The sequence below is a fragment of the Arachis ipaensis genome, chromosome B7 (assembly GCF_059453495.1).
Source record: "Arachis ipaensis isolate K30076 ecotype BB chromosome B7, ASM5945349v1, whole genome shotgun sequence".
NCBI lineage: Eukaryota > Viridiplantae > Streptophyta > Magnoliopsida > Fabales > Fabaceae > Arachis > Arachis ipaensis.
Window position 1 is genome coordinate 4,236,442 of NC_142442.1, and position 139,962 is coordinate 4,376,403.

A 139,962-nucleotide genomic window follows, 5' to 3' on the forward strand; every position below is an offset into this window, starting at 1 on the left:
GGTTTGGTTTGGTTCAGGTTCATATACAAAAAAATATAAATTCGAACCAAACCAAACCAATTATATTTTGATCGGTTCGGTTCTAATTTTACCATGAACTCAAACTAAACCGACTCGTACTCACCCCTATTTTTTATGGTGGAAACTCAAGTGAAGTCGACTTCACGTGAAGTTGATACCTGAAAGTCGTTAGATGATTTGACTAATTTTTTATCCAACAGCTCTCAGATATCAACAACTTCACGTAAAGTCAACTTCACATGCGTTTTCACCTTTTTTTATTTGATAACAATTCTCTCGTCATATTCTGCTTATCAAAAAACTATTATGTAAACTAGCGGCTCACCGGACGTGCCTGTTGAGCCGCTTTTCTATTGAGTTTAAGAAATTAATTTTATATTTTTATTTTAAAATTATAAATTTATTAATAATTAAAAATAAATTACAAAAAAATAAAATATCTTAAATTATTTAACATGTAAAATATTAAAAAAATTTAAATTAAAAAATAAGATTAAAAAAATATTAATTTGCTATTATCTATAACAATATATAATGGCAATACATGGGTTTGGTGTCCAAAATTTTTTTCCAGTTTACCCTTTCTAATCAACTTCTCCACTTAATGTCAGTTATCTCTGAAAAACTCCCATTACTCCACTTGCCCACTTGACGTCATTTTCACATGTTACCTCTTATCCATTTTTCTCTTCTCATCTCATCTCTTATTAATACTATTGAATACATTAATAGATTTTAAAAATACATTAGACTCATGCCAATAATAGATTTGCTTTTAAATATTCAGATATTCATAATAATAATAAAATTGGTCCAAATTTAAGTAATAGATAGAACGGTAATGATATTAGTGGGTATAAATTATCATTTTTTAAAAGCTTTAATTCATATTTAGTAAACTTTTAATTATTTCTAATATACTATGTTACATATATTTATAATACAGTGTATTATGGTTGTTAATTGTTCACTTAAAAAATTTATACTATTAATTTAATATTTGAATTTTTTTATTATGGTACTATTTTAATGTACTCTAAATTTTTATTATGTATTTATAATTTTGATAAAAATCATTCTTAAAAGAAATATTAATCTTATTTTTTAATTTTTATGTTCAGACAATATTAAATCATTTATATTAAAAGATTTACAAAATTCAAAAAATATTATTTATATGTTAAAAATCTGTTTTTAGATATTCAAGTATTAAAATTGGTTCAAATAATATTTTGAATGATGATAACATTGGTTAGTTGTGTATATATATTCTTTGTTAATTTTATATTTTGAATTATTTTTTTATTATGGTACTATTTTAATGTACTCTAATTTTTTATTGTGTATTTATAATTATAAAAATAATCATTAGAAGAAATATTAATTTTATCTCTTAAATTTTTTAGCTTTGACAATATTAAATAATTTATATTAAAATATTTAGATAATTCCAAAACTATTATTTATACTATAACAAAATAACAATATACAAAGAAAATATGGGAGTTTAATGTTCAATTTTGTTTATTCAGTGAGTTCTGCTTGGCAGTTGTTGTATAAAATATTTATTTAAAAATATTAGTAATTTTTTTATTTAATTTATACGATAAATAATAATATTTTATGTAATTTTATTTTATTCTTTTTGAATTGAAATAGTCCCATTACATGATTGATAACTTTAAAATAGTTATTATAATAGAAATCAAAGTTTTAAAAAGTTAAAAATAAATCATAAATGATAAATTATCTCAAAAATACCGGTATTTTTATAGAATAGAATAAGATACAACCCTCAAAATAAAATTATAGTCAAAATAAGTTATCATAAAAAAGTAGTAAGGTATAAATTTTTTTAACAATATAAGTTTAGAAAAAATTAGTATTTATTATAAAAAAAATCTAAAATAAACAATGTGATTATTAAAATAAAATGATATAAATCATTATCTCTACAGAGATAAGTATATAAAAATATTAATATTTGATATTAAATTAGTTAAATAAAAATATTAATAATTAAAATTTAAATTCATCACGTTATTAAAAATAATTATATATAACACCATTAAATATTTAATACCTAAAAAATCTAATAATTTGCTAGCAGTTTAAACTTCTATATATTCAAGGTCTTTCGCTGGTAACATTTAAAATTTAATAATTATTTAAATAGATGAGTTAACAGAGATTACTCAATTAACTTAACTCGATTTTATTTTTATTTATTTGAACAATATGAATTGTGGTTGAAAGAGGATAGGGGACCTTTTGGTTAGAGCATGTGATGCATTGCATTGTAATATGCAATAATGGCATAGATAGCTTCCTCTTTTGAAGTGTTTGTTTTTGTATTTTGATATTCAAACAAAGACGGCAATACCCATAAAATTAAATCTCACAATCACTAATATTAAGGTAGTGTGAAGAAGCAACTTTGAGATCTCATAGAAACTAAAAATGGGTTGATGATGATTTTTTATGCCAACATACATGCCCAGAATTCCATAGATATATACATTATTACAACAGAAATGTTTGGTAACTAAAGAAAATCAGCCAAAAACAGCCATAACTTGACTTATTTAGCATTCATTAATTGTTGCGACAATTAATTAATACTAAATAAGGTAAGTTCTGGCTTTTTTTTTTGCCTACCTAACATTACAAAGTTAGAAAACATGTGTATCATCTAACAACAATAAGGGCAACATTATTTCAAGGTTTCTTTTCTTTCAGTGCCACTATAATAGTACTTACAGAAATATTTGATAACAAAAAAATATTAATAAAAATTTATCAAAATTTATTATTTATTTTTTGTTTTATTTAATACATTTTACAATAAATAAATATTAAATAAAATAAGTTTACGATTAATTATTTTTGTCTCCTTAATATTATCATAATATTTAATTAACTAATTACATGTATGGCCAAATAGGTCAAATTCTCCAATAATTATATATACCATTATACCCCCAAATTCCTATACTCAGTACACCTTTTTAGATAAAGGGTACGGTTGATTTAGAAAACAAATTTAATTAATTAATTAACTAAGTTCTCATACTTTGTGCATGGCCATTTAGATTTTACCATGTAATCTATCCTCCATGTGATATACACTTTTCTTATTGAAAACAGTAAAATTTGACCCATAATGGTGTACAACTTTAGGTTTTTGAAGGAATTAATAGTCAAGATGCATGCTTCATAAGGTCATTCATTATTTTGAGGCATACTCTATGACTAAGAATAGTATACTTTTTATTGATTATGATGATGAGATGAGCACTTACATGCTTCATGCCTTTGAGTTTTCTACATCTCTGTTTGTAAATATATATGTTTTTTAATTAACTTTATTTTCAAATAAATGTATATCCAAGCCCCAAGGAGTCAAGGACTAATAAAATAAGGTATCTATTTTGATATATAGTAAATATGTTTAAATAAGATATAAAAGTTTAATTTTTATATACTAACAGAATAAAATATTTTATACAATAATATAATTACAACTATTTTTTTAGATGACTACTTATTCGGTCAATATAAAAAAGTAATTATTTTTGTTAATATAATATTATATAATTAAATACGCGTATAAAATGATTTTACACTCATAATACATTAAAATTAAATTCAAAATATAATTACAAATATATTGTATATCAGTAATGATATGGAGACAAAAAAATCAGTCAGAACTTACTTTATTTAGCATTCATTAATTACTGCAACAATTAATAAAAGCTAAATAAAATAAGTTCTGGGTGATTTTGGCTAATTTTTTTTATTATATCTTATGTATATATTATGATTCTTTACGTAAATATTGTTTATTAAATAATACACAAAAATATAAAATTTATCTATACAAAAATACATAATAAGTGATTTTAGTAATTAATTTTAATGTATAAATAATATTTTTTAATTTTATAAAATATAATGTAAGTAACTGGTACTGTATAGTATATATATATACAGTAGCAGTTCACAAAGAGAAAAATGGCCACCATTCAATTTGCATTGCCATAAGAAAGAGTAGTTTCGTACATTGACACAAAACTAATTAAAGAAATCTAATGGCTTTTTGGGTTGTGAGTTTTGAGTTGTGACATTCCCAACACGCAACAACTTTATATAGTTAGGTATGCTAGAAAGATAAGCTAATGTATAATTAATTCATGGATCACATTAAATTAATTAATTTAAGTAGATAATTATTGTTTCTCTTTTCATCGCAGTTTCAGCCAAGGAAGTAAAACTCACTTCTATTTTCCAAATTTGTGTTACAAACTTTACGTCGTACATGTCACTTTGAATGCATTTGTCAAAGCTCTTTTATCGTTTTTTTTTAGATTTGGAAATTAAAATAAAACAAAATAATTTTAATCAAAAGATTAAAATGGAATAATTATAATCATCCTTATCAATATTTATTATTTTCAGTCCTTTTCCTAGCTATTGATTTGTCCATATTAAAGACTTTAGTATATTCAAATTAACCTACATATACGGCACATGACCATATGAGATGTATGTTAACATATATACATCATCAAATGATGACTTCATTTGATCATTTCTTTGATTTCGATCTTCAAAACATGTAAATTTAGCTAGCACTTAGCTTTGACTTATGTCAGAGGTCTCTCAGTCATCACCAAAGAGAAGAAACCAAATTAAAAATGACCAATATTAAAGAGCAATTTTTCCAAAAATTTTTTAAAGATTAGAGGATAAATAATTCCTTTCTATTGTATACTATAGGATAATAGATTTATTATGCATAATTTTTATATATGAAAAATAAGGATAATTCACGTAAAAAAATTAAATGTAAACTAATATTATATAGATGTCTTAAAATTAAATATTTTATGTTCGAATTTAGAGTATATTTTATGTAAATCGAAACTATTAAACTCGATTTAATAACACTTCATTTAAATCGAATAAAATAAAGTCGATTAATACACATAGTAAATCGAATGAAATAGATTCGATTTACTAACCCAGAAGATGCAATTCATAATATTTAAAAGTATCCAAAGTAAATAGAATGAATGAATTTTAATTTAGTAGTTTTGATGTCTCTAATAAATTATTAAAATATATATTAAATTAGTTATTAAAATAGAATATTTATTAATATACAAAATATATATTAAAAATAAATTAAATTATATATATTTTTTATATAAATACATTATAAATAATTTTAGTAGTTAATTTTAATACATAAATAACATTTTTGTATTTACGTCAAGATTCTTTAGTAAGATTCACGTTATTTAACCTAGCTATGAGTCAACCTATAATTGATGTTAATTGATTGGTATTAGACACATAAATGTATGTATGAGTATTTGAGAGCTATTTATTAATAAGTGAATTTGTTAATTTGGGAACAATTTAATTACTTGTTTCAACGAAACACTACATAGATATTAGAACTTACTAATATCTTAGTAAATAATCATTTTTTACTATAAAAAGTTTAAATGCTGATAAAATTAGTTACGAAAAAATTAAACTATGTTATATTTATGAAAGTTGAGTTTTATCCGATAAAAATGAAATAATATTCAATTTGGTCTTTGAACTTACACGCGAGTCTCAATTTAGTCATTAAAGTTTCATTTGCTTCTATTTAGTCCCTGAACTTTGTGAACATAACTCATGTTAGTCCTTGAAATAATTTTCAAGGTACAAACGTTAACGGAACACTATCGTGACAGCTGGATGCCACACTAAACTTTGTAAAATGATGTCGTTTTGGTTTTGGCACTCAAATAACCTAAAAACAACATCTTAAATGGTGTTTATTAAAATTTTACCTAACAAAAATAAGTAATACGATGTCGTTTTTGAGCTATTTAAATGTCAAAATCAAAACTGCATCATTTTACAAGTTTTAACGTGACATGTAATAGTCTACAACAGCACTCTATTAACATTTTTATACTAAAAATAGTCTCAGAGACTAATATGAGGCACGCTTATAAACTTCGGAGACTAAATAGAGACAATTGAAACCTCAAAGACTAAATTAAGACTCGCGTGTAAGTTCAGGAACCAAATTGAGTATTATCTCGATAAAAATATTTAATCGTTAAATTTGTATTGACTCCACTCAAAAAATAAGTTAAATTCTTAAATTATCTTTATTATTGTCATTTCTAATATAGATTAATCTTAAAACCCTAACTATTTTTAACATTATCTAAAAATCAAAATTCATCTCTTAATACAGAAATCTAAATTGATCATTAGTGATGAAGAAAGAGGAACAAAGAAGATTTAGATCTGAATCGATATCTTGCTTTGACTCTGGCGTATGAATACAAGAGTCTCTAATTTCTTTTTCATCTTAATTTGTATTATTGGGTTTGTTTTCTTTGATTCAATTTAATTTTATTTCCTTTTTATATTCTGAAGTTATACTATTATTTGGATTGGAACTCAGGAGTTGAAACACAAACTTTGCATGGCGAATGTTTTTTTTTTCTTTTTTATATTTGTACATAAAAAATAAATATTTTTATAAGACATAATTCATTTGTCATGGATATAATATTAGTTTAATTTTTGTATGGTTAATTTTATCAAATTTTTATAGTAAAAAGTAATTATTTATTTTTAAAAATATTGAATAATATAAGTCAAGTAAATTAAAGTTGGTCAAAGAGCTAGGTAGGGATGCACATGACTCAACTCGGCTCGAATCCAAATAATTCAGAGCTAATTTGGTGTTATTTTATTGGGTCTAGGATTTGATAATGGTATAAAAAATAGACTTGGTCATTATTTAGAGTCGAATTTGGGTCAAAACAAACGCAGCTTCACTCGACCTATGTGCATCCTAGGAGGACTAAAAAAGGTATATATGTTTTAAATTAATTTTAACATTATGTTATATTAATTATAAGCTTATTATTTTATTTTTAATCATATTTGTTGAATTAAAAAATAAATAAAAAAATTATAAAATTAAAATTTATGAATAAATTCAAGTTTAAATGTTTATCAATTTTTTTATAACAAGTTTTTTTTTTAATAAATGAGTGCATCATAATTTTGACATAAAATTTATCAAAATTTAGATTTTACTCCATCGAGATAAAAGTAGTATGATTTTACTAGATTTAAGATTGGATAAAGATCTTAAAAATAGACTTAATTATTAGGTTAAATCGAATCTAAGTCAAGACAAATTCAGTTTTACTTGCTCCATGTGCATTCAAAAAGAAGGCATGAACGAAAACCAAATACTAAATTCAACATTTATAGTATAGGCCCAGTGTGTGTGGTTTTGTTGAGTTTTTTTTTTTTTTGTCACAAGGTTTTGTTGAGTTTAGCAATGGCATTCATGGATAACGCCATAACGGGCTTCTACAGTATTATCTTATATTAAAAAGAAAAACAAACAAATTTTATGAATCACTTAAAATAAGTGTATTCGGATTCAAAATTTGACTATGTCAAGCAGCAAATAAAATTAGTTTTAGTTAGTTTAGTAATTAATTTATTAATCTGTTTAAATAAATAACATAAATTTAAATTTTGTTTTATATATAATAATTTATTAGTTAACGATAATTTTTTAAAAGAATTATAATTCATTATAAATTAATTCTTAATATATCAAATTAAAAAATATAAAAAAAAAGTACATAGACAAACTTAGAAGTTATAATAGAACACAAAAAATAACTAAAAAAGATTATTCACTGCACAAAATAACCAAATAACCAAATTTTTTCCATAACCATCAAAGATTTAATTTGACATCACGTTTTAGATTATGCAATGTCAACATGAATGTTAACAGAAAAACAGCGGTTAGTTAGCTTATGATTAGACTTGTTGCATGAATCTAACATTTGGTGATTACTGAAAAATTATTTATAAACAATATTTTGATGGTAAATTTGGTATTTTATTTCACCCGCTCGATATAATACGCATATAAAAAATTGATTACTAATTTAAAATACAAAATATATGTAATATATATTATTAATTTAATTTAATAACTGATGTTAACTACCATTGTTTAACTCGATATTTTTTTTTTTCATTTCCCCCCAATATTAATTGATTAATAGAAGCGTGATTTTAATTTGTTTGAATGAATGAAGAAAGAGAGGGTAACGCTTACGCTGCTGAAAACCCTTGGAAGCTGCAGAAGACGATTCCATAAAACCCCCAACGTTGCCGCCACTCACCGCCATCAAACAACAATGGAGGAACAACAACTCCACTCCGATCGATACTCCTTCAATCCAACCCTCAAATGGAACCCGGAGGTGCATAACTACTTCGCCAAAGCTTATGGCGTTGAACGCTTCTCTCGCATCTCCATCGCTCTAACGTAACTACTTCTCTCGCATCTTAGTAGCTCATTAGTTAGTTAGTCAGTTACTTAGTTAGAAACGGTTAAATTTAGTTATAGTGGTATTGCTAGCATATGCACGGTTAAGGTAGGAAGTGAAACAAATGAGGCTGAGTTTGTTGATTGCTGTGTTCGACTCGATACCTTGTGAGTTTACTTGATAATGTATTATGATCAAAATTGCTAATGTGTATATTAATCTGCGTTTCAGTAATTCAGCACATGTATGGAGAGGTTTAAGGTTGATTTTGAATTTTCAAATATGCTAATGCTACTTGTTGTTATGTTGTTTTGGAATTTTGAGTTGTAAAGTTAGGTTTCTTGGTTATATATCGCAGCCGTCCTTCTAGGTACTCTTGTATTCGGGTTAACACGATGAGATCCACTACTGATGCTGTTGTTGAGAAGCTACGGGCGATTTTGAAGGAGTCTTCCTCAGGTTCTGGGGATGTCTCTGAGAATGGTGCTAATGGGAACCTGGCATTGGTGGAAAGCGAAGATGGAGATAGTAATCCTTTAAGAGGGGATTGTATTGGTGCTGGTGCTGTTTCTAAGTGCCAGATTCCTGGGATGGAATATGTGGTGTTTGTTTGGGGTTCAGGGCCTCGTCACATCAATTATGGTTATGCACCTGATTTGCCTCCTCCCAAGGAGGTCATCGTTAGTAGGAAGTGTGCCGAGGCTGTTCTTCGGGGTGCTCAGGTTGTTTTCTTTTCCACAGTGATAGTACGAAGCTCCTGTATAAGAAAAGATGTGCTTGTTTGAGAATTCTGCTATTTGCAGTAATAGAGTATACAGATATGTCATGCCAAAATGTCTTTTCTCTGATTTTTTTTTTCTTGTACTCTTCTATACAGTAGGCATAAGTTGTCTACTTTCTCTCCCCAAAACCCAAAATGTTCAAAGCTTCTTGCCTTGATGTGTACTTTTATATTTGAAAGTATTATTATAAGTTTTCAGTTTCCCTAGTATGCAAAAGGTAAGGTTTGGTTTGGTTGTAGGGCTTTCTATCTTATGGTAAATACTTATTGATGGTATTTCACTGGTTCCTGATGCTAGTTTTCGTTTAGGCATATGTTCCTGGTGTAATGGCTTGCAGTGCTCATGTTGAGAAAGGAGATACTGTTGCAGTCTCAGTTGCTGTGGAGCAGAAGGGTGTGGATGGGGGATGGGGTATTGGTATGACACGTGGTACTGTTCTCCAAGGATCACAAGCAGGTAGGAAGTGTATTTTTTCCCCTGGATTCTGGAGATGATAATTTTGTAGAATCCTCTTCTAAACTTGGTCTTCAAAATAAGCTTAAATAGTAAAATATTTGGAGGTCATTTGAACAAATTATGTTTATGTTTTATTAAGGTAGTTGCTTTCGTTGAATTTAACTGTCAAGAATATGGTTGGCAGAATTTCTTATTTGTTTGTTTTATAGATCCATATTATTTTGAACGGAATGGGCTTTATATTGGCCAAGGAACAGCAATGATGTCAAGGGCTGGACTGTTTCGGGTTCCTGAAGGAGTTGGTGTGGAGATGAAGAACAGAGTATATGAACTTCATTCTTTTCATAGTAAATTTCACCCTCTCTTTTATATCTGGGATATATTTTATTTATCGGGAAAAATTATTTCATTTAGCAGTTCTTCTATTGCTTAGTAAGATTATGTGGCTGCTATATTACTGTTTCCTTTTGGTTTCCCAGATGTTCTTGAAGGAGAAATATTTCTTCAAAACCTGCCAAGTATTGTTGCTGCACATGCTCTAGGTACACAAATTGTGGTCTCAGTTGTGATTTACAATTACTATGGCCTATTTGTTTTCCTTGGTTGTAAATGCATTTTCATTATGATTTCCAGCAAGTACTACAGATTAAAACCCAGCTAGGTCTTGCTATGATCCCAATCATCCCATTTGATACTGCCAAATTGAACCATTATAGCATGTGATTCATAGTAATATAGCTCTTTTACTCTGTGCCATTGATTTTTCCCTCGCTTTCTTCTTTGTTGTTTTGAATTTTCTTATGTTGAGGAGGATTCATAATCACTTAGACCTTTACCTCTTTGTAATTTAATGTATAACATTATATAGATTGATTTTGTAATATTCAGATCCGCAAAAGGGTGAGAGGATACTAGACATGTGTGCTGCACCTGGAGGGAAAACAACCGCAATTGCAATACTTATGAAGGATGAAGGAGAGATCATCGCAACTGATAGATCTCATAACAAGGTGGAAATTCTGAAAGGATACAGATAATCTTGTAAATTCCTATCTAGTAGTTTGTGTTTGATGACTGTTATATCATTACATGTGTGTGTGTGTGTGTGTGTGTGTGTGTGTATATTCCTGCTAATATTACCATGTAAGTCAACCTTTACATATATACCTACATCTATTTAGGTTGCAAAAGAACTTCTAAAATTAACAGTGAACACCCTGTAAATTTATCTGATGAATGATGATGGCTGTTTAGGTGCTGGATATTCAGAAAAGGGCAAATGAAATGGGCTTGAGTTGTATAAAGACATTTAAATTGGATGCTCTTAAATCTGTTAGTCGAGGAAACCATACTAACGCTTCTATTGGTCCAAGCTCTTGTGATGCCAATAATGGTATGGCAAATAAAGTGTCTGATTCATCAAATGTGCAAGGAGAAGGAATCTTGTCTATTATTGAAGATAGGTTAAAAACCGAGGTCATGGAGGAAAATGGTGGGTAAGTTCTATTCCTTAATTTTTCTTCTTTGCTATTATCTTCTGTTTCTTTCCTGTTTTGTATTTGTTATACCTAAATGTTATTTCTGCATCATCTATTTACAAATCTATTGTTAAATAATCTGACAATAGGTAATGGTGAAAAGGCTAACGGAAAAGTTTATTTGAGCAAAGCTGACATCCGGAAGAGTATGCGAAGAGCACGAAACGGACCTGGAAGAAATCAAAGCTTAGGTGGCAGGGTTGATGGTTCAAAAGGTTTCTCTCCTAATAGTTTTGATAGAGTTCTTCTGGATGCTCCCTGTTCTGCCCTTGGTTTAAGGCCTCGGTTATTTGCTGGAGAGGTAGAAGTGGCTCCATTCAGTCATTCACATAATCTTTCATGTACTTTGATTTATATTTGTAATTAACTATAATCTTAGACCATTTTTCATGCTGCAATACGATAGAAAATGGGACCTGATTATATGGAAGGAGAGTTAGTTCCTCTACTATTCATTGCATGCTGAGTATTTTCATGGATAGTTATCTACTATTAAAAGTTAAAACCCGCCTCAGCACTTGTATATCTAAACAAATGCCTAATATTATCTATGGGAGTCTGTAGAAGTTGTGGTTATTTCAATCTAGTTCGTGCAAGATCCTCTGTACTAAAATTTATCATACTTGCCCAGAAAATTAATGCATGAATTTGACCAATTAGCATGGATTATCAATGTATTATTCCATTGCCATCTGAGTGTCACTGTTAGTTTGGTTTGTTATTGTTGTTTTTTACCAGGAAAAGAGAATTCACTATGTGATGCCTTGTCTGGCAGGAAACAGTTGAATCTTTAAGAAACCATGGAAAATACCAGAGAAGGATGTTTGACCAGGCTGTTCAATTGGCTCGACCAGGTGGAGTAATTGTATATTCAACGTAAGAGTGCACATTTTGCTGATCACATTGCTCTTTATGCATGTTTAACCTTATTTTTATAGAGTTTATCTTAAAATCTGCTAGTCATTTTTATTGGATTCCTTGCCTTCCATTTCCTGTCGTGCTTAGATGAAACGGTTATTGATTACATTGTTCTTTCCATTATGATAGTTGTACAATTAATCCCGGTGAGAATGAAGCTTTAGTTCGGTATGCTTTGGATAAATACAAATACCTGTCATTGGCACCACAGGTTTGATGTCCTTTCCTTAGTTTCCTATTTTGTCCTTTTGATTGATTACTAGATTTATATCCCTCTAGGCCTCTAGTATAAAACTCGTTTTCATAATTTGGTTGAGTAATTAAGATTTGGTATTTTATTTATTTCAGCACCCAAGACTAGGAGGACCTGGACTAGTTGGTAGTTGTGAATTTCCCAACGGATACCTGGAGTAAGTACTCACCCAATTGAAAACCTTAGAAGTATACGTATTTATTTCAAAATTCAACAAACTATAAAATAGCAGATTGTTTAATTAAGAAGTTCATATGAACTTTATTTTTCACAGGGAGTGGTTACGACCTGGAGAGGAAAACCTAGTTCAGAGGTTTGATCCATCATCCCCACTTGATACAATTGGATTTTTCATAGCCAAATTTGTTGTTGGGTCTAAAGATGGTTAGCCAGAATCTATGTTTTGTTCACTTTTGCGCTTTGCGGTTTGAGTTCGAGGAATCGAGCAAAGCTTTCAAAGACTGGCTTGTGACTCGTGAGTTGTGACGACAATCTGGAAACGAAGTGATATTATGAATTCCCTTGCACTTCAGTCAAATGGAACAAATATACCTTATAGAAGAAAATTAAAGGGGGAAAGGGGTTAAGATTTAAAAAAAAAAAAAGGAAACTGGACCAAATATGATGATTCTGGTGCGTACTTTTTGTCTTTTTGTTACCCCCTCAACATACACGCTGCTTTTTTTCGTTCACTGGGTGTATTTATGTGCAGTTTCACACTGTTTCTCATTCCTTTTATGAACTTATTAATCAAAATGAATTGTGTTAGAGCCAGGATAGAACCAAGATTTTGAAACCTGATCTGGACAGTGACAATGTGACATTGAAAGAAGCTGCTGAGTATTTATATTTGTCTTGTCTGGTACCGAAATGAGTTGTTGAGTTTTAGTAATGATAATTGATATATAGTTTAATTAGGGTCTTAATAATAATTATTATTATTATTATTATTAGTTTAAGGATAAAAGTGGATGTAGCAAAGTCATATCATGCGTTGTAAATGAGATATTAAAACTGAAGGTGAAGGTGAAGGTAAATTTCCGATTTCAGACAATTCACAAAGAAACTTTAAGAAACTATTACAGAGGATATTTAGTATGATATCATGTCTAATATATACATATAACAGAAGTAAATGGGGAAAATTACTGGGGCTGTAGATGAAAAGTGCATATCTATAATAGGACATGGACAAAGTCACAACTTTTGTTATGCCCCTTAAGTTTCTTTCACTTCTGCCTGACAGAAACACAAAGTTACTCCTGGTAAGCTATATAGTTTACCTTTAGCTATGCTTCTAAAATTTATGCATTATAAGCTAAGATTATTTCATAAGTCAGCTACTTATTCAAATTCTTATTCCTGCTTTCATTAATTCTAGACCTAGCTATATAATACCAAACTCTATTATATGCATCTAGATATCATAATTCTCCCACAGGCAACAGTTGTAACTCATCACTTCATTGGAGACAAACCCTTCAGACATTATTGAAGAGTAACTATATTCTCCATTACCATAGCCTAAACCAAAATCTATCATTCCAAATATGTCATCATCATTATTATTATCTGAAATCCAATTCGTCATTATCACATCATCCAGAGGATCATTACTAGCCTTTGGCTCCACCGTCACCATGTCCATCATGTTCAGCCACTCGAAATCATCGGTCGAGTGGCACTCTTGTTTCTTCCGCTGCTGTTTTTCTTGCTCCACGTCGATCATGTTATTAGGGTTAACCTTGTTGCCTTCTACTACCATAGGTTCTGCAACACATACTACCTTATCACCATTGTCATCCTTGCCTTCTTGTTCTTCTAAAAGTTCTCTTAGGAGATCCCCATCAATTTCAACCTCTAAATCCATTTCTACTAAGTCCATATCATTGCTCTCATATGATGAAGCCATAAGAGAACTACTATGTAGTTAATAGGGAAATAAGTGAAACAAAATCTAAAAAAAAAAAAAAAAAAGCTTAGTGAAGTTGATTATTGAAGACAATACCCATGAAAATAAATGTTATTATCTCGAATATATATAGGTAGATATAAGGTGAAAGGGCCACGTCATGAAAAATACATGCACCTAATAATGCGGAACGAAATGGTAACACCAGAGGGCAATGTTATAGATTTAAGAGAGAGAAGGTTCTATGCTTTCTAATGAAATGTGCTTGTCAAATAGGTTACGGCATTAGGGTATCACAAGAAGTGACAAAAGGGCACATGTTTTTGAAAGTTTGGTGACTCACGGTTTTATATATATTAATGGAGAAGGCAAAGCTAAAGATAAAGAAAACGATGAAATTAGTATTTGGTCAATTTCTAGGGGGGTAGGGTGTCTAGGGACTCACATGGTGACTCGGTGAGTTTAATTGCGGTTCAAGAGTTTGAGGAAAAAATAAATAAAATTTAATGAGAAATTAGATATCAATTGAAAAGGTGATAAATTTTATGTACAAATAATGAATTTTTCAGTGTAAAAATGTTCTAATATTTGGCTAATTTTTTTTGTTATGGAAGTAGAAGTGGTGATATACCTTAATATTGTAATTTTTGGTGTTTTTTAAAACTGTGAAAAGTACATAAATCAGATGATCTGATTTTTGTACCTCAAATTTTTTAATTTTTTTTACCACAAATTAGATGGTCCGATTTCTGTATTTCTACAAATCGGACGGTCCGATTTGTGTACCTCTAAAAATCGAACGGTCCAATTTCTGTACCTTTAATAAATTGAATGGTCCAATTTTTGTTTCTCTAATTAAACGATTCCATATTTGTATATAACACCCCAACAATCCACATTTTGAAAAAATACCTCTACCACTTTAATATTAAAAATAAAAAGTTCCTAATATTTTGTACATTTAGTTTGTTTTGGTAAATAAATTGACATAAATAATTCTACTTTTATATGAAGATTATCTTATATAAATTTTAAAACAATGTTATGTGACTAACAAAATTTATCTTTTTTATTCAATACTTGGCTAATAAAATTTTAAATTTTAAATTTTAATAATATAAAAATAAGATGATAATATCCAAAATGGTGGGTATTTAATTATTTATTGATTGCCCAATTTACTAGAAGATCTTCTTGCCAGGTGTTTTAATTTGGACATGTTTCGGTGCTTGAAACGTATGTGTGGTGGTCATTTTCAATTTCAATTTCCAAGCATTGTCAGTTTGTCACTCGTGACTTGTGCATCAGTGGTGCATATCTATGTTTTTAATTCTTTCTGGTATCTTCTGCTTGTGTTTGATTTTACACAAATGCTTCCTTAAATATATAAAGTAGAGAAAGCAATTTTCCTTTCTTAATTTATTGATTTATATAGTTAAACATTGATATATAATTAACAAAATGAGGTTAATACATTCACTAGTAATCTTAAACCATTTTATTATCATTCAATAAATTGTATGTAGTAGTATATGAAACTTTTAATAATGTAATAGGTGTCATCATTAATCTCTTATATTTATATTTGTAATGTGAAAAATGTAATAAAATATGAAATTTCTTATACTCTAATTGAAACAAATGTACAACTGCGAAAACTAAACCTTGTTAACATAAACTTGTGATGGAAATTCTGCTTAATTACTTCTGCTTTTAATGGTTTGGAAAAATATACGTTAATATGTGTAGGGATATATAACGAAAAAAAAGGATTGGAAAATTATATGAAAACTTAATTTATTGGATTTAAACTTAATTTATTGGATTTAAATTCAAACTTTTTAAGTTTTAGCCACTTAGATAAAGATGTTAAAAATATTTTTTTAAAGATATTTTTTAATAATTAAAATTTAACACATATAACCGATTAAACTGTATTATTTTTATTAAAATTAAACCGGACAAATCAATTTAGTCGAAAAATTAATAAATTAAGTTTTGAACCGGTTTAAATTAATATTTTGTAATAAAAAATAACTAAAAATATTCCTATTATATATATATTAATTTTGAAAACTCTAAATACTAATTTTATGACAGCAGAGAAGAAAAAGGCTAGAAATTAGAATTTTCAATATATATATATATAATAGAAATATTTTAATTATTTTATAATAAGGGTATTGTAAGTCACCAAAAATAATAAAGGTATTGTAGTCATTTTTTATAAAAATAATATTAATTTAGATCAATTTAAAATTTGATTCACCATTTTTCAATCAAATTAATTTGTCTAATCTAATTTTGACAAAAATAATACGATTTAATCGATTATATATATTAAATTTTAATGATTAAAAAACATCTTAAAAAAAAGATATTTTAGACGTTTTCACCTCCTTTATATAATATTATTATGATATTGCTTCATAAATGATAACCTTTTTTTTTAAGAAAATAAAATGTAATAACATTACTTTCATTCATGTTCAATATATTGATCAAGCATGCATTTTGGCTAGATTCATATGGTTGGTCTAAATGCATTGCATCAGAACATTTTCCAAGACCGAAAAAAAAAATTCAAGAAATAAAAAAAAAATCATGACAGAAAGAAAGGGTATGTAGAGTGCCATATCTCATACATAGACACATTGATAATGCGCAATATTTATTTGTTTTTTTTTTTTTTACTCCAATGTTGCTTCTTGGTAGAAAGAGAAACTTGTTAGCAAATAAAGAATGATATAGAGTCCACATATGATGTAGTTTTTCCATTAATGGACATATATGAATATCATAAACCTCTTGTGATTTAAATGTCTTTTTCTTCTTTGCTTTACGTAATTACGTCCATGAAATATACATGTATATGGGGACAACTATATTGAAAAAGGACCCTTTAATTTTAATCCATTTTTTTGGAGTGTAATCCACTGCTTGCTCTCTGTTTGTGGTGTGCATAATGTATGCCACACGGAAATTAAAGTGGAAAAAAAAAAAAATCCTAATTCATGCAATTAAATTTAACAACCTACCTACCTACCTACATATCAACACAACCTATTATTAATTTATAAAAAAAAAAAAAAATAGAGGTGCAACTAGGGGTGTGCATGGCCGGGTGAAACCGAGTTTGATGTGACCCAAACCCGGCCCGAAATATATACCGGGCCTATTTGTTAGACCCGAACCCGACCATAGACCCGATGAAACCTATACACTTTCGGGCCACGATTATACCGAGTGAAAACCGGGCCGTTAATATTATATTACCTTGATACCTTCTTGTAAGTTAGCATGTAAAAATATCCAAATTTTCAAGACTCCAACCATTATTTGACATGGTAAAATTCACTTAGAAAAATATAATAAGAAGTAACTCTTCTCTAAAATTAAAGTATAACCATAATCAATACTAATATTGCCTAATAACACCAAATATTTAAATCAATACAAATAACACAAAATTATGCATTAGTCTAAAGTCTTATGCATTTTAAACATAAAACATTAACTTATAGTCTTATATATAATGACTAATAACACAAAATATTAAGGTTTACAATACTTAAATTTCACATAATAATAGCCATCATCCATCACTAATAACACAAAATATTAATTGTGTATGATGACCGGGCCACCGGGCCGATTTCGGGTGACCCGAGCTATGACCCGGACCCGACCCGAAATAATGACCGGGTCTACTTTTGAGACCCATACCCGACGCTAGACCCGATGAAATCACATCAAATTAGCCCCTAAAGTACTCGGGACCGGGCCGGGCCGGGCCATGCACACCCCTAGGTGCAACAATTTTAGTTTACATTATTAGTTAATATTTTTAGTCAACAATTTAATAGTTTTAGACTTTTAGTCTAATAAATCAATATCATATTTTTATCTGATATTTTTAAATAATATTAATTAATTATCGATTGAAAATAATAAATTATATTAATTATGTAACCTTCTTCTTCATTTATTATACGAGAGCAACCAATATAATAGATATCTAACCTTTAAAGGTTGACTATGATTCTGAATAATAATGTTACATCAAAGTATCAAACTAAAGAATATACTTACACACATGAGAAGAGGTTTATATTATTATTTAATAAATTTAATTTTTAGATTAATAAAAATAATTAATTTTTAAATTTATTACTTAAAAATTTATCTAAATACATAAATAATAATCATATAATATTTTTTATATTGTCAGTATATTAAAATTAAACTCATTTTTAATAATACAAAATAAACATATCTAATATGTTTTATCCTAACATTGTCAATATAGAGAATTAATTTCAAGTTAGTTAATATTAGATAACTTTAGTATTTAGAATTATAATTTAAAATTAAAAATAAAAATTGTAGATGACCTAAAAATAAGAAAGATTGAATCTAGAACATCTTTTTAAATTTTGAAATTTATAAAAATATGAGATAATGATTCTACAGTATCTATAATAGTGATTATGTAGGAGACAAAATAATTTTATTTTTTAATGAATAGAATAAAACAGAACAGAGAGAAGTTTACCCCACCATGTATTTTAGTTTGATGTTTTTATACAATGAAATCTACATCTAGTCTCTACCACAACAATGATAGAATTTTTACTATGTTTTTTAAAGACTACAAACACCAATTTTCTATAATTATTTTTAATCCTATCAAGTAACTCAGAAAACTTCAAACTAAGCTTGTTTCGACTAAGTTCTCTAGCTTAAACTCTCAACACTATGTGCTCACCCAATTTAATAAGAAAAATCTTTTAACATCATGATACAAAACAGAAAATATATTAAGATATATTGACATATTTAATGACGACTTTTTTTTCAAGTTCAATTCTCTTTGTCTTTTTTTTTCATATGATATTTTTAAATGCCTCATTTAATTCTTGTACCATGAGAAATAAAAAAAGATAAATTCAGAAAAAAGAAATTCAATGTAACAATATGAAAGAGAAGACAAAGGTAACTTAAAAATTAGGGCAATTTACGCATCTAAATTCTTTGACCCTCAATATTACGCAAATACATTATTTCCAAATTTAATACGCAAATGCATTGTTTCACTATTTTATGTAAATCGCTACTGACAGTAGCGGTTTACAAGTGTGCATAAACCGCTACAACCAGCCGCGGTTTATGTGTGTGAGTGTGTGAGTGTAAACCGCTGCTGCCAGCAGCGGTTTACGTGCGTGTGTATGTGAGTGTAAACCGCTATTGGCAGTAGCGGTTTACGTGCATGTGTGTGTGAGTGTAAACCGCTACTGCCAGTAGCGGTTTACGTGTATGTGTGTGTATACTATTTAAATAATATTATAAATAAAAAATTTAATTTATCATTTCACAATATAATTTAAAAAATATAAATATGCATGTAATAAATTTTTTATTTGTATTTATTATTAAAATGAGATTAAATAGCAAATCAAAGAGTGAGTACTCACAGAGTACTAAAATATATAAAATAAGACTAAATTTTTTTTTATCTTCATCCCTTCTAAAACTCATGAATGATAAAATAATTTATTTTTAGTAAAAAATTCACTAAAACATACACTTTTTTTTTAAATTACTCCATTTTTTATCCATATAAATCATATGATTGCAAAAAAATATATACTTTGTTTTCTTTCTCTCAATTTTTTTGTAACTTAATTTAGCGGTTTCTGTGTTCCTCTAGCGGTTTACGTTGATTAGAAAAAATGTTTGTTTATGCTAAATTAAGTTAAAAAAATTGAGAGAAAGAAAACGGAGTATATATTTTTTGCAATCATATGATTTATATGGATAAAAAATGAAGTAATTTTTAAAGAAAAAGTATATGCTTTAGTGAATTTTTTACTAAAAATAAATTATTTTATCATTCATGAGTTTTAGAAGGGATGAAGATAAAAAAAATTTAGTCTTAGTTTATATATTTTAGTACTCTGTGAGTACTCACTCTTTGATTTGCTATTTAATCTCATTTTAATAATAAATACAAATAAAAAATTATTACATGCATATTTATATTTTTTATTTTATTAATCAAAATTATGATGCTATCACTATTATTTATCTAATTAATCAACTGTAAAATACAAATAATTTTTATTTTTTGGTATAAGACAACAAAGTTGCACAAATAAAAAAAATCATTTAGCTAGAACCTCAAATGCAAATCAGCAGCAAAGAACACAACCCATTTTCCAAACTCTCCAATCTCTTTTGTATGGTTGATATAAATAAAAGAGAATGAAGTGATTTTTAAAGAGTAAAATATATAATTTAATAAACTTTTGGCTAAAAATAAATTATTTTATTATTTATAAATTTTAAAAGAGATGAGAATAAAAAAAATTAGTCTTGCTTTATATAATTCAATACTTTGAAGACTGTATTTTTTTATTTGTAATTTGGTCTCACTTCTAATAATAAATACAAATAAAAAATTTATTACATGCATATTTATATTTTTTAAATTATATTGTGAAATGATAAATTAAATTTTTTATTTATAATATTATTTAAATAGTATACGCACATACACGTAAACCGCTACTGGCAATAGCGGTTTACACTCACACACACATGCACGTAAACCGCTACTGCCAGTAGCGGTTTACACTCACATACACACACGTACAGCAGCGGTTTACACTCACACACTCACACACATAAACCGCAGCTGGTTGTAGCGATTTATGCACACTTGTAAACCGCTACTGCCAGTAGCGGTTTACATAAAATAGTGAAACAATGCATTTGCGTATTAAATTTGGAAACAACGTATTTGCGTAATATTGGGGTCAAACAATTTAGATGCGTAAATTACCCAAAAAATTATGAAAAATTCTTAATTTCAATTCTCACTCCTTGGCTTTAACTTTCGGCGGATTACTCCCTCTTGTAATTTCAATTCTAAATACTTGTAAGATCAGCATTCTTAATTTTAAATTTTGGTTCCAAATTCCATCCTTTATCCTTCATTTTAATTTGAAAAAAGATAATTTTTTTTTTATCGTTTTTCGAATTGTTACAATAGCTCAAAGTAGCTTTAGAGGCTATTTGTTTACACATTTTAGTCATCATAGTTGCAACACTCTTTTGCTAAACCAGATTAACACTTTGATTTTGTCTTTTGACTCCATTATTTAACGTTTTTCTTCCATGTTTATTGATGAAAGATTTTGATTTCAACAAAAAGTGAACCACTTTTTCTTTGATTTGTTTTACCCGAAATAGTAAAGCTTCAGTAACAGCAGCAAAGATTCTCAAAGCTTTGTCCACATGCTAAACCAAAACTTAGTTGTTGAAAAGACTTATCTGCATTAACAATCTCGCTACCTTAACAACAGCATTTCTGCCAACTTCTGCGAATTCTTATTTATAAATATGTTTAATAGAAATATTTTTGTAGATGTGTCTAATAAAAATGTCTTTTTTATGGTTGTGTTTAATAGAAGTGTCTTTATAGATATATTTTCTGGATATGTTTCTTTATTTATGTGTTTAAAATATAATAATTAATTATTGTTGACAATAAATTGACAGATAATATATTGGTACCCTATACTTTTCTTTGCATTAATAGTCTATATTTCAGTCTTAATTTTTTTGTCTAACTATCAATAGCATAGGCAAGATATTTTTTTTATTAGTTTGCTCAACCAAAAATTAATTTGGGCCAACACTACGAGCATACATATCAAACAATTCTTTTGGACTTTCAAACTCAATCAAATGATCTTGACCCAAAAAAAAAAAAAAAACTCAATCAAATGATGTTTGTTATCATAAAAAATAAGATTTATTATTTTTTAAATTCGATAAAAAGGTTTACGATTTAGAATTTAAAATTAATATAAACAAAATAATTTAAAAAATTGGCTAAAATATATATATATATATATATATATATATATATATATATATATATATATATATATTTGTCGATATCATCTCAAGAATGATAATGCACTCTAATTTGATAAAATTTGGTTATAGAGCAAATAAAATAGCCTTTCCCTTGTCCGATTACACATCAAATGAGCAAATACTACTTTATTAACATCATCTGCTTCATTAATCTACCATGTAACTTAGAAAACTGAGTGTAGAACAATCTTGTACAACTAACTCCTTAATGCTGTAATTGCTGCCCTGATTTTTTTTATATGTTCATGAAGCTCCTAACAAACCAATCCACTATCACTAATAAGTAATAACCAAGAATACTTCTATCAAATGCATTGATACTTTTGGTGTTTATATATGGCCATGATAAATGTTGGCAATCACGAGTTTGAAGCTTTTAGAATCATATGAAATCTTGAGCAAGCGTTGTGGATACCCTAACTCCTTCACCGATTGGTCTAGCAACTCAACAATCCTTGGATGGTGGATCAATTTGATGGGCACCAAAATCTTCTCAAATGCTCCATCTTTTCCCACTAACACTGGCACACAATCCCTGCAAAGTTTTCCTCCCATTATTTTCATTTAATTTATATGCAATTCATTTTCACAAACCTAAAGATTTGTGCATTACATATATATATATATATATATATATATATATATATATATATATATATATATATATATATATATATATATATATATATATATATATATACAAATATACAAGTGATAATTTGTTAAGTGTTTTTTCATGTTAGTTGAATGGTATATATGTAAAGCAAGAAACAAAAACAAGTCGTTTTAAATTTGAAGCATATGCAGATAATATATATATGCTGTTATGGAATTAGATGCATGAGGGCACGCCACTACAAAGACAGCATAAACGCAATTAAATTCATTTCGTACTCATGAAGATGGAATGGAAATCCATATCAAGCAAACTCTTGCTCTCTTGTCATATATATCACAGACTTTATTAGGAATGCCAGATCATACATTGTGGTCTCTATATAATCTCATGTTCATGGTCCTTCTACTTTATTATCACAAAAGAATTCGTTCAAGTTAATTGTGAGAAACTTATCGTGTTTTGTAATACATGGTGGAACAGAGTACATAGTTGGAGAAATTGTTATTGGGTTATAGCAAGAGTCCCACATCGAGGAGGTGAAATGAGGGAGTATGGAAGGTGGAGTTATAAAAGAGAAGTGTGTGGAATTGAGAAACATACTTACCTGGACGGGGTCAATGGGTGATCAAGAAGGCCTATGGCCTAGGCTGGTGACTTCCATTGCACTTGGGAAGGGTGTCAGCCTAAGGTCTACCCAAGTGGTGGAGCCTACGTCATAATTTGTAGTAGTGGGGGCCTGCGTTCGCGCGGCCCCTATCCAATTCTAGTTCAAAAATAAACCTGAGCCCATCTTCCTTGATGGGCCTTTACAAAGTATGTTTTACACTTTTTAGTTAGTACGCCATAATTCCGATCGTGGTCCTAGGTTTTAATAATAATTATCATTATATTATTTATAATGGATTTGAACAGGTCAAAATTATCCAATTGTAACATTTGGATGATGGTGACATTTCAGTCCTAAACTTATTGGTTTTATAAGGTGGTAGAGGGTTTGAATAAACCACTAGAGGCTAAAAGGATTTAAATGAAAAAACATAAAACATGAAAGGGAGTTGCGGTTTATTCACATCCATTATTTCATTCCATGTAACTTTGGAAACTGAATTATAAAAATAGATGATGATTATTTCCAACAACATAAGTACATAACACTACAGAGTAATAGTAATAATAATAAGCTTATTTTCTTTCTTCAATTTCTCATGATAATAATGAACCTCCTTTTTTTGTACAATCTTTATATAGATGGCCATATGAATATTTAGCTGACTTTATATATTTTTGTTGGATTTATATTTTGAAAATATAGGAAACAAATAATCTTAATTACGAAAACAAAATAAAGTCAACCAATAAACTCTAATTTGATAAAAAGAGATATAAAATAAAGTAGGATGTATCATGATGTTATAACAACTTTTCTTTATCCATTAAATTTTTTGTTACGATATCAAATTTATTAAATTAAACTCAGTTTACATTGGCGGTGTTTGTGATTCAGTTTAATTTGATTTTGAATAAAAACTCTATATATTGACGATATTAAGTTTTCATTACTGAAGAATTAGTTCAAGTTAATTGTGAGAAACTTAATGTGTTTTGTAATCCATGGTAGAACAGAGCACTTAATTGCTATTGGGTTATGCAAGAGTCCCACATCGGAGAGGAGAACGAGGGAGTATGGAAGGTTGAGTTATAAAACAGAAGTGTGTGGAATTGAGCAACATACTTACCTGGATGGGGTCAATGGGTGATCAAGAAGGCCCATGGCCTAGGCTGGTGACTTTCATTGCACTTGGAAAGGGTGCCAGCTTAAGGTCTACCCAAGTGGTGGAGCCTACATCATAATTTGTGGCAGTGGGGGCCTGCGTTCGCGCGGCCCCTATCCAATTCCAGTTCAAAACTATTTGTTAGGCCATTTTTGTTGGGCCTTACAATGAGCGTTTGGTTTTTCTAATTTGAACTTATAATTATCCCATCCCAATATAGTATGTAAAACTACTAGTGGGCCTAAATCGTTTGATTAATTTTTGTTGTTTTTATCTTGATTCAGGGTTTACAATTTACATTCTCAACCTTACTTCTCTGTCCAAACTTTCTCAACCTTACTTGTATGTAATAGTTTTTCATTTATATTGTTAGTTCCATCAGAAAAATACCAATTTAGTCCAAGCCTTACAATTGTACGTTAAATAAGTGTTAAAGCTTTAATAGTAGGTTTTAATAATAATTATAAATTTTTATAATGGATTTGAAAATAAGGTATTGCAAAAGCCTGAAATATAAAATACACAAAAGGGATATAAATATATGGTGATAAATTATTGTATGTGTGGGCGACTGGCGTAATATCTAGTCTTCCCAATTTGCACCTGTGTTTGTTAAAATTATCTTTGAGCAATTGTTTTTGAAAAATACATTAATAAAACATTTGGAAATCTGTATAACAAATCCGTTGTCGTCCAGCGGTTAGGATATCTGGCTTTCACCCAGGAGACCCGGGTAGCACTTTTGTTAGGATTTTGATAAGATTCAAAAAAAAAAAAGTTAGACTACATAATATTTTATTTTTAACGCAGTTATAAAATCTTCACAGATTATCATGAAGTTACACACATTTAGCAAACACTATTTATTTGTTTTTTTTTCCGATATGAAACTTTTTTCTCTTGTTCACTTGACGAATGGACAAATCATTCATACAGATGGCAAGGTGACAGCATGTATATGCATCGCATGGCAAATACTTATCTGTTAGTAACACAAAACAGTAACATACCAATCTTTGATATTTCTGTTTTACGGTAACATGCAAGGGAATCCTAGCTCTCTGCACTAATTTGGCATCACCAAAAGGGAGTGGATTCTCAGTGAAAAAAAAAATGAATATTATACGGTGTTTAATCTAACCATCCATTACTCTTTCTCTCTTATTTATTTCTTGTCCCACTTATAGAATCAAAGATGAAAGATCACACTGGATTCTGTTAACTGTTAAAAAAACTGAAGAGGATCTATTTTCAAATATCAACAAGGTTTTATTAAATAACAAGCACTGCTAACTGCCAAGTAAAACAGGCTGCTACTGTAAAGTTGAGTGTTGAAACCAAATGCTACCCTATGTCATCATCAAATTCCCATTTTATCATCTCACTTTTCAACAATTGAAAGCTAAAAGATATTAACATTCAAGCAAGTTAAGATTTTAACATCACTTGTAAGGGCAATAGTCCTGAAGAGAATATATTTTGACCATTTTAGTACCAAAGATTATTTTATCATTCATGCACAACTATATGGTAAATAATACAAGAAGAAAGGAGCATTGCCCAAGTGACTGTGTAATTGTGTTGCTTTATCTATGAGCTTTTGATTATTGGATCTAAATAACATAGCTTATTCAGTCACTGGTAGTTCTCATTTTTCAGGGAAATTGCAAGGGACCGAATCCCATTATGCAGTTCTTCTACTTTCCAAAGTCTTCTCATATTCTTCAATGGATTTAAAAAGCTCAGAGAAGTTGCCTTTTCCAAAACCCCCACATCCACCTTTTTGGTACACCTTTCCTTCTTCATCCTTGAGCATGCATCCAATTCTCTGAATTATCTCTATAAAAATGGTTGGCCTGCAAATTTAACACAAACAAGAACCAATCATCATTCATAGCATAAATAAGAACAATATCTCAAAATGATTATAGTTGGTCAACTACTATATAGTCCTAGATTCAAACATAATTTTCATTTGAAGTTGATAGTTGAGAATTGTGAGATCATTTGACTTGACTAAATTATAGACTATGAACTTCAGGCGAAGACTGCAACTAAAATGCGCCGCCGCAATTGCAATTATGATTCAATGAAATTCACTGACCTATCACCAACAGGTTTGGTGAAAATCTGAAGCAGAGTGCCCTGATCGTCCCTATCAACAAGAATTCCAAGCTCCTCACACTCCTTAATCTGTTCATCACTCAGCACATCACCGGCACGCTTCTTCAAGTTCCGGTAATACGTTGGCGGCGGAGACGGCATGAACTGAAAACCGCCGATGGTGCTTCTCTTCCTCATCTCCCTCAGAGTCCTGAATATGTCTTCGGAGACCAACGCCAAGTGCTGCAACCCTGCACCTTCGTTGTGCTCCAGGTACGTCTCAATCTGGCTCTTCCTCTTTGTTCCGTACACCGGTTCGTTCAACGGAAGAAGAACCATCTCATCGTTGCTCGCAAGAACCACCGAGTTCAGCCCTGACTCACTCGTTCCAACGTCCTCCGCCGTGAACTCAGCGAACTCGTGGAATCCGGTGAATTTCTTCAAGTAATTCACTGCCGGCGCCAGCTCCGGCACGTTCCCGACGGCGTGGTCGAGTCGCCGAATACCGTAATCTAGCTCCGGGAACGACGAATCAGCCTCCACGGCTTCGAATCCAGGGAGGAACCGTAAGGTAGGATTCAGGTTTGATTCTCGGGTCGGGGCGGAGTAGCTGATGTAGCGGAGAACGACGTCGCCGTAGAGATGAACCTCGGCGAATCCGACGCTGTTGTCGAGGAGAACCGCCGGAGATACAGGTTTCGCGCCGTTGGCGACGCTGGCGGAGAAGGCGGCGGAGGCGTCTTCCACCTCGATGGCGACGGCGCGGACGGCGAGGCCGTGTTTAGCTGCGAAGGAGTGGCAATCAGAGGCAGAGAAGGAGGGAAAGGAAGCGGAGGCACCATCGCCGGCGATTGAGGCGGAATAAGGAGCGGAGAAGAGGAAATTGAGGTCGCCGGAGCGGAGGAGGTAGGAGGCATGAACTGCGTTTCCGGTGGAGAGGTCGGATTTCGCTACGATCGGCATTCCGAGGCCCCAAGAGAAGCGGCTGGCGGTGTTGGTTGCATCGGTGCACCAGAACTCCACATGGTGGAACCGGATTACCTTGAAGCGGTCCGATTTCGGGTTGGTTCGGACGAAGTTTTTGAATCCAACCAGCTTAAAACCCAGTTCGGGGGAAGACGAGGGAGCGTTTTGTTGCGTTTGGGTAACCATGACTGTGTGGAGGGAATGTGATGGAAAGTGCTTCAAGTTGAAGGTGGTAATGGTGCTAATAAAGTGTGGGATTGAGGAGGGAAGGGTGACACGTGGAGGGTGTTGGTTGGTTGAGAGGATGGGAATTATGGGCGGGTTGTGTTGCGAGTTGCAATATGTTACGGCATGTGCATATGTATATGCTGTAGCCATAGGATGACAGGTCAGAGATTTGAGATGATGAGGACGAGGAAGAGAGTATGGAAGGACAGTGACTTGGAGTTGAGTTTGAATCTCTAGATGGATAAGATAATCATAATCATAGTCATAATCATATCATCAAATATTCAAATGTGGTTTTATTAGCTTGGCTAATTAGGCATCAGCTGCTCTTTTGGGTTCACTCAACTCAACCCCAGTCTATTATGGCTAAACTTGACAAGACTTGACTAGGTTATGCTTATGTCTAAATTCGAGTAACATTATTAATTTTAACATAAAATGACATTTTACTCTATGATTAGTCCGTAATCCTTTATCAAGTAAAGGTTATTTAATAAAAATAATTTAAATTCAAAATTTTTAATAATTATTCATTTATGTAAAATAATAGACAAAATTATTAACAGAAACACTAAAATCTACAAATAATTAAAACTTTTAGCGTACAATTAGTACATAAAAAGGTTGGTAGAAGAGATTAAAATGGATAAATTTGATCATTTAATACTCAAAACGGTTATCTCTCACGTTATCTCTCACTATCCATGTGGAGATAACCATTTTAATTCTCTTCCCACTATCCTATCAATCTTTTCAAACGGTTATTTTTATTTTTTAAATTTAAATCAATTTAATTGGATTATAATTTAATTAAAATTTTTTTAAAATGAATATGTTTGATCAATTTTAGTTTAAATTATGATCAATTGGATTGATTTAAATTTAAAAAATAAAAATAACCGTTTGCCAATTGTTAGGAGAGATCGATGGAAATAGTGGGAATAGAATTAAAACGGTTATCTCTCATTATCTCATCAACTTTTTTGAGTATTAATTGATCAAACATATCCATTTTAATCTCTTCTATCAACCTTTTTATGTACTAATTACATGCTAAAAGTTTAGATTATTGATATTATTAATATTTTTTTATTATTTTCAATTTTTTTATAAAAATTACATGTATCTCGCTTACGGTAGATATTTATCTCATATATACAAAATTATCTCGTTTCCAGTATAAACGAAATAAAAAAAAATATTTATTTTGATAAATATTTTTTAAATTATTTATTTCAGTAATTATTATAATTAATTTATTTATTAAAATAAAAAATCCCGTTGGAGACAGATTAGAAAATAGAACCACGTTGAAAAAGAAAATATGATTAGAAAATAGAAAGTGGCTCATCAATGTTTGAATGAAATTTGCTTTAATTACATGATTTATTAGATACTTTTAAACGTGATCGGCCACCTATTAGATAAAGAAAAAAAAATAAAAAAGAAAATTGTGCTACACCTATTAACCACCTATTGTCAATGTAGCAACATCGTCAAATACGCAACGTGGACACGAACCTGACGTAGGCTAATAGCATTCTTTTTTGTAATTATTTTAGACCACATAGTGAGCTTTTTTTTTCTTTTTCCGAAAAAATATTATTTCCTAAGGTAAATTTAAGATTTTTATGGAAAAAAAAACATCATTCAATGAAATTATTAAAAAGATGTACAATTACGTCAATATCTTTTTTTTTTTTTTTGTCATCCAAGCGAGGGCAAGTACAAGTTGGCCCCGTCGTGAGCTTCAAAATTTGCAACGTATGAGCAAAAGATAACGATTTGTTGCAAGCACATGTGATCACCGAAGAGTATGACCCCATCCCCCTCCCAATTCCCCACACCTCGATCCCACAAAAACAAAAAATATGAGCCACTTAAATAACAATAGAAAGCTTTCAAGTATACAAATACCAGTGTTTAAATAAATTTTAATCGTTAATTTTAATTATATATATTATATATATTTTTATAAATATAATTAAAATTAACAGTTAAAAATCACTAAAATAACCATGTATCGATACACTGGAAATTTTTCATTAATAATAATAATAATAACGACAATAAAAGATCCACCAATAAATGATGAAATCAAAATCAGTTAATATTCTTCATTAAGATAGTTGCCAATTGTATGATTTCAGTCACACTCCATCCAATCTTTTCTGCTAAAAGGTGACAAATATATGTATGTAGGACCTACCACATATTTTTGCCATTTATCAATCAGACCTATGGATTACTTTAACGTAGTTTTCCTAAGATATATAGAAAAAATTGAATAAGCAACCAAGTTCATTTCAAACACAACACGGCAGTTCTATATAATAATCATTACCATGTGATTTACCGAACCCACAAACCTCCAAAGGTTTAAATGCCATTCTACATCATGCCTACTTTCACCATCTCTCATCAGAATACCTCAACTGTAAACAAAATGACTAAACAACAACTGAATGATTGATAATTACAGAAGATAGAGACTATCAAGTTCAGCGTTGTATACAATTTAGTAGGCTATATAACTATATATATCTTCATAATACACTTACAAGAGGATCATCCTCATTTTTATTATTTTGGAGAGCCAATATATGTTTCTGGAATGAAGCTGCAGCCTCTTCCCTTTTCTCTAATTGTCCAAGTTTGTCGTATACCATGGCCATCAAATAGAAAGCTTCAGCTGCCAGTTCATGAAACTGTGGACCACACATGACGAAATGTAAGTATATAATGATAATACTGCCAGTACAATGCTAATACACAAGATTACATAAGTTTGCTTACCTCCAAAAGTTGGAGTTCATCAGATGCCTGTCTTAATGAATCTATCACAATCTCGTAATTGTCAAAGACTGAAAGAATATAAATCAGCTTTGGTATTAAAATGGTTACAAAAATCAAATATATTTAAGCTTATATGTAGAGTTACGAGCAAAGGCAAACTTGCATAGCATAGTCTATAAAAGGGTTTACAATCACATACCACAGAAGTTTGTATCGGATAGATAGCACTTTGCTTCAACAATATAAGCCCGTGAGCGGAGCTCCAAACCACCATGACCAAGAATCATTGGGAAGGCTCCATGGACAAGGTTCAAAGCCCTTGTTGCATGGCTTGATCCAAGAGAGAGCCACAACTCAGCTAGAGTAAGAGTAGCAGAGGCTTTTAGAAGATCCAAATTAAATGACTGGCAGAATGAAAGGCTTGCTAATGCATATGGAAGGCCTAGAACTGCGTTTCCGGATTTCTGATAAGGAAAAAAAATTGAAGGCTTTAAAGTAGAGAACAGACAGCAATAGGAATGCTGGCACAATATACTGTCAATCATTTAGGTTGTTTCAATATCTCACATAAAAAGTATACACAATAAAAAAAATATCATAAGCTAGTATACATTGAAGAATATAAAAGATATGCATCAATAATCACGACCCATGACAAATATTTACCTTAAATGAAACCATGGTGCTGTTTAATGCCTATATACAAACACAGACATCGTCTATGGATCTACCCAAGCATTTCCTTACTCGACTTTTCTTTTCTCCCCGATTCTACTGGCTTAGAATATTTTGCTCCATACATTTTTTGTTTTCTAAAAACTTTGAGAATACACAAACCAAAAGTGTGTCAAATAATATGACCACATTACCTTGTGAATTTCAGCAAGTAAAAGAAGAACTGAAGCATTCTCAACTTGCAGATTGTACTTGTAGCACATGCAGAAGAGGGAGTGTGCCACAGCAGCGGCCTGGAAGAATAATATGCCAAATATAAAAGGTGAAACGCAAAGTTAGGAGGAGAACAGTTCCCTTTAAACAGTGAGTTCTCTTTTAACACTAACACTAGCAGCAATCAGTACCTTTTTCTCCTTCCTGGATAAGAAGCTAAGGTCTAATTCAGCCAAATTAAAATATTTTGCTTAATTATTATTAGGAAATAGGAGCTGTAAAATAGCTGGGAAAAAAACCTCTCGGAATTGATTGGCTGCAAGTAATGTTCGAGCATGCCGAAGGCTTGCTTCTGTCTTCAGGTTCATATCTACACCGGTTACTGGTGATGCCAAAACACCCAGTTCATCGCATAGTTTCTGGGCTAACTTCAAGTGTCCACTGCATGATGCTCATGCCCAATTAAGTTATTAACAATTCATAAATGACAGCTGCTAACAGAATTTAAGGTTCTGAATGCACACTTACCGATGTAAAGCATGATCATGAAGTAGCTGCAACTTGAGTAGTAAGATTTGTGATTTTGAGACAGAGAGAAACTTCTCCTCTGCGATTTTAAGGGCGGAAAAGGCCTCTAAAAAGACAGAAAAATGAGAAGATGGATCAGTACAACAACAACAGTAAGGAGGGGAAAACAAAAAGCTAACTTAAGGTCATAAGTTCAAGCCGAAAAATAATATGTTTATCAGGTTATGTTGCCTACACTACAACACCCCCTTGGGTGTAATCCCTTCTCTGACACACTTACTCTGGCTGATGATATAGAAACTATTAGGGGGGAAAATAGAATGAAGCATGGAAGCGTACAAATATAAAACAAAAGGTGGAAATATTTTCAAATTTAATGCAACCATTCCAACCTTTGTATCCTTTGAAGACTGCTAAATGTTGAATGAGCTTTACATATGCTAACGCTGTATCTGAGGAACTGGGAACCAATACGAAGTCAACACAAGGAGGAAAAAAATTATTGGTAGGTAAACAGTCATCATTTTACTTAATAAACAACGGGGATACATTCAGCTTAGAAGCTACCTTGATGCATCAGCAAAGCAAGTTGCATGTACCAGTGCATTTATGCGAGCCAGCGGAGTGCTGATGAGAAATAGAAAAAATAAAATATGAAATGCAAGCCAGTAGGCTTTCAAGTTATTACAAAAATATGGAAATGATTAACTTTAATGCTCATGAAACTAGAATTATACTTTCCTGAAAAAGCACACAATAATAAACCATGAACTTAGCTCACATATACCTAGAAGACAGATATGAACTTACCTTCCGTATAACTCCCATGCAGTTGCCCGAAGTAGATAAGATGAACCCAATACTTGCATAACAGATCCTGGAATTGAGGTTGGTTGTGCACAGAATTGGGAAACATTAGAACTGCTGCCAGATCCATTTTCTGGGCATAGTAGTAAAGAACCTGTTGGCTTTGGTAAATTCCTAAGCCAAGCTGTACTGAAAGCACCATCAATTGTCATTGCAGAACTCTCATTGCAAAAATCACTGATGAGATGAGAGCTCAATCTGAGCTCCTGTCAGTCATAGAACAAGAAAATGCATTATGTGAAGATCTAATTCCTTTTGTTCAGTAATTTTCATCCACTTATAATAATTACAAAGATTTCTACTACCTTGCAAACATTAACAGGGCACGTACTGAGCTTCATGGAAGCTTTTGGACCAAAAGATAGCAAGGGCCTCTGGACATGCTGCAAGAATATACTACCATGATGTAAATAAATGAGATCATATATAATTTCATGTTTCAGTAACCACTATCAAGATGTTAAGACTTCAGAACAATTTAACTTTGTGGATCTTGAAGAAATGTAAATAGGAAAAAGTACTGGATGCAGAAAGAGAATGTTTAATGTAGTAAGAAAATCTCATTACCGTTAAATCAAACTTGGCCATTGCCAGATGGTTGGAAGCCACCAACCGTTTTAATTTCAGACTTTCTGCTCTCTTCAAAGAACCTCTCAAGAGAACAAACAATTGTTGTTGAACAGAGAGTGAAATACCTATGCTCGTAAAAAGTGAGTATGATGATCCTATCAACCTAGCTGTACTTGAGATTCCGTTCTCAAAAAGCAAGTTTGAGATAGCTGCTAAAGTGTATGCAAGACAGGTATCATTGCTTTGCTGCATAGATTAAAATTGTCAATCAACACAGCATAACACATAAGATACATTTTGGGTTAAATTACAACATCTGCTAATAACATTTATTTTGACATGAACCTATAGTAGCATGTAGTCAATAAGGCAAATTTGGCTGTCAACTTAAATTTTGTGCCAATTGTTAAATGCTACTATTTGGCAACATTGTTGAATAAGCAAAACTAAAGTTTAGATCTCTCACCTGCTGAGAAACACGAACTGCTTCTGTCAAAACCTAAACATGGTCAAGCAAAATAAGTACTGCAGTACCACACAAGTAGTAGAATAATTATATTGGCTTAATAATGAGCTGAAGACTAGAAAGGTAGGAATAAAAAACAAGTGGTGAAATGTTCATAAAGCACACCTCTAAAGCCAACTTTGGATGCCCAAAGTGGAAATGCATCATCCCCAAACATAACAAAGCAACTTCATATCTTCCAAAGCTATTACTACCAGCTGGAGGGACAAAATCAAGTCCTTCGGTCCCTGCACTTTTGTCCACCAAGTAACTGATAAGTGAGGTTGTGAAAGGATATGCTCTACAATTTTATTTGGCTATTAATTCACTCAAGACTTGGTAACACAAGAGGACGGGTGGAGAGAAACTGAGGTTATAGAAAAGTCAAATGCAAGCAAGTTGAAGATACTCTTCAGTAATAAACAACAACTTGAAAGGGATTACAATCAGTTTAGATGATTGAAGTTGCACTAGAAATCCATTAAGGATGAGATGGCGCATAGCAATTTCTTAGGTAAAGTGTACATATTATAATTGAATAATTGTCATGAAAATTGCTACACAATTCCTGTACAAGGTAAAGTCAACCTTTTGAGGAAGTATTACACAAACAAATAATGGTTTGACGATAAGTTACAACAACCGAGAAAAGTGATACTTCGCAACATAGTGCAACAAGGCCTCGTTTGTACCCAACATACTGAACATAGAATGATCTAAAGCTCTCATCCAACATGGACACCAGGCACAGTGATTATGCCTTTTTACCTCTATCACTTGCTTTAAAATAACTAGTCACCAAATGAGGAATTAACAATTCATTGTCCAATTTCAATATCAGTAGAGAGACTAGAAAAGAACCAACAGTTCAACTACCTGTAATCGAAGTAGCAATGAAGATTCTCCAAAGCAGCAATATAATCATCATGAGAAAGACTATTCAAGTAGCTCAGAAAGTGAACCTAGATGGATGTAAAAATCAATATCAGCAAACTTAAAGAATAACCAAAAAAAAAAATGAAGCCCATAAATAATACAAAAAATAACCTCCTAAGCTTACTCGATGTAGTTCAGGTGCCAACTTCCGTAGTTGTCGTAGAACAATTTCAAACCCATTCAAAGAGACAGCACCTCCATTCCTACAACAAGAATAAAAAATGAAATTTACTATAGATGAAAGGCACTTCTACAATTCCATATTCAAATATATCAAGAGAAGTTCAAGGCCTACAAGATGCATACTTTTCAATTATATCCGCTTGCTCTTGTAAGTACCCTTGCACCTGCCAGTTTGTGCGCAGGAATACTGCACCACTAGGATCATCATCTCTTAGCATGTTACTTGAAGGATCTCCATAAGGACTAGCTACTCTAACTTTCTCACTCTGTTTAGATGCTGAATCAACCGGAACATCAATATCTGTGTTTGTAAATTTTGACCAAGCACAGTTAGATCACTATGTCAATAAACAGGTCCAAAAAAAGCATAAATTATAAAAAGTCCTTGTCTATAATATTCAGACGCCTTCGTGAACCAGGATGAGTTTATTTAATGTTCTGATTTTATGTTTTTATTTTCTATCTTTAATTAAAGGATAAACTATACAAAATAGCAAACAGAGAACAGCCAATCACAACCATACCATCAACTAAACTCAGAAGCGTATTTGGTACATGAAGATGGAATGGAATTCTTTCATTAGCCTCCTTTCTTGCTTCAATTTCTTCTGAAACCTTTTCATATACAAAATTCTCCAGGTCCATGTTCTCATATTCTGAATACGTCTCCAAATTACTACTAGAATCATCTAAACTAGGTGCTTCGTAAGGAGGACAATTTGAGAATTCTTCTTTACAGTATATCCCTATGTTTGTCAAGAGGTGGCACACACCCTGAACATTCAAATAAAGTTTCAAGGAGGATAAGATTTCATCTTAAAGAAAAACATTAAATATGCACTCATGAACTAAGCATATGTGTGATTGGGGGGGAATAGGGGTGAGTGAGTGAGAGAAAGCAAGAAGTTTATGTGGAAAAATATACTGAGAAGTATTAGTTTAAAGAAAAACAGTTATTGCTAAAGACTCAAAATTGCATGTTAAGTTCCCAATAGCAACTTTTTTCATGAAAAAAAGAAAATCAGGGGTGTCATGCTGATTTCACCACAAACTTCATTACATCACTGCATACTCATTCAAAGGTAAAGCACGTCTATGACGCCATGATGGTAGCGGCTAGTACTAGAAATAATGAATACAATGGAACATCAGAGAAAACAACTATCTAGCCATACTCTTCTTCCACCTTTTATTGTCATATGCCATACCTCAAATGATAACAAATTGAAAGCAAGCACACAGCGCCGAAGAAATATGCCCAGGTTACTGTTAAGGTCCAAAATAATTTGGTCATCTTCAATGGCACCCGAATCAGGACCCCCAAGTATTCCTGCACAATGTCATTTTTAGTATTAACAAATCTCGTTCAATCTAACAAATAACCGCCAACCAGCTGTGTAAATAAGATGAGGTCTACTAACATCAATACTGTTCAACCCACCTCGTATATCAATAAAAAAATTAAACAAATCATCAGGTGACGACAGAGACGACAGCCTAGTCATCAACTGATCAATAATCCAAGTCGACATCCAGTTTTGGCTCATCATTCTCAATTGATGGATGAGTTCATCCAATTTTGGTTCCAATATATCATCACACGACTGCATAGTCACCAACATTCTCAAACAATTAAAAAACCAATCACACAAATCAAACTTTTCCATAGACAAATATGACATAAAAATTCAAGTTATCCTTGATAAGAAATGAAGAAGCTAGGAATGGAAGTTAAATTCGAAAGGGAACCTTGGTGAGGGAGAGCAAGAACAATCCGAGGCGGTTGTGGTGGGCGACGGAGGAGAAAGGGAAAGGGAGGGAGATTTGAGCAGGGGGAGCGTAGATCTTGAGGAGAATGCAGACTGAAACCTTGTGGGGAGTGATGGCGAATGCACCTGGTTGTTTGAATATGCCACTCATTATGCTTGCTTTGTGTTTGTGAAAATGCTTAGCTCAAATTGAGTGTGTGGTGTGCAACAAAGCGAAGGTGAGTAAGATTGAAGCTCCGATGGCTGAGGGATGAAGAATGAGGATTTTGAATAGGGTTTGGTTCTGGCTTTTCTCTGTGCTTGGTTGCTGGTACTAGTTCCCACTCTCTCACCAGTTTTTTCAATTGCAAAATTCATAAGGGAAAAACCGCCAACACTGAAATTTACTCTCGGTCTCTCCCTTCCATTTCAATTCGAAGGATTTATAGAGAAGGTTCTGAGAACCGGACCCATCATCAAACCGCTTTAGTCACTGGTTCACTGGTCCAACCGGTCCAACCGTGGTTCAACTGAAGAAAACTGTTTTAGAATAAAATTTAAAATAAAATATAGATCAGCTCTTATCAACACAATAAAAAACAATCAATAAATCATCAACACAAAATTATAGAACATGTTTATTGCTATAATATAAAATTATAGAACATGTTTGTTTAATAGTTAATACATTGATAGCATTAAACATTTTCCAAGCATCCAATCAAATGTATTTTCAGATGATGGTGAAAATTCATAAATTGAGTCGTGTAAACCATCTTTAGAAAGATAGCACAGAGAAATTAAATCTTATAATATTAATTAATATCAAACAAAAAAATGCAGTACATATAATCACTGATAATCAGCACGACTTTGAAACATGCCATGCATTCACCTTTTTTCTTCATAGATATAAGTAACAATTACAAGGGATGGAAAACAAATAAACTGACCATGTCAGCAACATTGGCCCTAAAATTTGAAGCAAAGGCCTCTGGAATATATTGAGGAAGAATTACAATATACACAATTCCTACCATAAGCTTCTACAAGAGGAAAGTATTTGTATAAATTCAAAAACAGCCGCTCTCATCAACACAATCAAAAACACCAGCAGCACAACAAACAAAAATTCGAAAACAGCAGAGCCAGAAATTCAAAAACAGCACCATAGCAAAGCATTTCTTATCAATAATTTCAACAAAAACAAAACCCCTGTAATCTTATCCATGATTTCACTTTCAGAAATCACAACAGAGAATAAAAAGAAAAACGTATTGTTCTGAGCACTGCCACTAACCTTTGATAGGGGTTGAGCGCGACGGAGAGCAGGACGACGGCGAGCAGCATGAAGGCGGCGAGACAACGGCAAGATTGGTTAAACAGTTAACTAGTGTCAAGAAGTTCAAGATTGGCTACACAAAGTTACTTAGTTATTAGGTAGATATTTTTGGTTAGCTTACTAAGAAGTTCAAGATTGGTTAAACAAAGTTCTCTTTTTCAGTTTTTAAGCTCTGTCCATATTTTCTTCTTCTATCAATCACAGTCTAAACACAATTTCTTCTACATCAGCCTGAAATGTATTAAAAAATTATGATTTATGACACAAACAATATGTCTAATTACCTTAACTTAATCTTCCTTTTCCCATGGAATAAAGAATTCATGAAAATTAATCAGACTGTTATGAATCAACACAACAACAACAGCAACAGCAAAATATATATTTAAAAGAATTCATCAAGACAATCACAATCGAAGCACAATTAAATCACAAAATAGGAAAACACAACACAGCAAAACCAGAAGCACATCACTAATCATAATCAATAATCAAAAGACATTCAATAATCAATTATCACAAGACCTTCAATAATCAATAATCAGCAAAATAATCATTCAATAAAAAATAAAAAACACACAAAACAGCAACACAGCAAAACCAGAGCTCATTCAATAAAAAATCACAACACACAAAAACAGCAATACAGCAGAACCAGAGCTCATCAGTAATCAAATAATCATTCAATAAAAAATTAAAACACAAAACATTCAAATAATCAGCAATCAAATAATCATTGAACAGGGCATAAATAAAAAAGCGCAGAAGAAGTGAGCAGTGAGCTAACCTTCGAAGTTTGGGGTTCTGAGCAGAGTGCGTTGCTGCGACGGACGACGCCGACCACACGACGGCGAGCAGATGAAGACGACAGATGGGCCGAGCTCGCGGAAGGAGCGAGCAGGGGTTGGAGACTTCGAGAACAGGACGAAGAGAGAAGGGATGCGGGCGACGGACGGCGGCAGTAGCTCGACGGACGGGCGGCTGCCGTGGCTCGAAGAGGGGCTAGGGCTGGAGAAGGGGAGTGATTCAAATTTCAGAGTTCTGCTTTGAATGAGAGGGAGTGAGAAGTGAAGTGAAGTGAAGTGAGAGTGAGAGTGAGAGGCATGGCTTCATTCAAAGCTTCACACATTCAGTAAGCAAAAGTGCAAAACAACGCCGTTTCCTTCAAACTGGCCGGTTCCAGTCACGGCCGGGTCATCGGTTTTTTTACCGGTTTTTCAATTGACGGTTTCCGGATTTCGTATGCCTAACCGGACCGTTATTATTATCGGTTGAATCGGTCCGACCATTCAATCCGGTTTTTAGAACATACTTTAGCTGAAAAAAATAATTTCTATGGACTATTATTGTATGAAAAATAAATTTCCGGTATGAATAGAGAGATAGTTAAATTATATAGAGAAATAAATATAATATTTTATGATTTTTTTTGAAAAATACAATTGTATGTACTAATTAATTTCAACTTAAACTATCGTGTAAAGGATAATTCGTACTTCATATTTTATATGAAATTCTATAATCTATTGATGAATATCAATGATTTTCATTCAAAAGATGAATGTGTTATTCACTTATTCTTATATTATACGTTGATTATAGTATTAATTTTAAAACGCAATTAATATAATTATTTACACTGTTCTAACCAATGATAATTATATATTTTTATCAAGTTTTGTATTCTGTAATCCTGACCAAGTTGATTAGCACTATTTTACATCTTTGATACGGCTCTTACCTCTAGAGATAATTATTTAAGTAAAATAATTTTGATAATTTAAAAACACATATTAACCATTAAAATTATTTGTGTATAATACATGTTTAAATTTAACCATACTTCAATTCTAATTAATAATTTATGCTCTTGTTATTGACAATTAGTTCGACTTTATACTCTTACAATTTATTCATATCATTTTTAAGTCGTCTTACATGAAACCAATCATACTAGTAAAAGTAAAAGGAAGTTTTTCACTAAAGAGAATAGCGGGAGGCATGAGACAAAACTTATTAACGTGGATTATGCCTACTTGATGACCAAAAATAATAAATTCTGATAATTCTCTAACATTCTTCTATAATAGTATGCAACAATGGGAAGAGACCATTCAATAAAATTAAAATCACTTTGATTTATCTTACTGTAGTGTAATCTGTAAATGAGCATGAGGGGCAAAGCATCTACCATGAATGAGTAGCCCCATTCATCTTTAGAGGTAGTGAGCAACATCAATCAACTTAATGCCTTAGAAAATTAAACACTAGTAAGAAAATCTATATGGACCTCATCGTTTAAACTTCTAGAGTCTATGCTCCATTAACCACAAACCTTGATGAGGAAAGCATTATCCAAACAAGCTCATCATGCATTGCTATCAAGAAACGAATAAAATCTAACAAAGATACATCGGATGTTGAATAGTCAAGTAGTCCTTTAATGATAAAGGAAGAAGGGAGCCATTATTGGTGAGAACTGAAAAGGATTGTTGACCACACCGCCGTGGGGTGAAGCTTCGTTTGCACAGAATTTGCCAATGCATTTGTTGTCAACTCCAACAAGCTCGGAATGAAGAGATAGTCGGCAGCCTACAAAATATTTGAAACTCTTAAGAGCATGTAGACAGTCTTTTAGAAAATATGCACATCATAATTAATGTCAAGAACAAGAACTGAGTATGTATATGACATAGCGTTAATAAATTCACCTCTTTCAAATTGGAAAGAGTATTTCTGTTACGCTCCAAGAAGAAAGTGGCCCATCTCTTAAGAAAAATGACTCACCAGAAGTCGATGACTTGTGAAAGAATGTCTCTATCAACGGGCACCTCGACTTCATGCAAATCAGGATTAGAATCAATGCGGTCTTGCAAAAACAGGGATTCAGCAGTAGCAACACTCTTGTCCATCTTCAACTCAGGTCCATCGCAGCTTCTTAAGCAAATCCCAAGAAGAAATCCACGGCAATAGCCACCACTAATATAGCGGTTGCACTTATCATGCTTCATGAGCGAAGCCATAGAATTCTGCAACCAAACATAAGTTTTATGCTTCTAGCTCCAGTCACTCCATGAAGAATGAAAGAATGTCTCCTTGAAGAGGGAGGCATTCTTTTTATTCAATAAAATCACTATGGAAAAAAAAGGTCTTTTGCTTTAACTATCTATTTCATTTTCTGTATTATATTTGCTTTATATTTGAACAAAATACTAACTAATTCCCTTTTTTTTTCTAATACTAAACTGATTGACCTCCTATGCTCTAGCAGTCACCTTTGCTAATACGATCACAATACTCCTCACAATTATTGATGTCACTTTGAATGATTATGAAAGGGAAAGCACCTACCATTCACATCTTTAAAGGGAGTAGACACCAGACACCTATCAAATTCAAACCAGGTGAGCAACAACATTTTATTTTTGAAAGAAAGCATTATAGTCAGAAAAGAAATAACCAATACAAAAATCAACTAAGTTCAATCAAAATAATATACTTATATACATAATCGTTTACAGAGTAAGGCTACATTTACAACAACAAAATCTTATCCCACTAGATGGGATCGATAGTGCAATATCCAAATGGATGGATTCATCATCAATTGCTACTACAAACCTTCAAATAGAGAACAAACTGAAGTTTACCAAGAAAGTAAACATAAAAATGGGGAACGATCAAATCAAGTAGTCCTTTGATTAACAACAGCATACCAATTTCCTACTTGATGGCCAACCCTACTCTGTGAATTTAACAAAAAGGGATGAGAGCATTCGTGAAAATGATAGTTTCCCAGACAACACCGATGCCTTATCAAGGGGCCTCGTCACCAGATCTGTCACCTCCTCAGTTGTAAGCAGCAACAGGCTCGGGATTTCAAGAAAGTCAGCAGCCTAAACAACAACAGTGACAGCTTTGAGTTAATTTGCAAATTAACATGGAGGAGATCAAAAGATTAGAAAACTTTTGGAGCATGTACACTAACTAGTAAAGGAAATTTGCTCCTCTCAAAGACAAGTATTAAGCAGATGCTCAATCTAACAATGAGAACCACATATATCATGATACACACGTCATAATGGATAAAATTCAGAAACTTTCCTAAACCGAGCCCAAAATCTAGGGTGATTCAGATTAACTAAGTAAGTGACATATCATAAAACAAGCACTAGAGTCATGGGTCATCCAAAAGCATACCAAATAAAATTCGTGCTATGTTGCATATAATATGAAGAACAAGAAACAGATGGTACATGACAAGATCAAAGAAACCAACCTCGTACAATTCGGAGAGAATGTCTATGTTATTCTTCAGGAAATCTGTGACCCAGCACCGGAAATGATCCACAACCACAAGGCCCTCCTTGATCCGGCGGGAACCATATATCTTATGGAAATCCCATACCTTACAACAGAAGTCAATGACCGATGAGAGTACAGGGCTACCAATGCTCACAGGGATCTCAGTCCACCAATCACTGCACCTAACACAGCGTCTTAAAAACACAGATTCATCAACGGCAACACTCTTATCGATCTTCAAGACCTTTCCGTCTTGGCTTCTTAGGGAGACCTGGGCAAACTGCAGACGTTCGTCGCCCCAATAAAGAGAAAGGCAGACTTGACTGAAGTCAGGGGACTTCATGAGAGTCTTGAATTCATTGTGATGGTCCCTACCCAAATCCCCAATCTGAGTGAACCATATTCCGAAGTTTTCACAGGCAACCTTATCCAAGCCTCTAAATAACTTGATGTTATTCAATTCCTCCAGAATGGCTCTACCGCGTTTGTTGTTGCCGGCCATACCACAGAAATAGTGGAACATTTCGCTGGACAAATTGTCATTGAGGTGGCCACCATCCTTGCGCTTTTGCACCTTACTTATTGATTCAAGCAAGCTTGGGATCTGAAGATCTTGCGCAGCCTAGAGGATCCAAAGTAATAATGAAAAAGGGAAATCAAATGTATTAAGATTTAAGGGGAAACGATTTCTCATTGAAGGAATAAGCTAACAGCTGCAGCCTACACTACATGCTTCCACAGAGTCTAATTCAAAATCAAATTCTAACCGGCTAACTAACTAACGGCATCTAACAGAATGCGAAAGCTGACCTGATGCAAATCGGGGAGAACGTGGCTGTTCCGGTTGAAAAAGGCGGTGGACCAGCCCTCGTAGTGGGCGGAAGCTTTGTCGTGGGTCTACTGGAAATGGTGTTTCTTCTCCAAGAAGAGGATGACCTGAGAGAGGACATAGCTGGAGACATTAGGCACAGGGATGAGTCCATCGCCGTCAACCACCAAACTTTCTTCAATAGCATCAGCGTGGCCCTTCAAAACCCCAGATTCAGCAACAAGTCTGTTATCGAACGGAACAAGTTTTAGAGGCTTGCACGAGCTTTTTCTACCACTTTCGTACCAACGGTGGAGAGAGTAGCAGAGATTCAGGAATCCGTCATCATTCGCAAGAGTGTAAAAATGAGCTTTCGCAAGCACATAATCATTGTAGAACCTGGTTTACGGGGTAGACGAGAGAAAATGAACCAATCGCTAAAGGCTTGACAAACACTGACGCTGTAGAATCTCGATTGCTTCAGTTGCAAAAATCCGCTTATTAGTTCTTCCCGCAATACAGTTCCGTCGTTGCATGCATCACAGAAAAAGTCGAACAACACGGGATACATCAATCCAGGACACAAGAAAGAGAAATCAAAATGTTGTTTCTTAGGCACAGGGATCACTCCATCGCCGTCAACCACCAAACCTTCTTCCATAGCATCAGCGTGGCCCTTCAAAACCCGGCTTTGTTTACCACTTTTGTACCAACTGTAGAGAGTCCAGCAGAGATCCTTGAATTCATCGTCCTTCGCAAGAGTGTAAAAATGATCTTTCGCAAGCTTATAATCATCGTAGAGCAGACGATACTCGTCCACGTCAAGAGAGAACGCAAAAAAACCTGGTTTACTGGGTAGACGATAGAAAATGAACCAATCGCTAAAGGCTTCACAAGCATTCACGCTGTAGAATCCCGATTGCCTGAGTAGCAAAATTTCGCTAATTAGTTCTTCCCGTAATACAGTTCCGCTGTTGCTTACGTCACAGAAAAAGTCGAAGCACAAGGACAACCGCCCGGAAGACAAAGGAGAACGCTCCATGAATAAGATAAAGTGGAGAAGGAAGAGGAAAAGCCGGAACTGAACCCCTCACTGCCTCTTCAAATTTGGTTTCTGACTGCCTGGTTTACGGGCTTTCTTATTCTACATGGAAAAGGGGCCAGTCCCCACGGTCTGCTGTACTCGAATGTCAAATTCGAACTGCTATTTTTATATTTTTCCTTTTATAAATGATCCCACTTTAGTGACTTCTGTTAGCACCAAGATTGTTTCTAGTTTGTTTTGGAAAATGTTGAATATAAATAGTGATAAATTATGAAATTACCTTATAAACTTATTAAATATATTGCAAAACATTAATATCTTAGCTCAATATCCATCTAAGTAGTCACCAAAAAAAAAAAATATCCATCTAAGTGGAATGAGGGGATGATGTGTATTTATTTCATGACCTATATCTCTCCTAATAGATTATATAAATGGTGTTATTTTTAAAGAAATAGTATGTTAAAAGTTAAACTTTAAACATTTTAGTCTTAAAAAATTTTATTCAAAACCGCAGTTTATATAAAAAAAAAAAAAATAGGACACCGCTATAATTTGATTCAATTTAGAAGATAGTCTAAAATGTCACTTTCCAACTTAGATTATTCGAAATCTGAAATTCAGTGGCAAATATGATCTAAAGAATTTCCTAGACATTTATTATCTGCTGGAATAAGCGTGTTCTTGCATCATAGTTGAAGAGCTGTCATTCTCTTCCCTTTATAAATTCTCTCCATATATAAAGCTAACTTCAAAAGATTTCTTGCTAACGCAAGAATAAACTTTGTAGAAAATCTTTGGTATTAGGAAGAATTATATATGGCCATTAAACGATCAAGAAAACGAACCCAAGAAGAAATCCACGGCAATAGCCACCACTAATATAGCGGTCGCACTTATCATGCTTCATTATATATGGCCATTAAACGATCAAGAAAATGAACCCAAGAAGAATTATATATGGCCATTAAATATTTTTGGTGATATATGATTGGTTATTCGTTATCTTTTAGTAACAGTGTATGAAAAATAAATCTAAGAATAATAATTTTCATTGTATGACAACCAAAATTTTTAGCTTCCTACTATTTTTTCATTGATTAAATTAACAAGTAACTGAATTTTTCGCTAAATATATAGTAAAAATTATGCATAATCAATTATACAGATGAGTTATTAAGGACATGACCATTACCAACATCTTGAAAGAAGAGAAAGCTAAATCGTATATCCAAGAAATAAATTGATCAACTCCATCACTAAAGCAAAAGGTACACGTGAAATTCAACTACAATTTAGATTCTAGGGAAGAATATAATATTTGGATTTTACCTAGATAATAATAACTAGTGAATAACGTAGGGAAATTAATCTTGGTTCTAGAGCAGTAATATGCTTTGGTGAATGGTCTAATCACAAGGGATGAGAACATTTACACTCAGGACTCAGGAGTAGTTATATTTATTTTCAAGTTCAAAAGCAATTTAAACTAAGGCTATACATAGTTATGGTTAGTCCAAAAACTAAGTCTATTTTTTGTTAAACAAAAATTTAATTTAAATTAATTAACTAAATTAGTTTGACATGATAAAATCGATAATAAATCGGGTTTTATACTAAAAAAATCAGTTTTTATATCAAAAACTGGTTTTTATATTTTTTTAATAGTAAGATGTCATAAAATCTAATCACTAAATGTTGCATAAATATTTTTATAATAATACTAATAATAATCATTGAAACATGTCATGGCCCAAAATATTTTTATAATAACCAAATAGTGTTTGAAAGTTTAAATACCTATCAAAAACTGTAGACATTAATTTTTTTTAAGTGTTTTTTTTTTCCCACACTGAACGAAACAGGAAGTTTCCTATGCTATGTATGCGGTGTGAAATCAGGTACAAACTCTCTCGCTATTGATTCGCTGGTTTACCAGGTTTAATTTTCTTACAAGGTAAGTCAAATTCCACATGTTATTTTTATAGTCAAGGTGCAACACACTTTCCTTAACAAGGTGTATAAACACTCTTTTAATTATCTTTAAATTAATTACACATAATAAAAATTATATTTTCTACTTTATTAATCTTCTTATTTATTATTTTTTTACAAACATTCATAGTTTAAACGAATTAATCTGTATTCTATAGATACTTTAAAGATAAAGTCATCCACCATGAAAAGTTTTACTCTCTATATAGTTAACACTTTGTTGAAATATAGAAAAAAAAAAGAAAGAAAAAAAATAAAAGATAAAAAAATAAAAAGAGAAAAAATAAAAAATTAAATTATTTATGTGTTGTTTGAATAAAATAAATAAATAAATAAATAAATTTGTTTGGATAAAAAAAATAAGAAAAAAGAAAATTATAATAATATAAAATTATATTAATATTTTTATAATAAAATAAAGTATAAATATTTTTATTTATTTATATTTTATTAAAATATAGTTGGATACATGTGTCGAATGAATGCCAAATAAATATCCTTTTCGTACTATGTTTTGATATGCAAATATAGTAACTCAACAAAATGTGCATGATTCATAGATTAACTCTATGGCCCTTAATTGTTTAGTTATTATTAGTATTCATTATGTTGACTATTATACTATAGGTTAATAGTTAAATTCGTATTTGAAAGATCATTCATTTTTTAGATTAGTTCTCAAATGATTTTTTTAGTCATATTAATTTTTGAAAGATAAAACGTAAGTCAAATTAGTCCTTCCATTAGTTAGATAATGATGTGTCACATTAAGTGCCACGTGTCACTAGATAATTAGTTGACATGACAGGTCAATGACACTTACCATGCCAAGTATTACTTGACATGTAAAAAAATTATTTATAATTAAAATAATTCTTAAAAGTTTAAAAAGTAATTTTCATCCCTAAAATTTTAAAAATTAATCAAATTAGTTTTTATATAATTTTTTTTTCATAATATAAAATTTAAAATATTTTTTGATAGTACTAATTTTAATATTATTTTTAGACCTTAATAAATAAAATTTTCTTTACATAAAATAATAAAAATAATTAAATTATTATAAATTATTTTGTCATTTGTATTTTAAAATGTTATCTTTTTAAATTGTAATTTTTTTATAATAAAATTTTTTTATTTAAACGAATTTATCAAATTATTGTTAAATATATATTTAAAAATTTAATATTTTAAATTTCATTAAATAATATAATAATTGTTTTAAAATTTGAATCTTTTAAAATATATATTCAACAATAATACACATATGTTGGTTAATTAACATATACATGTGACGCAAAATTTAGCACACAAAAAATAAAGGAGGTATATCACTACAAATTATTAGAGGCAACTCTTTCTTCTTTTTTTTTGTTGTCGTTTATTTTCTTTCCAGAAAAAAAAAAAAAAGACAACTCCTTTTGTCAAAGAATTTAGAATTATGTACTTAACTAATCAACTTAACATGAACTTTTCTTTTACTCGTATTTTCAATCAACCTCAATAATAATTCTAAAGAAACAAAGTTAGCCCGCTACAAATATCTTATCTAGCTCCTCCCCCCCTCCGGGCGGAACATAACAAGTCCAATGAAGTGGGGGCAAGTGGTGGAAATTCACTAGATTCTCGAACCTACATAGTCAAATTGACCAAGTCACCAACTTCCTCAATTGGAGGACCATGTTAATTGTTAAAGTAATCATAATAATAGAATTTCTAGAAGCAGCAAAAAAAAAAAGGACAAAAGAGATGAATGTGGACATGAAGTTGTTGTAGGTGACTTGGTTCTGTTGGGGATTGAGCGGGTTATACCAACTAAGCCCATATTAATTTAGAAACCCCATAGTATAGAAAGTTTAAGCCGGTACTTGTTAAAATTTGACCAGTATTTAATCGATTATATATGTTTAATCTAATTTTGATAAAAATAACACGATTTAATCGATTTTATGTATTAAATTTTAATTATTAAAAAATATTTTTGATACGTCACCCTTATCCTCGGCCGCCCTAAAAGCTCGGCACGTGAGCATATAAGATCAGCCTTATACGAACTGCCCGATAAACTTGGCGCGAAATCAAACATACACGGCCTCACCTATTCGAAGAAATAAGAAACGTGCTCAAACAAACTTAATCACCAAAACTGAATATCATAACCAACCTACAAACTAGGACTTATCCACTAACGGATAAAAACAACTCCTATAAAACCGAGCTAATATCCTCGGTTAGGTCTCAGGTTCCATTCTCAGTCTTCACTTTTTACTTTATTACTCTCACTTTCGAGATTATCACTAACTTGAGCGTCGGAGTATCTTTTGCAGGTATTCCCGCCGTGGTGTTCGTTCCAGGCCGACGTATAGCTCGTCCTCTCCGACGGACGCTTGCTCGGAGTCGCTAAACTCGGCCCCCAGAACCAGGACGAATCACATGGCGCCCACCGTGGGGCCGGAATACATCTGACCTCACCATCTATTTTATTTAGTATCTTACCTTATTTTGCAGGATTTCCTATCCTCGGACATGGCTGACAATGGGAACCCCCAGCCCACACAGGCAGAGCTTCTAGCACAAATCGCTGAGCTCCAAGCGGAGGTGCGGAGGATAGCTGAACTATCCAATGGAAAGCACGAAGGAGAAAGCTCTAAGATCTCGGTGCAGGGCAATGCAGATCCCCTGAACATCACTCCACCAAAGGAGAAGTTCACCCTCGAGAACCCTTTTTCTGACGAGATCACTAAGTTCCAGATGCCGAAAAACTTTGTATTACCTACAGCGCTGGAACCGTACAAGGGGTTTGGTGACCCTCGAGCTCATATAAAAAAGTTTCAATCAATGATGTTCTTTAACGGCGCTAACAATGAGCCGGTGCTGTGCCGAGCTTTCCCCACTTATCTTGACGGCGCTGCATTACTGTGGTTTTCTAAATTGTCTGCAGGTTCTATTTCCTCCTTCGAAGAGCTGGCAAGATCCTTTATTGACTATTTCGCTGCATCAAGAATTTATATCCATGGATCAGACTACCTGGGCACGATCAAGCAAGGCCAACATGAGAGCTTAAAAAACTATATGACCAGATTTTTTGAGGCCATGATGGAGATCCAAGACTTAGATCCGGATGTCCACCTCCATGCCCTCAAGGCCGGCCTTCGACCAGGTAAATTCCGCGAAACCATCGCAATAACAAAACCAAAAACACTGGAGGAGTTCCGGGAAAGGGCTGCGGGTCAAATGGAGATTGAAGAGCTCCGCGAGGCCCAAAGGCCGGACAGACAACCACAAAGGAGGGAAGAGGACAAGACATTCCGATCACCAGGCAACAGGGATACAAAGAAGCCTTTCAAGCTCACACCAAAGTACAACACATACACAAGGTTCAATACCAAGCGAGAGAACATCATAAAGGAGATCTTAAATGCCAAAATCGTGAAGCCACCAGCTCGGGCAGGCAACTACCAAGACCAAAGGTTTGTGGATAGGAGCAAGCACTGCGCCTTCCATCCAAAGTTCGGCCACACCACAGACGACTGCATTGTCGCAAAAGACCTCCTAGAAAGACTGGCGCGACAAGGTCTTCTCGACAAATACGTCGAGAGCCAGAAAGCCAGAAGGGTAAGCTCAGACAGGGAAGAAAACAAACGGGCAATGACAGATAAAAACAAAAAGGAACAGACCACCTCTGATCCACCAAGAGGCATCATCAACCACATATCAGGAGGATACGTAGGCGGTGGTGAAACAAGCTCGGCCAGAAAACGAAGTTACAGAGCGATGCTAGCGATCGAAGGAACTCTACAGCCAAAAAAGAATGAGGACCCAGATGTCACGATATCCTTCAATCAATCAGATTTTAGATCGGCTAGCCCAAATCTTGACGACCCAGTGGTGATCTCCATCCAAGCCGGAGAGCTGTTGGTAAGAAAAACACTGCTGGATCCAGGTAGTAGCGCTGATGTCTTATTTTATTCTACCTTTAAAAAGATGCAATTATCAGAAAAAATGATAAAACCCTCCTCAGGAGAGCTGATCGGTTTCTCCAGGGAAAGAGTCCCCATCATGGGACATATATGGCTCAAGACTACAATGGGAGAAATCCCTATGTCAAAATCACTTGATATTCAGTACCTAATAGTAGACTATTATAGCCCTTATAATATTATAATCGGGAGGCCCGCCTTGAATATATTCAAAGCGGTGGTGTCCACATTACATCCGTGTGTCAAGTTTCCAGTGCAGGAGAACAGGATTGCTACGGTGTACGCTGATCACCATGAAGCTCGGCAGTGCTACAATGCCTGCCTAAAGCAAGCACGTCCAAGGGAAACAGCTCGGCCTCAAGTCCAAGCCATACATAGCTCGGCCGAAACTACAATGTTAGCCGATCTCGATCCGAGAGAAGACCTCGGCGAAAGACCTCGGCCAATGGATAACCTTCAACAAATAATACTAACAGTAGATGACAAACAATGCACATACATCGGAGAAGCATTAGAGGGAGAAGACCGCGCAAGACTTATACACATACTACGCAAGAACGCCGACCTCTTCGCGTGGACTCCAGATGATATGCCCGGAATAAACCCAGAGGTCATTTGCCACAAGTTAGCAATTGATAAAACAGTCCGACCAGTTGCACAGAAGAAAAGGAACCTCGGAGAGGAGAAAAAGCGAGCAGCACTCGAAGAAACTCAGAAGCTCCTCAACGCAGGTTTCATCAGAGAAATTCGCTTCACCACATGGTTGTCCAACGTGGTAATGGTAAGAAAAAGCTCAGATAAATGGCGCATGTGCGTCGACTTTACGAACTTAAATAAAGCTTGTCCTAAAGATGCATATCCATTGCCTTGCATTGATAAATTAGTTGATAACGCCTCTGGTTTCAAAGCTTTGAGTTTTATGGATGCATACTCTGGCTATAACCATATTCTAATGCATCCAGAAGACCAAAGCAAAACAGCCTTTATAACAGAACATGGAAACTTTTGTTACAAGGTAATGCCCTTTGGCTTAAAGAACGCAGGAGCGACATATCAAAGGCTAATGGACAAAGTATTCCAACAGCAGATAGGCCGCAATATGGAGGTCTATGTAGACGATATGGTAGCAAAAACTCATATGCAGGGATCACACTGTGACGACTTAGTAGAAATTTTCAAACAAATCCGAGCATATAACATGAGACTCAATCCGGACAAATGTGAGTTTGGAGTACAAGGAGGGAAGTTCCTCGGATTCATGCTAACATCGCAAGGCATCGAAGCCAACCCAGAAAAATGCAAAGCTGTGCTGAACATGACAAGCCCAAAGACAGTAAAAGAAGTCCAGCAACTAGCAAGGAGAATAGATGCCTTATCGCGTTTTCTACCCGCAGTGGCAAACCGATCTTATCATTTTTTCCAGACATTCTCTAAGGGCAGGAAGTTCACATGGACAGACGAATGTGAGAACTCCTTTACCGAGCTAAAACAGCTCCTGACATCACCACCAATTCTCCAAAAACCAGAGACAGGTAAACCATTGTGTTTATATCTATCAGTATCTAACCATGCTATAAGCTCGGTATTAGTAACAGAGACAGAAAGAAAGCAAAACCCAGTATACTTCATCAGTAGGGTACTGCAACCAACAGAAACAAGGTACCCGAAGATAGAGCAATTGGCACTAGCATTAATCACCATAGCAAGACGGTTGCGACATTACTTTCAGAGCCACACAATCATAGTACGAACGGACCAACTGTTAAGACAGATATTAACCAGACCCGAGCTAGCCGGAAGACTGACAAAATGGTCAATCGAACTCTCCGAGTTTGACATTCAATATGAGCCAAGAAAGACACTGAAATCACAGGTGCTAGCCGACTTTATATCAGAAATGACTAACGACGCGCCAAACACAGAGATCAATTGGAGTATACATGTGGATGGAGCATCAAACAGAGAAGGCAGCGGAGCAGGGATATTGCTGAAGGAAGGAGACAAAGTTATAGCTGAACAAGCACTACAATTCCGATTCAACGCAAGCAACAATCAGGTGGAGTACGAAGCTTTGCTCGCCGGACTTAAGCTCGCCCAAGAACTGAAAATACCTCGAGTAACAGTTTACTGTGACTCTTCATTAGTGGTGCACCAGGTAAAGGGCGAATTCCAGGTAAAGGATCCTTTGTTAGAGAAATATTCGCTCATAACGAAGGATCTCATCTCAAAGTTCAGTAAATTTGATATTATTCATGTAAACCGAGAACAAAACACCAGAGCCGACGTGTTATCCAAGTTAGCCACAACAAGACAAACGGAAAACACGCCGACCTTGTCACAACTAACACTCAACAAACCAAGTTTTGAGTAGGACACAATCTTAAGCATCATGCAGGAACCAGACTGGAGAACACCTTTCCTCAATTACATCACCATAAGGACGGTACCAGATGATGAACCGAACTTACCGCTTTTTTGAAGAAGAGCAAGTTTCTATACAAAGCTCGGAAACACTCTGTATAGACGAGGACACTCCCAGCCACTCCTAAAATGCATCAGCAAAGAGGAGGCCGAGGATGTCATGGCTGAGACACACGAAGGAGTCTGTGGCAACCATATCGGTGGCCGAGCATTAGCGGCAAAGATTCTGCGAATAGGATATTATTGGCCGACGATAAAGCGGGACTGCATCCTAAAAGTCAAAGCATGTGATAATTGTCAAAAACACGCCACCCTCCCAGAAACCCCGGCCGAGGAGCTCCATACCATAGAGGTAAGCTGGCCTTTTGATAGGTGGGGATTGGATATCCTCGGACCTTTCCCAAAAGCGCCAGGCCAGGTAAAGTTTCTCTTAGTGTCAATAGACTATTTCTCTAAGTGGATAGAAGCACAACCACTAGCACGTATAACAGCAGAAAAAGTGCGATATTTTCTATGGAAAAATATCATATGTAGATACGGTATCCCCAGAGAGATAATCTCGGATAACGGAAGACAATTTATCGATCATAATCTCGCTGCTTTTCTAACAAATTTTAACATCAAACATCACTTTAGCTCCGTAGAGCACCCACAAACTAACGGACAAGTTGAATAAGCTAACAGAGTTATCTTGCAGGGGTTAAAGAAAAAGCTCGGCGAAGCTAAAGGAGAGTGGGCCGACCTTGTTCCAGAAACTCTATGGAGTTACAATACCAGCATTCAATCTGCGACAGGAGAAACTCCTTTCAAGCTAGTATATGGCGCGGAAGCACTCATCCCAGTAGAGGTCAGCGTCCCAACATTAAGGACCGAGCTCTATGATCAATCAAATAATCTACAAGCTCGGACAGCCGAGTTGGACCTTGTAGAAGAAGAAAGAGACATTTCCGCCATAAAGCAGCGGGCCAGAAAACAATACCTAGAGCGAAGACACAACAAAGAGTAGTTCACAGGTCTTTCAACAAGGGAGACCTCGTGCTCAGACGAACAGAAGAAGCTCGGAAACCTCCAGCACATGGCAAATTAGCAGCAAATTGGGAAGGACCCTTCCGAGTTCTTCAAAATCTCGGAAAGGGGGCTTACAAACTAGAAACCCTTAAAGGAGATCAACTTCCAGGGACATGGAACGTCTCCTCTCTGAGGGAATATCAGTCATAGTCTGTATAATAGCGAATGATGGTACTCTTTTTCCCTTCTGAAGGTTTTTTCCCAAATCGCATGGGTTTTACTTGGAGAGGATTTTAACGAGGCCGGACGCCACAAGTCACCACACCAATGTACCTTATAAATCGAATCAATTTTTATCTTAACAACTACTACATTTTTTAACAATACATATTCAAAATTAATCCGAGCTTCATACTCGGAAATCCACATGCGCATGCCGAGCATTATACTCGAAAAAGTACAACCAAAAACTATCATCAAGTTACTCAAAGCAAAATCTTAAGCGCTTCCATTCAAAACCACAAAGTACTACGTTAGAGCACCCGCTCTCATTTTTTAACAAGTTCGTTCAAACAGAGAAATGGCTTCGGCCATCTTCAATACATACATACGATTGTTTCCAATAGACAATCATATCCAAAATATCAGATTTTATAAAATAAGTCATCATTAAGCCGAGCTATATGCCCGGAATCCAAAATATCATCACCAATAACAGTACTTCGAATTATCCAACAAAAAAACAAAACAAGGAAGTTCTAAAGAACCACAACACTACATACAAAGCTTACAAATTTAACTAAAAGCCTACTCAATTTTGTCACCAATACTGGATCCCTCGCCTTCATCAACAACGACAGCCTCATCTTCCACAAGCTGCCCACCCACAACCACCTTGGTCGCGTCAAGCTTATCCACGTCCGACTCAGGAAACAGTACCCGCACTTGAGAAGCGGCACGTTCAAATCCCTGTGCAAAAGCCTCATAGACTTCGGCCTGCAACTCCTTAACCCTTGACCCCAAGCGGTCATTTTCAACCTTAGTAGTCTTTACCTCCTCTGCAGAAGAAAGCCGAAGACGTTTCTCCTCAGCCAGCTCAGAAGACAACTCTGTGATGGTCTTCTCCTTCTCCTCCAAAGCCAAAGACAGCTCGGCGACATCTAAAGCAGACTTATTTTCCTTCTCAAGGGCGAGCTCTTGAGCACGCCCAACAGCCACGATACGCGCACCAATCACCTAAGACAAGAAAAAGCATATCAAAACAGCAACACAGCACGAACATACAAAAATAGGAATTACAACACTTACCTGCAGAAACCGACTCACTCCCACGTGTCCGATATCCTCAATCATCTTCATATCATCCGGAAAGCAGCAAAGTTCATCCGCCATAACAGAAAAAGGGTATAACTTACCCCATAGAGACCGACTATGTACATCCTCCGAATAACCATGTAACTTCTTCTGAGACTCATAAGCCGACTCCACCTTTCGGAGCTCCATGGAAGACTCTCCTTTCTCCAAGAAAGCCTCAGCAACTCTCTCTTTCACACGACCTCTCTTTCGCTTGGCCTTAAAGGCAGGATCAGGATAAACAACAAAGTCCTTCTCAACATTGGTAGTCGAACCCTCCTTTTCAGCCTTTTTTCGCTGACTAAAGAATAACTTCAGACCAGCAGTAGTGATCGTCGGCGCCTTCTCACCTATTCAGAAAACAAAAAGAGTGAGAACAAGCGAGGAGAAAACAACAACGAATAAAAAACGATTAATTTACCTAAATACTTCAGAACAGCCACCCTATCTGTATCCCATTTCAACAACTCCGACACGAATAACAATCCCTTTGGGCCCAATTTTTCAAACAAAAATTCCATCATAAGTTGATCATTAACCGACCTATCATCCGCATCTAAAGCTTGCATAGGCTCAGAACACCAAAATAAAGGGAACCTCTCAACGAGATATTCATTCAAGTAGAACGGAAACTCCTCGGGCACACTCCTCACTTTAACATACATAGTTTTAAAGTCTTTAAAAGAGGACTTGTAAAGGCCAAAAATCGCACGACGAGGATAACTACTTAGGTTAATCCAAACACCCCGATCAACCCCCTTTGCTTGAAATAAGGAAAAGAACAACCGAAGAGAGGGCGGTTGCTCAAGAAATTCCATCAACACTTCAAAAGCTCTCACAAACCCCCAGAAATTAGGGTGAAGTTGACTAGGCGCACAGTTTAATCAATAAAGAACACTGCACTCAAAATCGGAAAATGGAACCCTAACCCCCAACTCAGTAAACAGACAACTGTACATATAGAAGTAAGCCCAGTCATCACGACAATGGAAAACCCGGTCACCAGCATCGCAGGGAAGTATTTCTATCCTTACTCCACTACCACGCCTAACCCAGACATTGGAGCCTAACATATCAACTGACTCTTTATCACAAAATTGAGACACATATTCCTTAACCCTTGAATCAACCCAACCATTCATATCACCCTCACCCACACCAGAATTTCCCTCTTCCATGAAACAAGGCATAGAAAAATAAAATCGAGACAGGAGGAAAGGAACAAAGACTCGGATCAGCACTCACCTTTCTTGCTCATTTTTTCTCGAAAATGCAGAAGTTCCCAAAACACAAAACTAAGGGAAGCAACCTTGTTTATTACAGAATATAAAACAGTTAGAAGTGAAGCGTTACCCTTTAAATCGAAACCATTAAAAAACCCACGATCAGCACTCTGCAAATCAAACGGCCAGGGGTTCCTTGGAACGCGCAGCACAATTAAATCAATCATTCATTAAGGCGCGAAAAACAGAGTAAGCATTAAATGCTACGAAAAACGTTTAAAAACCAACTCACCCAACTACGGCGAGCTTGGGGGCTACAAGGAACATATACGACACCTCAGCGACCGAGGATTACGGCAAGCTTGGGGCTATGATACGTCACCCTTATCCTCGGCCGCCCTAAAAGCTCGGCACGTGAGCATATAAGATCAGCCTTATATGAACTGCCCGATAAGCTCGGCGCGAAATCAAACATACACGGCCTCACCTATTGGAAGAAATAGGAAACGTGCTCAAACAAACTTAATCACCAAAACTGAATATCATAACCAACCTACAAACTAGGACTTATCCACTAACGGATAAAAACAACTCCTATAAAACCGAGCTAATATCCTCGGTTAGGTCTCAGGTTTCATTCTCAGTCTTCACTTTTTACTTTATTACTCTCACTTTCGAGATTATCACTAACTTGAGCGTCGAAGTATCTTTTGCAGGTATTCCTGCCGTGGTGTTCGTTCCAGGCCGACGTATAGCTCTTCCTCTCCGATGGACGCTTGCTCGGAGTCGCTAAGCTCGGCCCCCAGAACCAGGACGAATCAATTTTAAAAAAAAAAGTTTTATACATTTTTATCGGAATGATTCTCTACAAAGAGTCACTTATTTCTTTCTTTTTTGGTCAAGTAGATTGGACAACTTTTAATCCTAGACATTACACCCATGCATTATACACTCATACAACACACTGACACATATTATATAGATACACACTATTAACATAGTTCTATATTCCTCCAAAAATCGGGGAGAACGTGGCTGTTCCGGTTGAAAAAGGCGGTGGACCAGGCCTCGTAGTGGGCGGCAGCTTTGTCGTGGGTCTCCTGGAAATGTTGTTTCTTCTCCAAGAAGAGGATGACCTGAGAGAGGACATAGCTGGAGACATTAGGCACGGGGATCACTCCATCGCCGTCAACCACCAAACCTTCTTCAATAGCATCAGCGTGTCCCTTCAAAACCCCAGATTCGGTCGTAAGGCTCTTATCGATCCCCACAAGTTTTAGATCCGCCGTCCATCTTATTAAATCGTTGTACGAGCTTTTTTTACCCCTTTTGTACCAATCGTGGAGAGAGCAGCAGATCACACTGAATCCGCCATCCTTCGCAAGAGTGTAAAAATGAGCTTTCGCAAGCTCATAATCCTTGCGGAGCCGACTATACTCGTCCGGCTTAAAACAGATCTCCAAAAACCCTGGTTTACTGGGTAGACGAGAGAAAATGAACCAATCGCTAAAGGCTTGACAAGCATCCGCGCTGCAGAATCCCGATTGCTTTCTTTGATTTTAATTTTCTTTTTTATTCTGTCGTTCACGTTGTTGATTGTTCTCATTCTCTTTCTATTGTCCTCCTGAACTTTTTTTATATTTATTAATTTCCTTTAGAAGGATGTTTTACAGTAAAGTGTGTTGACTTACGCCACGCCATGGCGTGATTTTCGCAGGTGGTCCCTTTCCGTGTTGGTCTTCCACCCTAGTAAGAAAACCTGGTAAACCAGCCAATCAATAGATTGATTTCACACCGGACACAGCATAGGAAACTTGCTGTTTCGTTCTCTGTGTGAATAGCAAAAAAAAACCACTTAAAAAACAAAAAATAACAATGAAGAAAAGATACCCGTGTGTGGGTAATATTTTATTTGGTCATTTTAAAAACTTAAAGACCGATTGGAAATACGGTGAAAACTTTGAGTAAAAACTTATATGTTTTTGTGCAAGGCAAATTCTCTAGTGTGGATATACACAAACATCCATACCTATGGATTCTGATGTGTATGGAGAAAGGAGTGACGCGTGGAATAAATGCTGTGCAGTCTTGCTCTACATGATAGCCCGCATTTCGAAAAGTCTGGCAGCACAGCAGAAGAAATCAGGTGTTGTTGGAGGTTTACATTAAGATCAATGAGTGGTTAATGTGAGTTTAGTGATTAACTGATTATGATTTGAGAATGATTTTTGATAAATGGGCTGAAGTTATTTGGGCTCATTTAGGCTGTTTATTTTTTGTTAACATAAGTTTTATTGTTAACATAATATATTAATAATATTATTTATTGTTAACATAATATCATTTGGAGCTGTTCATTTACGTAATATATTTATTGTTAACATAATAAATTTTATTTAGTAATAATTTGACTATATTAATAATAAATATATAAAACATATATTAATAATAAATATATAATTAATATAGTCAAATTATTACTAAATAAAACTTATTATGTTAACCATAAATATATTACGATCATTAAAGTTACATAACATAAAATATGTATTTATTATTAATATAGTCAAATTATTAATAAATAAAATTGATTACGTTAGCTATAAATATATTACGATGATTAAACTTATATAATACAAAAAATTTTAAATTTCTCCAAAAGTATTTAGTAAAAAATTTAACATTCCTCATGTTTCCATAACAAATAAAGTAAATTAAATATATTATAATAATACATACACTTCATATTATTATTATTTTTACTATTATAATAATATTATTAGTAACATCAAATATTTTTTTATTAATATCTTAAATTTTAATTATTTTTTATATTTTTTACTAATCATATAATATATGTTAAATAAAAAATTACATATTTTTGTACCGTGTTAATTATTATTTCTTTTTTTTAGAAGAATAAAATAACTGTCACCGATTCAAAAATAAAAAATATTATTATAATATAAATTAGTAAAACATTCTAGTCCTTATGGTGAAGGAGATTGTATCTTCTTACAATACTGTGTCAGTGTGTCATTTCCTTCTCCTTTATTTTGTAATGGTTTATGTCTTTCTTTGTTTAAATATTACAATGAAAATTTTATAATTGTCTTTATGTGAATATATTTTTTTGATCCTTGAATGATAGATTATATGGTTAGATTTTGATATTTATAAAAGTATTATTTTTGTTTAAAGTGTGGCTAAATAAATAAACTACACTTTTAACCAAAGCATATTTATAAGAAGATATATTTGCCATCTTCATTGTAGTATCCACCTCTTTATTTTGGATCAATAGTTCATACAATATGGTTTTTTTTCTTTCGTCCAATTAGTATGTAACACAAAGAATGAACAGCCCTAAATGAGCCCAAATAACTTCAGCCCATTTACCAAAAATCATTCTCAAATCATAATCACCAAACTCATTAACCACACATTGATCTTAACGTAAACCTCCAACAACACCTGATCTCTCCTGTTTGGGTCACTGTGCTGTCAGGCTTTTCGGAATGCGAGCCCTCATGTAGAGCAGAACTGTAGAAGTATTTGTTCCACGCGTCACTCCCTTCTCCATACACATCAGAATCTATAGGTATGGATATTTGTGTATGTCTATACTAGAGAATTTGCCTTTGTGTAAACGTGATAGCTACAAGTCACTTTTTGTTTTTCGTGTGTGCGAGAGAAGAGTGTATTTTCCAATGATGTGAGAAGAGAAGTGTTTAACTTTGTTACGGGAGCTACAAATTGGTGCCTTCGATTTGTAATTTCGAATATAAAAAAAATTTTAATGTTAAAATCGGACCGTCCGTTTTTATTTCAAAAAATAAAAAAAATAAAAAATACAAAACGGACCATGCGATTTGTAGTTTTTTTTTACCAAACAAATCGGACTCTCCGATTTGTAGTTTACTTTTTTTTTCAAATAAATCAGACCGTCCGATTTAAATAAAACACCATATAAAAAAAAACACCTAATCTTCAATAACAATGTATTATACATATATTTAAACAATATAAAAAAAATTAGCCAGCTACAAGTCGTTAAATCACTATCAACTTCACATCATACGTTTTTACCAATTTTAAAAACCATTTTGAAAATTACCTCGTAAAAAAATATGTCTAAAACAAAAGAGTAAGAAAACATAGAAAACTTGATTTCAGAAGAGTAGGATCGGAAGTGAGCCGAGTTGAGATGAGCTAGACCAAACTTAAGCTTGGTTCACAAAAATTGAGCTTGGCTCATAGCTCGACTTATTAACAATCGAGTCTATTTCTTAAGCTCAAGCTCGACTCACCGAGAACTCACGAGCTGGCTCAAATAATAGAAACATAAATACATAATCTATAATTCTATATCAATAAATTATAACTTACATATTTTAAAAAATATTTAGAAAGATCAATTTTATATATTATTTATCTATCAATAAATTATAAATTTTTTATTTATGTTTTACATCAAAATTATATGTAAAAAATAAATATAAAAATTTAAATAATTAAGATCATTAATATATAATAATAATATATTATTATTTCATATGTATATATATAATATTAAAAGTATAGATTAAATGTGTATATATGTGTGTGTGTGTGTAATTGAACCAGTTTACGAGTTGATGAGCTCGAATTGAACCAGTTTACGAGTTAATGAGTCGAGCTCATCCAAGCTCAAGTTCGGCTCATTTAATTTATGAGCTCAATTCTAAGGTCAAGTTTGGCTCACCAGCTCACGAGTTTAGCTTATCGAGCTATTAACGAGTCAAACTCAAATTGGTTTATGAGCTGACTTGACTCACTTCCAACCCTACTGAAGAATAAAAAAATCTGATAAACCAGCCAATCAGAACGAAAAAGTTTGCACTTGATTTCACACCGGACACAAAGTAAATAAATAAATAATATGAAATAACAAATAGGGACCCAATATGATGCAACTGAGTTAAGCCCCACTTTGGTCCCTGAGATTGACGAGTTGACTGATTTAGTCCTCCAGATCCAGATTGCACCAAATTAGTCCCCCAGATTCGAAAAAATGCACCACGTTAGTCCTTTCCCTATTTTCCGTCACCGGAGGTCTGACGCCGTTAGTGACTTGGCAAATATTACCACGCTGGACACAGTAACGGTTGTATGACATGGCCTAAAGTTTGAATTGCTCCAATTTAGTCCTTATCCCCCTTTTAAAACCTAAGTTCACCATGTCACCCCATCATCTTCTTCTTCTACCCGTTTCTCTCTGGTTCTTCGTCTCCTGCTCCCTTCCAAGTTTACCAGCATGATTGCAAGTGGGAGCCAGAGTTCCATGCGGTCCAACAGTAGGAGTTCCAGTCGAAGTAGAGGGTCGGTTGTTCCACAGTGGTGTGGGTGTGGGTGCCGCCCTGTTCTTCGGTGGTCCACAACAGAGGCTAACCCTAACAAGCCATTCTTTGGGTGCCCTAACTACAATGTTAATGGTAAGAGGTGGTGTGGTTTGTTTGTCTGGGCTGACATTGGAGAAGAAGACCTGAGAGGAAGGGTAATGTCTACTGTGGATGGTGACCAAGTTAGGGTGGATTTGGCTTGGAGAATTAGGAAGATAGAAGCTGAAATTAGAACCCAAAAAATGTACATTTTAGGTTTGGCTTTGTTTGTAGTTTTTGTTGTGGGTTTTATGTTGGTAGTTAAAGCTTGAAGATGAGTTTGTGTTTCTGTATTCAGGGTGGAAGTGTATTAGAAGAAAGTAAAAATTTTCTTCTCAGATGTCATATTTGTTTTCTGTCATTCAATGAAATTGCTGAAAGAATTTGCAAAAAAATGCATGTGAAGTAGCATACTTGAAGCTGGAAGAAATTGTAACAATATCAATATCCATATCAATAAGTTTTAACAAAAGTAACAATAATCCTGCCTTACTAATGACAACTGTTTAGACAAAATACACCTTAGCCAAAGGCCACAAAGTGCCATGATTGTCATAATCTATTCAGATATACTAAAAGTCTACTGTCATAAATTCAGGCCACAAAACAAAAAGCATCATTTACAAAAAGCTGTCAAGTTTCATCCAAAATAGGCAAAAAGAGGATCATCTTCATTTCTTCTTCCTTGGTGGCTTGAAGCCAGGTGTTGGGACAAATTTGAGGAAGTTGGCCAGTCTTGAAGATGTGGCTGAGCTTGCTCCTTGTAGTGGATCCACAGTAATCGAGCCTGATGGTGGTGTGGAGGACCTCCTTCTTGTCTGCAACTTTGATGGCCTCGCAGGTGGATCCTGTTTCAGTAGGACATAAATTCAATTCAACGTGGACAACAATTTTGAGGTTGATATGTGAAACTAAATGCAACTACCTCTTGACTATGTTGGGACTGTTGTGCATCGGAGTAGTTTGGCTGGGAGAGGTCGATCTCAACTGGTGCAGGTGGCTGAGCAGGGGCTTCTGGAGCAGCTTGAGACGGTGCTTCTGGAGGAGGCGGAGCAGGTGCATCTGGAGGAGCTTCAGTAGGTGCTTGTTCAGTGGGCTTTGTCTTAGCAGCAGCTGCAGCTGCATCAGCAAGAGCTTGAGCAACATCAGCAGCTCTCTTTTTTGGACAACCCCTCTTTGTGTGCCCCTTTTGTAGACAGTATTTGCAGGTAAACGGTTTTAGTTGTCTCTTTAGAGTCCCAATTACCTTAGACTTCTTGCTTCCCTCATTACCCTCATCTGCATCCTTTCTCCTTTTCTTTGTTACTGGTCCAGGCTTCTTCTTTTTCTTTGGAGCTTGTGGTCTATTCTGGTCAGATTTTTCCCAAAGAGATTGTCCAGGCAATGGATTTATGTAATGTGTATAGGTGTCTCTATATGCGTCCATGGTGAGCCACTTATGGCAGAAATCTTCAGGCCTCTTATTCACCCTTGCGAGGGCTGCACACGCATGCACACAGGGCATTCCTGAAGGAATTAACAAAGTAATGTGTCATTAAAGTATTTAACACAGTTCTCTTGGTTAATAAAGAAGTATGTAATTACCTGTTAGCATCCAAAATTGACATGTGCAGAGTCGCTTGCCCAAATCCACTACCATGTTAGTTGGATGACCATGAACTTCAAACTTCTCATAGTCATCATCCCCTGTCCAGATTGGCATCCAACTTTTAGACTCCTTCCTGATCTTGTCCAACCTACTTTGAACCACTGGTGGTAGCTTTCCTACATGCTTGGCTAACTTAACTTTGTTTTTAGCGATTGTTCTCAAAACAAACATTCTGACCTCCTCAAGTAGCGTGATGATTGGCTTGGCCCTTGCTTCCTTAATTCTTGCATTAAAGACCTCGCAAGCGTTATTGCAGATATTATCCAGTTTAGGAGCATGACTAAATGCTGACTTTGTCCAGGACTCCATAGGCCACTTGTTCAGGTAACTCCACGCATCTTCATTAATTTTTTTAATCTTCTTCATATTGTCAGAGAAATCTTGATAAGTTGTTGATCGTGCGCATTCCCAAAGTAAACCCTTTAACTCTAAATCCTTCCACTGCTTGTTAAAATTTCTCCATAAGTGCCACACGCAGAACCTATGGTGGACATGAGGCATGACCTCCTGGACTGCAGACAGCAGGCCCTGCATGTGAAACAGAAACAATTCGTGATACATAATAGTCCCTGAGTTACACATCGTGATATATAATAGTCCCTAACTTACAAATCATGATACATAATAGTCCCTGACTTACAAATCGTGATACATAATAGTTCCTGAGTTATAAGTCGTGATACATAATAGTCCCTAGGAGCATAGTTCACATAAAACTCAAACAGTATACAACAGTAACAACATTCAGTTCATAGCTTTATACAACTAAGTTTACATCATACAATTCAGTTCACAGCATACTATGCACAAGCAGTAAAGGCATTCAGTTCACAGTAATACAATTCAGATCAAGGTACTTACATTAACTAGCAATAGGCTATACCAATTCTAATACAACAACCTACTAGGAAAGGGCAAACAATAGCCATTTATATTTACCTTCTGCATGTCGTTCATGAAGCACCATTTGTTTTCTTTATAGTCTCCAAGGTCCTCATGGAGTAGCTCCAGAAACCACCTCCAGTTCTCCATGTTCTCGACATCCACAATTGCCCATGCTATAACATAGATGTGATGATTTGCGTCCTGACCCACAACGGATAGAATCTGGCCTCCAGTTTGAGTTTTAAGGAACGCACCATCTAAACCAATCAGTCGCCTGCACCCAGCCTTAAAACCATTCTTGCACCCACTAAGACATACATACATCCTCTGAAAGATCACATTTTCATCTGGTTGGGGGATGGTTCCTATTCTAACTGTTGACCCCGGATTACACTTCAATAGAGTTTCTCCATAGTCCCTTACCATTGCATACTGGGCCTTCTCATCCCCATACACCACAGCTCTAGCGTCTGCCAAGGCTCTAGAAATTGAATTCCTATTCAGCACAAGATCACACTTGGACTTGAAGTATACAGCTGCCTCACATTGTCTTAAGTTAGGATATTTCCTAACCTTCTTCACTAACTTGCTAGTCAACCAATTCCTATTTGCAGCTCGGTTGGAGGCCTCTCTAGCACAAGTGTGGTCGTCATTCAAGGTTTTTATCTGCCAACATGTCTCCTCGTGGTCTCGTGATGCATATACCACCCACTTGCAATCCTCAACTTTACAAACAGCCCTGCATCTCACAGCATCGTTCTTAATAAACTGAATCCTCCTACCTTCTTGAATTGTAAACTCTCTCACTGCCTCTCTGAACTCCCACTTTGTATTAAATTTCATCCCCACCTCAAGTTTTAAATCACCGAATCGAATACCATCTCTAAATACTGGGAATACATCATCTGGCTCTTCTTCAAAAAATTCTTCATCCGAAGGAGGAGGAGTCTTCATTTCCTCGGAGTGCCAAGAGTTGGCACCATCAGACTCTGCTCCAGGATCATATGAGTTGTCCAGATTTTCATCTCCGGTCACAGGCACTTCTAAGAAACTCAAGTCCACATCACACTCCTCATCATCCACAACCAATGCGTCATCATCGTTAAGAAACTTCCTCTTAGACTTTGCTAGTCCCTCAGCAGGTGCATGCTTCGAGCCAGGCTCTCTCCTCTTGGTCTCACATTTTTTAACAACATCATCATCAGTTGAGCTATCATCTCTCCCAGGATCATATGAACTGTCCTCTGTGGTGTGTTCATCTTCAGAAGAAGACAACCTCAGCACTTCTTTTTTCTTCTCATGTTGCTTCCTAGTCCTCACTTGTGAAGTAGACCTTGTGCAATAGGCTTTAGCTCTGATTTTGGGCTTTGCCTTTGGGTTGGGCTTAGACACAGAATTTTTGTTGGGCTTGGACTTGGGCTTAGAGGCATTCTTCGGGTTGGCAGTGGCCTTCTGTGATGAGGTAGTATTGGCTTTTTGATTTGGGTTGACATTTGAATTGGGTTTCAGTTTTGGGGGAACTGGAGGAGTAGTTGTAACATGCTCTGCAGTAGTAGCTTGGCTAGGATTAGAGTTGGGTGTGGTAGTAGGATTACTGTTTTGGGTTGTTGGGTTACTAGCACCAGGATCTGTTGGTTCTATGGTCTTGGGTGGTGAGGTATTATGCATTGGTTCAGTGCTCTTGGTGAATGGAGTCTCATCAGCAGGGGTAGTGGGTTTATTAGCTGGGTTTGGGGTTTCATCTTGTAGGGGTTCATGGTCATCTTCATCACTAGGCTTTCTCAAATCATCATGGTCACCCTCAACATACTCCACAATCTCATTTCCCTCAAGAATTTCTGGTGTTGAAACTGCATGCTCAAAGTAAACATCAACCAGCCCCTCATTCTTTTCACCCATGAAACACATCTCTCTCAGCTCATCATCACAATTCAGAGCTCTTAACCCAACTTCTAAACTCCTCCCAGGCACATGCCACCAACATTCTCCTATCCTATCATATCCTAGTTCCTTATAATAATTTCTCACCCAAAAAACATCTAAAGTATTTACATCAATGTCCCCAACGCATGCCTTCTTATCAGGAGAATATATAGTCATCCCTTTTTCATCTTTTTGAAATTTTCCCCCATGGTGGAACATTATATCTAAGTGCACATCCATCTGCATGATTAACAAAAATTTCTTTTCAGAAACAGTTCCACACAATGATCCCTTTAACATACTTTTCATCAACTACATTCATACATTATAGAAACATATATCAAAATAAAACAAATTTATCCACCATCAGAACAGAGCATGAAGACAATCCCCAAAAAAACAGTTGCAGACAACATCCAAATAAAACCCTAGCCCAAATTCCACTACAAACCTTATGGAAAAACAACTTACAAAGCAATAAACTATGATCAACAACCATCAACGCATTCCCTAAAATTTGAAAAAAAATATTTTTAAATTCTTCACTAACCTCGGTGACGGAACAGAAGCTCCTTGTTGCAGCAAAGTCCCTCCTCACACAACTGTTCAATGTTTTCTTGCGATCAAGCAGTCTCCGGAATCCTATTGCTTAGTCGTTCCTGATTTCAGTGACTAACGGAGGAGAGACGTTTTTCCTCTGTGTCAGTCATGGAGGGGTTGAAGACGAAGAGTGAAGAACAACGAGGGAGAGGCCAACGTTTTGTTTTCCTTTGCATAGAAACGACGTCGCTCAAAGGGGGATTTTAGCGCCAATCTACAAACGACGCCGTTTCCACCGTGTCCAGCGTGGCAATATTTGCCAAGTCACTAACGGCGTCAGACCTCCGGTGACGGAAAATAGGGAAAGGACTAACGTGGTGCATTTTTTCGAATCTGGAGGACTAATTTGGTGCAATTGGGATCTGGAGGACTAAATCGGTGCAACTCGTCAATCTCAGGGACCAAAGTGGGGCTTAACTCTGATGCAACTATGAATTGTTAATAACATTATTACCTGATCTTACAAACATAAATTGTCAAATAACTGAATAACAGCTCTTCAACTATGATGCAACACACTTATTCCAGCAGATAATAAATGTCTAGGAAATTCTTTAAATCTTATTTGCCACTGAATTTCAGATTTCGAAAAATCTAAGTTGGAAAGTGACATTTTAGATTATTTTTAATGAATTTTTTACTTAAATAAAAAGTTAAATGTGTAATGATACTGATACGTCACTCTTATCTTCGGTTGCACAAAAAGTTCGGTACGTGAGTCAATAAACTCGGTCCCGTATCAATCGCCCGAAAAGCTTGGCACGAGAGCAGAACCGGAACAGCACCTCCCAGCTAAAAAATAGGAAACGTGCTCAACTAGTTTAAAGCACCAAAACAAAATAATGTAACCAACCTACAAGCTAGGACTTATCCACTAACGGGTAAAAATAACTCCTATAAAACCGAGCTAATATTCTCGGTTAGGTTCAGGTTCTATCACTCTCAATCTTCTACTCTTTACTTGAAACTCATTCACTGAAAATCATTACTGACTTGAGCGTCGGAATATCTTATGCAGGTATTCTCGCCGCGGTGTTTGATCTTGACCGACGTAAAGCTCTTCCTCTTTGTTGGCGACTTACTCGGAAACGCTTAAACTCGGCCTCCCTAGTGTTCGGACGAACCACATACAATTCTCTAAATTGAATCAAATTATAGCGTTGTCCTATTTTTTTATATAAACCGCGGTTTTGAATTATTAATATTCGTGGTTAAAAAAATATTTACTAAAGACATAATAATAAGAGTAAATATTTTTTTTGGTTTTTGACTATTTATCCGATCTACCTCCTAAAAATTTAAAAATTTAAATTAGTCCCTTATCTACTTTGATATATGTACGTTCTGATGGCTGAAGAATGAAAAATGAGGATTTTGATTAGGGTTTAGTTCTGCCTTTTCTCTGTTTACTAGTTACTAATACTAGCTCTCACTCTCTCAGGTCTCACCAGTCACCAGTTTTTTCAATTACTTCTTAAGGAAAAAACCGTCAACACTCAGATTTATTCTGTCCCTCACATTTCAATTCGAATGTTATTTTTAGCTCAAATTTTTTTTTATTATTGTATGAAAAATAAACTTCACGTCAATAGAGAAATACTGAAATAGTTAAAAATAAAATGATATTATACGAAACTATTTTTTAGAAAAATATTGTATGTACTAATAATAAAATTTGAATTTGAAATAAAGTTTAATTTTCATGCACTGACAGTATAAAATATTTTACTGACGGTGTAAATCCTATAAAATATCACATAGTCGTGCAATTACAACTATAGTAATTTTTGTTAATGTAACATTATGTGATTGGATATGTTAGAAACAAGAGACTAAATTGGAGAAAGAATTTGTGTATTATTGAGTGTGTTGATACAATATAGAAGGGTATTTATAGTGTTAAGAAAATCGAAATAATAAAGACGTAATATCCTATAATAAATATTTAGATATACTAAATAATGCTAATTGATCCTAATTATATTCTAACATCTCCCTTCAAACTCAAGTAACAACTTGAGTTTGAAACTTATTTAAAACAACGACATATAGAGAAAAAAACTGCATAAACTGATAAAACGGGTGTAGACGAAACTGCTGGAAGGAAGCGCAGACGGAACTGCCGCAAAGAAACACGGAACTGCCACAAGAAAACGCAGACAAAACTGCCACAAGGAAACGCAGACAAAACTACCACAAGAAAAGCAGACGAAACTGCTAAAAGATAGCAAAAATTATATGATTTCTTCGGAAAACAGCGGATGACATTGGTGTTTGATTATTCGACTCAGAAAGACACAAGACGAAGAGAATATGCTAGTCGGTAAGGTGAAAAAACATTAAAGAAGTGACAAAAAGGAAGGGAAAAAATGGCACGGAAAAAAAGTATGAAAAATACGATAATTTTAACAGAAGAAAAACAACATATCCTCCTCAAGGAGGATACCATGGCTCTGATACCATGTTAGAAACAAGTGACTAAACTGGAGAAAAAATTTGTGTATTATTGAGTGTGTTCAAGTTGTCTGGAATGATACAATATAGAAGGGCATTTATAGGTGCTAAGAGAATCGAAATAATAAAGACGTACGGAACTGGCACAAAGAAACGCAGACGGAACTGCTTCAAGGAAACACAAACGAAACGCAAACGGAACTGTCGCGAGAGAACGCAAACAGAACTACCACGAGAGAACGCAGACGGAACTGTCACGAGAGAACACAGATGGAATTGCCACGAGAGAACGCAGATGGAGACGGAACTGTCACGAGAGAACACAGATGAAATTGCCACGACAGGATGCAGACGAAACTGCCGAGGAACTGCCGAAAGAGAGCGAAAACTATATGATTTCTTCATGAAAATAGGTAAGCAGCGGATGACAATGGTATTTGATCATTCAACCCGAAAAAACACAAGATAGAGAGAACAAGCTAGTTAGTGAGGTGAGAAAGTATCAAAGGAGTGACAAGAGACAAGGGTATGACATTAAAAAAAAGTACAAATCTTCAAGGAGGATACCATGGCTATGATACCATGTTAGAAACAAGAGACTAAACTGGAGAAAGAATTTGTGTATTATTAAGTGTATTCAAGTTGTCTAGAATGATACAATATAAAAGGGTATTTATAGGTATTAAGAGAATCGTAATAATAAATATTGTTAGAAACAAGAGAGTAAACTGAAAAAAAAAGGTTTGTGTATATTCAAGTTGTGTAGAATGATACAATATAGAAGGGTATTTATAGGTGCTAAGAGAATTGAAATAATAAAAAACGTAATATCCTATAATAAATATTCAGATATACTAAATAATACTAATTATATTCTAACATAATACACGTGTAAAAGAGTTTTACACTGACAATACATCAAAATTAAATTCTTTGAAATATTGCATAAACTATAACTCGTCCTTCATGCTCCATATCAAATTCTATTAAAGAATATCAATGTAAATACATTATACATTGGTTATAATATTAGTTTTAAAACACAATTCATATAAGGAAAATTATTTACACTGTTCTAACCAATTATTATATCTAGTCACAAAAAGAAATTACATATCTTTATCCAGTTTTAGAATCCTAATTAAGTTGCTTAGTGTTACTTTAGACTCTAGAGATTATTTAAGGAAAATACTTTTAATCAGTTAGAAACACACATTAATTGCTAAGAAGCAATAACTCAAGTGACATAGTCTCCCTATACTCAATTAAGAGGTTGCGGGTTCGAGTCTCTATATCTTTGATAAAAAAAAAAAAAAGAAACACACATTAATTATTAAGACCATTTGTGTATAATACACGTATAAGTGTATAACTATCCGTCTCATTCTTCAGTTGCTTTTGCTAAATACGATCACCATACACCTCACAAACATTGATGTCGCTGTGAATGTCTGAATGACCATGAAAGGGATAGCACCCATCATTCACATCTTTAGAGGGAATGGAGACTTGTCTATTTCAAACCCGATGAGCAACACCATTTTACATTTGAAAGAAATCATTATAGTCAGGAAAGAACTAACCAATGCAAAAATCAACTAAGTTCCATCAAAATCATATACTTATACATAACGGTTTAGAGAGTAATGCTCCATAGCAGAGCAATATCCAAATGGGTTCATCATCAATTGTTTCTACAACCTTCAAATAGGAAACAAACTGAAGTTCACCAAGAAAGCTAACATAAAAATGGTGAACGAGCAATCAACAATTCCTTTGATTAACAACAGCTAGCAAACCAATTTCCGACTTGATGGCCAAGCCTACTCTGTGACTCTAACATAAAGGGATGAGAGCATTCGCGAAAATGATAATTTCTCACACCAAATCGATGTCTTGTCAAGGATCCTTGCCGCCAGGTCTGCCACTTCCTCAGTTGTCACAACCAAGAGGCTTGGTATGTTGAGAAAGTCCGCAACCTACACATCCACATCCACACAGCATTGCATTAACTATTAGCAAAGCACTAACTAGCAAAGAAAACTTTGCTCCCAAACCAACTTTGATCAACATAACACAAAACTTGGGAGGTCCCTTGGAATTTGCAAACGCAGAGTAAATTTTTTTAGCAATTTTGATACTCCTATGACTCCCACATTACAACATAAATGCACCAAGATGTGTTATTTGTATACATGTGATAACTATTAGTATCTAACTTACTTCAAGAGTGCAAAACAAGAAATATCACATAAATTCAAGTGAGATGAAGTGAGTTTTGCTATTAAGGACTTAGGTTCTAACTTCTAAGATTCACCTCACATGTATCGCATTTAGTGTGAATATTTTCCAAAAATTTATGTAGCAGTTAACATCAAGAACAATAATCAAATGCATCTGACCATGACTAGATAGATACATGACTCAAGTCAAGTGAACTCACTGTATCCAAATGTGGGAGAATGCATCGGTTACGCTTGAGGAATTCTGTCATCCAGCCTTGGAAATGGTCCACAATCAGAAGGCCCTCCCCGATAGGGTGGAAATCATGTATCTCAAGGAAATCATATGTCTTCTGACAGAAGTCGATGACCTGAGAGAGAACATGGCCAGTGCAGCTCACATTGATGTTCTCAGAATTCCCATTGTATCCAACAAGCTTTCTCAAGAACAGCGATTGATTAACGGCAACAGGCACAAACATCTCTAAGACCTTTCCATCAGAACTTGTAAGGGAAACATGGTTCAATTCTTGATGACGGTAGTCACCACAGTAAAGAGAAAGGCAGATATTCCTAAAGTCAGTGGACATCATGAGAGCCTGGAATTCCTCGAGACGACTCTTGCCAAAATCTCCTGTTTGAGTGAACCAGTCCCTAAAGCCTTTACAGGCAACAACACTGCCTCCTAATAACTTAGCGCGGTCCAATTCCTCTAGAATCTCTCTGCTACGGTTGTTGTCCACACCAGTGAAATAATGGAACATTTGGCTGAACGAATACTCGTTGGTGTGGCAGCCACCATGGCGCTCTAGCTCCTGAGTTGTCATAGCCAATAAGCTCGGGATCTGAAGATCTTCCGCAGCCTACCAAACACGATTGACTCAATTTAGTCCCTCAAACTGAAATCGTTACACATTATGATCGCTCAAACTTCAATTGACCATATTTAATCCCTTAAAATTGGGTTAATCGAATTTTGATGACTAGATTGAGTTTTATTCGACTATCCAATCCCTTAAAATTGTACAACTATTCTATAGCCAATAGAATATTTGTACAATGTGTATAATGAGCTATTTATTTGGCTCAATATGAGTTAAAAAATAAACATCATCCATACTATTCAGAATAACTATCGGATACAAAACATGCCATATCAAAGAGTCACATCCCCACATCCTACCACAACTAAATCATACCTCAATTTTAAACCAATCTCTAACATAAATTACTTACCGAAACCAACAAAATCATCAATAATTCATCACATATACATACTCATTCTCATCACCTTATCAACTATCATTAAGTCATCATTTAACATTCCATTTTTATCTCCAACATCAACCACTAAAACAATTACACAATTTATATCAACAATTATCATCTGAGGTACTAAGCATCCAACATACTCATGCATTCACACCTATCCTAACGTCATCTAGCCTAAATTTTCACAAGACATTATATATTAAATATGAGAAACCTAAACTATACATTGGCTGATTTCCTGGTATAACCCAAAGACACCACCAAAAGGTTCAAACTCAGCCCCAAGAATCCAAAGCAATGACATCCAAAGCTCCACCAAGATTCCAATGTTTACAATCAAGCTCCAATTTACATATATACACACCTAATACACATTTTCACAACCCGCACCGCCAAATTGGCGGATTTTGGCGGAGTGGGGCGGGGTGGGACGGGCCGGTCCGCAGGGTCAAAGATTTTTTTTTTATTATTAAATAAAAAATTGATTCCTATTATAAAATTAATAATTATAAAATTTTCAAACACTTTTTTTTGTTTTTGAATGTGTATAATAAGCTATTTATTTGACCCAATATGACTTAAACTCACCCATACTATCCCAAGAACGCTTGACCTTTCGGATCTAGAGTTCTATACCATGTCATGAAACACTCATCCAAAAAACTTAAGCTGATGGAAAAAAGTAATACTAATAATTATATCTCTAATACTACCCTAACACTCTCTATATTTCCTCTATTAATTGGAAACGGAACAAATTCGGTTAGTTCTATACTGTTTTTGTCTTGCCTTTAAATGAAACGTAATGAATGCGAAGGGAAGAGAAGTGACCTGATGCAATTCGCGGAGAATGGGACGGTTCCGGTTGATGAAGGCCGTGGACCAGCCCTTGTAGTTGGCGGCAATTTTGTCGACGATCTCTTGGAAATCACGTTTCTTCTGCAAGAAGAGGATGACCTCTGAGAGAACATCGCCGGAGACGTTAGTCAACGGGATCACACCACCGTTGCTGCCAACCGAATCAAGAAGGCCTTTCAAGACCACGGATTCAGCAGCGGCGACGCTCTTGTCGATTTCCATAACCCGTCCATCGGAGCTTTCTAGTGAAGTATGGCTACCTTTGCGTTTATGATCGAACCGACCAAAGTACACATTTTGGCAGAGTCGTCTAACGTCGCCATCCCTCACAAGCCTATGGAAATCATCGAGCTTATCGCTATCGCTATCCGAACTATTGAGCCAAGTTCTTAAGGAGACACAAGAAGAAATTCTGAAATTTCCAAGTTCCTCAGCCGTCGACACTGCCTGAACTATATCAGAGTGGCGCTGTCTGTTTTTTGTCATAGCAGTGAAATAGTGGCCCATTTCTCCGACGGTTGCTGACCGCCTGGTAGAACATGAAGAACGAAGGAACCGGGGTAATTGAACTTGGGCTAGTAGGCTCATTTTTTTGGTTATTGGAAGCATACATGTGATGTTCTGTGTTATGAGGGTATAGTGGTGCTAAACCAAGATGTGGGGCAGCCTTTTTTTACTTGTGCTTTAACAAAACGGATTATAAGAGTTGTTTTGAAAAGAAAATATCATAGTTAAATCGGATGGTCCGATTTGCAAGAAAAAACTTTTGAATTTTGGAAGAAGCAAATCGGACCGTCTATGTTGTACAAAAATTTTTCTTTTTAATAAAACGAAAATCGGACTGTCCGATTTCTCTTAGAATACTCGTACTATCCGATTTGTAGCTTCCTGACACTATACGCTTGTAAAATACGCTGCTTCTCCATGTTGCTGTCCTACACCATTACCTTCTCCATAATAAAATTAAAAAGTGGTTATTTGGACACGGTATTAGTTTCTCCCCTTTTAAACACCTTTTCACCATTACTGTTCAAATTTATTTTCCACTCTAATAGTCTAAACTCCAATCTAAATCTATTTTTTTCGGGGGTGAGTGGAAAATAAACATAAAAGGATCGGTAAAACTCGTTGACAAACTAAATTTATCACAATATTACATAAAAGTCCCGTATATAAATTAAATTCAATGAATTCGTATTATATATTATAGTACTAAATCGAATCAATTTTATTAGAATTAATAAAAAATAATGTAAATTGAAGTAACTAATTTCCAATTATATAGGAATAAAATTCGAAATGTTTATAATATTAACCCATCCATAATAATTTAATACAACTAGTTTCGAATTAGCACAATTTTATAGCACGTAGTAATTCAAATGGACTAAAGTCGAATTACATTTCCATAGTAATTCGAAAGAGTTAATTCGATTTATATATAGATATGCCATGGTAATAATTCGACACAAATTAATTCGATTTAGTTACGATATTATTATATATAAAATTCGAATTCAGTTATTTTGAATTACATTTCACCAAATCAAATTCTCTTAAAATGAAAAATTCTAAGAAATTAAAGAAAATCTAAACTATACTATTCAAACTGTGAAAATAGAAAATTATCTAAATCGAATCTATCAGTTGGACGGAGTCTTTCATATTGCTAGTAACGTTCATGAAAAAGTTAATGAATGAACTTTAATTTAATTTATTTTTTTAAGAAATAAATAATTTTTAGTGATGTTAAATCGCTTAGAAGTTTATTAGACGCGTTATTAAAATTTTTAAACTTTAAATAGTAATTAAAGTATTGATTTAGGGATAGTAATTTATTCGAACATTGAAATTACAAATGTATATTTGATGAAGGATAATTAAGTATTAGGACGAACAGTGATGACAAATTTTATTAGAATTTGTAAGTAAATGTTTTAAATGTTAGAAGTTTAACGTGGTTAGAAATTTTGTAAGAGTTTAATTGAATTTAATTTAATTTAGATTTCAAGTGCTGGAGTAACTAGACAATAGAAGATTAATAAGGATTTAATATAATTTAATTTATTTAAAAAAATTAATTCTTAAATGTTACATTATCGAAGCATTACAAATTTAGTTATAGTATAGAGTTCAGCTTTATTTTCTGAATATTAGATTAACTATATGTTGTTAATATTAATTTAAATAGGGTTAATTTAATTTAATTTATTTTCATTTAATTCGTAAATCTTAGATTAACTATGCTCAGGTTGTTTTTATTATAATTATTCATTTTACCTGATTTTTGTTTTTTAAATATTCATGGTTTTAAGAGAATTGTGTAATCGTCATGTAACCCCACCGATGTATCACTAACATGAGAAGACAGCACAATATGTCTCTAGATGATAAGATTATGCCGTACCTGCATACAGCCAGCTTAGCACATCTCGCGAGGCTCAACAATCACTAGTTTAGATTGGATGAACGGCTGGTCAGTGCATTTGTCGAGCAATAGTGTCCGAAGACGCATACCTTCCACATGCCATTCGGAGAACGCACGATTACGCTACAGGATGTAGCGTACCAGTTAGGTCTTTCCATCGATGGACACTACGTCAACGGATGTCTGACGGACTTCGAGCGATACATTTATGGCAGGCGACCTGCATGGGATTGGTTTGACGAGTTATACTGCATTGACAAGTTCACTGTGAAGTGCACTTGGATGTAAGAGATATTCAGTAACCTTCCACAAGATGCAGACGAAGAAACAGTCAGGAGGTACGCGACTACGCGATGACATACATCATGATGCTATTATCAATGCAACTCTTTGGTGACAAATTCGATACACACCTGTATATCTGGTGGCTACCATGAGTTGCGAAATTAGAGGACTTGGACGGATACAATTGGGGATCTGCCGCTCTTTCGTGGTTATACCGATGCTTGTGAGGTGTGGCCAATAGTAAATTTAATTTACTTTTCTCTCATTCGATGCCTTGATATGTTTGTTTGAGTGATTTAAAATTTTGAAGGCAACAATGACTTGAAAAAAATGGAAAAAAAGCATGCAAAGTGAAGAATTCATGAAGAAATGAAGATTTGCTAAATTCATAGCGACGCATATGCGTGACACACGCATACGCGTGAGAAGGAAGTCTACTAGGCGACGTGTACGCGTAACCCACGCGTACGCGTGACAAGTATTATGGGAGCCAAGCCAGATTTTTTTGCTGAGTCTGACGGAGGCATTTGAATGAAAGGACTGATCCATCTAACTTTTAAAGATGTCAAAAATTTAAAAGTATTTTGAAGGATTACCATGTGTTCATAACACGCAGTGGAAGAAAAGAAAGTAATCCTTAAAGATCTATTTTTGTGCTTAAACTTTATTCCAATAATAATATATAGATATAGATCAGATCTAAATACCTGTGTACGCTAGTAAAAATCACTTTCTCCTTCGATGGTACGAAGGCGCTATGCGTATCCACACCGAGACCAACCTTTGCTGTCAACTCCTTGACCAATGGACATCTGATCTAAATTGAGAAACCTCTTGCAACTCTTTGCATGCCATAAAATTCTTCTCCAAGAATTAGGCTCACATACATTTATGTGCGTAGAGGTAAAAGAATAAAACCCTTGTGTTTTATTCTCTCATTTTTATGTGATGCCTCTACTCTTGACATACATATATATAGTATGAGATTTGTTAATGATTTTAAATTTGATTCTCAATTCAAATTTAAATCATATCTTGAAATTCCAAATTTGAATCCTTCAAATTTTATGAATCATATCATAACAATTTAAAACATAATCGATTTGGATCTCATCCAAATTTATAATTCAAATTCAGAAATAGAATAACTAATTATTTTCAAATCTCATTTAATATTCTCAATTATCATATTATTATTATATTTTTGGTGCTAGCAAAGAATATAATAATATTCTATTTGACTTAATATAATTATTTATTTTATCAAATCAAAATAATAATTAAATAATTCTACAGCAAAGATTAGAACATTCGTTAGTGTGTGACCCCATAGGTTCAATACTAAGTGGGTAGTAAATTAGTCATACTAAATTTACTAATCAAGGTTGGCGTCTAGCAACACTCCTCAACGACCTGATAGTATGAAGTAATATATTTTTACTAAGAACCTTAGAAGAACAAAGTATAATTCCTTCCATCTTTCCAGCTCTTGGTTAACTCTTAGAGTATGGTTTAATTGTCAAACTTTAACTTGTTACCATTATTATAATGAACTGTGAATGACCTAAGAAACTTATTTCTTCATTCATTCAATCCCCTTGACCAAGGTTTTATTCATCTCATTCATTATAATCATAGAGCTCAAACTCTTTACCGAGAGTTGACGGATTCCTTATTGACTAATCATTAATTCTACAAGTATTTAAATCATACCTAATATCCATTCAACTAGCACCCTAGGGTATTAGGTGTCCAGAATCAAAGTATAATAAATACATTGTTAATTACTATGATAGTCGCAGGTCAAAGGAAACTCTATTACCATGTTCATCTTGAGAATATTCTATTGACAAATATGCAGTAATTATAACCATTAGGAATTCTCAAAGTGAGTCAGTTCAATGGTCATATCTCTATATGCACCATCTATATATATAATTTAATAAATAAGATCTATTAATCTTCATCCAATGAAGACCATTGTATATATATTGATCTTTCCGGATTATTAATGTCCTTTTTAATAATCCTATAACCAAGAACAATTTAGATTAAATTATAAAAGATTTATCTCTTAATATTATGATCACTATCACAATGATAAATCTCTAAATTTAATCAAGGACCTTATTATATTAACATTTTAATATAATAACAACAACAAATTATTTGACACATGATTGATTGGATTGTGGTCATACTTCTTATTCCCAACATATTTTTTAACGGTAAAAAATAAAAATATCTACAAAAAAAAGTTAAAAACTTAATTATCTTTTTACTCTTTTTGTAAGTATTTTTCTTTTTTTTTTTTTTTTTTGGCTATTCACAATTACACAAAGAACGAAACATAAAGTTTCCTATGCTATGCGGTGTGAAATCAGGTGCGAACTTTTTCGCTATTGATTCGCTGTTTACCAAGTTTGATTTTCTTACAACCTGGAAAGGGACCACCTGGAAAAATCACGCGGCGTAAGTCAAATTCCACATGTTATTTTTATAGTCAGAGTGCAACACACTTTACTTAACAACGTGTATAAACAACACTCTTCTAAAATAATAATTATAATTAAGAATTAATTATCTTTAAATTAATTACACATAATAAAAATTATATTTTTTACTTTTAATCTTTTTATTTATTATTTTTTTACAAACATTCATAGTTTAAACGAATTAATCTGATTTTATAGATACTTAAAAGATAAAGTCATCCACCATGAAAAATTTTACTCTCTATATGATTAACACTTTGTTTAAATATAGAAAAAACAAATGGAAGAAAAGGAAATAAGAAGTAAAAAAATAAGAGGAGAAAAAATAAAATAAAAAATAAAATTATTTATATATTGTTTGAATAAAAAATAAATAAATTTTTTTTGTTTAAATAAAAAAATATAATAATATAAAATTATATTAATATCTTTATAATAAAATAAAATATAAATATTTTTATTTATTTACATTTTACTGTATTTTTATTAAAGTATAGTTAAATACGTGTGTGGAATAAATGTCAAATAAATACCTTATTCGTAATACATTCTAATATGCAAATGCAATAACTCAACAACATGTGCACGATTCATAGATTAATTTTACGGCCCTTAACTGTTTCGTTGTTATTAGTATTGGTTGTGTTGACTATTATACTAGTATATTGCTAATTTTTCTTCTTTTGATTTAACCACTTTTTTTCGGTTGACTTTGGTTAACATAATACACATATTTAGCACACAAAAAATAAAGAAGGTATATCTAAGTGCGCACTACAAATTATTAGAGGCATTTTTTTTGTTGTTTATTTTCTTCGCCGTCACTAAAAAAAAGGCAACTCCTGTTGTCAAAGATTTTTTTTTTTTTTTTGAGTTTTTCACAGTATCCCCCAACCCGATCGGTCAAGGATTAATCCGTCGCGAATCTGAGCTCCATTTAAGGGTCTGTCGCTGGCTAATGGATTGCTGCATGCACAAAACGGGATTCGAACCCCCGACATTTGATTAAACGAACAAATAAACTGACCACTCGATCAACCCAAATTAGTTTATTGTCAAAGAATTATGTACTTAACTAATCAATTTAAGATGAACTTTTTTTTTACTCGTATGCCTTATGAATATTTTTCAATCAACCTCAATAATAATTCTAAAAAAACAAAGTTAGCCCCCTACAAATATCTTATCTAGCTTCTCTCCCCCTCCTCCCGGCGGAACATAACAAGTCCATTGAAGTGGGGCAAGTGGTGGAAATGCACTGGATTCTGGAACCTACATAGTCAAATTCACCAAGTCACCAACTTCAACAATTGGAGGACCATGTTAAAGCAATCATAATAATCTAAAAGAATTTCTAGAAGCAGGACAAAAAAGGACAAAAGAGATGAGGACATGAAGTTGTTGTAGTTGACTTGGTTTTGTAGGGGATTGAGCGGGTTGGTAGGGTGGGTCAGGATATGGAGAAGGCAGGCATTTGTTAGGAAAAATCATTAAAATAAACATAAACAAATTATTCCAAATAAAATGTGTTTGTTATTCTTAACACATTTTTTTTTTTCAAAATGAAGGGATGATTTTGTAATAGCATTGAAACACCAATTCTTTTTTGCCCACGAATAATTGTAGAATAAACACCATTCACTAAGTATATTCTTAAAACTCTCATGTACATTTTTGAAGAGTAAAAATTATGCATGATTGACATCTTTTTCGATGTGAAGATGAGTTATTCAAGGACATGAATATTACCAACATTTTACATTTTAAAATAAAGAAGAGAATAACAACTTCATGGGAAGAAGCATGGAACCCCTGCAGAAAACTTTGTGATTAATGGTCAATCAAAATTGATAGAAAAAGAAAGCCAAGGAAGGTGATATGTTCCAATGGTGAAATTGATGGCTAATTTAATGAGTAATTTTATATCATTAAAAATATTATTAATGATTAATTGATTATTATAAATCACAAAATCTACTCACCCTAATACTTCTCAATACATAATTTCCCCAAAAAAAAAAAATCACAAATTCAATAACTCCCGAACCCTAGATATCACAAACAACTCCAACCAACCACGAACATCTCTGGATTCTCCCTCTTTGGACTCCAATGTGACGTTTAAAGCATGATAGCCCAACTTTTTAAAAGTAAAAACAACAAGGCCCATATCTCAATGATAGACTTAAGAATAAGGTTTTAATTTCTTCATGACCAAAAAAAAAAAGGTTTTAATTTCTTGACCAGAATCACTTGTTTTGCATGTTTACTTGTTTATGGAATACAGATAAAATTTAAGAACATTTGGAAGTATCTACGTCCAATATTTCTATTTTAGTTGTAAATTTCTCTGCATGTTTTCTTTAAGGAAACCACTATCAAAAATATATTTTTTTAAAGATATTTTTTAAAAAATAAAATTTAACACATATAATTAATTAAACTGTGTTATTTTTATTAAAATTATACAGGACAAATCAGTTTAGCCAAAAAATTAATAAATTAAATTTTGAATTAATATAAATTAATATTTTTTATAAAAAATAACTACAATATCTATATATAAAAAATAATTAAAATATTTTTATTATATATATATAAATTTTGAAAACTCTAAATCTTAACCCTCTAAAATTTAATATTTTTAAAATTAATATATATAATAAAAATATTTTAGTTATTTTTAATAATAAAAATATTATAGTAATTTTTTTATAAAAATAATATTAATTTAGACCAATTTAAAATTTAATTTATTATTTTTTTATCAAATTAATTTATTAAACCTAATTTTAATAAAAATAATATAATTTAATTAATTATATATATTAAATTTTAATTATTAAAAAATATCTTAAAAAAATTACGTTTTAAACGTCTCTTTATTAGCTCCCTTTCTGTCTCTTTTTTTTTTTGGTTTACCCAAACAGTATCCCCCAACCCGACAGGTTAAGGATTAATCCGTCGCGGATCTGAGCTCCATTTAAGGGTCTACTACTGGCCAATAAATTGCTGCATGCACAAGGCGGGATTCGAACCCCCGACACTTGCTTAAGCGGACGAGTGAGCTGACCACTCGACCAACCCAAGTTGCCTTTCTGTCTCTTTATTAGCTCCCTTTCTGCAACGAAGTGTCACTCCTTTCTTATCAAAAGTTGCTCTGCCCTTGCCCATGGGCCATGGTATTAAAACAGGGAATAAGCCCATATAATGCATCTGCTCTACTCTGCTTCTTTGGACTCCAATGTGAAATTTTAAATCATCATAGCCCAACTGAAAAAACAACAAGGCCCACATCTCAATGACCAATGTAAAAATATAACTGGTTTTGCATTTTTTGCAATACAAATAAATTTAATAATATTGTCCCAAAAAAATAACTTAAGAACATTTTGAAATATTTATCTCCTAGTTTTTATACAAATTTAAGTATTTAACCATTATAAATAAAGTTTAATTTAATTTAATATATTATTATCTGATTAAATTCATTTCTAATGTTATTTATGAAAAATATATACTATGTCGATGTAATATACGTCATCAAATATTTATAAAAAGAAAACTTGTTTATACCTAAAATACGTTAAAAAAAACGTAATTCCCTAATTATTAATTAATTAATTTTTAGTTTAACCATTTATCATCACATCATTTGCAACTGCAAGTCCGCACAACAATATTACCTACCGGTCATACCCATCATTATTTTTATTTCTTTCAATTTTTAATTAAAATTTCGGCAATTTTATTTCAAAGGAAAAAAAAAAGGAGAAATTTCTCAGGAATATTACCAAAAAGCAAAAACCCTCTGTGTGTTTTGAGCTTTTGGAACACGAGCCTTGATCTACGCCGATGGCTACCACCAATGGTTCTTCTCCGGTAACTTCTATTCTTCTTCGCCTTCTTCCAATCCCTTTCCCTTTCCATATCCCTATTCTTCTATGTTTCAAAATTGGTTCTTGTTTGTGTTACTGAGCTGAATTGCAATGCCACAGCGAGCTGCTGAAAACACAGAAAACAGCTTAGAGAAGATCAAGCGTCAACTTGCTTCATGTTCTGGCAGAAACTTGTTGCAGGGTCCTCTTCTCAAGCGATCTGAAACCGTAAGCTGAAATTGAAGTAATTAGTTTCGATTTATATAGGAATGAAATTCGAAATGCTCATGGTATTAGCGGTCCATAATAATTCGATACAACTAGTTTCGAATTGGCACATGATTTTGTAGCCCGTAGTAATTCGATTTATTTACGATATAATTATATATAGAATTTAAATTCAGTTATTTTGAATTACATTTTACCAAACCAAATTCTCTCAAAACAAAAAATCATAAAAAAATAACGAAATATAAATTATAAGATTCAAACTGCGAAAATGAAAAATTATCCAAATCGAATTTATCGATTGAATAGAATCGCTCATATTACTGGTAGCGTTCATGAAAAGGTTAATGAATAAATTTTAATTTAATTTATTTTCTAAAAAAATAAATCGTTATTAAAAATTTTAAACTTTAAATAGTAGTTAGAGCATTGATTTAGGAATGGTATTTATTCGAACATTAAAACTACAAAATGTATGTTAGACGAGGAATAACTAAGTATTAGGACAAATAGTGATAACATATTTGGTTAGAATTTGCAAGTAAATGTTTTAAATGTTAGAAATTTAACGTGATTAGAAATTTTGTAGAAGTTTAATTGAATTTAATTTAATTTAGATTTCAAGTGTTGGAACAACTAGGCATTAGAAGATTAACAAGAATTTAATATGATTTAATTTATTTAAAAAAATTAATTCTAAAATGTTAGATTAACGAGGCACTACAAATTTAATTATAGTATAGGATTCATCTTTATGTCCTGAATATTAGACTAACTATGTGTTGTTAATATTTAATTTAAATAGAATTAATTTAGTTTAATTTATTTTAATTTAATTCGTAAATCTTAGATTAACTATGTTCAGGTTATATTTTTATTATAATTATCTATTTTATGTAATTTTTGTTTTCTAAATATCCATGGTTCTGAGAGAAATTTTTAATCGTCATGCAACTTTACTGATGTATCATCAGTATGAGAAGGTAGAATGATATGTTCCTAAACGAAAGGATCATACCATATCTGCAGACGACTGGCATAGCACATCTCGTAAGGCTCAATGAGAAGGTTGGTGCATTTGTCGAGCGATGACGTCTGGAGACATATACCTTCCACATGTCATTCAGAAAGTGCACGATTACGCTATAAGATGTGGCATACCAATTAGGCCTTTTCATTGATGGATAGTACGTCAGTGGATGCCTGACGGACTTCGAGCGATACATTGATGGTGGCTGACCTGCATGGGATTGACATTCAATGACCTTCCACAGAATGCAGACGAGGAGACAATAAGGAGGTACGCGAAGGTGTACATCATGATACTATTATTGATGCAGCTCTTTGGTGACAAATCCAGTATACGCATGCATATTCGGTGACTAGGTACTGTACGTTGTGAGATTAAAGGATATAGGCGGATACAACTGGGGATTCGCTGCTCTCTCGTAGTTATACCGATACTTGTGAGGTGTGGCCAACAGAAATGTAGTTAAGTTAGCCGGTCCATTGTAGTTCCTCCCGTCATAAATCTTCTGACAGTTCTCGAATTTTAGGCTCGATAAGTTTGACGCCTTTCATTAGCCGTCGACGACGAGGTTCTTACCATTTATGGTTGTCATCATGTCTAATAATATAAATTAAATATTATTGTCGTTGTTCGTAGTATATTTTGAATGTCAGGTGTTCGATTATCAATCAACATTAAGCGAAAAGGGGGTCGAAAATCGCACAGTAGAAGTTCCGGGCAGGAGATGTGAGTGTTTTAGTGATCAAACTTGCATTGTTAAGTTTTTTTTTTTTCAACTTTCTACTAGACCTTAAATGAATTACAATACTCGTTTTTCTTTGCCAGTTTACATGGATGCCATATAGCGCACGTGCCAGTCCCACGGTATGCTGTTATTCAAATGCGCATGCTAATTTAATATTTTTATAAATAATGAAGGTGCAATGAACACACTTTAGTAACTTTAGTCTTCCATAACATTTGTGTTAATGCTGTTTCTTTACTTCTTAATTTTTTTGGGGTGATTTTTATATATATATATATATATTTTGCTCTTTTATTTTATGTTCATTTTGTTGATAGTCTTACAAATGAGATTTTTTTTTTTCATTTTGATGCTTGTAAAACATGTCCAATATTATGTTTTTATAATTTAAAAGGAAATTTCTATATTTTAAAAAATAAAATGCAGCACATATATAATTGGATTTGGTGTTCTAAAATCTTAATATCCAACATGGTGTTGTAAATGAGATTGAATTCCGAATTTGCACCTATCCAATTCAATTCATGTACACCGTTAAGTGGGACAACCTGATCTATGTAACTTAAGGGGAAAAAAATATAAATCTCTCTCTCCACTGCACTTGTATGTTTTTCTTTGTCCCTATTATTGACTCACTTTTTAAGATAAAACTTTTAGTGATCAAGTTTGACAGAAAAAGTTCGAGGAATTAACATTTTCATTAAAATTTATCTAATATTTAATCATAAAAAAATATGTAATTACACACCATTAAATATAATTTTACATCATTAAAAATATTAATAATAACTAATATACAAACACACATTAAAATTGCATGCATGAAGCAAATAAAACTGATATGAGGCTATTGAAAACGACCTTTTGGATGTGTGTGTGTGAATGGAGGCTACTAATTGAGGGAGAGAAGCGTCTGATACACAAAACATATATATGGAACAGCAAATAATTAAGGTTTAAAAAGGATCACATATTGAAAGAAAGCAAAAGCACAAGATATTGCTAGTGGCTAAGTAAATATTAGCAACCATGTTTTGATTTGTCATAGCCAGATATATGTTTGTGGGGAGAGAGAGAGTACAATAATTGATGATATTTAGTACCATTTACAAAATGTAGTTACTAGATTATGAAAGTGTTATTGTTTATATTAATATCATTTCTTTTATGGGTTTTGTGTTTAGCCTGTATTTCTAATAGATTTTAACAAGTACTACTTCATTAAGTTTCTTTAAGCAGTGCTTATTATGTTCTTAATAATATTTATAAAAGTATTGTATTAATTAGAGATATTATTGTTGTCAAATTAAAGAGATGTTTGGTGCAGTCACAAAAAAAAAAAAAGAGATGTTTGGTGCACTTAGTAAAAAACTAATTAAGATAGAAATAATTTGAGTGAGTAATAATTTATTTACAAGTACTTCTATAACGTTAGATACAAGATGATTAATGCCAAACCTTAAAAAATAAATCTTAAAATAGTATAAATAAGTGTAATAACCCGTGCTATATACACGTGATAAAATTAAAATTATAATTTTAAATTATTCTATTAAAATTAATTTGAATTGTAATAATTTAATTAATAAATAAATAATATAATGTGCATTGTTCGTGTTTTTTTTTTAAATATTATTAAATGTATTAACTCGAATGTAGCTATTAAGTGTATAAAAATTATGTTTGAATTATGAGTTCTCTAAATTAAATTATTCCATTTAAAATATTTAAATTATAATTTTAATCATAAATTACAATTACGATTTAAAAAAATTTCTTTGATATAATATTACATTTTTTTCCACTTTACTATTAATATATTGATATTGCAATTCTAAATGACAGTATTTTACTGAATCTTGACTGAAAAATAAAATAGTTAAATTACAATATTTTAAAAATATAATATAATTTTCTAGCATAAATTATAATTATTAATCTTTTTAGAAATGTAAAAATTACGAGTTAATACAAATGATATTGAAATTATAAATATTAAAAATGGTTATTAGTTGATTGTAAATAATTATTAATATACCCAACTATACGTTGATAAACAGTGTATATTAATTATTGAGGAATTATAATAAAATTTCATAAAATGCAACTTCATTATTGTTACACTTACTTAATATACACTTTAAATGTATATTAGAATAAAGTTGATAATAATTATTTTAAATAATTAGTTTACGGTAACAATATATTAATAACAATATATTTACTATCAACTTACTTATTTTTAAATCAACTTGCATATAAAAAGTACTTATTATATAAATTATAATATTCACTTGAAATTATGTTAAATTCTAATAACCCGTGTAATATGGCGTACCCAAATATTATTAGCATTTATGATACATGTATCTTTAAATTATAATTGTAATTAATCAATTTACCACTATGAACATTAGTATCATATTTATAGCAATTAGAATTATAAATTTATGTTTAATTTTTTATATAATTATAATTAATATATTTTTTAAAATTAGTATAACTATGCATTACTCATTAAATGTTAGTTGTATAATTCTAATAAAGATATTTTTTAAAATAAATTTAGAAAAGAGAATAGTACTTTTATTTTGAAAAGAAATAAATTCATGAGGAATTGACACCTTACTTTTATTAGTTAAGAGAAAATCCAATTTTAGTATATTAAGTAGATTATTTTATATAATTATAATAAAAATAATTTCTTAAATTAGTATAATTATGTATTATTCATTAAATGCTAATTGTAATATAATTATAATAAAGATATTTTTTTAAAAATAATTTTAAAAGAGAGAATAGTGCTTTCATTACATGAGAATAGTACTTTCTAAAAATAAAGATATTTTTCTAAATTAGTATAATCATGCATTATTCATTAAATGCTAATTGTAATATAATTACAATAAAGATATTTTTCTAAAAATAATTTTAGAAGAGAGAATAGTACTTTCATTACATGAAAATAGTACTTCCTAAAAATAAAGATATTTTCTTAAATTAGTATAATTATGCATTATTACTTAAATACTAATTATAGTATAATTATAATAAAGAGAGTAATTACCCAAATCAGTCCCCGAGAATTTTAGAATCGGACATTTTAGTCCCCAAGGAAAATTAATACACACATCAGTCCCCAAGGTTTTACTCCGGCAGACAAATCAATCCCAGTTCATTTTCTGGCAGAGTAATTACCCAGATCAGTCCCCAAATATTTTAAAAACGGACATTTTAGTCCCCAAGAAAAACTAATGTACAAATCAATCCCCAACTTTTCTCTCTATTAGACATAATAGTCCTCCGTCCAAAAATAAAATAAAATAAAATAATTATTATTATTAATTACACAATAATATTGTATTATATTTTTTGTATTTTTTAGACAAAAATAATGATAAATTTATTCATTAAATTCTTATATATATATATATATATATATATAGTCACTCAATAATAATAATAATAATAATAATAATAATAATAATAATAATAATAATAATAATAATAAAATTATTAGATATTATTTTACAAGAAATTCAAAATTAAAATCATTTGATATTTTTGTATTTAATATAATCAAAAGATGTCCTATGTAAAAAAAATTATATATGTTTATATTAAAAAATATGTATTAAAACAAAATATTTTAATTTGAATTTATATTAAATACATATTTTTTTAATACAAACATATTTTTTAAAATAGTACATCTTTTGATTATATTAAATACAAAAATATCAAATAGTTTTAACTTTAAATTTTTTATAAAATAATCTCTAATAATTTTATTGATTATTATTATTATTATTATTATTATTATTATTATTATTATTATTATTGAGTGACTATATATATATATATATATATAAGAATCTAATTAATAAATTTATCATTATTTTTATCTAAAAAATACAAAAAATTATGGTATAACATTATTATGTAATTAATAATAATAATAAATAAAATTATTAGAGATTATTTTACAAAAAAATTAAGGTTAAAATCATTTGATATTTTTGTATTTAATATAATCAAAAGATGTACTATTTTAAAAAATATGTTTGTATTAAAAAAATATGTATTTAATATAAATTCAAATTAAAATATTTTTTTTAATACATATTTTTAATATAAATATATATAATTTTTTTTACATAGGACATCTTTTGATTATATTAAATACAAAAATATTAAATGATTTTAACTTTGAATTTCTTGTAAAATAATCTCTAATAATTTTATTATTATTATTATTATTATTATTATTATTATTATTATTATTATTATTATTATTATTATTATTATTATTATTATTATTATTGTTGTTGTTGTTGTTATTGAGTGACTATATATATATATATATATATATATAAGAATCTAATGAATAAATTTATCATTATTTTTGTCTAAAAAATACAAAAAATATAATACAATATTATTGTGCAATTAATAATAATAATAATTTTATTTTATTTTATTTTTGGACGGAGGACTATTATGTCTAATAGAGAGAAAAGTTGGGGATTGATTTGTACATTAGTTTTTCTTGGGGACTAAAATGTCCGTTTTTAAAATCTTTGGGGACTGATCTGGGTAATTACTCTGCCGGAAAATGAATTGGGGACTGATTTGTCTGCCGGAGTAAAACCTTGGGGACTGATCCGTGTATTAATTTTCCTTGGGGACTAAAACGTCCGATTCTAAAATCCTCAGGGACTGATTTGGGTAATTACTCTAATAAAGATATTTTTATAAAATAAACTTAGAAGAGAAAATATTGCATTCATTTTTGCGGGAAAATGGATTCATGAAGAATCGACACCTCACTTCCATTAGTTGGGAAAAAATCCAATTTTAGTATATTAAATAGATATTTGTTTTTGATATTGTCTAAAATTAAATTGAAATTATATTCCAAGTCTTAATATCGTAAGTGAGGTATAATTAATACCTAAAATTTTAATAAGTAAAGACCTAAAATAAGTTAATTAAATAACAACAATTAATAACTAAAATATTGAAAAGGAATTTTTAATAAATGTGAGAAATAAAAAAAAATAATAAATAATATTAGTGTTTAAATAAAAGAATTGATAAAGAATAATAATTATAAGTAAAAATAGTATTTTTATTTTAGAAAAAAATACATGAGAAATTGTTTAATAATATGTGCCATGTACATAATAATAAATTATTCAATAATTCGTACTATGTACGTGATAAGGTTGAAATTATAATTTTAAATTATTTTATTGAAATTAATTTAAATTGTAGTAATTTGATTAATAAAAAAGTAACATATTATGCATTTATTTTTTTTAATCTAGTGTTATGTGTATCAACTTTAATATAGTTATTAATCGTTTTTGTTAATCTACTTATTTTTCTTAATCTAGTGTTATCATGCATATTCCCGATCCCTTTTCATATGCATGATTAACAATTTTTTTAAATGGTGATATTTTAATTTTTTTCACGTATTTTTATATATTAGCAAGAGAGCAAAATCACATATTGTAACTCTTTTTTTTTCACGCTTTAATCTTAATTAATCAATCATGTGCCCACACAATATAATTAAACTTTTAATCATTCTAATTTATTGATGAATTATATTTCTCTTAATAATTGCATTACTAATCTGAAATACAAAAAAAAGTGATACATATATAAAAAAAAAACAAACTTAAAAATAAAAAAAATTCATATTAAAAAGTTTAAAAATAACATATCTAAAAAGAATAGTCATAATATATAAATTGAGACAATTTAAATTTTTCCAAAACTAATTTAATCAATTACTAATATTAGAACTAAATTATTTAAATAATATTTAATCTATTCTAAACCTTAGATATGTATAGATTAGAATCATTCTTGTAACAACCAACCGAAATTACATCATAAGATCGAACACTTAAAATCTGTACAAATTCAGACTATCTTTTTGTTAAAATTGTCAAATTAAATTGACTTTTATTCTCCTCAATGGCATTATATTAATGCACCAGAAGGCCGGTAGTTTATGAAAAAAATCACAATATGTTATAAAATTATTTTTAATACAAAAAGTTTAAGAGAAGAAAATTTAAATATAATACCAATCCTTGAATTGCATCTTCAAGGTTGGCACAAATTTTTCAAAACTAAACCTAAATTGAGAAAATTCAATCTCATTATATGCTCCATTTCGAATATTTTCGGACAAACATAGAAAAGGTGGATGGGATGTGACTTGAACTTGATCTACAAAGTTCCTTAGAAACAATTACCCAAGCAAAGAAGAATACCAGATTAGAAAAAAAAGAATAATTTGATTCTTAGATTTAGACTCACTAACCACAAAGAAATACTATATATAACCTTTAGTAGTATAAAAATAATTATAGAAATTAATTATTACAATATCAATTTACCACTATGAAGGTTAGTATTATATCTATAGCAATTAGAATTATAAATTTATGTTTAATTTTTATATAATTATAATTAATATATTTTTTTAAATTAGTATAACGAAAGCATTATTCATTAAATGCTAATTGTAATATAATTCTAATAAAGATATTTTTTAAAATAAATTTAGAAGAGAGAATAGTGCTTTTATTTTGAAAAGAAAATAAATTCATGAGGAATTGACACCTTACTTTTATTAGTTGGAGGAAAATCTAATTTTAATATATTAAGTAGATTATTTTATATAATTATAATAAAGATAATTTTTTAAATTAGTATAATCATGCATTATTCATTAAATGCTAATTGTAATATAATTATAATAAAGATATTTTAAAAAAAATAATTTTAAAAGAGAGAATAGTGCTTTCATTACATGAAAATTGTACTTTCTAAAAATAAAGATATTTTCTTAAATTAGTATAATTATGCATTATTACTTAAATACTAATTATAATATAATTATAATAAAGATATTTTTATAAAATAAAATTAGAAGAGAAAATAGTGCATTCATTTTGGCAAAAAAATAGATTCATGAGGAATCGACACCTCATTTCCATTAGCTGGGGAAAAACCCAGTTTTAGTATATTAAGGGGTGATGCTAGGTAACTAAAAAATAATTACAATATAGGAATATTACATAAAAATTTCTATTCTCTTGATAAGCAAGTGACGTACACCTCATTATCACTTATCTTCTTTATCACCTACTATTTTGCTGCATGCTTGGAGTCATTAATGTTCTTTCCAAAATTAATTTCAAGTTTCTTCCAAATCAAATTCCTAAAATCTCTCAATCACATTATTATCCATTAGAATGCAATAATTCTCTGCAAAAAAATATGAAAATTAAATTAAAAAGTTTTAACAACTTCTATTATACAACTTATATTTTACATATAGACTATTAAAAAATAAAAAATAAAATATAAAATATAAAATATAAACAAAAATTTAAAAATATTTTTTTAAAAATAATTATTAACTCGTCATATTAAAATCAATAAATAAATATGCATATGAATATTAAATAAAAATATTAAAATAATTAAAATCATGGTCTATTAGTACACATATGAGATAATTTGAAAAATACAATAAGACGTTTAGTTTAAAATTTGATACTATTAATTATAAAAATTTATTAATTTTAAACATTATAGGTATGAAATTATAAATATTATGAATACAAATTATGGATGTTATTAACATGAAATTATGGAGGTTTATGTGTATGAATTTATAGATGTTATGTGTAAATTTATCAATTGAATAAATTAATTTAAAAATTTGATATTTTTTTAAATTCAATTATGATAAAATTTAAAAAACATCTGTGTTAACTTTATATTTACATATACAATAACTAAAATGATATGTGTATGGACGTAATATCTAATAAACATGAATTTAATTTTTAGATGTTAGTTGTATGTAATTATAGATGTTATGTATATGTACGTATGAATTTTATGTGTATGAACTTAGTTAGTATACAATATAATTATAAATGCACATAAAAGCACAAAAAAAAAATTAAATCAGTTTATTACCATACCTCTTCAAAGCTAGTGTGGTTTTTCATATTTTCGAGAATTGGTTGACTGAAAACAACCTCATCGGGTGAGTCCGTTTGTTGTTCAAATTCTTCATCAGCACCTTCTACCATAAGTACCGTATTAAGGTCGAATTCAAATGTCATACTATTTGCAACGATAAACGCGACTTCTTGTAAAATTTCTTGACTTATACACTATTCTGCTTACAATGGTATTATAGTCATGATTTTTGAATGATCATAATTAAATTAATAAAAAGTATATATTACAAAGAATCAAGTGCAAGTAAATGCTTTAACAGAAATAAAGAATTAATAATTTTCTCGTATTTCCATTGATTGATATTAAATGCCTTAAGAGAAACAAAGAATTAAGTGTAATTAACTCAATTAATGTATATTATCATTACCGTCCATTATTATTATTATTATTATTATTATTATTATTATTATTATTATTATTCTTAAATATAAAAATTAAATTATAAAAGGAATATTAAGTATTGATTACAAGAATGTCTACTAGTGAGGAATATGATATTATAATTAATATCATTAATAAGTAGAATTGATAAGAATATGATAAGTGAAATGATAAGAGAGTGAGATAAAAAACAAAACTGTTATTAAGTGATATAAATGAAGTAAATTATAGAAATTTTTGATTAATTATGGCTGAAAATTTTTTGTTACCAAACTTTTTTTTATTAATAATATTTGTCTTATTTTTTTAATTTCTATAATAATAAAAATTAGAAACTATTTAATTACATTTAAGCTGCAAACTCTTTGAATTTTGAATTTAAATTATAAATTATTTAAATTTAAGTGGGACTAGACACTAGCTCATTTATTTAAGGTTGAAGTGCCATTTTTGAAAATAAAATGTGTAGGTTCATGGGAAAATAAAAAGGGAGTAAAATTTGTAGTAGAGATAGATACTTTTGGACACCACTCGTTATATTACATGGCTTTATGATGTGGGTTGGATAAAGTTGGAAGAGAACGAGAGAGAAAGAAAGAAAGAGAAGAGCATTATAGTTGCATTGTCATCTTTCTTTTGACGTGGCTCCTAAAGAATTTTTTTTTCTTTTTTTTAGAAAGAAGGTATGGATTGGAACTTTGTGGTTTTCTTTTTTGAGAGGCTTTATTCAATGTGGAAGAGTTAATAATAGAGACAGAGAGTTCTCATAAAGAGATTTGGTTCTATGAATTGATTAGACATCTAACAATATACTAACATGGAGTCATTGAGTTGTTTTCCCAATCGAAAATTTTCACTTTATATTCTAAGAACCAATCACTAATAATGCATGGTCCTTTCTTGACAAACTAACTAGCTAATTGAAGATTTCAAATATTTTATTTATGAATATGTTTCCGTTGATATAGTATATGTTATTAATCACTATAAGAAATAGTAAAATATTATTTTTGTCCTTAATATTTGGGTTAAGTTTTAAAGTTGTCCTTAACATTTTAATCGTCCTATTTAAGTCCCTAACATTTTAAAATTAATTCAATGTTGTCCTACCGTTAGGGATCAATTAACAGAATTGACGGCGGGACAAAATTGAGACGATTTTGAAACGTTAGAGACTTAAATAGGACGAAAACATTGAGGACAAAAACGATACATAAAAAAAAATTTTATTTTATTTTTTAATAATATCAACTTTTTACTGTGCATAGTATACAATTATTTTTTAATCACATCTAAATATGTTACACTTAATCACATTACTTTCATTTTAAATAAATTTTTTTTTTATAATTTTACACTTTCAATCTAAATAAATAATGTAATGTGATTAGAATGAAAGTATAAAATTATAAAAAAAATTATAAGTAATGTGATTAAGTAATGAAAGTAAAATTACATTATTTAGAATGAAAGTGTAAAATTTATTTATTTATAAAAAAAATACATTACTTTAAGAGTAAAATTATAAAAAAAATTAATTTATTTAGAATAAAAGTATAAAATTATAAAATAAAAATATAAGTAAAGTGATTAAGTAATGAAAATTATATTATTTAGAATGAAAGTGTAAAAGTTATTTATTTATAAAAAAATTACATTACTTTAAGTGTAAAATTATAAAAAAATTAATTTATTTAGAATGAAAGTGTAAAATTATAAAAGAAAAATTATAAGTAATGTGATTAAGTAATGTAAGTAAAATTACATTATTTAGAATGAAAGTGTAAAATTTATTTATTTATAAAAAAAATTACATTAGTTTAAGAGTAAAATTATAAAAAAATAATTTATTTAGAATGAAAGTAATACGATTAATCATAATTTACTTAGATGTGATTAAAAAATAATTGAATACTATGTATATTAAAAAATTGATATTATTGAAGGATAAATTAAAATTTATTTCTATGTATCGTTTTTATTTCCAACGTTTTTGTCTTATTTAAGTCCCTAACGTTTCAAAATCGTTTCAATTTTATCCCGCCGTCAATTCTGTTAATGGATCTCTAACGGTAGGACAACATTGAGTCAATTTTGAAAGTCAGGGACTTAAATAGAACGGTTAAAATGTTAGGGACAACTTTAGGACTTACTCCTAACGTTGGGGACAAAAACGATACTTTACTCCTATAAGAAATTTTAGTATATTGCTAGTATAAAAAAAATTAAACAGTCATTTGATTTAATTTATTTGTTTAAATAATCTATTATTAAACAACTAATTTAAAAATTAAATACTTTTTGGTAATGTATGATTGGTTATCTTATAGCTAGTAACAGTGTATGAAAAATAATTCTAAGAATAATAATTTTCATTAAATGACAACCAAAATTTTTAGTTATATTATTTTTAAAAAGTCTTTGACACCAGAATAATTGTCCAAAAGACAATCTCTTACGATCAAATATCAAGTGAATTATGTTTGTTCTAGATTTCTTTGCTGCCTACGATCTTTTTTCATTGATTAAAATAACAAGTAACTGAATTTTTCGCTAAGTATATAGTAAAAATTATGCATGATCAATTAGTGAGCATCATTTTTCGACATGCAGATGAATTATTAAGGACATGACCATTACCAACATTTTGAAAAGAAGAGAAAGTCAAATCGTGTATTCAAGAAACAAATTGATCAACTCCATCATTAAAGCAAAAGGTACACGTGAAAATAAACTACAATTTGGACTCTAGGGAAGAATATTTGGATTTTACGTAGATAATAATAACTAGTGAATAACGTAGGGAAATTAATCTTGGCTCTAGAACAGTAATATGTTTTGCTGAATGATCCAACCACAAGTGAGAGAATATTTAGACTCAAGGGTAGTTACATTTATTTTCAAGTTCAAAAGCAATTTAAACTAAGGCTATATATGGTTATGGTTAATTTAAAAACTAAGCCTGCTTTTTGTTAACAAAAAATTTAATTTAAATTAATTAACTAAATTGGTTTTGCATGATAAAATCGATAATAAATCGGTTTTTATACTAAAAAAAATCAGTTTTTATATTAAAAATTAGTTTATATATATATATATATATATATATATATATATATATATATATATATATATATATATATATAGTAAGATGTCATAAAATCTAATCACTAAATGTTGCATAAATATTTTTGTAATAATACTGTCTGGTAGATCGGTTATCGGGCAGTTCAGGAAGGGATCTCTTGTATGGAGTTCCACCGGGTTCCGGGTCGTGGAGAGGGAGGTTGGAGCGGCCGACTTCCCGAGTTCTTCGCGTAGAGGAGGATGTCACTTGCAAAGACACTCCGACGCTCAAGTCAGTCGGGTGTGCAGGCGAGAAAAGAGTATAATGTTGTTAGTGACGTACCTTGGGGGAGGGGTAGGACCCTCCCCATATATACCCTGTCAGTAGAGCGGGCCCCACAGGGGGAAACCTCCCTCCTAGAAGGTTCCTTCCCCCCAACTGTCCTATAGCTGGCGTAGAGGGCGTGTGTCCGGGTCACAGACCGGGCGGGTCGCGCGCGCGACGAGCTGACCGCTCGGGTCGGTAAGTCCTTGGGCCGGGTCGACATCCGGTCCAGCTGGGCTGGGCCGTAACAGTGCCCCCAATGCGCCAGTTGTGGTCGTGAGCGTCGTTGGTGGCGCGTTCTGTTTTTCTAGTGGGTCATCGTCTAGTGTTTCGGATACCCGTGGTGAGGACGCGCCTTCTGCGCGTGCAGGCTTGCTCGTCGTGGGGATAACCTTTGTCACCTCGTTCTTCGCGCTTCTCATTAAATGCTCTTAATGGGCATTTTGAAATCCCGTGAGAAAAGACAATTTTGTCCCTGTCTTTCGTGCTTCTTAGGGGTGGTTTCTTTGGTAGTTTTCATTTGACTCCATTTCCCTTTCATTGCACTGCTACTGCATTTTCTCCACTCTCTTCTCTTTCTTTCTCAAATCCTCACTGCGAGTTGCTACTTTCGCCCTTTTCAGATTACTTCCAACTTGTTCAATTTCCTTCGATCAATTCATCATCCTGGTAAGCTTCGTTTTCCCTGTGCTGTTACTGATGCGGCGTGGCTTAATTTTCTCGCTTTGGTATGCATGTGACGTTTTTCATATGGGTTGTGTCTTCATTGATTTTTTAGTGCTAGGTAGATTTTGTAGGGGGGGTTACCATTCTAGTACACTGGGTTTAGGATTGCCTAAGTTTTGCTTCGTCCGTGCTTGATTGTAGAGTAGGTGAAATGTAGTTTATGGGCTAGTTCCGATCTCCCGGTCTCGTAGACTAACTGAGTGGTGTCCCCACTGTAGGTATGGCCCCCAGTCATGTTGCACGGGCTTCCGCCTCGAGCGCGGCTTATGATCGGTATGCCTGGGTGACTTCCGACGTAAAGAATTCCCCTAACCAAATGGGTGTAGAGGAGCTAACCGAGTTTCGTCAAGCCGAGTACTTGTGCGGTGGGACTGACGAGGAATCTAACTATGATGTTTTCGTCCCCGCCCCTCATGAACGGATATACGAACTCAACCCGCACTCCCCCCGAATTGCTGACTGGATCTGGTTCTACAAGACAATGTTTACCCAATTGGGGGTTTGCCTTCCTTTCTCTTCTTTCCAAATGGCGCTTCTTAACCAGTGTTCCATGGCGCCGTCGCAGTTGCATCAAAACAGCTGGGCTTTCATCCGCTGCTTCGAGATGGTGTGTGAATATTTAGAGCTGCCAGTGTCCGTTGACGTTTTTCTTTACCTCTTTACCCTTACAAATCCTTCTAAAGAAGGGAAGGCAAGAAAGGGGTTTATGTCCTTCTGGTCTGCCCAGGGTCGGAGGATTTTTGGCTTGCTTGAGGACTCCTACCACGGGTTCAAAGACAAGTACTTCAAGGTGCGCCCAGCCAGAGGTCACCATCCCTTCTAGTTGTCATTGGAAGGACAGCGCTTCATCCCGACATATTAGAGTTTCGGGGCGGGGTCCAATGCCTTTACTAAGGTAACATACAAAGGGGTATCCCCTGTGGATAAACAAATTGTCGACGTGTTGTTGGCTGTTTTTGGAAAAAACCATGTGAACCTCCATCTCCTCATGGGCGACTGAGAAGTCGCTAGAAATTATATTTGTGAGTAGCTTTAACTTGCGTTTCTTGCGTTACTGTTGCTTTGATTTGCTATGCCGATTTCACGACTAACGGGTTTCACTATTTTGCTGTAGTGGGGATGTCTGCCGAAGTGACCGGCCTTGAAAATTTATTCAATACCTTTCTTGTTGGCGACAGCGATGAGGAGCCGGCCAATGAGAACCAGGAGGCTGCCCCTGAAAATAATGAGAATCAGGTGGTGCCTCCCCCTAATGCTTCCGAGGCGTCGGCTCAAAATGCTGACGAGACGCGTGTTTCTCCCACGCAAGACGAGATGGTTGGTACTGGCGAGGACTCGACCTCCAACCCACAGTTTGAGGAGGATGATGTAAGGGTTATAAGCAATCCAAAGAGGAAGAGGTCGTCCTCTAGCCCTGAAGGAGCCCTCACTGTGATGGAGAGGAACTTCGATGCTGCGAACTTTATTGATTCCCAACTGCTTCCTGGCACGGAGGAGTATTTCCATGGCTCCGACCTCCGTGGGCAGGCGAGGTGGATGTATCGTTCTCTCCTTCTCGGTGCTGCCATAGCAAGGAAGGCCGAGTTTGCCTTGTCGGAAATGTAGTCAGTGTAGAGGAAGCTCGAATCCTCCGTTCAGGCCAACAACAAATTCAAAGTTGAAGTTGAATCACTTCGGGAGCGGTTGGCTAAGGCAGATGAGAAGCTCAAAGCCGCCGAGGAGAAGGCCACAGTTGCTGAGGAAAAGTTGAAGACCTCTGATTCAGCCGTTTCCAGGCTAACCGAGCGAAAGCTGACTTTGGAGGGTCAGCTCAATGCCGCTCAGGGCCGGGTGGTCCCATTGGAGAAGGAGCGTGATGAAACTGTCTCGTTGGCTAAGACTGCCCAAGACGAGGCTGCTGAATTTAAGAAGAAGTTCAAAGAGATCGTGAAACAGGAAAAAAGTGCCATATTGATGACTGAAGAGGCCCTTAAGGCCCAAGTGAAGATCGTGGCTCCGGACTTCGACACATCAGCAATTGGGGTCTTCAAGACCATTCGGGACGACAAGATTATCGATATGCTGAAGAAGTGACTCTTGTGTTGTATGGACTGTAATTTTTGTACTTTGTAGCTTTGCGAATTTTGTCGTTTTATGTCTTTGATGTTGTGACTTTAAACTATTTCGCTGAAATGGTAGTTGCCTGGTCGGTTTGTAATCTTTCTTCGCTTCTCGTGTGGCCGGTGATACTTTTATATTATGATTTGTCGCCGTTTTATTGGTATTGGCTATTCGTTTGTTTACTTTACCGTTACGTTGGTAGTTGGCAAGGCCGGGTTGTGGCCGTAGCTGATGAGGCCGGGTTGTGGCCTTTATCATTGCTATAGCCGTTTGTCGCGGCATTAATTTGGGTGTTTCCCGGGGTGATCAGTCCTGGGTGACCGTGTCATCGCCGTGTTAATCATAAAACAAGTGAACGTTAATCATGGGATATAAAAAGGGAAAAATGAATTTAATCTCAAGTGAATATTAATCGGCAGCTGGTTAGATCTATAACAATAATAAGTATTTGACAAGAGTAATTTATTTAACCGTAAAGAAACTTGGGTCTTACTGAGACCGGCAGGTCGCCCACTCAGCGTATCTGGTTTACGAATAAAACCTCCTTAGGTTACTCGCGTTCCATGTTCTCGGGACTTCTTTTGCCGTCGAGTCTCTCTAGCTTGTAGGCACCCCTGCCGATTACTTCCTTCACCCTGTACAGACCTTCCCAGTTTGCTGCCAGCTTGCCTTCCCCGTGAGTCGGTAGTCCGATGTCGTTCCGCCGCAGGACCAGGTCATTTGGTTCGAACTCTCTCTTGAGCACTTTGGCATTATAGCGCAGGGCCATCCTTTGCTTCAGTGCTGCTTCCGACAAATGGGCCATCTCTTTAGCCTTGTCTACTAGGTCTTTTTCCACAGCTTCTTCAACTCCTCCCAAGAGTAACCGTGGGCTCGGCTCGCCGACCTCTACAGGTATCATAGCATCCACCCCGTATGTTAGGCGAAACGGGGTCTCCCCAGTAGACGACTGCTGGGTTGTGCAGTAGGACCAGAGGACTGAGGCAAGCTTGTCAGCCCATGATCCCTTCTTCTTATCAAGCCGCCTTTTTAGGCCTAGCAAGATGACCTTATTCGCGGCCTCGGCTTGACCGTTCATCTGGGGGTGTTCCATGGACGAGAACTTTTTCTTTATGCCCAAACCGGCGAGGAACTCTCCGAACTTCTTATCAGTGAACTGTGTCCCGTTATCGGAGATAACGACCTCAAGGATGCCGAATCGAGTCACTACTTGTCTCCACATGAACTTCTGACAATTTGATGAGGATATGCTGGCCAGTGGTTTGGCCTCTATCCACTTGGTATAATAGTCGATAGCAATTATTAGGTACTTGACTTGCCCCGGATCGACTGGGAAGGGTCCTAGGAGGTCGATTCCCCATTGTGAAAAAGGTCGGGAAGATGTCAATAGACTTAGCTCGGTTGCTGGTGCTTTGTGGAAATTGGCGTTCTCCTGGCACTTGATGCATCTTCTCACGAATTCTTTAGAATCCTTCATCATCGCTGGCCAGTAGTAGCCAGCTTTGATGAGCTTCCTTGCTAGGGCTTTGCCCCCGATATGGTGACCACAGCATCCCTCGTGGACTTTTCTGAGCAAATAGTCCGTTTGGTCGGGACGCAAGCATTTTAGTAGGGGTTGGCTGAGTCCCTTCTTGAACAACTGGCCTTGTATGATTGCATACTTGGCCACCTCCCTTCTCAACGCCTTGGCCGACTTCTCGTCTTCAGGGAGCTTACTGTTTTCCAAGAAGTCGGTGATCGGGTCCATCCAAGAGGGATCTACCTTTGTTAGATGGAGGGTGACTGTTGGTTCTTTTATCAAGCCTTGGATGAGAGACCGATTTCCTGCTCCTAGCTTTGTGCTCGCCAGTTTCGACAAGAGGTCTACTGCGTATTCTTCTCTCTCGGGACGTGTTGTATTGAGAACTCCTCAAATTTCCTGGTCAACTCTTTGATCTACTCCAGATACCTTTGCAGTAACGAGTCTCTGGCCTGATATGTTCCATTGATCTGGGAGGTTACGACCTGTGAATCACTGCATACTTCTAGTCTCGTGGCTCCGACCTCCCCGACTAGGACTAAACCGCCCAAAAGAGCCTCGTATTATGCTTGGTTGTTTGATACTAGGAATTCAAACTTAATCGACTGCTTATATAAGACTCCCGTCAGGCTTTCCAAGATTATCCCGGCACCCCCAAATGTCTGGTTGGAAGCTCCGTCCACGTGGAGCTTCCACCGTGTACTCAGTGTCCTGGTTGGGTCTCCTGTGACTTCTACCAAAAAGTCGACCATTGCCTAAGCTTTAATCGCCTGCCTGGGTTCTTATCGTAGGTCGTATTGGGATAGCTCAACAGCCCAAGTCATCATTCTTCCCGCTAGGTTGGGTTTCTGGAGTACCTGGAGGATTCCCTGGTCCGTCCTCATGATCACTTGGTGGCCCTGGAAGTACCGTCGCAGTCTACGGGAAGAGGTCAGGAGGGCAAGTGCTAGCTTCTCTAGTTTGATGTATCTTAACTCTGCTCCCTACAGTGCTCTGCTCACAAAATAAATTGGTTGTTGGATTTTTCCTTCCTCTCGCACCAAGACCGCCGCCATCGCTTCATTCGTTATGGCCAAGTACAGGTACAGCGGCTCGCCGTTCTTGGGTTTCCGAGAACAGGTGGTGTCGCAAGTATCTTCTTGAAATGCTTGAATGCTTCTTCGCACGCTGGGGTCCATTCAAACGCTATCCCCTTCTTCATCAAGTTGAAGAATGGTAATGCCTTAGCAGCCGACACCTCGAGGAATCGGGACAGCGCAGTGAGCCTTCTTGCCAACCTCTGAACGTCTTTGGTGCACCCTGGGCTCTTCATCTGGAGTATTGCTTCATACTTTTCCGGGTTGGCCTTAACCCCTCTTTGGGTAATCATAAACCCCAAGAATTTTCCCGCTTCCATGGCAAAGGCACACTTAAGCGGGTTGAGTCTCATGCCGTGTTGTCAGAGGGAGGCAAATACATTTTCCAGATCACTTATCAGGCCCTCAGGTCGGGTGGTCTTTACCAGGATATCGTCTATGTATACTTCCACTGTTTTGCCTATAAGGTCATTGAATATCTTGTTCATCAACCTTTGGTAGGTGGCCCCTACGTTCTTCAGTCCGAACGGCATTACCTTGTAGCAATATATTCCCCTTGGCGTTATGAACGCCATCTTTTCCTCGTCTGGCCGGTGCATCAGTATCTGATTGTAGCCGGAATAAGCGTCCATGAAGCTCAGATACCGATATCCCGCCGCCGCATCGACGAGCGCATCTATGTTGGGGAGGGGGTAGGAGTCTTTGGGGCATGCTTTGTTAAGATCGAAGTAATCTACGCACATTCTCCATTTTCCGTTGTGCTTTCTAACTAGGACTACATTCGACAGCCAAGTCGAGTAGTCGAGTTTCTGTATAAATCCTGCTTCAATAAGGCTGGCCGTCTGCTTGGCCACCTCCTCTGCCTTTTCTTGCGATATTTTTCTTCTCCTCTGGGCCACTGGCTTGACTTCCGCCTTAACGGCCAGGTGATGAGACATGAGCTGGGGGCTATCCCCGGCATGTCAGCTGGTGTCCAGGAAAAGAGGTCGTCGTTAGCCCTGATCATTTCCATTAGAGGTTCTTTCAAATTTTATGGGAGGTTTCTGTTCACGAAGGTGAACTTCTCCTCGGAATCGCCAACCCTGAACTTTTCTAAGTTCCCTTCCGGCTCGGGTCTAGGCTTGTCGTCAACCCTGGCGTCCAAGTCGGCGAGGAACACTCTCGATGCCTCTTTGGATTTCTTTCTTAAGAAGAGACTGGCATTGTCGCAGGCGACTGCCATTTCCAAGTCCCCCTTTATGGATCCCACGGATCCGTCATCAGCGATGAACTTCATTATCAACATCCTTGTACTGATTACTGCCCCGAGATCGTTGATGGTCTTTCTTCCTAGGATGACGTTGTAGGCCGTGGAGTCTCGCAGAACCACGAACTCCGCCATTACCAACCTCCTTCCTTTTCCTGGTCCTAAAGACATCGGTAGGGAGATTATCCCATTGGGTTTGATGAAATGGTCCCCCAAACCTACCACATCGTGCTGGTGCGGCTTTAAATCGGCATCTCGGAGACCTAGTGCATCGAACACGTTGCGAAACATTATGTTTGAGTCAGCACCGGTGTCTACGAGAATCCGCTTGATCAGGCCGGTTCCCACTCTGGTCGTGATGACCATCGGGGGGCTTTCCGCGATCTCATCAAACCATTGGTCCTCCGGGCCGAATGATATGGGCGGAGTCCTTTTGAGGTTTTGCGTGGGGCTGCGTGACGAGACCGTTAGGACCTTGGCATCTTTCTTGTGGGCCGACGTCGACCTTGGGGCCGTGTCTCTACCGATTACCACGTTTACTATGGTGAGGCCGGGCTCGTGGTCCTTGGGCTCTTGATGTCGTCTCACCGCGTAGCTCTTGTCCCCTCCTTCTCGGTCCCGATCTTGTATTCTCAGCTCCCTAATGAGGTGGGAGAATTCGGCTAACTTTCCCTCCCAGATTACTTGTTCCAGCGCATCTTTTAGGTCAAACAGTCCTGTATCTTGTGTCCATAGCCCTTGTGGTAGTCACAACAGAGGCTCTTTTTCCCTCCGGTTTTGTCCTTCAGAGGTCGGGGCTTCGACAGGATCCCCTTCTCAACTATCTGCTGGTAAACTTCTACAATCGGGACCTCGATGGGGGTATAATTAGTGAATTTTCCTACTCGGGGAAGCAGCTTGAATGTCTTGGCCGGCACTCCGTCTTTGGCATGCTCCTTCATCCTTTCCCTGTTATCGTGCTGCCGGGGTTCGTTGTAGGCAGGCTGCCGCTTGTTGACCGCCACCACTTGATTGACTTGTTCATCGTTGATATATTCTCTAGCCACGTTCTGGATTTCCTGCATCGTTCACACCGGCTTAGTGGTAAGATGCTTCCTAAAATCCTCATTTAGAAGTCCATTCGTCAAACATAAGCTGGCCACCGAGTCGGTTAGGTCGTCAATTTTCAAGCACTCATCGTTGAACCTATCCAAGTATTTTCTGATCGGTTCGCCGTGTCTTTGTGTCACCCCGAGTAAGTTGATCGGGTGCTTCGCCTTTGCGATGCGGGTGGTGAACTGAGCCAAGAAGGCGCATCTGATGTCTGAAAACTTGACTACGGAGCCTTGTGGGAGGTTGTTGAACCACCGAATTGCAGGTCCTGCCAGAGTGACTGGGAAGGCGTGGCATCTCACCTCGTCGCCTACTCCTTCCAAGTTCATCCTGGCCTCAAAGGCCGTCAGGTGTTCTTGTGGGTTGGGTCCCATCATACCTCATGTTCGTGGGCTTATCAAAGTGCTTTGGTAGCCGGACCTCAAGGATTGAATGATGGAAGGGGGTCGCACCCATGATTACAGGGCGTCGTGTCCTCCTCGATCCTTCTCCATCGTCCTCCTGACTTCTCTCGTCGGCTGGCTTCCTTACAGGTCGAGTGTAGATTACGGGGTCGCGCCGTCTTCTTGGCGCTTCCCGGTTCTCCTCCTGGAGACTATCCGATCCGGATCGCGGGCTCGGTGTACGCCTATAACGACTTCTTTGGGGACTTCTCCCTCGTCTGTTGGTAGATCTCGAATAGCTTGGTTCGGGAGTTTGTTGACGATGTCCCTACTCTGCCAGCTGACGTTCTAGGTTCTGCACCCTATGTCGCAATTCCTGCATTACTCTAGCACTATTGTTGCCTGTTCCCCCGAAGGGGCGTCTCTCTTCGAGTCATGAGGGTGGCTCGGGTTGTCGTAGAGGGGACCTCGTGCGTTCGCGGGAGGAAGCCGCCGAGGTCGCCCCCTGGGTTCGGCTCCATCGCTAGGCTCTACGGGACCCAGTAGGAAGTCCATTTGGTCTGAGTCCCCACAGACGGTGCCAATGTCCGATAGATCGGTTATCGGGCAGTTCAGGAAGGGATCTCTTGTATGGAGTTCCACCGGATTCCGGGTCGTGGAGAGGGAGGTTGGAGCGGCCGACTTCCCGAGTTCTTCGCGTAGAGGGGGGTGTCACCTGCAAAGACACTCCGACACTCAAGTCAGTCGGGTGTGCAGGCGTGAAAAGAGTATAGGGTTGTTAGTGACGTACCTTGGGGGAGGGGTAGGACCCTCTCTTTATATACCCTGTCAGTAGGGCGGGTCCCACAGGGGAAAACCTCCCTCCTAGAAGGTTCTTCCCCCAGCTGTCCTATAGCTGGCGTAGAGGGCGCGTGTCTGGGTCACAGACCGGGCAGGTCGCGCGCGCGACGGGCCGACCGCTCGGGTCGGCACCCGGTCCAGTTGGGCTAGGCCGTCACAAATACTAATAATAACCATTGAAAATATCATTAGAAATTAAAACATGTTATGACCCAAAATATTTTTATGATAACCAAATAGTGTTTGAAATCTGTAGACAATTTTTTTTTTCTTTTTTACTATTCACACAAAGAACGAAACAAAAAGTTTCCTACGCTATGTATGCAGTGTGAAATCAGGTACAAACTCTTTTGCTATTGATTCGCTGGTTTAGCAGGTTTAATTTTCTTACAACATGGAAAGGGACCACCTGGAAAAATCACGCTAGGACGGCGTAAGTCAAATTCTACATGTTACTTTTATAGGTGCAACACACTTTACTTAACAAGGTGTATAAACACTCTTCTAATTATCTTTAAAGTAATTACACATAATAAAAATTATATTTTCTACTTTATTAATCTTCTTATTATTATTTTTTTACAAACATTCATAGTTTAAACGAATTAATCTGTATTTTATAGATACTTTAAAGATAAAGTCATCCACCATGAAAAGTTTTACTCTCTATATGGTTAACACTTTGTTTAAATATAGAAAAAAAAATAAGAAGTAAAAAAAAAAGAGAAAAAAATAGAAAAAAAAAGAATTATTTATATGTTGTTTAGATAAAAAAAATGAATAAAAAAAATTGTTTGAACAAAAAAAATTATAATAATATAAAATTATATTAATACCCTTATAATAAAATATAAATGCGTATTTTTATTAAAGTATGGTTGGATATGTATGTCAAACGAGTGTCAAATAAATACCATATTCGTAATACCTTATGATATGCAAATCCGGTAACTCAACAATATGTGCATGATTCATAGATTAACTCAACAAAATGTGCAATCATAATAATAGAATTTTAGAAGCAGCAAAAAAAAAAAAAAAGAAAAAAAAAGAAAGAAGAAGAAGAGATGAATAAGGATATGAAGTTGTTGTAGGTTGTAGCACCTATGACGATAATAAAAAAGTCTCACAGCCCATAAATTCAACCTAATAAAATTTATAAATTCAATTTTAATTTTAGTCTCTATCATCTTATCTTATCTTCATATTACCATCTTATCTTATCTTTACTTTTCTCTTTCGTAAATAATATTTTATATATATTTAATTTTATTCTTATAATTCAATCAATCAAAAAATACATACCAAAATATTCTCTATCTTTGCGTACTTTTTTTTGTACTTTTTTAATTTTGTTAAAAAATGTTCTGATTTCTGAAGGCATTTGTTAGCAAAAATCATTAGAATAAACATAAACAAATTATTTCAAATAAAATGTGTTTGTTATTCTTAATACATTTATTTTCAAAATGAAGGGATTATTTTGTAATAGCATTGAAACACCAATTCTTTTTTGTCCAGGAATAGTATTCAATTTGTAATGTCTCTTTTAAAATATGAAAGAATACTTAATCATCAAACTGATTCATTGAGACTTCTCATATTCTTGAATCCAATTCTTTATATTGAGCTTATAGAAAACTATTCCAAATCATAACCATTAACTATTTAGTTACTAGTCTTTGATGTGTTTCACGTTATACTAAAAGATGTTAATACTTCAGAACAATTTAACTTTGTGGATCTTGAAGAAATGTAAATAGGAAAAACTACTTGATGTAGAAAGAGAATGTTTAATGTAGTAAGAAAATCTCATTACCGTTAAATCAAACTTTCTGCTCTCTTCAAAGAACCTCTCAAGAGAAGTCCAGCTAAGGCTGGATGTTGTTTAAGAACCTATAGTGTGTACCCATGTAGTGTGTTGTACTAATAATAAAATTTGAATTAGAGATATTGTGTAAACTCGTCTTTCATGCTTTATTTAAAATTCTATTAATAAATATCAATGAAAATACATTATACGTTGATTATAATATTAGTTTTAAAACACAATTCATATAATTATTTCCACTGTTCTAACCAATTAATATCTAGTCATAACGAACAATATCCAAATGGGTTCATAATCAGTTATTACTACAACTTTAAAATAGAAAAACAAACTGAAATTCACCAAGAAAGCAAACATAAAAATGGTGAACAAGCAAATCAAGTAGTCCTTTGATTAACAACAGCAAACCAATTTCCTACTTTATGGCCAAACCTACTCTGTGAATTTAAAGAAAAGGGATGACAGCATTCGTGAAAATGATAGTTTCCCAGACAACACCGATGCCTTGTCAAGGGGCTCCGTCACCAGATCTGTCATCTCTCCAGTTGTAAGCAGCAACAGGCTCGGGATTTCAAGAAAGTCAGCAGCCTAAACAACCACAGTCACAGCATTGAGTTAATTTGCAAATTAACATGGAGGAGATCAAAAGATTAGAAAACTTTTGGAGCATGTATACTAACTAGCAAAGGGAATTTGCTCCAGTCAAAGACAAGAATGAATTAGATGCTCAATCTAACAATGAGAACCACATTCATCATGATACACACATCTATTAGCATCCACTATAAAATTAGATTGAAAAGTAGGCATTAGAGTATTAGAATGACACCACATCCATCTATTCTCTCCTGATCTCAACCAAATAATATCTAAAATCCGTGCTTGTAGTATATAATATCAAGAAACAAGAACAAAGAAACTAACCTCGTACAATTCCGAGAGAATGTCTATGTTACTCTTGAGGAATTCTGTGACCCAGCACCGGAAATAATCCACAGCCACAAGGCCCTCCTTGATCCGGCGGGAACCATATATCTTATGGAAATCCCATACCTTAGAACAGAAGTCAATGATTGATGAGAGTACAGAGCTATCAATGTTCACAGGGATCTCAGTCCACCAACCACTACACCTAACACAGCGTCTTAAAAACACAGATTCATCAACGGCAACACTCTTATCGATCTGCAAGACCTTTCCGTCTTGGCTTCTTAAGGAGACCTGGGCAAACTGCAGACGTTCGTCGCCCCAATAAAGAGAAAGGCAGACTTGACCGAAGGCAGGGGACTTCATGAAAGTCTTGAATTTATTGTGATTATGATGGTCCCTACCCGGATTCCCAATCTGAGTGAACCATATTCTGAAGTTTCCACAGGCAACCTTATCCAAGCCTCTAAATAACTTGAGGTTATTCAATTCCTCCAGAATGGCTCCACCGCGTTTGTTGTTGCCGGCCATACCACAGAAATAGTGGAACATTTCGCTCGACAAATTGTCATTGAGGTGGCCACCATCCTTGCGCTTTTGCACCTTACTTATCGCTTCCAGCAAGCTTGGGATCTGAAGATCTTGCGCAGCCTAGAGGATCCAAAGTAATAATGACAAAGGGAAATCAAATGTATTAAGATTAAAGGGGAAACGATTTCTTATTGAAGGAATAAGCTAACAGCTGCAGCCTACACTACATGCTTCCACAGAGTCTAATTCAAAATCAAATTCTAACCGGCTAACTAACTAACGGCATCTAACAGAATGCGAAAGCTGACCTGATGCAACTCGGGGAGAATGAGACTGTTCCGGTTGAAAAAGGCGGTGGACCAGGCCTCGTAGTGGGCGGCAGCTTTGTCGTGGGTCTCCTGGAAATGTTGTTTCTTCTCCAAGAAGAGGATGACCTGAGAGAGGACATAGCTGGAGACATTAGGCACGGGGATCACTCCATCGCCGTCAACCACCAAACCTTCTTCAATAGCATCAGCGTGGCCCTTCAAAACCCCAGATTCAGCAACAAGGCTCTTATCGATCCCCAGAAGTTTTAGATCCGCCGTGCATCTTTTTTTACCCCTTTTGTACCAATCGTGGAGAGAGCAGCAGAGACCATTGAATCCGTCATCCTTCGCAAGAGTGTAAAAACGAGCTTTCGCAAGCTCATATTCATGGCAGAGCCGACGAGACTCGTCCGGCTTAAAACAGCGCGCCAAAAAACTTGGTTTACTGTGTAGACGAGAGAAAAAGAACCAATCGCTAAAGGCTTGACAAGCATCCACGCTGTAGAATCCCGATTGCTTCAGTAGCAAAAATTCGCTAATTAGTTCTTCCCGTAATGCAGTTTCGCTGTCGCTTACATAACAGAAAAAGTCGAACAACCCGGACAAAAAATCCTCCATCAATAAGATAAAGTGCAGAAGGAAGAGGAAAAGCCGGAACTGGATCCCTCCCTGCCTCTTCACATAGAAAGAAACTGTCTCTTTGGTTTCTCATTGGCTCAGTGGCTGGTTTACGGGCTTTCTTAATCTACATGGAAAAGGGACCACCGGTCTGCTGTATTCAAGGCTGCGTTTGTTTACAGAGATAGGACATTGATACAGGGACATAAAAGACACAAAATTATGTTTGGCAGAAGAAATATGGACAGAGACAATGTGTTCAGAGACATTAAATTAGTGTATTTTGTGTCCATCCTGACAAGAAAGACACGAAGACACTAACAATTTCTTTCATTATTTTTGTTAATTTTTCATAATTATAATTTTTATTATTATATTTTTCATCTCAAATTTTTTGAATGAAAAAAAAAAGAATAAATTAGATTTTCATAATTTGTTCTAGTTTATTACCAAACAGAATACAAGAACACAAAATTTTGTGTCTCTGTCCATCAGTGTCTTGTCCTGTCATATTCTCAGTGTCTTGTCCTGTCCTGTTCTCGAAAACAAACGCAGCCCAAATGTCATAGATATACAATAAAAATACTAAATAATGTGAATAATAGATATGTTTAATGTTTAATTTAATAGGTATATATATATGATTATATTCATTATTTTTAGTTAGATGGTTATTTCTTTTTATTCGATTTATTCATGTATAATTAATAATGGTTGAATGTTTAATTCACTAAATATAAAGATGATTATCTTAACAATTTAAGAAATAATTTAGGATGAAGTGTTTTTTTTAATTTATCGAGTTAATTCTAGAGCTTATAATTCACATTATTTAAAAGTGATCGTCTACTTTAAAAAAATCAAATAAATAATGTGTCTGAGTGTTTGTTTGGATATAAAAAAAATTAATTTTTTAGTATATTTTATAAATTTTTAATAATGAAAATAAAAATATATATTTTTTAAAATTATAATTTAATTTTTTAAGATTTTTTTAAAGATAAACATTTTTACATAATAAATAAATAAAAAAATATTGTTATACTATTATATTTAAACATAATTAATAAATAAAAATATTTTTATATAAAATATTTAAATATAAAATAATTTTTATTTTTCTATACTTTTTTTAAAAAAATATAACTCAATTTTTTTTTAAACTCACTCAAATAAATTATAAACACTCTTCTAAAAAAATTAATAAAATAAAAAATAACATTTAATTGTCTGCAAATTAAAATAATCACATATAATAAAAATTATAAACCTCACATTTTCTATTTTTATTTTCTTTTTATTTTATTTTATTTTATTTTACAAACATCCATTAGTCTAATGGTTTAAAAGATTTAGTGTATATTCTACAGATACCTTAAAAATTAAGCCATCCACCATTAAAAACTTCACCTATCTTTTAACATGTTTAATTATGGCCTCAGGCCTTCCGAAAATTTTAGTTTTAACCCTCTTTTCAATATCTAAAATACTGCATTTTAATTGGGTGATTGACGCCGTATTTTGATGTGGTCATAATTTACAATGCTATATAAATTTAGAATGCGTTAAGAATTTTTAATTTGACTACTCTTGAGTATAACATTTATATTTTGTTAAAAAAAAATTCTTTTAAGACGTTCAAGTTTTGTAGATGCATTAGAAACGTTATTAAATTGACCAATAGTTAAGTGGTTAGATAAATAAAAAGTAATTTTATATAAAAAAATAAATAAGGTAATTTGGCTTAAATTTAATGTTCATTTATACTAATTTTTTTTCTAATCCCACTTTAAAATTACACTATATAATTTACTATATCTTTTCATTTTATGTATATTTAAAGAATTCAATTTGATACATTTATAATGTAAAATATTTTACACAATTATATAATCATATTTATTTTTTATGACTTAATTAATATTGTGAAAATATTTTTTGAAACATAATTATAATTTATTCAAGTAATATTTTATATTAAAAATTATGTAAAAAATATTCTTCTATTTAAATAAAATATTTTCTTTCACTTTACATGTATTCATTTTATCTTATCATTCTCTGCACTATTATTTTTATGTCTTTATTAGTAAATATTCTCTTAGCAATGAATATTAATAATTTAAAATGGGATTTCAAACTTTACTGAAAATTGTGTCGGACACCGTTTTAACTATTTTTTTTTTTTAAGTTAAGAGTAAGATTTTAATTCACATTTTTTAAATAAATATAAAAAAATTATGTTATTTAAGTTATAACTTTAATAATTTAAATTTTTCAAAATCTAAAATTCAGTGGCAAATAAGATCTAAAGAATTTCCTAGACATTTATTATCTGCTGGAATAAGCGTGTTGTATCATAGTTAGGCTTTTTTACCTAAATGCGCATCTAAAAAACATTAATTTCCAAAATGCGCATGGCTGGAAATTTTTCTGTAAATACGCATTGCCATTTTGTGGCCGCTGCCCGTGAAATGGAAATGAACTCCATTTCAACTATGGTGCCCACGAAATGGGCCACTAATGTCATGCCAACCACACACGAAATGGATATTCCATTTCCATGAGGGCAGCAACGAAATGGAAGGTGATAACTTCAGTTGTATAAAATTTATAGTACTTGGTTTGATTGATTAGGTGTTTAATAATTTTATACTTAAACATAAATAATTAAGATTAATGTTATAATATTGAGTTAGGATGATGCAATGATTGGTCAAAAACAAGAGTAACATATATATATATATATATGCAAAAATAGAATAATTTGAGAATAGATATAATTTCAGATGAAAAAATTAGTAAAAATATTTGATATGTGCTGAATGCTATTTAATGAATTAGAAATTTGATATTAATATAAAGGTATATGAATTAATGAATATGTTTTTAACAATATAGAATTTGATATCAATATTTAATTTTTTTTAGTGTAATTCATAATAACGTATTAATCGCTAGCAACAATTTTTCTTTTCAAATTTTACTTGCACCTTAAATTCTACATCTAATTCTATCATATCCAATTTTATTCGCATAAAAAAATTATTATTTAAAAAAGTACAATATTTAATAAATATAATAATATAAAAACTACTTTAAAAAAATACAAATTTCTAATTCATTAAATAGCATTCAGCACATATCAAATATTTTTACTAATTTTTTCATCTGAAATTATATCTATTCTCAAATTATTCTATTTTTGCATATATATATATATATATATATATATATATATATATATATATATATATATATATATTACTCCTGTTTTTGGCCAATCATTGCATCATCCTAACTCAATATTATAACATTAATCTTAATTATTTATGTTTAAGTATAAAATTATTAAACACCTAATCAATCAAACCAAGCACTATAAATTTTATACAACTGAAGTTATCACCTTCTATTTCGTTGCTGCCCTCATGGAAATGGAATATCCATTTCGTGTGTGGTTGGCATGACATTGGTGGCCCATTTCGTGGGCACCATAGTTGAAATGGAGTTCATTTTCATTTCACGGGCAGCGGCCACAAAATGACTATGCGTATTTACAGAAAAATTTTCAGCCATGCGCATTTTGGGAATTAATGTTTTTTAGATGCGCATTTAGGTAAAAAAGCCTCATAGTTGAAGAGCTGTTATTCACTTATTGAGTTATTTGACAATTTATGTTTGTAAGATCAAGTAATACTGTTATTAACATAAAGCTATGGCCCAGCATTCTAGGCAGCAAAGATGTCACTAGACACTAGGGTTAGAACTTAAAAATGAGTCAAACTAACTCATGAGTCAGATCGAGCTTGACTCGTTAATAGTTCAATAAGCTAAACTCGTAAGCCAGTGAGCCAAACTTAAATCTAAAATTGATCTCATAAATTAAATGAGCCAAATTTGAGATTGAATAAGTTCAGCTCATTAATTTGTGAGCTGACTCGATTATATATATATATATATATATATATTGAAATACATATTCTATATGCAGTGACGGACCCAAAAAATTTATGTTGTGGGGGCAAAAATAATATACATTACTATCATAAGATATATTAATCTAAATTAAAAAAAAAATAAAAATACACATTAATTATTCGAATAAAAAAAGTAAAAAATTACATATAATAAAATAGAACGAAAGATATTTTTTAAAATATTTTTTTATTATTATTTTTATAAATAAAAAATATATTTTTTAAATTAGTAAATTGATCAATTAACTTTAGAAATTTATATGCAACATAATTACATATAATAAAATAGAACGAAAGATAAACAAATAAATAATAAGGATCACTAAATTGAGAATAAAATAAAATATATAAATTTATAAAGAGAATAAAAAATTAGATTAATACCTAAATTATAATTGCTTGAATTATAATTTGTAATTGAAAATGTCAAAAAGAGAAACAATGAAATTGAAAGATACATAGAATCATAAAGAGTTATATTAAAAAAATAAAAAACTTAAAATTTACCTTTTGATGAAGAAAAGATGACTATTAGAAAATGAATAGAAAAGAAGGTTAAAATTAAGAAGAGGATTTAAGAGAATAAAAGAGTGATGACGGCTAAGATTTGAGAATGAGAGAAGACTAAATTTAATTAGGTTAACTAATAATCAAAATGATAGAAAGATAAAACGGATTTGAGACTTTAAATAATTAGACTAAATTTATTTGTAATGGGGTCATTTAAAATTTAAAATGGAGACATATTATATATGTATATATTTTTTTAAAAAAAAAAAATAAGAGTGGGGGCAAATGCCCCCTATCTCACTACTTGGGTCCGTCCCTGTCTATATGTATTTAATCTATACTTTTAATATGATATATAAACATATGAAATAGTAATATATAATTATATATAGGGTTAAATACTGAAATCGTCCCTAAGGTTTGGGGTAAAAATCAAAATCGTCCCGGCCTTTTTTTGTTATTAAAATCATCCTCAACGTTACAAAACATTATAAAATCGTCCTTTTCCACTTCAATTTTATTATTTTTTACCATATTACCCTTCATTGTTAAAAAAAATAATTAAAAATAATATTAAAAAATTAAAACAAACTCCCCCCCCTCCCCTTCCCTCCCGTAACTCCCTCACCCCACTCCCTCACTCACCCTTCCGTAACCTCCTCAGCCCATTCCCTCACCCCCACCCCTCACCCCTCACTCACCTAATCACCTTCCACTTCATTCCTCTCCCTTTTCTCACCATTCATTACTCATAACAAAACAAATTAACAACAACATTTACAAAATAAAATAAATCAACAAAAAAATCAGAAGCAGAAGAAGCATAACAATTTCAATAATTACATCAATTTTAATAAATAATAATTCAATAATCATCAACTACAATTTCAATTTTTAGATCAAAAAGTTTAATAATCATCAAGTTACAATTTCAGAAGCAGAAGTTCAAGCAGAGTAGAAGAAGAAGTAGAGACAGTCACAGAACCCCTCACCGTAACCCCCCACTCCTCACTCTCTCACCCCCTTCTTCATCACCACTGACCCAGTTACTCCCAATTTTCTTCTTCATCAGCAAAATAAATAAAAAATTCAGCAACAACATCAATCACAAAATAATCACAAAATTAGCACAATCCATCATCAATCATGTATATGTTATTCAAAAATTAAAAAAAAAAAAAGAAAAATGGGAAGAACGAAGGGGCGGCGGCAGGTTGAACGCAGGGGCGGCGCGCTGGTTGGACGCAGGGGTGAGAGAGTGGGAACTGATGAAGATGGACTTAGGGTGGGTTTGGGGTGGAGGGAGAGACGAAGAGATGCTGGATGTGGGTGGGGTGGAGTTTTATTTTTTTTAATATTATTTTTATTAATAGTTAAGGGTAATTTGGTCCAAAAAATAGAAAAAGACGATTTTATAATATTTTGTAACGTTGAGGATGATTTTGATAACAAAAAAAGGCTGGAGACGATTTCAGTACTTAACCCTTATATATATTAATGATCTTAATTATTTAAAATTTTATATTTATTTTTTACATATACTTTTAATGTAATACATAAATAAAAATTTATAATTTATTAATAGATAAACAATATATAAAATTAATCTTTTTAAATTTTTTTAAAATATATAAGTTATAATTTATTGATATAGTATTATAGATTATATATTTATGTTTCTATTATTTGAGCTAGCTTGTGAGTTCGAGCCAGCTCGTGAACTTTCGATGAGCCAAGTTTGAGCTTAAGAATTAGGCTCGATTGTTAATGAGTCGAGTCATGAAGCAAACTCAATTTTTGTGAGCCAAACTTAAACTTAAACTTGGTCTAGCTCAGCTCATTTCCAACCCTACATGTCACTAGCAATAGCCTAATAAAAAAAGCCAATTCTATGGTGCCTATGAATTTTTACCTAAATTTTGCCTAACTTACTTTTTATAGTAAGTTTTGATTTTTTAAAAATTATTTATTCTTATATCTTTTAAATTAAATAATAATTTTTAACATCTTTTAATATATAGACACCACCTTTTAGACACCATAACATTCACCAATAAAAAATCTATACTCTACACAACTTTTTCCTGGATCATATTGGGTCCCTATTTGTTATTTCATTTTATTTATTTATAGAGAACGAAACGGTAAGTTTCCTACGTTGTGTCCGGTGTGAAATCAAGTGCAAAACTCGTTCGTTTTCATTGGCTGGTTTACTAGGTTTTCTTACTCTTCTGGAATCAGGTTTCCCATGTTTTCATACTCTTTCGTTTTCGACATGTTATTTTTATGAGCTAATTTTCAAAATGATTTTTAAAATTGGTAAAAACTTATGATGTGAAGTTAACAATCATTTAACAACTATTAATTATCAACTTCACACAAAAACTAAGAATTTACTTCAAAATTTTTATTCTATTTCCATTCGATCTTTAGTTTTTAAAATGATCAAATAAAATATTACTCACACTTGGTATCTTTTCTTCATTATTAGTTTTTAAAAAATTAATTTTAATACACTATCTAATAAATTGAGGCTATTCTTTTATATAAAAAAAGATTGTGTAATTTATCATTATAAATAATTGATATATTTTTTTTAATATAGATTATTTTTTTTAATTTTAAGTAACAAATCATATCTTTAAATTTAGAGAAATAAAAAATTTAAGGATCAAATTTCTTAGTGTTACAAACCCGAAGATCAAATTTATATAATAAAAAAAACTAAAATAAAAAAGCTCAAATTTGACCTTTAAATTTATATTTTAAAAAAAAATTTAAAAACCATAAATCTAACCCCTCAAATTTGTAATATCAACAAAAAAAAAAAAATTAAAACACCACAAATTTAACTCTAAAATTTATAATATCCATATAAATAAAAAATACATAAACTTTTCACTTTATTAAAACTCATCACTATCACCTCCCATATTAAAAATACAAACCGACGAATTGAAAAGTTTAAAACTTTAAATACCTATAGAAAACTTTAGACATTATTTTTTGTTTTTAAGGTTTTTTTTTTTTTTTTTTGCTATTCACACAAAGAACGAAACAGCAAGTTTCCTATGCTGTGTGACTGTGTCCCGTGTGAAATCAATCTATTGATTGCCTTGTTTCCCAGGTTTTCTTACTCGGGTGGAAGACCAACACGGAAGGGACCACCTGCGAAAATTACGCCATGGCAAGGCGTAAGTCAAATTCCATATGTTATTTTAAGTTTTTAACAGTGAAGGTGCCACACACTTTACTTAACTACGTGTATAACATCTTTCTAAAATAATAAAAATAAAATTAAAACTAAAATTTAAAATTTGTTTGGATGCTATAAAATTGATAATTTTTTTTTATTTTTTAGTATATTTATCAAATTTTTAATAATAAAAAAATATATTAAAAAAATTAAAAAATATTTTTTTAAAAATTATAATTTATATTTTTTTAAAGATTTTTATTCTTAAAAAAATATTTTTTATATAATAAATAACCAAAAAAATATTTTTATATTATTTTTTTCAAACATAATTAATAAATAAAAAAATTTTATATGAGATATTTAAATATAAAATTATTTTATTTTTATAAAAAATTTTTAAAAAAAAATAATTTCAAAAATAACACCCAAATAAATCGTTAATTACCTTTAAATTAATCACTTTTTCTACTTTATTAATTTTCTTATTTATTACTTATTTTACAAACATTCATAACTTAAATGAATTAGTCTGTATTCTATAGATACCTTAAAGATGAAATCATCCACCATAAACAATTTCACTCTTTATATGATGAAATGTTATGCCAATATACTATTATATATTACTTCTTTGTTAACTCCTATCAAGCAGGAACACAGAGCACAGTATGATACAAAATACGTAAATATATAAATTTTAATTTTTGATTAATATTAAAATATAAATTAATTTAAATTTTATATTAAAAAATTTAAAATATTTTTATTTTAATAAAATAATAAATATACTATTTTTTAATTTATTTTAATAATACAAATTAAAAATAAGTTGTTGGGGGTGGAAATGCACTAGATTCTGGAACCTACATAGTCAAATTGACCAAGTCACTAACTTCAACAACTGGAGGAACATGTTAAAGGGCGAAAGCTAGTGCACTCCAGATAAAGTAGAGAGTCCAGCACTCCTTGAAAAGTAACCTGTTATTAAAAGTTATCAGGTAAATTAAGTTTATTTATTATTATTAATTTTTTTTATTCTTATGGGCTGAACAAACAACTTAATACAGACAGTCACAAAAAAAAAACAACTTAATACAGACAAAAAAACCAAACCCCTCTCTCAACTCTCAACCCTGTAATGTTAAAAAAAAAAGAACTCAACCCTGTTATAGCATCCTCCACCGCCGTAAGGAGAGACAGCGCTGCCGCCGTTCATTGTGCTCAGGGGCCACCGCCGCAGGGAGTGAGAAATTGCCATCGTTCGCTGTGTTGCGGTCGTGCTCCAAGTCTCTCCCTGTTCACTCACGATCCCAAAAAATCCCCAAACAAAAACTAAACCCTAGCTTCTTCAAAGGTTCTGCCGCCGCCGTCCGGGGTTGTCGGCGCCTCCGCGTCTCCGTCCTTCCCCTTGTCCCGAACCCAGGCCCTGTCTCCTAGCTCGGCACGTCGTCCTCATCCTCGCTGGCTTCTCTGTTCGAGGCTTGGAGCAGCTCGCCGTCGTGTAGCCCCTCGCCCCTCGACGCTCGCCGTAGTCTCTCCACTCGCCGTCCTGCTGTCCATCGAAGGTTAGTGGCACTGCTTTCACTTTTTCGGTTATTCCTTTTATGCTCTGTTTAGTGATTTGAGTATTTGACTGGTTTCTGAATGTGAATTACTGAATGTAAATCAAATAATTGATTTTGTGTTGTTGAAATTATTGCTAGTTATGGATTTTTTGAAATTATTCTGCTGTTTTCACTGATTTCTGCTTATTCTGTTTTTTTTTTTTTTCTCTTTAAATTTTGAAATTTGAATGAAATTTGATCTGATCTGCTACATTTTTGAATTTTAATTACCTAAGGTCCCAAATTGGGTTTTCTTTTCAGTATGCTCATATATTTAGAATTTTGCTGGTTAGACTCATTAAACAGAAAGAAAAATGAACTTCAAGAATGTTTAGTGCATTTAAATTAATTTAATGTTGAATCTGTTGTGCTGTTGGTAATAGTTTTTTTTTATTGAATTTATCCTTTGAGTGCTGCTGTTAGTGTGGTTTGGTGTTGCCTTATTGATTTCAGTTGTTGATTTTTGGATATGTGGTATAAAGAATGAGGTTGAATCGTGCTATAAGAATTTTTTTTTTTGAAGCAAGTGAACTATAAATATTTATCAAGTCTTTTAAACTTTTATTATCAGAATATGTTAGCCTAACCATTGTCACCAAATTTAGAAAGAAGGCCAAGATGAATGAAATAGTAGACATTAGTTACCTGGTACTTGTTCCTATACAATGTTGCAGCTGATGCATGAGCTAACAACATATTATGTGTTACCAAATATGGCTCCGTTGAAGAATTTCCCTTAGAGCAATTAAATATAGAGGAAGGTGAACAATGTTGAGGTGGTAAGAATCCTATATCATAGCCACCTTGTGCAAAAACATTTCCTTCATTAATTGTCGTCCATTGTTTGACCCTGTCTCCAAACTCTCTAAAGCACACATTTGCAAATGCTGTGAAGTCTCTTCTACAAGAGTATGCAAGTGTACAGAATAATGTGTTAGTAATGTACAAATTAATCATGTATAATTTAAAGTTTAAATTTTGCTTCTTTTGTAAATAAATTTCTTAGCTACTTTCGATTCTTCACTTTCCAAGATGATCATGAAATTAATTAGGTATTTGAAGTTAGGGAACCATACACAATTTTTTTATTAACCCATCCTCCATATTCATCCTCAAGAGCTTGTGGTAAGTCCCAATGATATAATGTAACATGTGCTTGAATTCCTATAAGAACAACAGAAAAGACAAGAATAAGACCAGTATGGGTAAACAATTTAATTAAGCTAATTTCTTCCAAAGGCCCTTTAAAACAATTTCTATGGTTAAAGAATAAAATATTGTTATCTGAAGAGGAGTTATTTTAAATATTAATCTTAAATACTTTTAAAAAAGTCATTTGATATACTTCAGATTATTAGATACCTTCTGAGGTCTTTGATGAGTTTAGATTAGGTTAGAAGAGTATTTGGGATATTTATAGAACTTGAGACAATCATAAAAAAGAATCTCTTAACTAAAATAAGTGAGGAGTATAAAATATAAAGAGTTAAGAGTTCAAAAGATGCTGCCTTATTGATTTCAGTTATGGTTTTATGGATGATTATTTGATTTCTGGCTGTGTTACTGCTGTTTTTAACATTGTAAATGACTTATTGATTTCGGTTATAGGTAATAGTATTAATCAATAAGCAATTTGCTGGTAATAAGCAAATGATGCTGCTAATCCTAATCTTCCTAGTTCTAAGATACTCAGTCACAAGGTTCTAATTTTTAGCTTGGAAATATGTTGCTCTGGAAGTAGTGAATGGAAAACCACAATATCAATGTGTATTTTGTCTACAACCATTTAATATTTAGATATTTCTTTTTACTATGTAATTTTTGAGTTTGTAATTTGATAATATCATATAGATTTGGTTGATGATATTTCTAGTAATGTGATGTTAAGAGCTATTCTTTCTTTAGCTTTTATTGATTATGGAATTTTAAGTGTTGAATTTCTTTTGGTATGAGAGTGTGAATGTCTTGTTTAAACTATTTTTTGGTTGTTTAAATTTTTTTTATGAAGTACTGTCAAGTTCAAACAAGTGGTTTATAATTTCTGTAAAACATACAGGAGCTCTTCTTTCTTTATCAACTAATGATTATAATACTTTGAATGGTTTGTTTTCTTGTGATATGGGAGTGTTAAAACAGGTATTTTGTTTGTTCAAAAATTGTATAAGGTTAATGTTAGAAGATTGTCAGGTCTAATTCAGTTTTTATAATTTGGCTTAACATTTTATACAACTTCTCTATAAACATAAAGAAACAACTAAACATTGAGGGCTTCTCCGATTTACTATTTGTTAAATTGTAACAAATTTATGGCAAAACGTGTCCCTGCTTTCTTGGTATTGTGCATTCGCAAATTTTAATCCATTGAAAGAGAACCCATATAGTGATACAATAAAGTAATACCCCTTATGATGCAAGGAGATCTTCTATAATATATAATCAGCAATTTTGTAAAATTGTGATACTAGGAGCTCTTTTTTCGTTATCATTTTTTAGTCATGAAATTTTAAATTGTGATTTTCTTTTGGTATGAGAATATGAACATGTCTTGTTCAAACTGATTTCATGGTTGCTCAGATTTTTTTTATAAAGTTAACATTAGATTGTCAAGTTCAATTTAGTTGTATAATTTCTGTAAAATTTATATGTTGTTTTTACATGCACAAAGGAATAACCGGACAATTGAAGATTGAGGGATTTTCAGATTTGTTGTTTGAGTCGTGGCAACTTTGCAGCAGAGCATCGCACAAATTTTTTGGTACGTACTATTGCAAATATATAGTGTATTTAAAATAGAATTCTGGACAGACCATAAACCCATATCTCTAGCAATTCTATGATTGTAATGCTAGGGATTCTTCTATAATATATAGTTTTTAATGAGAAATTTTGTAGCATTGTGTTGATAGGAGCTCTTATTTCTCTATCAGTTAATGATTCTGAAATTTTGAATGGTTCATTTTCTTCTGATATGGGAGTGTTCAAACTGGTATTTTGCTTGCTCAAAAATAGTATAAGGCTAATGTTAGATTATCAACTCTATTTTTTTTTATAATTTCTATAACATTTTTATAAAATTTTTCTATAGACATAAAGGAACAATTAAGATTGAGGGCTTGTCCAATTTACCGTTTGATGAGTTGTTACGAATTTGTGGAAATGTGTCCCGGCTTTCTTGCCATGTGATTCTCAAATTTCTAATCTATTAAAAGAGAACCCATATAGTGATACAATAAACTAATACCCCTTGTGATGGTAGGAGCTCTGCTATAATGTATAGTCAACAAATTTGTAGAATTGTGATGCTAGGAGCTATTCTTCTTTATCTATTTAATAAACTAATACCTCTTGTGTTAAACTTGAATCTTTCTAGCATTTTTGTTACAATTTATTCATTTTCATGACCTTTTTTATTCTTTTTACTCTTTATGTTTGATTCTTGTGGCATTTAAAATTTTTCTCATTAAGAAAGACTTTTGTTTCGCCACGTCTTTAGTTCCGCGACATTGCTAAATTTATTGTCGGTTATCTATTTTACATGCAAAATTTGAAGAATAAAAACTAATTAGTTTTTTTTATGTAGTCATATTGTATTGTTTCGAGTCATATTTTGCCCTAGAGTTCAAGAACTTGTGCTATGTTACTTTTTTTTTTCTTTATCTTTTTTCAAGTCATTTCATTATAATAGTATTTTAAACTTGAGATATACAATATTAATAATATTGAATAACACAAAGCCTCTATTTTCAAAATATTTACCAGAATAATAATTTTATTATGATTTTCATTCATTGCAAGAAGCTAGTAACAATATGAAAGCGAAGTAGCATTCATTTCTCTAGTAGAGTGCTAGGAGTAACGGAAAGCAATACGGAAATATATTTTATAGTAATGTTAATTCATGAGTGCTATTTTTATGTTTTGTTATTGTGCTATTTGCGTGATTTAGTTGTACTTTGGAAGTGCGAATGTTGTGTTGGTAAAAATTTGTTATTTGTGATATATCCTTGTGATTTATTTGTAATTGTTTTATATTTTATTATTATTGGATTTTGAAGAAGAGAATTTTGGACTTCATTTCGTGGTGTCTTGTGCCTATTGTTGTCATGTGGTACTTACTTTCATAGTTGTGAATATGTCAAATATTTTGTACTTGTGTCATTTCATAAATATAAATATTTTTCGTTTTCTTTTATTGTAATAGTATGCAGTAAATATAGCATTCAACAAAAATGGTTGATTTGATCGGAGAGTCATCGCATAACCAAATAGAGAATGTTTCAGCTGAGGTACATCTTTTTATCTGGATTATTCCAACGCTTAAGATGTTAAGCTTTATTATTGTTTGAAAGTATATTTAGAACGTTGAGGTCTACTGTTGTTTACTGTCTTTCAGGAAATAGACGAATTGTTAGTTGATAGTGATGGCAATGATGTTGCAGACCTGTTACTGAATAGTATAGGAAGTATCGGTCGGGTTAATTTCGTAGGTTTGAGCGTTGATGCTGCTAAGAAGTATGTATTTTCGGACCTTGATGTTGCGTATGCCTTTTACAATGCATTTGGGAGGGTCAATGGATTTTCAATTAGGAAGTTCAAGGTTGGGCGAAGTGAGATTGATAAGCGCATACTCTGGCAAACATTTGTGTGTTCGAGACAAGGATATCGTATTTTCAGAGGGGTTGATGAAACAAATAGGAAGAGAGCTCCAAAGCCAGAGACTAGGTGTGGGTGTGTAGCACAAATGCGAGTTCACATAGATGTTGGCAGAGACTGGTGGTATACAACATTATTTCAAAATGAACATAATCATGAGTTAGTACCCCCAACTTTGAGCCGGATGTTGAGATCGCAACGGAGAATGACTGATCAAGAAATTCAAAGAATGAACGACATGAGAGATGCTGGAATTCCCACAACCCAAATCTATATGCATTTTGCCGAGCAATCTGGTGGTTTTGAGAATGTTAGATTTCAAAGAAAAGACATGTACAACCAAATAGAAAAGCAAAGGCAATTGATGGAAAGTGATGTGACCGAAACGTTGAAGTACCTAAAGAAGCGGAAGAAATTAGATCCAAAGTTTTACTGGAGTTACGAGGTGGATAACAATGGTGTGTTTCGGCACCTAATCTGGATGGACGGGAAGAGCCGTGTTGACTTTGAAGTATTTGGTGATGTTATGGCCTTTGATGCAACTTACAAGAAAAATAAGTACAAGTTTCCATTGGTAGTTTTCTCAGGAGTGAACCATCACCTTCAAACAATAGTTTTTGGCAGTGCAATTGTGGCTGATGAAGGAGAAGGAACTTACATATAATTGTTACAGAGATTCGTGGAAGCAATGAATGGTAAACGACCAAATGCTGTAATAACTGATGGTGCCAAGGCTATGAAGCTTGCAATTGAAAAGGTATTTCCAGATGCACACCATAGGTTGTGCGGATGGCATTTGTTAAGAAATGCCACAGCCAATGTCTCCAACCCCAAGTTTACCCAACAATTCAGGAAATGCATGCTTGGCGATTATGAGATTGATGAGTTTGAGGAGAGGTGGGTGTCAATGGTTAATAGTTTTGGGGTTAAGGATATGGAGTGGGTTGAGACCACTTATGGGATTAAAGATATGTGGGCTACAGCACATATGAGAGGCAAGTTCTTTGCCGGGTTGAGAACTACATCGAGGTGTGAGGCACTACATTCGCAAGTTGCTAGGTTTGTAAAATCTGGCTATAGTATTAAGGAATTCCTCCATCACTTCCGCCGGTGGATGGGTTTGTTGCGGAATAATGAGGCTGAGGCTGACTATTACACCTCATACGGGTATCCGATAATGCAAACACAGGTGCAAGCATTGGAGCGATCAGGAGCAAGTGTTTATACAAGGGAGGTGTTCTACTTGTTTCGATCATTATTGTTGAAAGCGTCAAGTGTGATAATAGTTGATTGGCGAGAGACTTCATGTAGTGTGAACTATGATGTACGAAAATATTGTGAGTTAACACGAAAATGGGTTGTATTTTATTGGCCTGGTAGCAGTGAGTTTAGGTGTTCATGTCAACGAATGGAGTCATTTGGAATTCCATGTGTTCATATCATTCGTCTGTTGATATATCTTCAAATTACAGAATTACCTGAGTCACTGATATTGAAGCGGTGGACCATGAAAGCAAAAGAGGCTCATATAAGGTTGGAGCAGCACGGATCGCTAGTTGGAGATAGAAGTTATGAGAGTAGGATTGCTGCTATGAATGATGAGCTGGAGGGCTTGCCATTTGCTGCTTGCGGAGATTTAGGTGATTTCAAGGATGTTATGGAGTGGGTCAGAAACAAAAAGGCTGAATTATTTGCCAAACATGAAAAGAATAGAGAGGGAAGTTCTAAAAGTGCGGGTGAGAAATTCAAAACACGGACGGATGCTACTTCAAAAGAAGCTGGGGACAAAAAGAAAAAGCGAAGGATTCGGTGCAGCAGATGTAACGGTGTAGGACACAATCGGCGAAATTGTCGTCGTGGAGATGACCATAATCAAATGGAAAGTGGAGACGGAGGAGGTCCCGAAGATGATGACGATTGGTCTAGTCAAACCAGCGAGGAGGGGATCGAAGAAATGGTGAGTATTTAAGATATTGCTTCTTATTAATTACATGGTTGTCTAATTTTATTTTATTTTTGTTCTTGTAGGATTTTGATGTGACCATTGGTAATCAGAAAGGCAAGTATCGTTAGCTATTACTGTCTAGCCTTGGATGAAAGATGAATATGGATTTTAAGGGGTGAAGTATACGGTACAGATGCAAATATACAGATATTCCATTCGAGTCACAAAATTATTGATGGGTGTTGTGTCTGCTAGGGAAATGACATAAGAAAGAGAAAATGGTAATTAGCTTTTCTGCAATGTATATAACGGGTTTGTTATTTTATTAAGGTAGAAATGAGAGACAATTATACTAGACAAATAACAGAATTGTACTGCCACCGGTTGTTCATCTTTCTTTAGTTTATACGTTATATTTATTTTTTAAGTTGAATTTGAATTTTAATATCATACCCATAGGCAATAGCTATTGTTTTTAGTAAGAAACTTTATAACTAATCTGAACTACGATGTAAAATACACTAAGGCACTCAATTTTTATAATATTTATTTTCAATATTCAACGTTACAGATAAAAAAATGTAAAGAACAAAAATAGTCAACTATTAAAATGCTACAATTAAGATTTAGTTTAAAAGCCCGTGTATAAATTGAGTGCATTGTATCTAAAATATAATTATAATAAACTTTCTAGCACTATATCCAGAATATATATAATTTATAAAAAATATTTTCTTAAATAATATTTATCTATTTTTTATTTTTTTAATTTTTTAAAAAATTTAGTAAGATTACTTCATAAAACAAGAATATATTATAAGTGAGATATAAATTTAATTATAAAAAGAAAAAAATAATTTATTCGAATTAGGTTAAATAAATTTTGAAAGTTAAACCTAAAATTTAATTTAAGTCCAATACAAATTATTTTTAATTTTGATATATTTTATAATTAAATTTAATAATAGTTTTATAGATACGTATAAAATTTAAATTGTAACGGCAATCACTTATAAAATACACGCACTGGGACGAGAATATCTTTTCTAAATTCTATGTTATTAAATTAAATCTGAAATCACATATACCTACATAGCATAGAAAAAATTTAATTATTTTCAGTAAATATAATAATTTTTTATTTTGTTGCTTTTATCCGTTCTTCCTAAAAAATATTGTAGTTGTCATATTAATTCTTTAATATAATGCAAAATATATCTTATACAATGTCTTATATCATATGTACAACTTGAATATGTACAACTTGAATTAAAAATTTATGATTATAATTTTTGTGTTACTTAAATTATATTTTTGTATTATTTAACTAAATTTTTTATTTTTTTAATTAATTATTTTGCATTTTTATTAAAATGTATGGATTTTTTTTGGTATTATTCAACTAAACAATCTGCATAATTAAAAATAATTTATGTATTATGGAATGAACCAAATTTTTTTTGTGCCTTTTAACAAAGTTTTTGTTTTTTTTTCTTTTGTTATTCATCTAAAACATTACACAATTTAAAATTACTTTACTTTAAAAAATATTTTTCACATAATTATAAATAAAAAATATTTTTATATTAATGTATTTACATATAATTGATGAATAAAAATCTTTTTTATTTGAAATATTTAAACATAAAACTTATTTTTATTTGTTAAAATAATTTTTTGAATAAACATAATTAATTTTTTATATAAACTCACCCAAATAAATTTTAAATCTACGAATATTCTAAGTTTACAATAATAGATAAATCTTGTAATAATCACAAGTTTATTCACAAATGACATAATCAACATTCCAAAATTAATATTTAAATTATCTTTTCATTTTCTAAACAACATACTAGCTAAATGAAAAAATAACTGGTTTACTAAAACACAACATTTTGTAATAAGGAAAAAATATATATATATATATATATATATATATATTATTTTACCGCCATATAGCTACAGATTATTTTATCTACTAGTATATTACATTTGGAAAAGAAAAAAGAAAATAAATTTGAGTAAGATAGAATTGGAGAGTACATAATTGAATTTCAACGAAAAAATAATATGCATATAAAAGCTGTGAAACTAAAAAATCCTAAATATCAAGGAGTACATATAAAAGATAAATAAAAAAAGTAATTGATGTAACAAATAGGTCCCATAACAAATAACATAAATACCAAACAATCAAATCAAATGTATTTTATATTTTCCTAATAATAAATAGGGTGACCATCTAATTGCCAACCAATGCTTTCCACCTAGCTGCAGAACGATGTCTGACCATGTCATTATATTCATTGTGAGTCCCATTTAAAGTTGCACATGTCGCAAGCATTCGAATTTTAGAATCAAGAGACTACAAAAAGTAGAAGTTAAATTAATTAGTGTGTCAAAAGAAACAAAAAGTACACATGGTAAAAATTTGTTAACTTACCCTAGCAGTGAGATTGGGTTGAAACATGTCCTCCATTGCCATCCACTCAAGTAGGATCATTATAAAATACAAGTAGGAGTTATCACTATAAAATACAAGTCATTAATATAATTAGGATCATTATTATTCATGATCTAGTTAACAAGCATATCACAATAAAATAGACTGTACACCTTGTGTTGCAATCAGGGATGCCACGAGCATTACAGAGAGGCCAATTGTCCATTGGAATGATTTTTTTGTCTAATATATTAGTGCTGGAGTACGGACCAGAGAAAATGAAATCTAATAGACCGAGCTATGGCTCAAAACAAAATGAATTACAAAAACATATTAATGACGAATGAACTTTAAATAACATTTATATAAAGAATTTAAAATTAAATAAAAAATTGTGTTTAAAAAATTATTTTCTATTACACAATAATAAGTGATATTAGAAAATATATAGTTTACTCCACTATCAACAACTAAAAATACACCAAGAAGATTAAATATATCACCGTCCATCTCATGACGAATTTTTTTGGAGATATCTCGCTTTGGGTTTGGATATGAATCAAGTTTATATACCTTTCCCTCGTCAATAGATATTACCATCAAGAACCAGTGAAAAATGTCGTCAATGAGTGGAACATATATCTGTGTGGACATATTCATGGACAATTAGAGTAAAAAAAAAAATCCAAATAGAGGGTGAGTGAGAATAAAATACATATTTTAACGCAGAAGACTTCGGCATCCAGATGTTTTTGTACTTTTCATACACTTCTTGACGTAGCATATCTGGGTTAAGGGCATCAACCTAATTTTTGAGATTATAAATTGTTAGTTTTAGTGGGACTGTATATTTTATGAGGGTCAGTTACCGAAATTTCTTACCCCAAATTGTGGTGGTAGAGACCAAGTTGTTATTTTGTTGGACATATCTTCAAAGGCATCATCAATACGTTGTGTCATTGTTGTTTTAAGGGCAGCCAGCATTAAAATCTACATGAAAATAAACATGTAATTAACTAAAGCATATTTTTCAAGAATCTAATAAAAATTACCGTATTTACTTACATTAGAGTGTACTTCATTATCAGGAATGAGACACTGAAAATCTGCCCGACTCATCTCAATATTTTTATTTTTGAACAAAGTTTCCCTGTGTAGATACAACAAAGTTGTAGTTGTATAAAAACTTACAAAAGACAAAGAAATAAATATTCGACATCAATAATTAACTTATTTATATCTGTGTTTTATTTTTGTTAAGTAACTAACTAAATGTTTTTACCCTTCGTATAGGTCGTGGCCAAATACATAAAGTGATATTTGAGTAGTGTCAACTGCATTTCCTTAGTTGGACGGAATTTAGACTTCAGTTCAACTGGGAGTACACAACCAATTTCAGGTGATAGTATTCTAGGTCCATTAGATCCTTTTGGTCTGTCCCTCTTTCGCCCAGAACAAACATTTTCACTTGAGTTGTGACATTTAGGTGACTAGTTCAAAGCATATTTGGATGCTTTTTTTGCCTACACGAATTATATAAAAAAAAACTAAAAAATTAATAACTAAAATATATGAATACTGCAAATGAAAACAAGTACCTAAAAAATCTATATACCTTTTCACGAAGATAGGTGCGAGTATAATTGATATTTCTTGATTGTGCTATTATTTCTTCGTCCAGGTTGATAATAGTTATCTTTTGAGATTTTTCATTCAGCGGAGTACTAGTATTCTCAGGCTCGCTTCCACCAAGAATGACATCAGTATCTTCTTCTATATTTGCATAATCTTTCTCAAATACTTCCTTCCCTTTGACCCCGTCAGCTGGAACATGCCGTTGTGGCATTTGATCAGGAGCTGCTGGGCGGTCTCCAAGGTCCAAAACTGCAACTTGAAGAATGGCCATCTCTCCCTTCATATTGTTGTACAATCTCTCCAGATCGGTTATTTTAATATGCAAATCCTGCAAAATAGAATATTAATATTAAAAAAAAATTAGTTGCAATCGTGCATAACAGATACACTTGGATTGGAATACATCGCACCTTCAAAGAGGCAACTATGCCGTCAACAACACTGTTGGAGTGGAGGGTTCCAATCTGACCAGATTGGTTTTCATTGATACTTTTATCAACACACTTGGAGGTATTATTGTCAATTTCCATTCTTAAGCGGGAATGAAAATATTTTTCACGGTTCGGAGGTTCTTATGTAGTGCAAAGTTATGATGCTGCCCACTAAGAGCACGTAACATTTACACGAAGCGCATGACGTAGTCAAAGGATAGAGTTCATGGCAGTTACAACAAGTTCATTATCTTTTATTTCAAAAGATCCACAACGTTCACATTAGTGGGTAACAGAATCAAAAATTAAAATGAAATTATACGTAGATAGTTATTCACTGAATTACGTTGTTAGTAATTTATTCAAAAAGAAATTAAAATTTGAAGCTATTCAATATAAAATAAAATTCTACAGAAATATAATTAAATAATTATTCTATTTAATATCAGAAAACTTTTAAATATAACAATACAACGATATTTCAATAATTTTTAACCATTAATTTTAATTATATTATATTATATATATATATATATATATATATATATATATATATATATAATGATTAGGATCCACCGTTAAAAGTTAAAAAAATACCGAAATAGCCATGTACTCATTCACTTGCAAATTTTCCCTTCATATATAATTAAGAGTACTTTATTTTTCTATAAAAAAAAATGTTCACATTTCATTTTATTCATTTATTATAAAAATTTTGTTGTCATATTATTCGATTAACCAAAGAAAATAACATGTTATCTTAAGAGAAACTAATAAACTATATTTATTAATTCTTTTAATACAACATAATAAATTTTAAATGTCCTTTTGAATAATATATATTAATTAAAGTAATATAATTATTCCAAATACAATATTTTAAATATAGTAAATAACACGTTTAAATAAAAAAATTGTTAAAAGTTATATCAATATTTTTTATATGCATTTTTTCATTAAATTTATTTTTCATTGTAAGACCAATTATAAAAAGTAAATTTAAATATTTGATTTTATTTTCTATTTGGTTCGAATTTCATCTACTGGGAAAGCGTCCAACTCAACATGTCCCAATTTTGGATTCCTAAAAAAAAGACATTATCCATTTTTTTAAAATAAAACAACAACAAAAAGAGAAAAGCCGGCTATCGGAATCGAACCGATGACCATCCCAACCAGAATAGAATGCAAGATCGGATATAGCTGGTTTTCCGCGAAATCTAACGCGTTAAGTATCCCGCCTGGGGAGTACGTTCGCAAGAATTTAGGGGGATCTGGTCGAAAGACCGGCCGGCGCCCACCCGCAAGTCTGCCTGTTCAAAAGAGTCTTTCAACTCGGGATGAATGTTATCGTAGAGTAGGTAGCGTAAGAACTCGACCTCTCTTGAGGCATCATATTAATCTGAAATAGAGGCCTTGTAAGTAGTTAACTCCTTAAGCCGAGAAAGCTAACAAATTTCTTGCCAATCACTGCCCTTGCGGCTCCTAGCTTTCTTGCTCTATCTATTAGACAACCACCACTGATTCTTCTACATTCATAGAGTGATTTGCATAAAAATAAGTGGTAAGAAGTCGAGAAGTCAACTAATTTCTAGTGCTTTCCACAGGGAATCCTGAAGCTTGACCGGCTTGACAGGTGCCTCTTTAAGAAATCTCTAGCCAACCTTCCTGTAAAAGATCTTTTCTTAACATCGCTAAAACACTTCCCATTTTCCATATCCCACTGCTCATGAGTGAAAGTTCGCGCTCCATAGCCCCGCTGTTGTCGGACGTTCATCAGTAACCGGTGTGATGTTAGCAATGGAATGCTTTTTTCGCTCCTCTCACATTCGTTCGAGCTGTTGAAAATAAGGATCTTGATAGAAAAAAAAACCTAATGAATTTCCATTTTTTTCTTTGGCCAAATTTTTGATTTGAGAAGCAGATGAATAATCATCTGCTTCCGGAAGAAATCGAAGAATTTCTTGGGAATCCTACAAGAGCCAATCGTTCTTTTTTCCTTGTGAAGCTTGACATTTTGGAAGAATCGCAAAAAAAAGAAGTAATCCAACCCACGGAATCGACTTGAATGGGCTATTTGAATCTATATGTGTGCAGCCAAGGATATCTCATCAACCGGAACATGCCACTAATCAAAGGCTGTCATTTCTCTACCTCGGCTGCCTTGTCTTCTTCAGTTGGAACATAACCCAACCTATAAGTTGCCTTGTGATTCACAAAGTTTGGTGACCCCTTGCTCTTTCTTCCCCAAGCCAAGTCCAGGGAAATGTCCCAGAAGGCAGCCAGGGTTTGCTCCTGCTCGAACTTTGCGTTCTCTACATGGTGAATTGCTTGCTCAATTTGAGAGTCAAGCAGTGGTTCCTGCTCTTGCCTCTCATGAATCTACTCGGCCATTCCGGGAACGGGCTTCCCAAAAAGCCAGCCCCGGGCCGGGGTCGGCATAGAATGAAGGGGACGGCTCTAATGTTGTGTTCGACCTCCTATCTTCTCTCGCTTCAAGCGCTAAGCTGACTACGCTAGCTACTCTAGCACATTCGCTGTCCTCTGGCAGCATTAGGGATGTCTGACTCCGAGCTCGGTCTATCCACATCATAGACCTTCTGGCGCTTTTCGCCAGCGACACCTCCAGAATCTCCGTCGCCATCTACGCCGTCGGCACCTTCCGTTCCAAGAAAAATTCTTAGGGAGTAAGAAATAGAAAAAAACTGGAAATTCTTGCTCCCATTGGACCGTCTGTATCTACGTGCATTAAGATTCCGATTCATGGATCTCTCGGTTCGAGAAATCAAAATAAGAGGATCGAACTTACTAGCTTTGCGATAGGAGCTTGCGCGTTCGAGCAAGCGTAGCCTTCAGTGGTCGCGGTTGCGAATTAGCAGCAATGATTCCGCGCAAATGCAGGAGCCTTTTTCCTTTTTCCGCCTTTCGTCTTTCCAGTCAAGCAGTGGTTCCTGCTCTTGCCTCTCATTTTCGTTTGAAGTAAATTCTGGAACGGGCAGAGTCTGAGGGAAACTTTTTCGGTATCAACAGCAAACCAACCAGAAGGACTGGAGCTGTTGGATGTTGCAGCCCTTTTTTTGTAGACTAGGCTTGATAAGCTAAGCTATTTAACGACGCTTTTGGAGGAGTCAACGAGCTCGTCCGCGTCCTCTGTCCATGGGCCTGCTGGTAGTTTATCCCCGGATGCGAGCGATACCGATCCTTCGTCACCACTTTGCGGAAAATGGTTAGATATCAATATGTTAGATACCTGTGACTCGATTAGTGGAATAACATCACAGGGACGGATTGAACAGCAGCAGTTAGGGAAGCTAAGGAGACGTCAATTTCATTAATTCCCCTTCCTGCATATCCATACAAGACCCGAGTAGGCGGGTCGAGGTCCTACGAGGTAACCACTACTCGGAGTACCCTCCCAAAAGGAAAAAGATCTTTTAAAAAAGGAAGAAAGAATCAAATCCGAGGAATAGCGTAGTATAGATGTGTCCTTGGTTGAGCGTAAGCGAGAGGGAGAGGAGTGATAACGAATCGGATCCTGACGTACCAGTAGGTACCAGAGGAGATTTGCAACCAAACATCTTGAACAACTTATTCGATTTTCAGCATCTCTCGCTTAGCTCTGTGTCCTCGCCGGGTAGTAGTCAATCCGATGTAGCTAATTCGACCGGCATTAGTAGACGAGTACAAATGAATAGATTGTCTTTTCGCACTTAGGCGCACAGCGTGCCATTGGTAATGATTCTACTACCTAACTATTTACAGCGAGACAGAGTCAAAGAAGGATCGCTGTAAAACCACTTGTCTCAGTCTCGTTCGAACATCTTAGGGTTCACTTCAAGCACCAACTGATGCCAGACTTCTTTAGTCTCATGCTCCTAGAAGGCTTTTAGAGACTAGTACGAGAGGACCGGGAAGGACGCACCTCTGGTGTGCCAGTTATCGTGCCCACGGTAAACGCTGGGTAGCCAAGTGCGGAGCGGATAACTGTTCCATCCTTCAGGGATGTTCGGTAGGTGTCCGAGCTTCCTAAAAAATCCTTCCGGCAAGAATGCTGCTTGAACTTTCGGCTACTGGACTTTCGCCATCTAGGGTGCAGCACGTCATAGATGAGATGAGACTGATATTGAAATATGCTCCATGGATATAGTGCTCATATACTATATATATATATAGTTCGGGATCATCCACTATAGACATAACCTACCTTACCATACATATGATTATATACATAAGATTACTTAAAATATTTAAAATATATATCATGTAAAAAATAGTTTTGACACAAATGTATTGTGTGGGAAATAATCAATACTAATTCTTCTAATTTTTTGTTAGTTTTCTTTTAAACTAATTAATTAGATATGTAACATACATTTAATTATATTTTAATTCTTAAAATTACAAATTTAATATTAAAATTGAAAACAAATTTTAAATAATAAAATCTTCTAAGTTATTTAACATGTAAAATGTATATAATAAATAAATTTAAATTAACAAAATAAGATTAATAAAATAGGTTGTTATTATATGAACAAAATCAATTTTAAATTTGACTAATATTATTTAAAGGTTACTTATTTATAAAGTTATTAAATTTATTTATTTTCTCAAACTTATTTCGTTAGAAGAAAATTTATAAATTTATATACAAAATAAATTATTATTATTATTATTGTCAACAATATTAAACATTATGATGATATACATATATTCTTATTTAGTTATTACTGTAATGCAAGGTTCTGAGAGTTCAAACTGGCTGATCGAATCATAAATAGGTGGAAACAACGAATCAGTTAGATACTATAACAGGAAGATTTAGAAACCATAGTCGGTCGGTCAAACTAAACTGGGATCCGGTCGATTTTCTCCCAACAGTCCAAAATCTCGCTGTTTGGTTTAGAGGAAAGGAACCCTAACCAAACAACCAAAGTCCAAAATGTTCAGTATCACCCTCGTGTATTAGAAATTAAAAATTCAATTTTGATTTAAAGAAATGTTAATTATACTTTTAGTTCATTTAAAAAACCAAAATACCTTCTTTATAACTCAAATAAACTTAAACTTTAAAGAAATTTTAAAGTTTTTTTACTTTTTTCATAGATTCTATTTTAAGAGAGTAAAAGATTCTTATAGCGTTTAAAAAACAAAATCAAAATCGACACTAATAATCTGCCGCTATCTTAGAACACTCGTTAGTATATAAAGTCATAAAAACAAAAGTACTTTTGTTCAATCAATAGATACTGAGAAACAAATATTAATACTCTATGGTAATTGCAAAAACTTTACATTCTAATAAGTTAAGCTTTAAGAAACCATTTTAAAAATAAAGTAGAATTTTTTCTCATTAAAATTCACTTAAACGAAATCATAACACATTAACATATAAAAACAAAATAATTATTTTATAAAAGATCATACTATTTGTCTGATTTTCTCAATAAAATTCATACTTGCACTTTTATTTCATATTTTTAATTGAAAAGATAGCAAAAAATCAATTAAAAATAAATTTATCAACAAAGATAGTAACCATTACTACAAAACTAAAGTTTGAATGAATGAAAGCTTTACGGCCGCAGTAGTTTGTGTTGAATTAAAAAATTAACTAAATTAATTAGTGATGACAAATGTTATTTTTGGACAAAATAAATAATTAGTCTTGATTATTGATAATTGTATGTTGCTAATTTATTTATTAAAATATTGCAGGCCAAAACTTTGTCTAGCAGTCCAAATTGGAATGAAAATAAAAACATCAAGGCTAGTAGGTTGGTTAATCAAGTGAAGCCCAAAAGAAACAAAGCCAAAGAAATCAAAAGGGTTGCCTAATGGATATCCGATCCAAGCCCGAGTTGATTTCAAATCCCCCCATCTTGCTTCCAAAGCAACGTTCTTTTTTCCTGTTTCAGTCAAATCATAGAACTCAGAAAAAGTAAGAAAGAGAGCTTAGTTCCTAAGCTAGTCATGAAAGAAGAAGGAAAGAGAAGGTTAAGCAAAGAAGGGTAAGGTCTAATCAACCATTTCCTTAAACATGCAACACACTTTCTTCTCTTCATCTTCAACTCTCTGCCACTCCGTTTTGAGCTATATGGAAAAGAGGATTTCTATTCTTTACTGCTGTGTATCTACGGTCATAAGTGATTCTTGGGGACCAAGTTAGTTTTCAAGGGTTCAAATTCGATTTACCATTGGAAGACTTTTGTGGTTGCTGCTTTATGGCTTTCGGTCAAGATAGAGAAGTCAGAAACAAATTTTTCATTGTGAGGATTAATGGGAAAAAGTGAGATAGTGGGTTGGTGAAGCTCAAGGCTCAAGAAGTTGACCTAGGAAGAGCAACCAAGCAACATGCAAGGAGATAAAAGAAGATTTTCTGTTCATTCAGAAGTAAGGAGAGATAACCAGTGTATTGAGGTTTTGTTCTGTGAAGTGTTCTTTGAAGAAGTTCAAACATGTTGGTGTTAGTTTCTCTCTTTTCTGTTGTGTTCTGTTTTCTGATATTCATGAGACAAAAATAAATTGTCTCATAAAATTCCGCTGCTAAGTTCAAACAGAATCAGAATTGAAAGATTGTTTGAAATAGTCATTTCAGTAACTTAAAAAGAAGGCATAGATTCAACCCCTCATTCTCTAAGTCTACCACAACCTTCAATTTGTTCATTTCATATCTGAATATTGGGTTCACTTCTTTCTACAGTCTAATGACGTACACCACAGCAAAAACTAGTTAATTCTACTTAATTGGTTATTTTTGGATTTTATTCTGTATACACATTTAGAAAGAAAAAGTAAAAAGAAAAATATTTGACAAATAAAATTTTCAAAAATAGCTCATGCAAGAATTATTTAATATGGGTAATTACTAATGAACATGAGCAAAAATATAGTAACACATCATCATGTTTTGTGTCAAAAAACAAAAGAAGGAAGAAATTAGCGTCACTCAGATTCGAACCTTAGACCTTCACTGTGTTAATTTGACGTGATAACCAATTATACTACGAAATCATTTAATGTATTTTATATTCTATTCAATACAAATCAATATTAAAATGCATCCATGAATTGAATATATCAATGTGATGTGGCTCTGGCTTTTGGAACCCTGAAAAGTGAAAACGGAAAACCCCTAAAATATTAAAACAATAAAACATCTCATTGTGCCGTCGCTCATTGCAGTTGCGCCAACACCCCATGCCACTGCCTCACACAATTAAGGTCTCTCTCTCTCTCTCTCGTTCGGCTTCATTGTATATGTAATTTTTGAAGCCATGATTTCTAAACATATTTTATAGAGTATTCAGTGGGATTGACTGTTTGGTAATCATGCTTTTGTAATTTTCTCATTACGAACATAATTATATTGTCATCATAATAAACATGTTAACCTTCTTTAATAATTTTAATATATGAAAGAAAAACAAATTATACTTTTAAGTGAGTATATATATTTTTTAAATTAAAATTATATAATAAAAAAATCCTTTATCATTATTTTCATATTTAATGTTATAATTTTATTTTTCATAAAATAAAATTATTATATATTTGTTTATTTTTTACGTGATATATATATATATATTAAATAAATTTATATAACACAAAATATTTTATCATTGTGTTTATATTTAATATTACAATTTTTTACATAAAATAAAATTTATTTAAATTTTAATATTATATACATATTATATATTTAATATTAATTTTTCTAAGATTCTAATATATCTTTTTTTTTTTTTAATTTGGTGTATGAATTCTTAACTTATTTCTTATGTATTATTTATTTTAATTTTAAAGCCCAAAAACTTGTTTTTTGTACAGACATATTATAATTAATATTCATATGTTTTTTTTTTTTGGACTTGAGCCCAATATGTAAAACTTACAAAAAAAATTTAAATTTTTAAAAACAAAAAGTGATTAACCTGATTAACAGGTTGCCTTTATAAATCCAGGCCATTCAAATAAAATATAATAAATGAAGAGTTTAGATTTAACCAACTAACAAGGTGTGCAGCACTCCTTACTTAGCAAGGAGCGTTTAAGGATGACCCATGTTAAAGCAATCATAATAATAGAATTTCTAGAAGCAGAACAAAAAAATGACAAAAGAGATGAGGACATGAAGGGTGTGTTTGGATTTGCGTTGAAGAAGAGAGAAGTTCGTTCGTTTGAGCTTTTTAAATGCTTCATTTTTATGTTTGACAATATTTTTATCCTGTAAACGTAGAAGCGATTTTTGTCTTCAATCCTAGTTTACCAAAAGCTAAAAATTCTAGCTTTTCCGTTGATCTTTTCACATTGGATTGAATTTTATGTTCTATGTACTAATTATGTCCTTCATATTTATATGTTTATTATTTTTTTATAATATTTTTTTCTAATACTCTCTTATGTATATTATTATTTTTTATAAAATTTTTGATTTTTTATATGAGTTTTTTTTACCGTTATTGTTATTTTTTTTGTATGGAATATTTTTTTACTTTGTATTATGATTCTATTAATTCTATTAGAGTACTAAAAAATATTGAAAGTACTAAAAAAATATTAAAATTTATTTAAATATTTAAAATAAAATTATAAGATAACATAAAATAATTATTTAAATTTATATAATTTTTTGTAATTTTTCATCTAAAAGTGATTTTGAATAATATAATCTAAACAATATTTAGTTTACTATAATCTATTTTGAATAAAAATTACCAAACATAAATCATATTAATACCAACTCACTTTTGATTTAAATCAATTTTACAAAATCAATTTTATACAAACTTTTGTTTGCAAACTGTAATCCAAACATATGAAGTTGTTGTAGTTGACTTGGTTTTGTAGGGGATTGAGCGGGTTGGCAGGGTAGGTCAGGATATCGAGAAGGCATTTGCTAGCAAAAATCATTAAAATAAACATAAACAAATTATTCCAAATAAAATGTGTTTGTTATTCTTAATACATTTTTTTTTTCAAAATGAAGGGATTATTTTATAATAGCATTGAAACACCAATTCTTTTTTGCCCACGAATAATTGTAGAATAAACACCATTCACTAAGTATATTCCTAAAACTCCCATGTGCAATTTTAAAGAGTAAAAATTATGCATCATCAATTATTGACATCATTTTTCGATGAGTTATTCAAGGACATGAACATTACCAACATTTTACATTTTGAAAAAAAGAAGAGAATAACAACTTCATGGGAAGAAGCATGGAACCCCTGCAGAAAACTTTGTGATTAATGGTCAATCAAAATTGATAGAAAGAGAAAGCCAAGGAAGGTGATATGTTCCAATGGTGACAATGTTTAAAATTGAATAACAAGGGCAGCGACATTAATAAAAATAAAGAATAATTAAAAAATCACATAAAAGAGGAGTGACATATTATGACTTTTAAGACTGAACAAATAATTTTCCAGTACGAATATTTTAAAAACTTACTTTAACAAGATACACAATAGCTCAAAATTTAAATAGGGATAATTCGGTGCACAAATATTTTATATTAATGCAGAGTTTGAAAAAGAACCGTAGTTAGCACTTCGTTAAGGGAAGAGTTTTTTCTGCTTAACCACACCACCGAATTATACTCAATTCAATAAAATATTATTGAATTGGATTTCGGAACCATCAATTCCTGAGCAAAATATAGGGAAATAGGGAACATTTCTAACGGTGGACCCATTTTTTTAGGGCAAAGGTGATATACAAGGCCCATAGCCCACTTTGGACGC

At 33.0% G+C, this 139,962-nt stretch overlaps 11 protein-coding genes and 2 non-coding genes across 19 annotated transcripts; 6 read left to right on the forward strand and 7 right to left on the reverse strand.

Annotated features, from left to right (window-relative positions):
* The first annotated feature begins 8,156 nt into the window (after nt 1-8,156).
* LOC107609664 (NOL1/NOP2/sun family protein) lies at nt 8,157-13,229 on the forward strand. Of its 2 annotated transcripts, none has more exons than XM_016311673.3 (12): nt 8,157-8,410; nt 8,770-9,133; nt 9,502-9,649; nt 9,859-9,996; nt 10,129-10,191; nt 10,538-10,659; nt 10,904-11,141; nt 11,277-11,488; nt 11,963-12,063; nt 12,235-12,316; nt 12,454-12,515; nt 12,633-13,229. In XM_016311673.3, the coding sequence occupies exons 1-12, from the start codon at nt 8,172-8,174 to the stop codon at nt 12,745-12,747; spliced, it is 1,884 nt and encodes a 627-aa protein (XP_016167159.2). In that variant the 5' UTR covers nt 8,157-8,171; the 3' UTR covers nt 12,748-13,229. The 2 variants fall into 2 exon arrangements, 1 of the variants encoding a protein (XP_016167159.2); XR_015892279.1 differs by having other exon boundaries at nt 8,162-8,410; nt 11,970-12,063; nt 12,633-13,132.
* Nucleotides 13,230-23,432: 10,203 nt separating this feature from the next.
* Nucleotides 23,433-23,593, forward strand: LOC148550184 (U1 spliceosomal RNA). The gene has a single exon (XR_015895302.1). It is a non-coding gene; the product is annotated as a U1 spliceosomal RNA (small nuclear RNA).
* Nucleotides 23,594-24,564: 971 nt separating this feature from the next.
* Nucleotides 24,565-24,725, forward strand: LOC148550185 (U1 spliceosomal RNA). Its single transcript, XR_015894723.1, has one exon. It is a non-coding gene; the product is annotated as a U1 spliceosomal RNA (small nuclear RNA).
* Nucleotides 24,726-26,094: 1,369 nt separating this feature from the next.
* On the reverse strand, nt 26,095-28,158 carry PDS1 (4-hydroxyphenylpyruvate dioxygenase). Its single transcript, XM_021107044.2, has 2 exons — nt 26,713-28,158; nt 26,095-26,464 (listed from the first exon to the last, which is right to left on the reverse strand). Exons 1-2 carry the CDS (start codon nt 28,053-28,055, stop codon nt 26,293-26,295), a joined length of 1,515 nt encoding a protein of 504 aa, XP_020962703.2. The 5' UTR covers nt 28,056-28,158; the 3' UTR covers nt 26,095-26,292.
* Nucleotides 28,159-30,209: 2,051 nt separating this feature from the next.
* On the reverse strand, nt 30,210-39,392 carry LOC107608774 (anaphase-promoting complex subunit). 5 transcript variants are annotated; one of them, XM_021107050.2, is made up of 22 exons: nt 39,056-39,392; nt 38,227-38,316; nt 36,928-37,456; nt 36,620-36,782; nt 36,387-36,508; nt 35,703-35,952; nt 35,302-35,479; nt 35,120-35,198; nt 34,936-35,021; nt 34,186-34,312; nt 34,021-34,053; nt 33,552-33,800; nt 33,290-33,367; nt 32,928-33,190; nt 32,685-32,744; nt 32,510-32,577; nt 32,118-32,223; nt 31,889-32,030; nt 31,571-31,669; nt 30,901-31,165; nt 30,702-30,769; nt 30,210-30,613 (listed from the first exon to the last, which is right to left on the reverse strand). In XM_021107050.2, exons 3-22 carry the CDS (start codon nt 37,096-37,098, stop codon nt 30,452-30,454), a joined length of 2,769 nt encoding a protein of 922 aa, XP_020962709.1. In that variant the 5' UTR covers nt 37,099-37,456; nt 38,227-38,316; nt 39,056-39,392; the 3' UTR covers nt 30,210-30,451. The 5 variants fall into 5 exon arrangements, with proteins under 5 accessions (XP_020962709.1, XP_020962705.1, XP_020962706.1 ...); XM_021107046.2 differs by having other exon boundaries at nt 36,928-37,466; nt 38,227-38,341; nt 39,056-39,352; XM_021107047.2 differs by having other exon boundaries at nt 36,928-37,466; nt 39,056-39,344.
* Nucleotides 39,393-40,386: 994 nt separating this feature from the next.
* Nucleotides 40,387-44,579, reverse strand: LOC148550186 (SKP1-like protein 1A). Its single transcript, XM_088493282.1, has 6 exons — nt 43,384-44,579; nt 42,548-43,195; nt 41,985-42,164; nt 41,620-41,654; nt 41,056-41,297; nt 40,387-40,860 (listed from the first exon to the last, which is right to left on the reverse strand). Exons 2-3 carry the CDS (start codon nt 43,094-43,096, stop codon nt 42,009-42,011), a joined length of 705 nt encoding a protein of 234 aa, XP_088349408.1. The 5' UTR covers nt 43,097-43,195; nt 43,384-44,579; the 3' UTR covers nt 40,387-40,860; nt 41,056-41,297; nt 41,620-41,654; nt 41,985-42,008.
* A 4,680-nt stretch (nt 44,580-49,259) lies between these two features.
* Nucleotides 49,260-52,772, forward strand: LOC148550187 (uncharacterized). Its single transcript, XM_088494360.1, has one exon. The coding sequence runs from the start codon at nt 49,260-49,262 to the stop codon at nt 52,770-52,772; it is 3,513 nt and encodes a 1,170-aa protein (XP_088350486.1).
* A 1,865-nt stretch (nt 52,773-54,637) lies between these two features.
* LOC148550188 (uncharacterized) lies at nt 54,638-55,333 on the reverse strand. The gene is made up of 2 exons (XM_088493164.1): nt 55,139-55,333; nt 54,638-55,066 (listed from the first exon to the last, which is right to left on the reverse strand). Exons 1-2 carry the CDS (start codon nt 55,331-55,333, stop codon nt 54,638-54,640), a joined length of 624 nt encoding a protein of 207 aa, XP_088349290.1.
* Nucleotides 55,334-70,922: 15,589 nt separating this feature from the next.
* Nucleotides 70,923-74,808, reverse strand: LOC107608775 (uncharacterized). Of its 2 annotated transcripts, XM_088493857.1 has the most exons (4): nt 74,602-74,808; nt 73,662-74,263; nt 71,780-72,421; nt 70,923-71,315 (listed from the first exon to the last, which is right to left on the reverse strand). In XM_088493857.1, exons 1-4 carry the CDS (start codon nt 74,612-74,614, stop codon nt 71,160-71,162), a joined length of 1,413 nt encoding a protein of 470 aa, XP_088349983.1. In that variant the 5' UTR covers nt 74,615-74,808; the 3' UTR covers nt 70,923-71,159. The 2 variants fall into 2 exon arrangements, with proteins under 2 accessions (XP_088349983.1, XP_016165994.1); XM_016310508.3 differs by lacking the exon at nt 74,602-74,808 and having other exon boundaries at nt 73,662-74,369.
* A 29,539-nt stretch (nt 74,809-104,347) lies between these two features.
* Nucleotides 104,348-104,746, reverse strand: LOC148550189 (uncharacterized). Its single transcript, XM_088494361.1, has one exon. It carries the CDS (start codon nt 104,744-104,746, stop codon nt 104,348-104,350), a length of 399 nt encoding a protein of 132 aa, XP_088350487.1.
* Nucleotides 104,747-107,655: 2,909 nt separating this feature from the next.
* On the reverse strand, nt 107,656-109,913 carry LOC107609547 (uncharacterized). The gene is made up of 3 exons (XM_016311548.3): nt 109,193-109,913; nt 108,351-109,004; nt 107,656-108,014 (listed from the first exon to the last, which is right to left on the reverse strand). Exons 1-3 carry the CDS (start codon nt 109,808-109,810, stop codon nt 107,859-107,861), a joined length of 1,428 nt encoding a protein of 475 aa, XP_016167034.1. The 5' UTR covers nt 109,811-109,913; the 3' UTR covers nt 107,656-107,858.
* An 8,701-nt stretch (nt 109,914-118,614) lies between these two features.
* LOC107609637 (protein FAR1-RELATED SEQUENCE 5-like) lies at nt 118,615-124,420 on the forward strand. The gene is made up of 3 exons (XM_088494362.1): nt 118,615-119,064; nt 123,305-123,389; nt 123,497-124,420. Exons 2-3 carry the CDS (start codon nt 123,333-123,335, stop codon nt 124,418-124,420), a joined length of 981 nt encoding a protein of 326 aa, XP_088350488.1. The 5' UTR covers nt 118,615-119,064; nt 123,305-123,332.
* Nucleotides 124,421-124,444: 24 nt separating this feature from the next.
* Nucleotides 124,445-125,829, forward strand: LOC110262377 (protein FAR1-RELATED SEQUENCE 5-like). Its single transcript, XM_088493128.1, has 2 exons — nt 124,445-125,713; nt 125,785-125,829. Exons 1-2 carry the CDS (start codon nt 124,445-124,447, stop codon nt 125,827-125,829), a joined length of 1,314 nt encoding a protein of 437 aa, XP_088349254.1.
* The last annotated feature ends 14,133 nt before the right edge of the window (nt 125,830-139,962 follow it).

Excerpts from the sequence above, each read along its gene's own strand:
- LOC107609664 (XM_016311673.3), top strand. The coding sequence starts at position 8,172 with ATGAAGAAAGAGAGGGTAACGCTTACGCTGCTGAAAACCCTTGGAAGC. Across the intron at positions 10,192-10,537 it reads TGTTGCTGCACATGCTCTAG|ATCCGCAAAAGGGTGAGAGG; the intron begins GTACACAAATTG and ends TGTAATATTCAG. Across the intron at positions 11,489-11,962 it reads CTCGGTTATTTGCTGGAGAG|GAAACAGTTGAATCTTTAAG; the intron begins GTAGAAGTGGCT and ends CTTGTCTGGCAG.
- PDS1 (XM_021107044.2), bottom strand. The coding sequence starts at position 28,055 with ATGGCTACAGCATATACATATGCACATGCCGTAACATATTGCAACTCG. Across the intron at positions 26,465-26,712 it reads ACCAAACCTGTTGGTGATAG|GCCAACCATTTTTATAGAGA; the intron begins GTCAGTGAATTT and ends TTAAATTTGCAG.
- LOC107608774 (XM_016310507.3), bottom strand. The coding sequence starts at position 37,098 with ATGAGTGGCATATTCAAACAACCAGGTGCATTCGCCATCACTCCCCAC. Across the intron at positions 34,313-34,935 it reads CATTGCTACTTCGATTACAG|TGCAGGGACCGAAGGACTTG; the intron begins GTAGTTGAACTG and ends GGTGGACAAAAG. Across the intron at positions 32,224-32,509 it reads AGTCTTCAAAGGATACAAAG|AGGCCTTTTCCGCCCTTAAA; the intron begins GTTGGAATGGTT and ends CTGTCTTTTTAG.
- LOC148550186 (XM_088493282.1), bottom strand. The coding sequence starts at position 43,096 with ATGTTCCACTATTTCTGTGGTATGGCCGGCAACAACAAACGCGGTAGA. Across the intron at positions 42,165-42,547 it reads TTCTCTCCGAATTGTACGAG|GCTGCTGACTTTCTTGAAAT; the intron begins GTTGGTTTCTTT and ends GTTGTTGTTTAG.
- LOC148550187 (XM_088494360.1), top strand. The coding sequence starts at position 49,260 with ATGATGTTCTTTAACGGCGCTAACAATGAGCCGGTGCTGTGCCGAGCT.
- LOC148550188 (XM_088493164.1), bottom strand. The coding sequence starts at position 55,333 with ATGGAGCTCCGAAAGGTGGAGTCGGCTTATGAGTCTCAGAAGAAGTTA. Across the intron at positions 55,067-55,138 it reads GAGTGAGTCGGTTTCTGCAG|GTGATTGGTGCGCGTATCGT; the intron begins GTAAGTGTTGTA and ends TTCTTGTCTTAG.
- LOC107608775 (XM_016310508.3), bottom strand. The coding sequence starts at position 74,297 with ATGCTTCCAATAACCAAAAAAATGAGCCTACTAGCCCAAGTTCAATTA. Across the intron at positions 72,422-73,661 it reads TTCTCCGCGAATTGCATCAG|GCTGCGGAAGATCTTCAGAT; the intron begins GTCACTTCTCTT and ends CGTGTTTGGTAG. Across the intron at positions 71,316-71,779 it reads TTCTCCCACATTTGGATACA|GTTGCGGACTTTCTCAACAT; the intron begins GTGAGTTCACTT and ends GTGGATGTGTAG.
- LOC148550189 (XM_088494361.1), bottom strand. The coding sequence starts at position 104,746 with ATGGGACCCAACCCACAAGAACACCTGACGGCCTTTGAGGCCAGGATG.
- LOC107609547 (XM_016311548.3), bottom strand. The coding sequence starts at position 109,810 with ATGGAGGATTTTTTGTCCGGGTTGTTCGACTTTTTCTGTTATGTAAGC. Across the intron at positions 109,005-109,192 it reads TTCTCCCCGAGTTGCATCAG|GCTGCGCAAGATCTTCAGAT; the intron begins GTCAGCTTTCGC and ends TGGATCCTCTAG. Across the intron at positions 108,015-108,350 it reads TTCTCTCGGAATTGTACGAG|GCTGCTGACTTTCTTGAAAT; the intron begins GTTAGTTTCTTT and ends GTGGTTGTTTAG.
- LOC107609637 (XM_088494362.1), top strand. The coding sequence starts at position 123,333 with ATGGTTGATTTGATCGGAGAGTCATCGCATAACCAAATAGAGAATGTT. Across the intron at positions 123,390-123,496 it reads TAGAGAATGTTTCAGCTGAG|GAAATAGACGAATTGTTAGT; the intron begins GTACATCTTTTT and ends ACTGTCTTTCAG.
- LOC110262377 (XM_088493128.1), top strand. The coding sequence starts at position 124,445 with ATGAATGGTAAACGACCAAATGCTGTAATAACTGATGGTGCCAAGGCT. Across the intron at positions 125,714-125,784 it reads AGGAGGGGATCGAAGAAATG|GATTTTGATGTGACCATTGG; the intron begins GTGAGTATTTAA and ends TTGTTCTTGTAG.